The sequence below is a fragment of the Carassius carassius genome, chromosome 36 (assembly GCF_963082965.1).
Source record: "Carassius carassius chromosome 36, fCarCar2.1, whole genome shotgun sequence".
In the NCBI taxonomy this organism is placed as follows: Eukaryota; Metazoa; Chordata; class Actinopteri; order Cypriniformes; family Cyprinidae; genus Carassius; species Carassius carassius.
The window spans coordinates 11,193,040-11,337,218 of NC_081790.1; the positions used below are offsets into that span (position 1 = coordinate 11,193,040).

Here is a 144,179-nt window from a genome sequence, read left to right on the forward strand (position 1 = left end):
TCCAAACTTTTGGTCTGTACTGTATATACACACACACACACACACACACACACACACATTTTTTTTTTTTTTTGGCATATTTGTCACACTTGAATGATTCAGATCATCAAACAAATTTTAATATTACACAAAGATAATGTGAGTAAATACAAGATGCCATTTTGAAATAATGATTTAATTTATTAAGGGAAAAAAGCTGTCCAAACCTGCCTGGTACTATGTGAAAATGTAATTGCCATCTAAGTCTACTAACCACCCGTGGCAGCCACAACTGCAATCAAGGGCTAGCGATAACTGGCCACAAGTCTTTCACATTGCTGTGGAGGATTTTGGCTCACTCTTCTTTGCAGAATTGTTTTAATTCAGCCACACCCGAGGGTTTTCGAGCATGAATGGACTGTTTAAGGTCATGCCACAGCATCTCAATCGGATTTAAGTCTGGACTTTGACTTGGCCACTCCAATACCTTAATTTTGTTTTTCTTGAGCCATTCAGAGGTGGACTTGCTGGTGTGTTTTGGATCATTGTCCTGCTTCATAACCCAAGTGTGCCTTAACTTGAGGTCACAAACTGACTCCCGGACATTCTCCTTCAGGATTTTCTCATAGAGTGCAGAACTCTTCCCAGACTGATGGCAGCTGCTTCTCTAAGATCATTGCTGATGTCTTTCCTCCTTGGCATCCTGTTAACACAACCATAGGAACCAGCAAACTGCCAAAACATCTGCTTTTACAGAGGTGCTCACACTTGCTGATGATCAGTTAATCGAAGGCATTTGACCGGGGGACATTTAGGTTGCGTTCCTGACTATGGAGAGTCAGAGAGCTCTCAAATTTCATCAAGAATATCTTAATTTGTGTTCCAAAGATGAACAAAGGTCTTACGGGTTTGGAACTATGTGAAGGTGAGAAATTAATGATGGAATTTTAATTTTGGGGTTAGCTGTCCCTGTAAGAAAGGTTTTGAATGGGGAGGCTCCCTTCCAATTCCAAAAGGTGTTCCAGACTGGAACTCTTTCACTCAGCGCATTGGTTTCTTTGATTGTTTCTGTTGGCTGAGAGAAAAAATGAATTATTAGCCAGTTTGTATGAGTCTGAAAAATGTCTCATTATCATCAACAACTCTTTATGTGCTGTTAGGCAGAAGGTCGTTTCTGCCATTATACATGACAGCCCCTGGAGGATAAAAAATAAGCGCGGGCTCAGCGGGACTGATCGGAACCAGCGCGGGACCGTGTTCATCTTGCTCGGGCTTCGTTGAGGCCGTAAACGGTCTCATGTTCGTCACAGAAGGCGAAGTGATTTGCCAAAACAGCTTTTTCAACGCTTTTCTGAATTCCCTTCTCATCAAACAATACAGAATGGGATTGAGACAACTGTTTGAATGTGCCAAACACACTGTGACTGGAAAAATGTACACTTGCGTGGTGTAATACTCGTAACTGAAGTGCACTACATTGAGTTTTATTAAGATTCCCCACGCTGTTAACGCCTGGTTCGGCAGCCAGCACAGGAAAAAAGACAAAACGACGATAGTCACAGATTTAGTCACTTTAGATCGCCTCTTAGCGCTGGTGGTGTTTACGTTTTTGTTCGTTATGAAGCGCAGGAGAAGCAGGTAACAGACCGTGATTATTCCGAGCGGAATGAGGAACCCCAGAAGTACTTTTTGCGCGTGATATAAACCCAGCCAAAATTGCGCATCCCCACTCCGGTCGGGAAATTTCACCAGGCACAGTTCTTCGTTGGATACCGTGGCGGTCGTGGAAAATATCGCGTTCGGCAGAGCGGCACCGACCGCTGCAATCCAAATGACTACAGTCATCCACTGCGCGGGAAAACGCAACCGGCGTCTCCTACTTTTTAACGCCGAAGCCACGAGGCAGTATCTCGCGACGCTCATAGCAGTGAGGAAAAACACGCTGGCGTACATGTTCGTAGCCGTGACATAAGAAACTATCTTACACATCGCCTTCCCAAACAGCCAAGTGAAATCCATGGCGTTCTCCACAGCCCAAAAGGGAAGCGTCAACACAAACTGAAAGTCTGTGACCGCCAAACTGGTCACGAAAAAGTTGATAGAAGACTTCTTCCATGCTTGTTTGGACTTCATGAGATAAAGGACGAGGATGTTACCGATTAAACCCAGCGCGCACACAACCGAGTATATGACAGAAATGATGATTCTCAGGACCGCGGATCCGTCTCCCATAAAATCGGGTTTATCCAAATCGGCGAGATCCTGAAAGTCACTCCACGAGATATTAGTCCTGTTCGCCGTGAAGCTCGTGTTGTAATCACTTAACGGCAGACTTCCAGACGCGTAGTCGGTGCGCTCCTCGTGCATCTCAGGAGTCTTCTGCATTGTTCGTATTTAGAGTATTTTCCCCATTCTGTCAGTGTCACTCATTCCTGAATCTTATCATTTCAACATGCCCCGTCTACCCCACTGTCTGTCATTGCCATTACAGCTTTCCGCTGACAATATCGTCTTTGCGCGCACATTGCAACGGTGATATTTAAGACCAAGTGGGTCTTTTAATTCTGTTTCAATATATCTGACTATGAGAGGCTGTTCAACCATATTTTAATGATATTTACCGCACAAATCTGTTGCCCGTGCGTAGCTTCACGCGCACTGACGGCTCGCTGCGTTTTTATAGAGCCAAGTGTCAATGGATTGGATGGCTTGCGCTTTTACGCAGCACAGACAGTGGTGCTCCCTGTGATGCGGTGCTCTGAATGGTTCAATAGAGTGAAGAAGTGGATAAATTCTACAATTAACATCTTAAAGACTTAAGAACTGATGCACCGTATTGAGTTTTGAAGCATTAATTGAGCAGATAGAGGAGACGGTGCTAATTGTTAAAGGTAATCCACTTAATGCCTGTTAGGTTTTGAATTCAATTGCACAAATTAAAGGAGCAGTTATGTGTGCCGTTTTAAAATAAGTTTAAAAATGATAAAGATCCGTTCTTAAACCTTTCTATTTCTCTCTCTATTGTTTTCTTTTTATAATAACCTGTGCTTAAACAAGTGAACACAATTACTTAAAACCACGCTGGCATACTTTCAGTGGAGTGCGATAATGAGGGTGGAATTTAGAATATAATTAGGAGAAGGGTAATTTTCATTCTTGTCATAATTTAATACCGTTTCAAAAAATGTTGTCTTATGTTTTATGCACATGGTATAATGTAAGATACATATGTGCATATAAAGTGCATTTGTTTTTGAAATGATGCATTTTCAGTATGATATTTCTTAATTGAAATGTTGAAAGTTTTCCTGTTCTTACTCTATTTAGTTGCCTTTAGATGCCTATATATATATATATATATATATATATATAAAAAGCTTGATGGTTGTTTTGCACATAAACTGCTCAGATCTAAGGAAGTGATCTCTGCCACTCACCAAATCCTCATCATCAGCTTGTTATGGTGCACATAACCTCTTTAATGAAGCTTTGCAGTGTGTGTGGGATTTATGATTGGATCTGGTTATATGCAGTAAATATGACTGGTTTTCAAAAACATGTTTACTGTAAAACCCTAAAGTCTACCTCAACATTTTTACATCATAAGACAGAATAAGAGTCAGATGTTTTCCATAGCTCAAGTTAAATAATGCATTTGAGGCAGCAGAGATATGAAAGTCTAGTTTGTTAATGCTAAACTAAGATGTTCCACTCTTGTCCATTCTTAAATAATGAGACTAGGTTTCTAACAGCAGCTTGCCCAGCAAAATAGTTTCTTGGCAACCATGTTACGTCAGGTATTGTGACAACTTCAAAGGTCAGTTTGAATCAGACTCCTCATAGAACAGGCTCAATTTTGCGCTTCTGTGCCAGTGGCATATCTTGTTCTTTTCAGTGTGCAGGTGCAAGTGAAGAGTGAGAAGTGCAAGTTCATGGAATTGGATAAAGGAAATTAAATTGGAACATAGCCCAAAATTCTTCATAATGTTTTTATTTATTTAGGCTAAAGCTATTATTATATTTTTTAATTAGTATTTGGATGCATATATTTGGGTACAGGGCATCTATGGCACCCATAATATACAATATAGTTCTGGGAATTCATATTTCTCAAGCAAGTACTGTATTTAACAGCAAGAATAACAGTTTGGTTTACTATTAAATATCACTGTACTAGAGGTTTACAGGTTTCGGCATACTACCCTGAATCTGGAAACAAAACAAGTGAAGATGGAAATAAATTCTGACAAATCCGATTCTGAAATTCTCAAATCAATTAAAAATTGTAACAAATCCTCACTTTTAGGGAGTTATTGACTTAAGCCATCCTCAAACATTGCTCTTGGGCAGATTTATCTACAATGTTGAAGTCCAACAATCAATCTTTAATTAAGTCTCCACTGCAGCTGTTTTTTTGTTTTGTTTTTTTGTGCTCATATGAATAATTCATCAGATCTCCTCATAGTATACAAACAAGGGAACATGGATAGCTGAGGGAGGCGCACAGCAGTCTTGTTCCCTCAGAGCATTTCCTCTGTTCTTTTGAATGGTTTGTCCTCTTACACTGTCTCAACTCATGTTTTCAAAGCTGAACACAAGCCTGTGTGTTATGTTTTGTGTTCAAACCTAGGTCAGACATTTCAGGTGTGACTGGGAACATTTCCCAATGTCACTCTATACAAGAAAGACCAAAACAAACATCTGTTGCTGAACGTTTCATTAAACATGACAAGCTCAAATGGAGTGAAAAGCAAACTAAATGGAAAAGTATGTTGTGCGTTAATATGACCTTTTGTTATGCTCAGTATTCAAATGCAATATGTTAATTTTATTATTATTATTTTTTAATTGAGCAGATTTTATTTGCACAGAAAGCTGAGGTAATCATACATAACCAACCAAGCATTTTTAAATGCATAAATTAAATGAATTTATGCATAGGATTTCAGACCGTATGTGAAACCAGCTGCTTCCAGGGAAGTTTTGGAACTCAAAAAGTAGACATTTCCCAGGGTGCGTCCAACTATTGTTTTTATGTACATGCACATGTACATGTTCTTTGTACATGCACATGTTTAAATATTCTTATTTTGTTTTTGTCATATAGAGTTTTTCAGCCATCTGAATATTCCCCATTCTACCAAAAAGTCCAAAGAAAGCCTCTCAGTTTTTTAAGTTTGATTTCTTGCATTGTCTTAAGGTGTAATTGACTTTGTTGTTTGCTTCAGGTGATGGATGAGCCACAAACTTGTCACAGGTAGCTGCTCCCACTGTGTCATCTACTTTTTCCATTTAGTCAACAGATACACTATTCTGTCATTTTATTTCCCAAAGGAAACCAGTTCCTAGATGAAGCAAACAAGGGCCTTGGATCTACAATGGTGTAAACACATGAACTCTGGATCTCTAACTGTACTGTTCAACAAGTGACTAAATCAGATGTACTGAAACTCAGACTCACTTGGACATGTCATTTCATTTGTGTTACCTAATCCAATTTCTGACTATAAAAGGTTAGACAGAAGTTTATAAAAAATAAATGAATTACATTGAAAAAATAACTATGAAAAGTAAATGTCTATAGTGGTGTTGTGGGAGTTGTTGCTGAATGTCATTGTGACATTCTGTCTATTTAGCAGTACTGTTTTTCATTAACTGAACACAAAACAACTAATTTGCTCTTATTCTTTCCCTATGTTCTGTGTTATTAAAGGGGGTACATTATTTTCCACATACTGTACATTATTGTTTCTCCTCTATTCCCTGCCTTTCTGAAACACATTGTTTTTTTTACAAGGTTTATCGGTCTGTAAAAACGAGATGTGCTCGGATTGGCCAGGTATCCAGTGCATTGTGATTGGCAGAATACCTCAAGTGTCTGATGGAAATGTTACGCACCTTACCATACTGTGAGGCCGTCTCCTGGCACAAAACTCATTATAAACCATGCATTTGTTGCATTCAGTGGGGACATAGTTACTGATTATAATAACTTATACTGTCTTTTTACGCGTTGTGTTGCATGATTACATAAAACCATGTCTATTTGTGAGCTGAGAAATTCCAAACAACAAGCGCTACTCTACACTGCTTAAAAGTAGTGTTTGAATCATCAGTGGCAAATCCTTTAAAAATATATACATTTTCGATTGTATTCTCAATATTTTTGGACAAATACTAAAAAATATATTTAGTTTGGAATATTAGCATAAAAATTTAAGTTTAAGTCACTGTAAGTGTGTTTATGGGTTTTTCATAACAAAGGTCACAACTCCTGGTATAGTTTTGATTTTTTCGTTACTTTCTCTTGTCACAAATTGATCAATGTTTGACACTATATAATATTTCCTGCAAAACAGTGGTCAAATATGAAAAGTACACACTTAGAGCTTTCCAACGATATATTGTTTGTCAATATTAGATCAGGTTAAGTATAGTATATAATTGTTTTAAACATGCAATGACAAATGGGCCCACCCGTGGGCCAGTGACAGTTAACAGGTTAAACATACTTAGACTGTGAGCCAGAAGCACCAGACTGTCCTTGCAAAGTTGGAACCGCCCCATTTTATAGAAACAGACACCTACATTATAGGCTAATTTACTGTCACAGGGAACAGTCCTCATCCTCCATAAAATGCGCTGCACACATCTGTATATTTAGGTTTAACTGTTCCGGAACAGTGTTGTAAATATAGCTTAACCGCTGTTTTCTAGTTGTGTCCTCTTTTGGAAGGCCAAACAAAGTAGTTTCGCTTTCACATCAAAATACACAGCGACTCCACAATATGGCAGCGGCGGCAACAGCAAGAATGAAAGTTACGCCTTCTTTCTTTGCGTGAATATTTGGGCGGCGTTATGCAAATCTTCCCACACAGTCATGTAGACATGTGAGGGTGTGTTAGAACTAGGGGGCGTATTTACGATCGGTTGATTCTTAACTTTTATAAAGAATATCTCTTTGGATTTGAGATTTTAGTCTTCGGAACAGATCTTCTTTATGCACCAAGAGCTTGTAACACTCCAAAGAGAAAGGAAAAATTTAAATCGCATCATATGATCCCTTGAAATCTGTGTAAGAAAAAATAACATTTCACTACAAAATATTCTAGACAGGTTTGTATGCATTAATTATAGATAGAAATACCAGACATTTAAAGTGAAAAACAATAAATGAGCGCCTTTGACTATTTATATGGACAAAGATGGATAAAACATTCATTAGAATATTTACTTTTGTATTCCACAGAAGAAAAAAAAAAACTCTGAGTGGTTTGGAACAACACGAGGATGAGTAAATGAACAGAATTTTCATTTTTGGATAGACTACAAGTCTCCTGAGCCATGAAATGAAAAGAGTTTGTTCTTTGAGAATATCTGTGAGCTGGATAACTGACTCTCTACAAGCCATTTTCACAAGCAACCTTTTACCAAATCACTTTAGGTTCAGTAAATAAATACACAAACATATAAATAAATATCCTGGTGATTTTTGAGAGATCTCGGGGAATAGCTTCATACAAATAGCTGTCATGCCAAAAGTATGAATTAGATAAAGCCTCTTGGATTTCAACGCCCTTGAATAAATACTCTGTAGGTGCTTGAGCTGTGTAATTATGCCTTCAAGCACAAGAATTCCTTGATGAAAAAGACACTACACGGATTGCATCAAGGGCATTTATTTGAAGCTGCCTGTTTATTCAGACTTACTCTGCCAAGGCATGAGCACAGCCAATTTAATCATCTGAAATGCACAAACCATGGCTGTATGAGTTGTAGTCTAAAGAGTCTAAAGACTACAGAACTGCTAAAAATGTGTCCATTCATGCAACTCTGAACCAGAAAACATGCCCCAAAAAATATCACCCATTTTCATGAATCTTTTAATTACTTTACAAGAAGATCATTGAGAGTAGCTCAAAGACATTCATTGGACTAATAGTTAATCGTTTTGAACTGAGTCTATATGTTATTATTTCTGTCTATTATATAAGTAATATAATTATTTGTAATATAGTATTATGTTTGGCCTAAATAGTGCCACAGGAATTAGTTCATTAGAAAATGAAGCATAAAATGTCTCTCACTTTAATGATAGCATCTGTTCAACACACTTTAGACATCTGTGTAACAAAGTTTAGAAAGGCATTCATTGATTATTAGATCGTTCAACAACAAATCCACATGGGAATTCCAGGAACATCAAGTTCAAGAAAAACACAGTCACAGATCTTTAAAGAGATTTCTGTGTGGTACAGAATGGTGTGTGTGTTGCGGGTGCTAATTAAGATCAATTCTGTTTACTTGAGATCAGAGGTCCATTACTTGGCTCTAATAACCTCTCATCGCTGATGAAACTTTTGGCCGATTTTGAAATCCATCCAATCCGATGATGCCTTTTGTAATGGAGGCAATAACTGTTGCCAGCGGTTACGTTATGACAGATGGAAAATGAAGCCCGAATAATGCTGACAGGCCCTGAGGATCTCCTGTCAGTTTTGGGGTTTTAATCCCGCATCCAGCATTGCATTTGTGTGCTGACAGGAACTGTGCACTTCTTCAGTCTATATTGGATTAAGATTAGAAAGGTTCTTCTTTGATCCAGGGGAAATCAATCAGTTAGAGCAATGATGCACGATGGCAATGCTTGTTGTATAAGTTGAAAAAAAAATTTAAATTGACTTTTTTTTTTATTATTAATGTGATCACTATTAATAAATACCTAATATTCTTGCTCTAGGAGCCTGGTAAATTGCTCTATATTTTTAAACATCAGAGAAAGTAAAATGTTCTCATTTGCAAATATAGTAACTCATTTTTATAAAAGTGGTTTCATTTTTTTGCTCTAAGATATGTTTTCTTATGTCTTGGTATGAAGCTCAGTAAAAGAGAGTCTTCACACGTTTGTGAGGTGTTGGTGCAGCAGGAGACTGCAATCGTGCGTTCTGCTTTGAAGCCCCTGCTTTACTTCTGAAGGTGTGAAAAACTGTTAGTCACTTTCTGTGAGGGCTACATGTCCCCCAATGAGATTTCTCTTTCAAGACACTTCTGAACTCTTGTCACAAAGATCCCCTCTTAGACTCATTTTAATAGAGGAGGAAAGTTTGAGAAATAGTCTGATAATACTGCAGCGTCCTCTGTTTACTCTAAATGGTACCATAACTGGACTCTTATGTTCGGTCTACAACATTAATAGTGTTGATTACTGCAGAAAACAAAAGCTTGTCGCATATTTGTAAAATACGATCCCTTACTAAGGAAGTCTTTAGGGATAACCGCTGCTGTCCATTGATTGTCCAATAGCATTTTGCAAGTGCCTTTCTGTCAATGTAATTTGAGTAATACAATTTATTTTCATTATGAATTGACGAAATGCCACAGATACAGTCAGTAGAGTGTTTACCACTCACCCTCAGCTTTAAAGCACTTTTATTTTTTAAAGTTCTGCTCTCATATGAACACCATTTAAGGTTATGGCAGTATTATAAGGTAATTATTGCAAAATAATTGCATTTCTCTGTTGGTTTTATATTCTTCAAATAGGGATATGAAACTGTGAACTTGTTTAAATTTGCAAAATCAAATGCATCACATTGTGTGCAAACCCTCCTACACGTGCAAACCTTTTGATGTTGCTCTGACCACAAATTAACCCAATTACATAGGTTTTTTTCCTCAGAGCTCTTACATTTGGTGTTGTTGGATGTCTGAGGTAACACATTGACTTTGGCTGAGAAAACAGGCAGCAAGATGGATGTTTGCAGATATTTGATTATGTATTACTTCATGGCATTCACCTTTTTCAAAGTGGCAGGTAATTGTTATTTATCTGTCACAGAGTTTGATTAAAAAGTTCACCAGTCATATTCATCAGTTTGTTTTTGTTGAATCCGTAACCACCTTTAAAATCTCTATTTCAGCTTGCAATGAGGTGTCCATTATCGGAGGCAAAGATGTAAAAAACAAACAACCATGGATGGTGTCTATTCAGAAGAACCAGAAGCATATGTGTGGAGGAATCCTGATTAAAGACCAGTGGGTTTTAACTGCAGCATGTTGCAAAGAGTAAGGCAACCACTTTCGGCATATTAATAAACTTGTAATGTATTTATGAAGTATAATATAATCGGTTACACTTTATTTTGATAGTTCACTTTCTACTAAGTTCAGACATTCTACTAACTAAATTTGCAACATGTCAACTAACTCTCAGAGCTGACTGTTAGGTTAGGTTTAGGGTTAGTTAAATAAGTTGATATATACTTGCAGAGATTCATATAGTCATGTTTAATGTTGTATGTTGTGGGCCTATCAAAGTAAAGTGTTAGAAGGTATTAAGCAGACAGTCTACTAATACTAATGACTGCTAGTTAACATGTGGTTGCAAAGTTACTGTTAGTAGAATGAAAGTGGACTATCAAAATAAAGTGTTACCATATAATCTTTCAAAAGGAAAAGTAAATTTACAAATAAGATCATTTATATTATATTTGTGTGTGTGTACCCCCCCCCCCCCTTTAATTCTAAGCTCTTGATTTTTTAACTTAGCTAGTGCTCAATAAAGTATCTGCACCTAAGCACACTTAATTCGTTTTTCTGTTTCAGAAAAAACATGAAATCTGTGACCGTTCTCATAGGATCTCTGTCTCTGAGTAAAGGCACTCAGCGTGTTGGCATCCTCAGTTACGAGTACCCCAAAACCTTCAATGAAAGAACTAAAGAAGATGACATCATGCTCATTAAGGTAAAGATGAACTGAATGTGGTTGTTGTTTAGACATGGTGAGCTTATGACTCTTTTCACATAATGCTTTTGTGCGTTGCCTTTTGTTCTACAGCTAAACAAAAAAGTGAAAGCAAAAACCAAAAAAATCCCTAAAAAGGAAAAAGATGTTCCACCTGGAACAAACTGTGTTGTGACAGGTTGGGGAACTACTGATTCTAATGACAAGGAACCTTCTGATAAACTGCAAATGTTGGAGGTGTCAGTGATGCGCAGGGAACGGTGCAACATCTACTACAAAGATAATCCTGTGATCACAGAAGACATGCTGTGTGCAGGAGGCAAGCAAGACAATACAGGCACCTGTTGGGTATGTTATATTGTGGTCTGATTTATGGCTGGTTGTAGGCTCTTTGAAATAATCCTTTTACCAGTTGAAAGGAAGAAGAAACTTGTGTTCTTTTTTTTCAGGGAGATTCCGGTGGACCTCTGGAATGTAAGAACAATCTAGTTGGAGTGGTATCAGGGTCAAAAGTATGCGGTAATCCGAAGAAACCAACTGTTTACACCTTTCTCTCCAAAAGACACATCTTCTGGATCAATAACATACTGAAAAAGAAATCCAACAGCACATCCTTTTAAGAAGCTAAACATTTCCAGCATGTAGACTGTTGATTACTTAAGATTGCTGTAACTAAAAAAAAAAAAGCTTTTTGAATTAAGATTAAACGTATATTCACAAAGCAATACCTGATTATTTTTCACACTTTTTAACATGTAGTAAAATTGAGTAATATGTATCCAATATTGCATTAATTAAAACTTAGTGAAGAATACTTTTCCAGTATGCTTTATTTTTAATGGACCCAATCATGGTTAAACAAGATGACCTACACTGACTGGTACACATTATATTTCCTTTTTATGGTTTGTTTGTTTTTTTCTTCTTCCGAAATGTGATAGATTAAATTTCAAATACTATACTTAATGAGTGAATGTGTTATTTAATTAGTAATGCTTTCTTTATCTGTCTTCCATTACATTGAACACATTTTATATTAACACCAAAGCACATAGAGTATACTCCCACTGGCTTTTATAATATTCTTTGTATGCAAACACAATCACACAAATCAGGTATTTGTGTGAATGACTTTTGTGCACCATCTTTATATACCCTATATTTACTTCAACTTGTGGAAATTCGATTCATCATGGCACGGTTTATTGTGGTTTAAAACTACAAAAGAAGACCTATGTATACTATAATATTAGCTAATGTGTGTTTTTACTGTGAATGTAGCCTACATTTAAATCCGTAAAACTTAAAAGGTGTTACTATTTTGTGTTAAAATTTGGCAACCACAGCTAGCTATTTTTTTTTTACAGTTTATGTCATACCATTAAAGATAGGATGAAGGGACACGGTATCAGCAATATCCTTGAGTCATGGGTATCTCTGAAATCTTCTCGCTGTGGATGTTACGTTGTAGGGACTTTAATCAGTCTAAGTGGAGACACAATTTACCAGTCAATATAATCAGAATATTTTGTGTGCCATATGCGGAATACGCTCTCAGCTAGGCTAGAGCTCAAAGTGGATAACATTCAAAGGTCTTCCGTCGAAAGCATATGATGCAAGACCCTCTCCAAATCTGCTTTTCGCAGAAGGACGAGAGAAGAGAGAAAATGCCAGAAGACCTGAGTGAAATGGAGTGGCAGTACTACCCCCTCCTGGACAGAAAACTTCAATTATCAAGCATGCACTTGAACTCATTTTAGAGAAGATTCCTCTGAGAGATTATGTGTTTGTTTCTGAGGTGAGAGACCTTCTATTTCTTTACATTTTTAATTCCTTCAGGAACAACCCTCCAAACATAACCCAAGCCAAGTGTGTCTAAAGTAATTACTGATTCCCTCATTTGCCTTTCAGTGTTGTTTTGAAATCTTAAAATCTTTCATCACATTTATTTTTTATTTAGTTTTAAACTGGACAGTGAAGGAGGGATGCTGTCCTAGTGCTGGCATATTTTGACATGCTTATTAAAATGCTGGTTTGCATGTATGTCTGCAATACATTATTTATGATGGGGGGGAGGGGGGCTGTTTACTGAAGATGAATATTCATAATTACTGAAATATTTAGTACCACTAACAACATGACCAGTATGCATTGTCTACACAAAATCAAGAGCTCCCATCCTGTTGGGATCTTTCATATTTCAAGCCTGGGAAATTTTTTGATTAAAAGCTGAGCTTCATTGTACTTGGTTTGTGACATATAGCTTTTCCGGTACATTGGTAGCTCAGTGGAATCTTCCTGCAGCTTCAGTTATTGAAGTGAGGTGAGGTGAGGGGCCATGTCAACTCTAAGCCTCTCTCCAATCCAAACCTTTATTTAGCCACTGTATGAGGGGATAAACCTGAATATTGGCCATGAAGATGAGTGTGGAGGAAGCAGAATAAACAGCCCTCTACAGATTCTTGTTTCAATGAATATGCAGAAACACATGGCTTTGGAAAAGACTCTAATTATTCTGTACTCTGTAGGCCATTTGGTATAATTCTGGGAGAGACAGTAGAAATGTTGTCATCTTTGGTTGCAGCTAGGCTACAATTGAGAAAAGTACACAGTAAATGGTGCAGCCTATGATTGTTTTGAAGAAGCATGTATTTAGAAGCCTCTATATTATAATTTGTAGGTTGAATGTCACATTTTCATTTTTAATGTATTATAAAATGTATTCATTATATTTTTTGTTATATTATATTATACATTTTTGTAGCTTCCTATATATATATGATTATTATCAAAAAAGGCTTTGGGATGATAAGATTTATTTATTTTGAAAGAAGTCTCTTTTGCTCACAAAGGCTGCATTTATGTGATCAGTAATACAAGTAAAACTGCAAGATTGTGAAATACTATTACAATTAAAGAAAATAAAAAAATTATATATATTTTGAAATTTAATTTATTTTGGTGATGGCAAAGCTGAATTTTTTAGAAGCCATTAATCCAGTCTTCAGTGTCACATGATCTTTACAAAATCATTTTTAATATGCTGATTTTCTGCTGTGCTATTTAATATTTTTTATGAAAATTATTATACATATATTTTTATTGAAAATCTTATTGACCTTACTGAATGTATGTATGTATGTATATATATATATATATATATATATATATATATATATATATATATATATATACAGTACAGACCAAAAGTTTGGAAACATTACTATTTTTAATGTTTTTGAAAGAATTTTCTTCTGTTCATCAAGCCTGCATTTATTTGATCAAAAATACAGAAAAAAACAGTAATATTGTGAAATATTATTACAACTTAAAATAATAGTTTTCTATTTGAATATACTTTATTCCTGTGATGCAAATCTGAATTTTCAGCATCATTACTCCAGCCTTCAGTGTCACATGTAACATCCAGTCTATCACATGATCATTTAGAAATCATTCTAATATTCTGATTTAATATGAGTGTTGGAAACAGTTCTGCTGTCTAATATATTTGATGAATAAAAGGTTAAAAAGAAATGCATTTATTCTAATAATATATATTCTAATAATATATTTTCTTTACTATCACTTTTTATCAATTTAACACATCCTTGCTGAATAAAAGTATTGATTTTATAAAAAAAAAAAGAAAAAAAATTACTGACCAGTAGTATATATTGTTATTACAAAATATTTATATTTAAAAAAAAAACATTTTTTACTTTTTATTCATCAAAGTATCCTAAAAAAGTATCACATGTTCTGAAAAAATATTAAGCAGCAGAACTGTTTCCAACTTTGATAATGAATCATCATATTAGAATGATTTCTAAAGGATCATGTGATAATGATCCTAAAAATTCAGCTTTGCATCACAGAAATAAATGATAATTTAAAGTATAATAAATTTAAAAACAATTATTTTAAATTGTAATAATATATCACAATATTATTTTTTTTCTGTATTTTTGATCAAATAAATGCAGGCTTGATGAGCAGAAGAAACTTCTTTCAAAAACATTAAAAATATTAATGTTTCCAAACTTCTGGTCTGTACTGTATATATATATATGTATGTATTTTTTTTTCAAATAGAATCAGAACTTGTGTTGCAAGTGTTGCAACTTGTTTATGAAGCCTGGGGCTGTGTTGCTTTTTGTAAGCTCTTTTCATATTCTCCTCATAACAATTTTTTTTATAGGTAACCTAAATTAGTTTCCCTGTGGTTTGAACTTATTGTTGTGTTGATTATCTTTTTGCTTGTGGCAATAGACCACCAAGGCACAGACCCACCACACCAACCTAAAAGACAAGCATGGTATTGGTGTTATTCTTTGCTCTGGTGCTGCTGCATAACCACAGATGTGTTACAGCACTGAAGAAATTACGAGGGTGGACTGTAGGATTAGCCCTACTGTCAGCGGTTTTTTTTTTTTTTTTGGACAATAAAAGCCTAAATTACACAATGAAGCATGAATGTGCTTGATGTTACAGCAAATGATACTAATATAAGCCTTTATTTGTCCCTAGTGGTTTATTTGGAAAGAAATAGCAAAAACTCTTTCTGTCAGCAGCTGTTTTTCTTCTCCAATGTGAGTCGGTGGGCCACACAGTTCTATTTGATGCCATATGTGTTGTACTATATTGTCAAGAGTATAAACGTTCTGAATGAATATGTGATGTAGATTATTGGTAGCCAAATAAGGGTTTAAAGTCGCAGGACGCGTCCACCTCGCGGCGCCCTTCCCCAGCACTGCTGCACCGGATAGTGGGTCAGCGTCGAATCCACACGTTTGGCTTCAGACCCCGAGGACACGTTTATGGTCCCAGTGGAATGTAGGCTATTACATATCGCTCACAACATCTATTTATTGCCTATATGCATAACCATAAAGATATCTGCTCCCGAGCATTTACTGACAGCAGTACATTTTTCCTCAGACAGAATAACACTCTCGAGAACAGTTTATTACAACGATAAAATACATTAAAATGAATTTATTTTAAAGAGTATTTTAGCAGAAAACACTATATATATATATATATATATATATATATATATATATATATATATATATATATATATATATACGTGTGTGTGTTATAAGCCTATATATAGTACACATAGCCTATTATTATTATGTAGACTCATTAGATTTTAATTAACTCATAAATTAAAACCCGCATTTGACTGATGTGCTAAATTAATGACGTGTTATGTAATGACGTTTGTCAGTATTTCAGTGGAATTAGTTGGCAGTCAATTGATGAAAATAAGTCAGTTGGTTATTGATTAAAATTCTCAGATACACAAACGTTTGCAAATTACAAAATGTACAAATAGCAGAAGAACAGATCAAGCATTTTTATGCTTCCTATAATTTACCCTGATGTTAACAACTTATACAAACACACACACACACACAGACACACACACATTTATTTTTACATTTAGGATTATTTTAAAGGAAAAATTTTTTTTTTCTTTTAAAATAATCCTACAGGTATTGATGTTCCTCTAATTAACGACTAATGCAGATATAAGGTTAACATTATTGTATACCATAGTAAAATGTTGTAAGGGGAATAAAACATGTTTCGTGCACTGTAACGTTAAATGTGTATATACAGTCAAGCTCGGTCACGAGGACACATTGATGGTGACGTCACTCGATCTGCCCGGGGAACAATCAGAGGCAGCGCGAGCGCTACTTGAATGGATTGTTGTCGGTGAATAACTTTGCTCCTGGTTTCTCCCCTTTTGCCCGCCGCTCGCATTTTCTCTTTTAATATCCACGACTCCAAATAGAACTAAATTGTATATGAAGCACTTAACACCATTCGGAAAAGTGTGTTAGCGACAAACCCCTGAGGTCTGTGTGCGCGGCTTAACTTTTGCAAAGTGGGTAAGTGCAGAAATCTAAACACTCTTTTCCCGTATATTTTTCCTTCCAATGTCAAACTATTTCCATTAGAACTCCGCTGAACTTTAGAAGCGAGCGTTTCAGGCTTCAGGCTGCCGAACAAAATAGCTGTAATTTCGCTTCAGTGTTACATTTACATGCCAATGTTGTTTACAATCATCATTCCTGTCAGCTATAGTTGAACACAATGTTGCCATTGTTCCTCAGTGAAGCGCGCGGTAAGTCCTGTTTGCTTTTCTTATCTTGTTGGAGTCTTTCTGAACACTCCATCCAAACTTTTGACTTTCCCGTGGAGACTCCTCAGGAATATCCAAGAATATCAGTGACCCCGGTTTATGTGTAATTATGGAGCTCACAGAGTGTCTGGACTCTTGACATGTTTTTTTTTTTTTTTTTGTACAACTTTGAAGTAACACAAAATGCTCTGACATTGTAAACTTTGCACAGTGACCACACATTAGATTCAGTACTCCTGCCACTGGGGCCACTGTAACTTGATCCATCTCTGTGCTTTGCCTCCAAGAGCTTGGTCCTAGTTTTGCCATTTATAACAGTGCTGACCTGATCCTTAGTTTCCGCCGCATTAAGCAACAGTTTGCTTTGGAGTATGTGTGTATGACTAACTAAAGTTTGATTTTATTCAGGTGTCCTGGGATCTGTTGGAATCTGAATGGACTAATATGAAGAGCCTGAAGGCAAAGTTTAGGAAAAGTGATGTAAGTATTACCTAGTGTGCTTTTAGCTGGTTTTTGCGAACTAAATGGTGTTGTATAGGTCTAATACACTTAAATTAAGACTTGTATAAACTATCCCTCTATGAAGTTAGACAATAATTGAACAACTTAATAATGTATGACATTTTTAATTCACATATTTTCGTTCATTTGGAATTTTAGGTGTAGTTTCATAGTCAGCTTGTATGAATGTTCTAGACTGGGGTGAATGACTCAGAATCAGACATGTCTGCAGCTTTATGATGATGACTGAGTCATAACTGGGAGTATAATTTTAAGGCTGAGAATATATGCACTCCCAAAAAATGAATGACAAAAAATAAATAAAACAAGCCTCGGTGGAGCTTCCTGCCACCAGATGTGATTCAGCAATCATTTCTAAGCCTATAATAGAACTTCATCAGTCTCAGGCTGAAGTATTGGAATGTACTTGAACGAAACGTTATTGCTTATAATTGCATGTTTTGGCTTGCCAAATCATTGCCTTTTGGGCTGAGTCAGCGGATAGAGATTACTGTGAAATTCTATGTGATCATCAAACCGCAGAACTAAGCTGAGTTTTAATATACTTTCTGCCAGCACATGGTCACATTGGCATTTTGAACATTCACATGGAATGTTGTTAAGAGCAAGCCTGCCATAGCCACATTCACAGCTCTTAATATAATTTTTTTTCCTTGTATGGTGTAGAAGACATGCTTTACTGTTTTTATCTTTACTGAAAGGTGGGTGGGTGTTTACTTGCACAACAGTGTGGTTGCCCAGGAACAAAACTTTGACATTTTTTATATTAAAAAAAAACATTATATTGCATGTGTGTGTGTATATATATATATATATATATATATATATATATATTAGAGACATAACGTTATGAAAATTTCTTATCCCAATTATGTTGACCAAAATTATTGTGGTTATCAGTATTATCATGGTACTGTTAAAATGTGCTGGAAATGTTCAAAAAGTACTGAAACGTAAATTGTTTCACTGAGTTTTATATTTTAAATCAACAAATGACTTATGGTTTGCATGAACACTAATAAAATAACATTGTCGATGCTGTCCGGATTTTAAATGACAACATGACTAACAACTGTTTATTTAATAATGTACTAAATGTTTAAATAAAACTTTGAAAGGTTTTATTTAAGGTAAACCTCACATTCCATCCTTTAAATAAAAGGGTTAAGTCAAAATGATAACAGATTAATAGATCATTAGGGCTGTCACGGTAAAAAATTTTGCTGGACGATAAATTGTCCAAGAAATTATCGCGATAAACTATAATATTGTCGTTCTAAGACCAATTTCATCTAATATAATGATAATGGCATAATAACACAGGTACACCTTTTCAGAGATCAGTAGACTTTTATTTTATGGCAGATTCAGAGAAAGAAATACCAACATGTTGACTTTGTGTGGCTTAAAATTAATTAATTTTGTATGTTATATTATGTTTATATGCCAGTTGCTCATATTGACCGTTTAACCGTTAACCGAAAGTAAACATTTTGACCTATGAAGGGGCTGGTCACATCAGGTCTTTTAAAAAAAAAAATTGGTGCTAGAGTTGTTATTTCAAATGCGGTATAGGCGCCCATAATGGAAGCGATGCGCTCGCAATGCGCTCGTTTTTTCCAGGCGCGTCTGCACCGCATCTAGTTAAAAATATCTCAGCTTTTCAGAATGATGCAAGCACACTAGGTCATGTGACAAGAACTAACTCAATCAGCTTCCCTCAGGGTGAAATTCCCTGTTGTTTTTTAAAAATGGGCTTTTTTAGTTCTTTTTTACTTTTCTTCTTAAATAAATCTTTGCTGATTACTGAAATGTCCTTGTTGAAATGGAGAACGCAGCTGATGGATACTTAGCAACGACAGACGCCTTAGGAGCACAACTGCCCGAGTGCTTTGGAAAGAAGGAGAAAACGACGTGCGGTGTGTGTGTGTGTGTGAACTCACTGGGCGCATTGACACACGCAACTACACGCCTACAGACATATTTAGCTGAGCAAGCCAAATGTAGCGAGTGAAAAGTAGGCCCATTTCGAGAGAAAGGGCAACGAAGTTACTTGCAAAATATGCTATGCGGTATTAAAATAAAGCAGTAGTGCAAGTACAATGCTGTATCACTTGAGACGCAAACATCCACAAGCAAATGAAAGGCGCTTCCCAAAGCTGGTCTCTCTAGCGAGACGTTATCTCTTTTTTTTTTTCCCGGGACATCTGTGCCATCGGAAAGGGTGTTTTCTACCAGACTAACCCCACATCATGACATGTTAAATTTTTTAAATAAAAATTGAAAAAAGAAATTATCGAGCTCATTTTTTTTTATCGTGCGATTAATTAATTTATCAACTATTGCGACAGGCCAATAAATGATTATATCTATTTTATCTGCTTCATAAAATAGTTTAAATGTTTATAATGCACATAAGCTTATTTTTTACTTATTAATAGGGCATGCAAATTAAGTAAATCTTTGCCAGTCAAAAATTGCACACAGGCTCAATGTAAATGTAACTCTCTGACACTAGGTGGTGCTTAACGAACAGAAAAATTAAAGCTGTGTCCGGTGACCTCTATGGGCAAATCAGTGTTATGAGTAAGAACACAACTTTTTTAGGTCATACATGGAGTGAAGATGAAAGAAAAATACCATTGAATGTTTTCTTACAGTCAGAGGTACATTCATATAATTCATTCATTCATATATTCATTTGTATAATTCTCTAATCTTAGCTCTGTCTAAGAAAACTTGCAGGTTTCCACCATGTTTTCACACAAAATTAAAATACTTGCACATAAGACTGTTACTTAAAACTTTGCTTTATGCTGGACAGAGTTTATTTATCCTAACACCTCGTCTACACTGGACGCGAGTGGCGTGGTGTGAATAAAATACTATAGAGCTCATTATAGTCTGTGATGCTGTCTACACTGGATGCAGCATGACACAACACGACAGTAAACTGCTGCCCTTTTACTATTTATGATGTGCTGACACAAATTTCAAATGATTTTTAATGGTTGCTTTGTCGCATCCACTAGTAGACAGACTTAAGCGGATGCAGCGCAACATGACAACTGTCACGTCCGGTGTAGACATTGTGTTAAGCCATGGTCACACTAGACTTTTAGCATGCAAAATTCATTTGGACATTGCTGCGAAATAGAGCGGGACCAGAATATGACATCACGTGGCAAGGTTTTCACACCACACCAACAAAATATCTTCACTACTAGGGGTGCACAATTAATCGAACACAATCGTGATTGTCATGAACATTTTGTCAGTAAAGCCGGTTCTGTGATTAACAGTAAATCTCCATCACCTGTTTTCTGGTGGAGCAGCATTTACTACACAGAGCCATAGTTCTTTGACAAGCTATGCAAAATTATGTTCATAATCACGGATGATATAATCATAGGATTATAAAAATCTACAAAATCGTTTGCGATAATAACAGCTGTTTGCATAGCTTTTCAGTGAACTACGGCTCTGTGTAGTAAATGCTGCTCCATCTGAGAGCACGTGAAAATAGCACATTTAATAACGTTTTTACTTCAAACTCACCTCATAATGTCAGCCAAGTGTTTGAAATAAATCCTTCTGTGAGATGATGTTGCTTCTTAAACAGAATAATTAAGGCACACAATATTTCATTGTATTCTAAGCAGTGATAATGGCTATGTCGATTAGCATTTCATTATAGATATACTTTATTATAATGGAAAGAAGAAGAACTCCAATAAACCATATATTGCCATAGATATGTGTTTATTAGTCAGGTTGAATCAGTGAAAGCAGTTAAATGTTCTGTTTATTCTGCTGCAGCGATGTCTTCTTCGGGGCACATTTGGATTTTCAGCGCAAAAGCTCCCTCTGGCCTTTGGATGGACATTTACTGTTGATCACAGAACTGTGCTTCACTGAAAGACAGCATGACAATCGCAGCTTCTGTCTAATCCCCATTTATTGCCTTTGCGATTTAATTTTGATGAATTGTGCAGCCCTACTCTCTAGTCATAATTGTTTTTTATTTAAGTGATTACAATCAGTCACAATATTTCTTAGTCAAGTACACAAACGCACACATACAAATATCATGCAATAGAAAAATTATCTGCTCCTGTTTCCATTGTCACCACACACCAAGCCCCTTCTCTTTTTATGTGATTTTTGTAATCTTTTAAGTTGTGTCGTATAAAACATAATGTTACCCTGCTAAAATTAGCAATTCCTCCAGGTTTGAAATTTCTGTACCAAGAAGTCAATTTGTGATGTTTTGATCTTCTGTTGGTCTCAAGCAATCAGGTGATACGAATTTGCATGTCAGAGATCACCAAACTTGAACTTTGCTATGTAGCGAAGTAATTTCACACGGTATTGCATTTCCGGTCTGATGCATTCGCCGTCCATTTGATATGGATTGTATTTTACTTTCAGTTGTATTTTATCATCACTTCTGCTTTGAAACCTGTACACTCACCAATCCAAACTCTTGTTTCAGTTTTTTGCCATACAGGGTGTTTTTTAGAAAAAGAAGTAAATCAAGAACAAGAGAAACAAAATATCCTCCTGGTTCTATTTTGGGTTTTGTGTGTCAGTCCAGAACCATACAGGAATTTTCGTGTAAGGCCAGGCTTTCATTCTTGAGCAAAACAGGAGATTAGAACTGCCAGGATAAATACTTTTATAATAGCAGCTGATGGCCAAGGTCTTGTAATATATGTGATGTTACTCAACCAGTGTTTGAAGTACCATTTGAACAGTCCTGATTTACCCGTAACATTGCATAAGAAAGAAAGAGAGTGCTATTATTAAATTTGTTGGCATTGTGGCATGTTTGAGAGAAACATAAAAAGCTTTATCTAGCCTCTTACTCAGGGTGGCATCAAGTTTCAGTCTTTATGTGTAAGTTACAAGACATTAAAAACAGCTTGGTGTAAACCAGTTTTATGGGATCTCAGTAGGACAGCGGCTCTATTTGACTTTTTTTATTTGTCATTCACTTGAAAGAATAGACCTTTTGTGTACACAAATCAGTAGCAGACACATTTTGCTATGTTGACATGATGAGAGCTGTCTTTTATCAGCTCGTAGAGTCACACAGGGTCTGCTTAAGTCATTGAGAAAACATTTGGAAAACCTCCACTCCTTCTTGGGATTCTTTTACCATGTAAGAGACTAGATGTTAACTGATGTTTTGCAGACTGCTGATGTTATAGTCCAGTCTCTTTATTTACCGGCTTGTGTCTTAAGCTTTTTAATAAATTAACAGTTAATATTATGTAATGTAATTAATAGGGTACCTAATTTTCTTATTTGGTCTCATTTAGTTGTAACCTTAATTTAGATGATGCAATGGAAATATTGTATCATGAATTGTTGGATAACATTTCATTGCACATTGTTGTCTGAAAGCACTGTTTACTGCTTAAAATCAGTTTTTGCAGTATGCAAGAAAATGTGTTTTGAGCATTTCACTTGTAATTTGCTATCCACTGATGTTATATGGGCTTTTATCTATTTACTAGAACACTGATGTTTCTAGTTGTCCTGATTTGTACTTCTTGTTTTTCAGAGGAAGTTGAATGAAATGAATAAAAGGGAAATGGCCTAGATGATCCTTATTTAGCAGAGCTGTGTCATTTACGCTTTAGATCAGATGAACTGTCAAGCATGATTTTTCAACCCAGTCTCATGAGAAGTAATAGTAATTTGTACGAGATTGAGAAAGCATAAGAAATCAGGTTATTCAAAAACGAACAGCGCTGAACCTAAACGGAACAATGAAATCCAACCCCTTTCCAAAGTCTTAAACGGATAGCTCACCCAGTGATGAAAATTGTCATTTTGTGTCTAGCTTTTTCCTTTCATGCTAAATATTTGAGTCAACAAAATTGTATTGTTACCAACATTCTTTAAAACAACGTTTTGTGTTCGACAAAAGAAACTCATAAGGGTTTTCATTTTTTGGGTGAATTATACCTCCATATATCCATATCATTATATCTCCATCTTGTACAAATTATTTTGTGTTTTCACAGGACTGTTTTATTCTCAATTGTTGATGCGGCATTTAACCTGCTTCAGGTGCAGTCTTGCATCTAATGATCAGGTCTAGATGTTAATGTAAAGCTAAATGTGTTATGAAACCAAATAGATGTTAATTTATTTTATTTCCTTTTAATTTACTTTTCCTGTAAAAAAGTCATGACAAGACTCCCAGCAGACTGGATTTATCTCATCTGGAATGTAGTCATGTCCACAGTTCTTAATTAGTGTCCTTACCCCAGCCCTTTTCCACATTAACTGCAACCTTCAACATGATGAAACCCTCAGTGAATCTATCCTGAGCTGTCCAAAGGAGATAAGGACTCATTTTTTACTCTTCACATAAAAGTTTAGTCAACAAAAAACGTGGATTAATAGCTTCATAATGTTGTTAATGGAATTTAGCTTTCACCTTAGGTCAGTGCGTCCATTCTGGGAAGAATCCGCAGTGCCCAGTGTCGAGTTAAAGAGTTTGAGGAGGGAGGCAGGGTAGTCTGGCTAGTGATAAGGCTTGCTGTGCTTTGTGGAATTACCTCATCAGTTAGATATGGCTGCCAGGGGATTTAGAAACGGGGTCTCTGCCATGTGAGGGTAAAACACACAACCCTTCATTACATTGTATAACCTCAAATGGCAGAGACAAACGTCTCCTGTGCAATATTTATTTTGTGGGTTGAATCAGAGTCTATGCTATTTCACAGGACCTGTTAAAGTATTTGTAGTGAAAACATGTAGCATCCCTCCCCCCTCAGCGTTTAACTGTATTTGCTCGGCCGTAGCAGACTGTCCAGACGCTAATTCCTTTCTATCCTCTGACACCTTTCATATGCACTCTCGGTCGCTTCTTAATTCAAACCTTAAAGGGAGTGGATCACGGTCTAGGCTGCCCGTGTAACGGTCCCGTGGCCAAAAGTAGGTTGACTTATAAATAGCACCTTCTATTGACAGTGCCAGGTGTGTATTAATTTCATATCTTTGGTCATGCCAGCCAAACATCGAAATGATAACTAAAAATAACCTCAGTAAAAGTGAGCTTTATTTTGACATGTCTGGTCATTGGGTAGGCAAACAACTGACCCCCATACCTTTTCTGTTTTCAGATCAGCTTTCAATTGACCAATCAAATGTTTACAGCTCTCAGGAACAATCAGATAAAGCCCCAGATGACCAATCAGAGTGAATCTGGTGGTAAAGCGGATGAGAATGGGCACAGCAGGTATCCGCACTAAGAAGATGGTTTCTGTATTAGGACAGACCCAGCTGCCTGGCTCCTAGAGATTAGCAAATCTAACCCCAACACCCCCCTCCCCTTAACCACAGGCTTTTCCGTTCACGTCCCTTCTGGTCTACATATTACATCCTCTGGCCTAATACAACTATCCCAGACTCTAGTTTTCATTTGCCTTGTTTGCCCTTCATGTAATTGTGGCTTTGATATATTGCAGTCCTGATAGTATATGATGGTCCGTCTTTATCTCCTTTGTGACTTAAGACATTCTGTGAGCTTTCAAATTGGTTTAGTCATGACTCATCTCAGTAACAGTTGTCGGTGGTGAAGTAATGACAGGCTTTCCAGGTTGAGAAATTAGCCATCAGGATGAATCAAACGTGTCTGGCTCTGGACTATTAACTGTTAGTATTATTGCTTCAGGAGGCTCATCCCAGATAAGTCTTAGAGTGTGTGTTGATTGCTTGCAACAATGCAATTTATTTCAGCTATGCCCTTTCCTTTTTTTTTTTTGGACGTTATCTTAACACAGAAGACTGTGGGTGTTACCTGGTGGAAATGGTAGGGCTGTTAATTTAATGAAATTTATTACCAATCACATTAATTATAAATATGCAATTAAAATGTTTATGCAATTAAATATGATGACTGAACAAATTATGTAGGGAAGAGTCTTCCTAGAGGTACCTCCTTCATGTTTTTGCCAGGCCAGATTCTAGTGGCATTACTAGGATGGTTGCTTTATTAGGGAATCAATGTCAAGGAGATAAAAAGACATGCAATTCAAATAAATTATGGTAGGAGAAATTGTTACCATTGTAATTGTACAAATGCTACCTTCACCACATAGGCAGAAATCACAGGGGGTGGGCAGAACCCCCCGTCTGAGGGTTGTCCCCCCTCAAAATATGATTTAAAACATGCTGTGTATTGTAAATGGCAATGTTTTATATTAAAAATAATTGTGTAGGTTGTAAAACAACACAAACAGGGTAAAAATGCATTTTAACTTAAAAAACATTTTGAGTCTCCCCCTCCCTTGCCTCACAGTGCTTTGGTCCAAATGTCATGCCTGCTTTGCTCTTTTACATCACCTACACATACACAAGTCTGGTGAGAACAAAGTCAATAGTTGACTTAACTCCGGTAAGTAAGGCTGCCAAGGCTTTTTTTATTCACATTGGGTGAAGTGATTATTTTCTCTTTAATACAGAGGATGCCAGTGTATTTTTCAATGAGTTAGCAATAATAACGTTACTTGCTTGACAGAAAGGGTTGCCAGGTTTTCACAACAAAACCCACCCAATTGCTACTCAAAATTAGCTCAAACTAACAGAGTCGATTCCTTTGTAACAAATTGTGTTCCGGGCACTAAAATAAATGTTATTGGGTTCACTTCAATCCGCAGACATGAAAAGCAATCTGCGGCAACGGTGATACAGTAGCTCAAAAAGTAACGCCTACAACAGACACGACCTCTGTCGCAGCACAACCACAACAGCTTGATAAGACTTTCCTCTGTGCATACATATCCTTACAAGTTCAATTTTAGCTGTATTATTTGTGTCCCCTTCAAAATTTGCTCTTGAGAAATTTTATGTTATTGCCCCCCCCCCAACTTGTAGAAAAAATTTACGCCCCTGCTTCATCATGCAAAATAATTCACTCAGATTTATGGCAGCCAAGAGCCAGTTATAAAGCATTGGTTTTTGGTCTAGAGGTTGACTCGCAAGGAGTATTAAAGTATTGTGAAGCAACTAGGTATGTCAGTGATTAATCGATGATCGATTAATTGTCGGTTAAGCGATGCAATCAATTAAAATTGTAGATGGACGGTTAACCGATTTAATGTTGGGTTTAAGGTATCTCGATATACGATATATATCTCAATATCTTTACAGGAAAAATAACCCCCCAAAAACTACTGTAAAAACAAATATGCCAAATATTACATGTTTATGGCCCTATGAAATGTTTTATTTTTTTCTTCACCATATGTTTTATTGTTACCTAATTCTGTGTTTAAGCAAGTGTAATTATTTAAATGCATAAAACAACTTAATTTGTTAAATTTTTTTCTTAAAGCCTTATGTGAAATGTTTTTTCCACTCTGAAATTCTGTGTATTCACATTTTTCTGGTTATCAAATGAAGACATAAAACATTCATTTAATTTATCTTTTAATTATTGAAAATTAAGCAAACTTTATTTTTTGGTAAACAAAGGGGATTTACTATTAAAAATAATACATGGAAGAAATGTTGTGTGATTATTCCTTAAATTATGTTCGTTTCATTTTAATAGTAGTAGGCTTTCTACATTCTGCTGAACAATAGGCTAGTAATAGATTTCTGGCAAATACTTTTATTTTGACGGGTTTATCTTTACAGTTCTGTGCATGTGATACTACAGTCTATGATGTGATATGACACTAGTTTTACTCAAATCAAACGGCCAGATGCTCATGAAGTGACTCTCAGTGCAGTTCTGGAGATGTTGTTCATGTGTTCACATCTTTATTTAGTGAGAGGACAGAAGCTGAAATCACCGCGAGCGTTTCACGCGCTTCCGGGTGTGTAATAAAACGAAGACGCGCTTCTGCTCCATTCATTAACACAGACACGCAGAACATGCAGGATTCATATTTAAATAGACTTTTCCGGCTTAATATTTGTAGATATTAGTCCATATTGCGATTTGATGTGAGTGCAATGACCTACTTTTGATAATTCATTTAAAATTTGACAAATTCCGTGACATTCCACGTTAAACTGTAAATTCCGTTTTTATGACTGGATTCCGTGATTCCGTCCTCGTTTTCTGCATCATGGAAATCATAGAGCCCTACAGTAGACATCTGCCTGCTGTTCGCCTGACGCCTTAAAACCGATGTATCTCCATATAATAGAGCCAGTTGTCTTTTTTTTAATACTAGTTCTGCAGCCTCCGGCCTGGTTGCGGACGCCGCCATGTTTATGAGACAACGCGCGAGGGGAGGGGGAACAAAATCAAGGAGGCGGGGGGCGAGCACAGCACAGAGAAGACAAACAAGCAAAGTGGCGGAATCAGAATTAAATATAAACAATATATCGATATATACGATAAGTCAAAATCCATATCGTGTTTTTAAAAATATCTCGATATATTTTAAATATCAAGATATCGCCCACCCCTAGTAGTAACTAAGTCATTTTCCCAGATAATTGTTTCATATCGTGTATTTTGCAGGGCTGCGGGACACAGGACGGAAGGCCTATCCTACAACTTATTAATTTGTTCCTACGACTTATTAATTTGTGGCATCTGTCCATGTTTCATTATTGTTGTTCCTTAAATAACCCATGATTTAACTGAAATAAGGGAACAAATTAATAAATCGAATGAATTATTAATTCATGAAATCTTTAATTTCCCTTCCCATGTTTACCACAGTAAGAGATTCGAAAACAGTGATTAAAAGTGAAAGATAATAAAATAAACCTGCAAAATTAGAGGGTTAGACTGTGAAGATTTAGGAAAAGAAACAATGACTAAATGTTATTGAATTTGTGGAAATTTGTGACCAACCGGCAAACCAGAACAAAGCTATAGTAGCTGTATTATTATTTGTTTCTATTGATATCTCCCTCATGTCTCTTCGTTGAGTATTCACTGAGTTACAGTTAATTTTAATGATGCGTTTTTAAATGAAGATCAGCACAGACAAAGGCTGCAGACAGCACACCTTGTTTGTTATCTTTATTTTATAAGTGCACAAAGTTTTGTTGTTATAATGTCTGTATACAAAAAAAAGGAGACCCTTTACAGATCGATTGATGCTCTTATCTGTACGATCAAAACTGAAAGTGTAATTTAAGTTCTTTTCGGGGTTATCAGGAGAAAATGCCTCATAACTCGTATACAAGTTAATCGACTTCAGAGGGTTAATTCAAGTGAGAAATCAGTTTTTGTGTAAGTGTGTGTGTCCTTTGCACATCTTGTCATGCCGGTGACTGCGTGGCTGAATAGACGCATTTTGCAGCATTAAGGTTAACAATTAATCAATTAATTGATCGTTAATTTAAATGACGATCGTTCATGGAAATGATCGAAATTTGACATCCCTAGAAGCAACTTATAAAACTTTTCCATATGATATAAAATTTTTATATCATATGTTAGTGGATGTATATTTCAGGAGTGGGGGTATGTTTGTATACGTTTTATTTTAGGGTATAACTGCAATGTATGAGCTGTGGATGAGAGCTGTACAGTGTTGTTCTATAATGGGATCAGTGACTGTTGACAGCCACAGCGAACATGCGGTATAGCTATAATGAGTAGCAATGTCATCACCAGAATTATGTCACTCATTCGCAATAATGTAATGTTTTTGAATTATCTTAATTTTGGGGCTAATTTCTAAATCAGATTAATGACGTTTTATAATGAATTCAGGATATTTTGACTTTTTTATCGATATGGAGCCCTTGAAAAAATCTGATCCATTCACTACTTTTTGCAGACAAACCATCTCTAACCACTACCAATCCAGACTTTCTGAACTTTCAGTCATCATGCCCTCTAAACTTTACTTTCTACAACATCTTCCAACCCTTTGTTTGATCTCTTTTCAGAGGCAAATTATCTCTAGAGTTCCTCCAAGAGATTTGGCATGGGATGGAATTCTTGTTCAAGGGATTAAAAACCACATTCCTTGAGTGGATGAGTTTGGTGGAATGTGATAATGAATGTGCAAGGTTATGTACAGAAGGTCTATTTTAAGTCTCGTTTGCAGAACCTCAAACAAGTCATGTGGTTTTTGTCTTTTTAATCCTCATATCTATTCAGACCAATGTAAACTACCCCACATTGTGCAATTGTTTAAGCAGCTGCAGATGTAGTTCAGAAGAATAGATGCATTGTTTTTTGCAAAAGGTTCATATGGTTGGCATTAGAAAGTACTGGAAGTCATAACATCAGAATTATTTCCCAGAGCTACAGATACTTGCCCCTCATATTATTTAGGTCTGCTCCAGTTTGGACCTAGACAACATCTCAAGAAAAACATCTCTGGGATTTATTTAGAGGTAAATCCACAGATGAACCCCTTCTATAACAGTTTCTGGCAAGATAGATGCAGTTATTATTAAAATCTCTGAACTTCCATGGTACGTTCACTTCTGAACTTTGTTAAACAAAAGGAAGCATTTGTACACCATGTAATAAAAGTTTCCCACAAAAAGAGATTTTGCTCTTTATGGAAGAGGCGGTTGGTTATATGAGTGGAGTATGCTTTTAGTGAGTTGGGGGTTAGGGGACGGTTAAAAAAACAGGTTTTGAGAACATCTCAATATGTGTGAAAACAAGCTTTAGGGAATAACAGAGTGACTTTAACAGCTGTTGTTTATCTGCACAGACCATTTGCATGAATCTGAACCACGGATTTTCTCTCTTATACATCTCAGCAGTCCTATAGGGATGTCTTTTGTACAGTGAAGCACTGCAAAGATTTGCATTTAGACCATGCTAATGGTAAAGCCCTGAATGGATATCCAGAGCCTTCCTTTTCAACCCCTCAAGCTCTTCCCTGTTCACCGGGGTTTTATCAATATGCCACATGGCTGAAAGTCTAATAATGAGATTAAGAGGGGAGATTATGTCTTTAGTGTACTTTCACCCTCCTGAACTCGTAAGAATGGCTGAATGGACAAATGTTAAAGCCGTCATATTTAATTCACATCATCTTTCAGATTTCACAGCAAGCAGCTTTAATGGTCTTTTTGAAATAGGTGTTTTGAGAAAGATACCCCGCCCCCCATTGACCAGCAGGGCACTCAGTATTCTGTGAAGTTTGTGAGCATTGGGAATCATATTTTTTAAATAGAGCCAAGGTAACACTCATTTTACATATAGCACACAGTGAAAATGACATAAATATGACAGTGGGCAAATGCATAAAGCGCAGCATAATTTGAAATCACGTTTAAAGTTTAAAGCATTCAATTAACACGGGCCGACCGTCACACAGAGAACAGGTGATCATGCCAGATAAAAATGGCAGTTTCACAAGATCTCACAGCTCGCAAAGTTTGTGAAATTAAATATTCATTAGTCATTTAAAGATTTTTTTTAATTAAATAAATGCGTATTTTCATTAATGGTGATGGCAAATAGAGAAAGTATTATAATGTTTGCCTTTCTATTACTAATAATATAAAAGCAATCATTATAATACTTTTTGTATACATTAATTCCTTTGTTTAACCGTTCTATCTGATTATTAGACAGACTTCTATTCGTATTAGACAGAACTTTTAACAACGACAGTAAACGAGAGCGAGTGTAAGCACTGTGTGCACTCAGGCGCTGCCTGTCTCCACGCCGTCAAAATAAAAGTCCCATCTCAAACACATCGGCCAAGCAGAAAAACTTATCTGCCGATATTTGAAAAACGCCAAACATCAACCGCTAAAGAACATCAAAAGTTATATAGGTGTCTGAATAATTTCTGGTTTGACTGTAATAATCTTTCATAATATTACTCTTTACTGCATTTTGATCAACTAAATGCAGCATTGGTGAGCATAAAATAATTTCTTAAAAAAATCGTTGAACTGACCTAAACTTTCTGAATGGTTGTGATCTTTTTGGTATCTGGGTGTAAGTGAGGAAAAAGTGTAAAAGTTCAAGTGCGATAAACGGCGCCAAAGAGGAAAGCAATGAAAAATTGCCATATTAACTTTTTATCTTATTAAATCAAGCATATGTGGACATTGAAGCTGTTTGTGTTATGTGGTTATCCATCATGTAATAATAATAATATAAAAGAGTGATTCTGAGGTTTAAAAATTCTCACACAGGAATGTGCTTTTCCAAGTATTCACCATGCTGCTCTGAGCTTATCTCAGGAATCCAAGAAAGAGAAGTAGTCCAAATGTTAGCAGTGTGAGTGTAATTGTTCAGACAAAGAACACGGCCAGTGCCAGGCTTGAACAGAGACGCGTGTGATAAGAGGTCAAGTTCTCAAGGGGCTCGGCTGATCCTTTCGAATTTGAGAAGCCATTAGTTTGAAAGCCAACGGCTGGTTCACATGGCCTGACGTTGTACATTTGTATTTGATCTAACTGGCCTTATGTACAGGTACAGGCAGTATAAACCCATTCATCATCAGGTCAGTTTCCAATTTTGCACATTGTTACACTTCTTTTGGTTGCGAACCAAATAAAATATCTTGTGTTTGATTTTAGCCTTGGGCCTAGTGTACTGAAAATATTCAGCATGACACATTAAGTACTTGGGTCACAACTTGGCAACACGCCTACATTTTTTTCACAGTGGGCAAGGAACTAAAATTATCTACCGTTTATTTTACTGACAGGAGATATATCGGTGTATGAGCACTCAAAGACAAGGATATTATACAATGTGCTAGAGAAATATGCTTCATGCCCATTGATTCTTAACGTCTAAATCTCAAAATTGCAATGTTCTTTCCTGCTTAGTTAACTGGTTATGTTTATGAGCAGATAACGCAAATTCAACATGAAAACCGTTTGATCTAAACCACTTGTGTTGCCTCTGGCTCTAAATATTGCACAGCTGAAGAGGACCTTTTATCAGATAAAAGTTAAATGCTTACACTGAGCAATGGGTGGAGGTTATGTTTGTGCCATATGTCCCTGTTCTCCAGTGGTTATTTAGTCCAACAGGCCTTTTTGAGATAATTTTAAGTGTTTCCTGTTTTTGCAAAGGCCCACCAGGACAAAAAGGAGATCTCCAGGCTGTTGCTAGTTGTTTGAAATTTATTTAGGAGGTTTATGAAGATTTTCTCAACTTTTTATAGCTAGTAGTCTAATGTTTGCTCTCTTCCTTTTCTATGTTCTTTCATTAGAAGAGAATTAAAAGCTCATCATGTCAGTTTTGGCAATAGACTGACAGTTTGTTCTGAACAGTCCTTGCAATACCAGTATAAAGCCTTTCATGCAATCTTACATTCCTGCTTGTATTTTTATTTTACATGCTATGCATCCTGATCAAGCATTATATTATTTATTTTTTATTTGTGCACCATTATTCTCTCTCTCTCTCTCTCTCTCTCTCTCTCTCTCTCTCTATCTATCTCTCCCTCTCTCCCTCTCCAGAAGCTGTTTTCTTTTCAGATTAAGGATATTAATCCAAAACACGCAATTCATGTATCCTCTATATATCAGTAGGAAAGATGGCTATTTTATTATCATTACCAAAAAAAAATTGTTATTTGCTGTTGTTGTTTAATTTCTTTTTAACTGGAATTTTTGTTCCCGTTTTGCTGTAACTGCACTTAGAAAAAGAAAAAATGAACAAAAAATAAAATAAAAACAAAATGAACATGTCCCTCAGAAAAAAATTTACTTATGATCCTCATTTCCCTACATCTGAGGGAATATTATAGACCCATATTGATTTTTCAGCATGTCTGTTTTGAAATGTAGTCTTAGTGTGTTCTAAAGTACACTGCACCAGAGAATGCTGGGAGCCTAATTCAGACTTTGTTTCTTTACAAATGCCATCTGTTTCTTTTACAAATGGTCTTCATTTGTTTCATGAGTTGACTTTAAATAGCTTCAGCTGATTGCAGATAGTAGGCCAAAGTCAAACAGCTCCCAAAAATAGTGCTTGGTATACTATGGCTCGTGTAATGTTACACTGCATTTCAAAAATAGTGACAAGTGATGTTGGCCTCTGCGGTCTGCTTTCAGCTCACTGCCTAGACTACATTTAGAGCAATTGCATTCTGGCTTGTTCAGAACTCCTCGATGTTTTAGTATCTGTGGACTTCTCAAAATAATGTCCTGCATTGACAACTTCAAAGGAGGTCTTCAAACAGTTGCTCCGCTTTACTATGTTCAACACTGGGCATAGTTTCACTGTTATGCAAAGGTACAAAGACTAGATTTGTCTCCATTTGAATCTCAGCTGTGAATAAGCCCTTGTTAGGAAACGGTTTCATCCGTTCCTGTGGTTCCTGAGAGCTTTCAAGAACTGGAAGGAAATAAAATGATTCATGTCACAACCATTTAATTCCTTTGAGATGCCTGTAAATTATAGGTGAAATTCAGGTGACTTCATCTGTTGTTCCACATGATTGCTTTCCTTTTTACCTCACTGCTTTGATGGAAATTGTTTGTTTGTATGGATCCACAAGTGTCAGTAGCAATCAGTCTTCCCATTTACAAAGGGGTTTTATGCCATACCACAATGCAGTGAAAAAGTATATGAGCAATTGTGACTGGTATAGGTTATTAACTCACAGCTCAAGCAGGCAGTAATGTGTACAGACTTTTAGTGCTTCCTGTAAATAATTAAGATACGATATCTATCACGTTACATTGCGGTACTGTCAGCAAGGTGATATATTGGGATATTTCTTATTTTAGGAATAGAATATATTTTTAGGAAAGCTGTCATTTAGAACACAATTCAAGCGCTTTTTACAATACAAATCGTTGCGAAGCAAACTTACAGAAAATTAAGTTTCTACAATATTTTGTAGTCGCTTATCAGTGGTGACTGTCTGTTTTTGTACATATACCAGAAATGTATGGAAAAATCAATTAAAGAAGTAATCAAACAGACGATGAACATTATTAACAGCTATTATATTATATTATATTATATGATGCAATTAAACTTATAGCAAAATTTGGTAGTTCTGTATGTTGTAAGAACACACCATCATATGCAAACCTTAGCAATAAGTAAATAAAAATTATTTAACCAGAACACAGTGGGATCTAGCTTGACTACGTCAGACTTCGTACTTCCGCTCAATTTCATTTCGCTTCTGTACTCAGCGAAGTCAGCAGAGTTTTCCTGCGGCCTCAAAACAGCCGGCCAATCAAGGAACACAGGGCGGGCTGAGAGCCGTGACGTAGACGCTAAGCGCAGAATGTAAGATTGTAGTTTAGTTTAGGGAAATCGAAAACAACATCGGACATGGAGACACGGGATGTTATTCGCAGAGTGTTTGTTTTACATTTTGAATAGAGGTGATGTTGTGGCCCTAATCGCGATAGGTCTTGGGGAAATTTTAATTTATCAACTGTTACCAATCGTCAGTGAGAAACTGGGGAGGCCAAAATCCAGCAAGGCAATAATTGTGATTGTGTCCCCCTTGTTTGCTCAGGATCAGGTTAAAGAGGCAGTGAAACTCGCTCTATGTTTTTTTTTTTCTCTCGGCATACCTGTGTTTTCAGTGGAAATTCGAGGCGGCTGAGCCGGCGCATAACACACGTCATAACCAAACGTTATGTGATTGGCTCATGGGTAACCAATGATTTTAAACTTCAGACAAGTGCCCCCCCCCCCCCACGAGAAGAAAACCATATATATATATATATATATATATATATACCGTATTTTCCGCACTATAAGGCGCACGTAAAAGCCTTTAATTTTCTCAAAAAACAACAGTGCGCCTTATAATCCAGAACGCCTTATATATGGATCAAGGTGCTCTGTCAAAATGTTGACATTCCCTTTAGCACAGCTCCATCTAGTGGATGCATAACGCAAACCCAGTCAAACGTTTGACTGCAGTATCTTCTATTCTATGCACTTTATAATCCGGTGCGCCTTATGTATGAAAACAGTTCTAAAATAGGCCATTCATTGAAGGTGCGCCTTATAATCCGGTGCGCCTTATAGTGCGGAAAATACGGTATACAACCCACCTCGACCCGGACTGAGGAGGCGCCCTCGCCACGGTCCCGTGGTGGACATTACCACAAAAGCCAAATGATGGCACACTTCAGCTTTGTACACTGAACCAGGAACAGGGACAATTCTTTCATCCTCCATCAGAGATGAAGACTGCCATCTAGCGGCTTGGATGTAAACTCAAAACGGAACAACTGCCACGAATCCTGTATGATTTATTTATTTCTTTGTAATATCGATATTCCGTTTTTGAGAATCCATACAGTATCCCCAAACAAAATATCGCAATACTCACGTGTATCGATATTTTCTTACACCCCTAATGTATATTTCTTGTTAAATTTAATGCATTTCCAACAGCCCTTATTTCAATCAGATAGCTTGAGATGCAAAGACTGATGCAGTGGCTTTTGGTGTCTTTGCATCATTCTTCCATGCTGGAAGTTGGGAGGAGGCAAATCTTTTATTCCCCTTTTAGTCATGCTAAGAGCGGCTTCTTTGATTGATCTTAACTCTTTTGTCTTTCTCTCCTCAATCTCTCATTGAGTGTGTAAAAGCTCTATCAACATGCTCTCTCATTTGTTCAAAGGCTAGTAACTCATGTTCTTTTAGTTTGACTCATATGTATACATTTTTCAAAGGTCATGGGTGAAGACAAATGGGGAAAGCTGGGTGATTTCCATTAGGGTCTGTTGAAGAGAGGAAAAACTGTTGTTAGCTAATAGCTGATGACAATCATAAACTTGAAATATTGGCTCTTTTAAAACAGTACTAAAGTTTATTTCCAGTTCACAGACAATTTTTAACTGCCTAAGACTGGATTTGCTCCATCTTTTAAAGAGGATAATTAAATGGTGTTTTAACAGCTCCCATAGCCCTTGTTTCTGGGCTAAAGAAATCAGTTTATGGGAACACTTTAAACACACATTTTTGTTTGTTATTGTAAGTCACTTTTTACTGCTAATGTTCAAGTCTTGATCATTTAGGCTAGACATGAAAAAGTCCGAGGCCACCAGTGAATTATTTTTCTTTTGTGTCTCATTGACAGTATAGATTTCTCAATTTAAATCAGTCTTTTTGAGGAACCAATACTGAATCTTAAATCCCAAGAAAGATAATTAGTCTATGCTGTTTTCTGAACAGAATGTTACTAAACATTATTTGTAGCACACCTCTCATCCAATAATGGCAATAGATTTGGCCTTTGTTTCTTGTGAGATCTGTGTTTTAAAAAAACATTTCACATTTTTATTATTTAGGCCCATGAATGGAACAAGAATGACGAGCGTCTCCTGAGTGCAGTAGAGCATGGAGAAGCAGATAAAGTCACCTCCCTTCTGTCGAAGAAAGGAGCCTGTCCCACCAAGCTTGATAGCGAGGGAAAGTCTGCGTGAGTACTGGAACTGATATTGCTCTCATTCTTATTCTAATCCAGATGTTGACTGCTCTAATTGTGACTTCAGCAGTGTTTTAAGAGAATTTTCTGCAGAACACTTGAGAAGTGCATTAAAATGAATTTGCATGTGTGTGTTTACACTCCAGCTGAAAGAGAGATTCGAGTAATGCTTTTTTTGCATCCATTCATTATAGTGTTTATTTAGCTGTGGAAATGACAATCTAAACCCCACTCAACAAACAAATTTAGTCCTTCATTCACGCCATCAGCATTTCCTTTCATTGCATTTACATCAGCCTTCATTTTCTCTTATTTATCGTAACAAGCACACAGATGTTCAGAAGTGAATGCTCGATTTGTTTATGCAAGTCTTCCAGTTTTAAAATCATGCATGACGCATTTTAACCAACAATGATTTAAACACTCGAAATTCTACAAAAATGAGCTTTGCTTTTCTGACTTTCTCGTTTAGCAATTTTCTGTCATTTTGCTTAGAAGTCATAGGAAAGGCAATTAAATATGTTATACTAGTTCAAAGAAGTTTGAATGCTTTGTTTCTTTGGCAGAGATGAATAGGATTTTGTTTTATTGGAGTCTCAACCTGAATAATTACATGCTTGTGTCTACATTTTTTGGGAAAAATATACATGTTTTGAAATGTTGTGGACAGATTTATTGTGTATTGTGAGAATAACAGGAAATTTAAATCTGTCATAAAGGAATTTGTTCTCCACATTTTTTAGAGTCTGACATCATAAGATTGTGATATTTTAGCAAGAAAGTTTAGTTTTCTCATGCTGAACTCCATACTATCTGGTTGCTAGGCCATTGCTAGGATGTTCTGAGTGACATCTTACTGATCTTAGATTTAACCTACGTTTGCACAGTGAGTGATCTAAGGAGAATGTCTAATAGAATGTCTCTTGTAATGCATGTTAGATGGACTATTGACATGTACCTTCAAAACATCAGTTATAAAGAAAGAAAATAAAAATTCCTCAGATATGAATCAATGAGCAGGCTCCAGTGAATGCAGAGAGATGAGCTTGCTCTCTTCACTCTGTAAGTAATGAACTCTGATACTGCCGACCTGAATGAGTCTCCAGTGTCCTGCGTTACGATGGCTTGAGCCGAAACGCTCTCATAGGCTCACAATAAATCCTTATCTGCCCATTTGAGGAGTTCATTGTGTTCGAGTGCTTGCACTTCAGAGGGTTCACGAGCTGGAGAGGCACATGCAGAACACAGAGCCTCGCTGTATTTCCAAACTGTCACAGTCGCCATGGAGATATAATTTCCTGATAATGAAGGAGCTGGACACGAGACCCTGTGCGATTTGATAACCATATGCTCCGGTGATCATGTTATTTACCTTGAAAAGAACTGTGAAACAGCTCTTGATCATATTAATTACAAAAACACAAGGCAAATGCTGCAGCAAATGTGTTGGCTTCTAACTAAAAACAAGAATCTGCTCTCTAGCTTGTGGAGAATGCAGAGTGATTAAACGTTTAATTGATCTGAACATTTAATTCAATCTAAGGATGCCTGTGATTTAAGATTCATAATTTTTTAAACTTTACCAAGATTTTTTTTTTCTTATTTTAAAGTTTACTCAAATATTAAAATTCTTCCATCATTTTTTTCACCCACATGTTGTTTAAAATCTTTGTAACAAAGATATATATATATATATATAAAAATTCCCCATACAATAGAAGTCAATGGTAACCAGAATGTTCAGCAGAAAAATGTCAAACAGGTGATGGCTTTCTTTCTTCTTCATAACACCACAAAAAAAAAACAGTTTTCATTTTTTTGTAAAAGATCTATTTAAATGTTGTTTCAGGCCAATTGAAAAGCACTAGTCGTTTTATATTATGCTCTATCGTTTATATCCTGGTCTCGCAAAATACAATGTTTACGGTAATACTTTTTCATCAGTTGGATGACTGCAATCTTACACGCCATGGGGATGCAGGCAGAAACGTGAATAACATCATTGCGAGTGAATTGGAGACAGAACCAGGTGGCTTGGAGCAGAAGAATGACCAGCCAGGACAAAACGAGGAGCTCGTTCCTAAACAAGGGACTACATCTGTAGCATGGACACACGTTTTTAAGCACTGCAGTTTTAAAACAACCGATTTTAAGCCATTGAAACACAAACAACAGAGCTATATGCGTTCACGGTCTCCGTTTCTGTATGGGAGGAGCAATCTTTTTTTTTTTTTGCCATTTATTGGCTTTGAACGATTACATAAACACATATGTGTCATAATTCCCAGGTTTACAAGTATCTCATAAACACACAGTGATTTAGGTCTTGAGAGAGAGTAAACAACTGAAAAAGAAAACTCCTTTGTAACATTGTATCCGGACTTCTTAAAGGAGATGCTGTCCAATATTTGGCCTGTCTGCTATTCATATTAATCAAACAACAGCGAGAGAAAATATGAGATTTTAATATTCTAAAAACCTTTTAAAAGAAAAAAAAAACTATCGTTATCATGATACAAAATTACTTATCATGATATAAGATTTTGATCATATTACCCACCCCGTGTTCCTTTTAATTCTTTCAAGAACAGTGTAGTTGTTTCTGGGCTGACCTTTAAAAGCATTAGAGTGATGTATATTGTACTTAAATTGCCATATTTGAATATTTAAAGTTCTTGGCTTATTCATTTTAAGGTCAGATCTCTGTCGTGAGTGACATAATTATCGAGGTCATTATCAGGACATCTTGCGTAGCTTTTGCAGTTAGCTTTATTACTGCCCAAAGAGAGATCCCAGTGCTTCTTGATCCTTATCTTCTAGATAAGTTGTAATCGATTTCATGTAGATGAATGTTTTTTCGCGAGTTTGTCCTCCAAAGAGCCAATTAATGAAGAGATGGTAGATATCACCCCAGCATGGTTCAGTGGAAGCTATTTATTAAGTGATAGAGAACACTGAACTTTATAATCACAAGGAGCAATTCATCGTCTCTGTGCCCTCAGGTCAGAGATTTCATGACTAATGAAAGATTTAAAGGAATCATTCACCCACACATGAATATTTGTCCTCATTAGCTGGGTTTGCAACCATGTGTTTTCATGTGAATTTTGGGGTGTTATTATTCATTTTATTTTTAGTAAATTTATGTTAATATTGGATGGAAACCTCAATATTTAAATAAAATCTCCAAAACGTGCATTAAAAACATATGTATGCTATCATTTAAAAGTTTGGTGCCCTGCTTACTGAAAGAAAATGTATCATGGCTTACACATGAATATTACGCAACACAACTGTTTGAACATGTGACAGTGAATACCTGAGCAGCTAAAAATTCAGCTTTGTCATCACATGATGGCATTACATTTTAAAATATATTAAAATAAATAAAATATAATAATAAACAAAATAATAAACCGCTATTTCAATAAAATATTTTAGAAATATTTTAGCATGCTTTACAATTGCCTTAGGACAAGCATATATGTAGAGCATGTCATTGACCTACCTTTTGAAATCAAAGAGCCCTCTATTTACTGGATGTAGGTTACAGACAAGATGTACAAACTGACTAAATATGAGTGGCATGGCTAATCTGCAACTAAAATTAAGTGTTCATGACATTCCCCCCTCCTTTCTTTCTCAGTCTGCATGTAGCAGCCACACGAGGTCAAGCTGAATGCCTTGCTGTTATCCTGGCTCACGGGGCTGATGTTTCTCTGCAGGACACTTCAGGTCGGTAACAACTAGATCAGTGTGTTTTCTTTCATTGCTTTTATGTTACATTAATAGCACAAAATAAATAAAATGTAAATAACACATCTTGTTTTCTCCTATTCACATCAGGGTTTACTGCTTTACACCTTGCTGCCAAAAACAACCATTCTGAGTGTGTCAAAAAGTTGCTTCAGGTAATGTTTTTGATTGATTTTGAATCATACACTGAGAGTTCAATGTTCACAAACAGATGGAGCGTATTCAAATGGGAACAACAGCCATGTTTGTTGCCATGCAGTGTGTGCCAGCTAAACAAAGGAAGCAGATTTAGTTATGCCGTTTTGTTAACTAGCAAATCCCACGGCCTCCCTCTGTGAGCTTGGAGAGTGTTGCATGTTTGGATGTGTGTGGGCAGGCTGGCATGTTTGAAGACGGTTTGGTGGAGCGCCGGTTACCTTATGTAGTGTTTCTCTTTTATCATCATGGGCAACTCATTCTCCGCTCCATGTGATTCTACCAGAGCTGAACGGATCCCAAATATCCATGGCCTGTCAGCTCTGTTCACTAATGGGTGCCAGTATGGATTAAAAGAGGCATCGATATTAGCAATTTAACTTCAATTCAATATATTCACACAGTAGGTCTCATAGCCCCATACCCCCCAAAATTGGACACCAAAATCCAGAAAATATCCAAAATACTTTGTCTCTGTTTGAACATGCAATTTTTTTTTACATTTTTAACACTTATACAATTTTTTTTGTTAAATGTTTTGCATGAAAAGTGTGATCCAGTTATGTTTAAAAAAAAACAAAAAAAATGACGCTTTTTATCTAATTTAATAAATTAAGAATTTCAAGTAATGTTTTTTTTTTTGAACAGCAAATCTATGGTTTCACATTTAGAAATGATAAATTTAACACTTTAGTATAGTAACCAATTCTCACTATTAACTAGTTGCTTATTACCGTACTTGTTATTAACATATTGGCTGTTTATTACTACTTATAAAGCACATATTCTGCATTACCATATTCTACATCCCTAATCTTACCCAATAACTAAACTTAACAACTACCTTTCTATTAATAAGCAGCAAATTAGGAGTTTGAGTCAAAAGTTATAGTTAATGGTTTGCTAATTGCGAGAATTAGACCTTAAAATAAAGTGCCCATAAATAAAATTTTACACAAGAATAAATTAAATCGTAAAATATATTAAAATAGAAAACTCTTTTGATCAAATAAATGCAGCCATGAAGAACATCACAGATATTTTTCAAGAAATTAAACAAAACAATGCTGACCCCAAACTATTCTTTTTACCAGCATTAAACTTCCACCCTTAAAAGTGTTCATCAAGTGAAAAATGAGAAGTTATGAATGGTGTCATTTTATGGAGGAAAGCCTTGGAAATATATTCCCCTTCACACAGCCAGGCCGGCATTGAATTCATTAGCCTTTTCCCCCTGGAGATCCTGTGAAACAGAATAATTAACTGCTGCACTAATGAAAGGGCCTGACAGTAGTAATTCAGTTTCATCCAGCAGTCATAAACCAAGAGTCCTTACTTGGATTCCTAAGCACAACAAATGCTCTAATGTCCTCAATGCCTTAAGATTCTGCTGAAATTTTCCATGAATATGAAAGTACTTTCTAGGCTAATTTTCCCAAAGAGTAGATTGAAAGACTAGTCATTTCTAATGACAACAAAAGGGTCAATTCACTAGTTAAAAGATTTTTTTTATGGATTTAAGAGGACAAATGGAATCTCATTTACATAATAGTGGAAGTATGGACTAGAGGGTTAATTTCTGAGTCAGTAATCACATTTAATTGGACGTCCACATTAGACTCAATTTTTGGTCTGATTAGCTGCTGCAGTCAGATTTAATATACTGTATTACACCTTTCCTCTGATAATGCCTGTCAAAATAAATGCCTTGTGCCTGTTCATCCATGAACACCAGCATGACATGCTGTTAAATGTTTAATAAGAATGCACATCATTAACTCACATGAAAAAAAAAATATTCTGTGAAAAGTGTAGCTGTTTTGATTGAAAGGTTGTAATTGGTGTCTAGCTGTTCCTTCCGGGTAGAACATGTCATGGTGGTTTTAGATGAAGTATTTGAAGAAATAATTTAATGTGCTTCCTTCTATAGACTAAGTGTGTGGTGGATGCTCTAGACAGCTCAGGGAGGACAGCTCTCCATCATGCAGGTGAGGTTTACTTTAACACTGAGAGGAGCCATTCAAGGACAATCTACAGGCTTTATCTTCAGTATGACTTGTTTTTCTTTTATTATTTGGTTTAATAGACCTCTTTGGGGATTGATTGTTTGCTCAGAGTGGTATCGTGGTGTAAATGTGCACTTCCAAACATTAACCCCATGACTTTGCTGCAACAACTCTACTCCCAAGCAAACAATGTTATTGTGGACCATTTGCTCCAAATTGCTAGGTGTAGAGGGCAAACACACACACATTTATGTCCATCCACTGCATGAGAATAATGGCTGTGATTGGTTGAGAAATGGGACACAACATTATTAAAGGGGTCACCAATAATTGTTAGGGAATACGTGCTGTCACACACTATAAGCCTGGTTTTGGTCTCTGTGGGAAAGCTTAAAGTGTTTGCAGTAATTACTCTCTAAGGAGTTTGTTAGCCTGCTGTTAAACTCTTGTTTGTGTCTCTGTGGGGATAAAGAACTGCTTCTTATGTGTCCTCTCTTTCTTTCTTCTGTAGCTGCCAGCGGAGACACTATGATAGTTCAGCTTTTGTGCGAGCACAAGTGTCACGTCAATCTTAAGGATTCGGTATGTATGAGTCTTAAGCTTTCTGAACTGCTGAGAAAATGTCTTTCCAGTCTTTCTCTGCATGTGTTTTGCTGCAACTCAGAACTGCTTGTGGTCTACCTCAAACAGGTGCATTGTCAAACACAACTCCTCAAAGACTCTGTTCTCTGTGGGTTTGAATCCCAGTCCGGCTACATTGATTAAAATCCCCACGACACACTTGTGGTCCCTGTTACTTGAAGATTGCCTGTCCGAGGCCGTTTTTCTGCTCTGCTCTTGTCTTTTAGTTTTTCTTCAACAATGTGTTTTCTTTTATTCCTCTGAGAGTCTCACAGTGCTGCTTTTTAAATGGCTTCTGTCTGGGTAATGACAAGACAACTGACTAGTACAAAAAAAATAATTGTTTCCTTTATTTACAGGTAGTAGGCATTTTATTTTCATAACTCGGACAACTACAACAACAAAAAAAACTAGCATAATTTGCATAAAAAATTTGTATAATGAGAGCGTTAATAACTTTTATAAATTAATATTAAATGTTATTATAAATATTTATTATTTAAAATGTATACTTTGATATATGTAATACATATGCATAAAAAAACTGTTATACATTAAATACATTCCTATTTGTTCTCTTAGAATTTGTAAATATATGAAACATTCTGTAAAAATCTTGTTTCCATCCAGCTTTATTTTTTAATGTTGCAAATTTTGCATAAAGATATGTGGTTAGTTAGTGTTAGTATCTGCCACTCATTTTAACTTTTAACAATCATCCCATATATGTAGTTATATATAATATAGTTTTAAGTAACTAAAATACTTCAAAACAACATAAGAAGCAAAAGTATTTTAGTGGCCATCAGGCACATCCAGTGTATATTTTAATTGAGAAATAAATCCACAATTATTCACAGTTATCCTTTAACGGTAGAGTTCCCTTTCGATACTTCACTCGTACTGTGTCGCTTGATGCTATGGGAAAAACTTTTTCTCAGAGGACTGAAGCCTTTACAATCATGCAGTGAAACTGCATGGCCATTGGTTCGTGCAGTGAATAAAAAACTAACCAAAGGCTCAGCAGCAGAGCTGCACAAGCCTATGGCAAGGAAGCCCACCAGTGCCCGCCAGAATGTCCCGCTTCTCCCTCAGGAACGACAATCTTCTCTTCTCTGACCCATGAGACTTGAAGCTGCTCGCTGCGGACAGAAGCTGATTCAGCGATCTGTGCCGCTCTGCTGTTCTCGCTCTGCGCTTCTAGCCCAGGCCGCTTTCAGCAGCCGCGCAGTCCTCAGCTCGTCCCCTGCTGCCATCTGGTAAGTTATATAAAAGAGCAAATTTGTAGTGACATTGTTGCAAATGTTGCAGGGAATCCTGCACAATGCAGAAGGGCAGTGAGTGCTTTATCTGTCTGGGTAATGCCCAGAGAGATTGAGACTGAATGCTCTCTTTCAGAGTCTGAGTCTCGCTCCTCTCTGCTCGCTGACCGCCTTCTATGAAGGCAGCTCCGCTCTCCCATTTCTCCTCTCTCATCAAAGCTCAGAGAAAGAAACAACAGATTCACGGAGCTGAGCAACTGGATTTGAGTGATTTTTCATGGCTACATAGCCCGCGTGTTTCACTTTGCACACAGTGCTTTGATCTGCCAGTGAGTTTACACCAAGGATTAGCACTGATCCGGGTGGTCTCGTCTCACCCGTTCTCGCATTTTTGTTCTCCCAGTCACCTCAGAGATCGAGACGATAAAATTGTGGGGCTGAGAGACCAGGCTTGATTTGGTTTTTCACGCTGGTGTAGACCCACGTTTTCACTCTGCATACAGCGCTTTGATCTGCCTGTGTGCTTACACTAAAGGCCCCGACATACTTCAAACAAAGTTCGTTTTCATTCTTCGTTTGGGGGGAAAAATAAGTTTGAAAAGGTTGTGTTTCCAAACTTTCCAACATCCCCGCGCTGCTGGAGGCAGCATGTAGATTAATGTAAACATGTTTCACGACGCTCGCACGTTTCCCCATAAACAAAACAGCAATGAAATGAAGAAGTGTCGGCAGTCTAGGTGTGAGATGGGCCCCAATGGTCAGAATATTATAGACAAAAGAATAATGATTAGCAGTAGTAGATACTTCTTCAGAGTCAAGTATCATGTTTGCAATACGAAAGAACCCATACTACCTCTACCATACTACTACTGTTATTTTATTTTATTAGTGTTCATTTATTTTGTTAAACTGGATAAATTGCTACACCTTTTTATATTTTATGTGGTGTCATGATTTACTTTTGATAAAAACAAAGGTTTATTATTGTATATTCGTTTGGCATTTCATTTATTGTAGGCCTATACGCTTCAAATTTGCTTATTGAAAATAACAACAACAGTAGCAGTATGGTGTAACATTTATTTGAAACACATGTATTTGGTAATTGCTACCTTATATGTTTACTCTTTTCTTTCATTCTTTTCATGGCTTTGGAAAACTTGTCTCGGGTGTTTCTCTACGTTGCTTTTTGCATATCTCCGGGTCGTCGACACCAAGCTTTGTTGCAATTTCTTTCTAGGAATCAAATATTTTCTCTGAATCTTAAAAGTCTCTCCGCGAACAATTGTACAGGTGTGGATATTTGTGCCAGCTCAGTTCTAACTCTCCAGTGTATTCAGGAGATGTTGTTCTATGGTCCGACCTCTGTAGAATGAGGAAAAAAACATTGCATGTCAAAGAAGTTGGCGTTTCAGAACACAACCACCGATTGAGTCACCACCACGGACCAATAGAGGCTAAAGAAAAAAAAAAACTTTGTTTCGGTCTGATTTTCCTCCAATCCTGTAAAAGCTTGTTTTGTCTTCTGAACACAATTCAAGATATTTTGGTCTGCACAATGCCAAATGGTCAAGTATGAAAGACATCGTCAGAATAGTCCATCTGCCATCAGTGGTTCAATCTGAATTTTATGAAGTGACGAGAATACTTTTCGTATGCGAAGAAAACAAAATGACTCAACAATTTGTCTCATCTGTGTCTCTGCATTGCCGTAGCACCATTTTGGAGAACATCGGCTGAACACAAAGTACATAACTGTAATTACAGTTGTGAACACAGGGCCGGTTCAAATAGCGCCCACACAACCAGCCGCTGTTATAGCAATAAAAAGGAGACCAAATTTCCTCTTACACTTATCTCTTAAGACCCACAGCTCTTTTATCCCAGAAAATAGACTGATTGCAGGGAAGGATGAACAAACCCTGATGCAACTCCAGAGAAATATTTCATGCTAATAATGCATCAAATAGCTATGTTCTGTCTGGGGAGACTGCTAGTTGAAAGAGGCAACAGCTAAACAACGTTCATTAAGTGATCCTCTCTGAAATGTACAGTAGAGAAAGATGACTTGTGTTGTGTATGATTTATAATGAGCTGCTTTATCCAGAAAACAGAAGCATAACTTCCTTTTAAAGTCAAGTTTCTTTTAATAATTTTTTGCAGGTAGCAGAACAACATGCAGTTTTGCCTTTTGCATGAAAAATGTCCCAGCCTCTTTTACATGAATCAAAAGCAAGTAAAGTATCGAATATATATATACATTATGACTTACAGAATAATTCACTCTATTCACTTATTTTTTATTTTTTTGAAAATCTGCAAAAAATTTACTCTCTGTCAGGTTTTCAAAGATCTAGATGAGTTTACTTCATTGGATCAGATTTGGAGAAATTTAGCATTACATCATTGCTCATCAGTGGGTTTTCTGCTGTGAATGGATGCCTCAGAATGAGAGTTAGGGTTCGTATAAGGTGCTTAAAGTGCTTGAATTACTTGAATTTGACTTTTTGAAATTTAAGTACTGGAAAATCCTTGAAAACTGCTACTGTTTGAGAAGGCACTTGAAAAATACTTGAATACTTAATACTTGAGTACTTAAAGGGCAATATATGAAATAAGTGTTATTTTTTTCTTGATAAAACAATATTTTACATAAAATTAATGATGCAGTGAGTCTGACAGAGTCGTTTCGCCTGGCTTTTAGCAGCGCACGAGATTACTCTTTGAGGAAAGTTGTGTTTGTGGTAAAACTTTTGATAATGATTGTATTTTATTGTTCAGTCTTTAATTGCATGTAATGTTCGTTTGGGTTTCATTTTGGAACGCATATAAAGTCTGAAGCGTTTTGTGTTGCACTGTTATCATTTACAAGCGTGGAACGTATCTCCATCTCAGCAGTCTCAGGACCATAGGCTGTATAAAAACAGGCTTGAGACACAAACTTTTCCTCTGCATATGCTGTGAATTTGTGTTGCTTAACATTCATCTAGGAAAATCATGCATGTTATCTCACTAGATTTGTAATGGAAATCATATAATTAATCATTATTTAAACATCCTTGAATCAAGCTATGAAGTGAAGAATTGCCAGGCCGTTGGCACCCTAAGCAGGTATTTGTTATAATAAACTTAAGTTGGTTATGTTCATATTATGTATAGGAATATTACATTATTTTAACAGTTTGTTCAATAAATCATGTAATTGCTTGGTTTTGATGCTTTATTTGAACCAATTATTATTGTCTCATCATAGTTTATAGATAAATAGTCATACTAAAGCCCTTTTTTTCACTTAGGCCTATTTGTATTACTGGTGTTTTATTTGTATTTTTTAAAATAATTTCAAATATCAGTTTTTAGTATTTTATGTTTAAAATATCAAAACATTATTCATGCATTTGTAACCATAGATAAAGGTATTCCATGTCCCTCTGAGCTGCATTAAACAGAGTGTAAATGCATGTAAATGACATTTCTAATCTAGCTTCTGTGTTTCCTCTGCATTGCAAAGATACATTCTGTTGATGCTGATTTAATTTTCTTGGTAACAACCCAAATGCAAGAATCTGACTCAAAAGATGGTGCACACGTTTAGAAAAAAATGACTTAAAGGTAAAAATGCCCAAAAAACTTTAATTTATTAATTTCTATTACTGCTGTGAACTGACCACACAGAATATGAAGTCAGCTGTCCACGGTAGTCCTTAAGATATCAGCACAATAATTATCATTATAAACACAATCCCAGAATATTTTGGAGATATCTTTTTTTATCAATATCGTACACCCCTAACTTATGTCATTTAATTGATATAATAATTTATTGATAATAATTATTTATATTAATATATTATTTCATTCTTTTGACTTTAAAGGCTGAAATGTAAAGTTAATCAATTCAATTCAATTCAAGTTTATTTGTATAGCGCTTTTTACGATACAAATCGTTACAAAGCAACTTTACAGAAAATTATGTTTCTACAATATTTAGTAGTAGCTAGTAGTTTGTGCACGTTTGACAGGATTTTAGAAAAAGAAAAATAATAATAATAATAATAATAATACAAGACGTAGTCAGCTAGATGATGAACTATCAATATTATTAATTAATAGTAATTATAGGATGCAGTCACACATGTAGCAATAATTGTTAGTTCTGTTTGTTGATTCAAGGTTAGCATCATCTGGGGTCCTCTGAGGGTCAGCATCATCTCTTCTCAGGTGTTCTGGATCCAGACTGGAGCTTGTGTAAATCCTAGTTACCACGGGATGTAAATCCCGTGGCAAAACATAGAAACAAAATAGAGACATCATTAGCATAGCTGCTGATCCAACAAAGTAAAATTAGTTTAACCCAAGCTAAAGAATAAAAATGCAGATGCAACTACACTCACAATTTAAGAGATACATTATTCGAATGCTTGGCGAAAGAGATGCGTTTTTAATCTAGATTTAAACAGAGAGAGTGTGTCTGAACCCCGAACATTATCAGGAAGGCTATTCCAGAGTTTGGGAGCCAAATGTGAAAAAGCTCTACCTCCTTTAGTGGACTTTGCTATCCTAGGAACTACCAAAAGTCCAGCGTTTTGTGACCTTAGGGTGCGTGATGGGTTGTAGCGTGGTAGAAGGCTAGTTAGGTATGCAGGAGCTAAACCATTTAGGGCCTTATAGGTAAGTAATGATAATTTGTAACTGATACGGAACTTAATAGGTAGCCAGTGCAGAGACTGTAAAATTGGGGTAATATGATCATATTTTCTTGACCTGGTAAGGACTCTAGCTGCTGCATTTTGGACTACCAGTAGCTTGTTTATTGACGAAGCAGGACAACCACCTAGAAGTCCATTACAATAGTCCAGTCTAGAGGTCATGAAAGCATGAACTAGCTTTTCTGCATCAGAAACAGATAACATGTTTCGTAGCTTGGCAATGTTTCTAAGATGGAAGAATGCGGTTTTTGTAACATTGGAAATATGATTTTCAAAAGACAAATTGCTGTCCAATATAACACCAAGATTTCTGACTGTAGAGGAAGTAACAGTACATCCGTCTAGTTGCAGATTGTAATCTACAAGATTCTGTGTGGTGTTTTTTGGTCCAATAATTAATATCTCTGTCTTATCCGAATTTAATTGGAGAAAATTATTTGTCATCCAATCTTTTACATTTTTAACACACTCTGTTAGCTTAGATAATTGGGAAGTTTCATCTGGTCTCGTTGAAATATATAGCTGAGTATCATCAGCATAACAGTGGAAGCTAATTCCGTATTTTCTAATAATATTACCAAGGGGCAACATGTATATTGAAAATAGAAGGGGACCTAGGACGGATCCTTGTGGCACTCCATATATTACTGATGATAAATGAGATGACACCCCATTTAAGTAAACAAAATGGTAGCGATCGGACAGGTAGGATCTAAACCATCTTAGAGCCTGCCCTTGAATACCTGTATAGTTTTGTAATCGATCTATGAGTATGTCATGATCTATGGTGTCGAACGCAGCACTAAGATCAAGTAAGACTAGAAATGAGATGCAGCCTTGATCTGACGCAAGAAGCAGGTCATTTGTAATTTTAACAAGTGCAGTTTCTGTGCTATGGTGGGGCCTAAAACCTGACTGAAATTCTTCATACAGATCATTTTTATGCAGGAAGGTGCTCAATTGAGCAGACACAACTTTTTCTAAAATTTTAGACATAAATGGAAGATTTGAAATAGGCCTATAATTTGCCAGTACACTAGGATCTAGTTTTGGTTTCTTAATAAGAGGCTTGATAACCGCCAGCTTGAATGGTTTTGGGACTTGACCTAAAGATAACGACGAGTTAATGATATTGAGAAGCGGTTCTTCGGCTACAGGTAACAGCTCTTTTAGTAATTTAGTGGGTACAGGATCTAATAAACATGTTGTTGGCTTAGATACAGTGATAAGTTTATTTAGCTCTGCCTGTCCTATATTTGTAAAGCACTGCAGTTTATCTTTGGGTGCGATGGATGAAACTGAAGTGTTAGACGCTGTAGAATCTACATTCGCTATTGTATTTCTAATGTTATCTATTTTATCAGTGAAGAAATTCATAAAGTCATTACTATTTAACGTTGGTGGAATATTTGAATCAGGTGGCGTCTGGTAATTTGTTAATTTAGCCACTGTGCTAAATAAAAACCTTGGATTGTTTTGGTTATTTTCAATGAGTTTGTGGATATGCTCTGCCCTAGCAGTTTTTAGAGCCTGTCTATACCTGGACATACTGTTTTTCCATGCAATTTTAAAAACTTCCAAGTTAGTTTTTCTCCATTTGCGTTCAAGACTACGAGTTACTTTCTTGAGAGAGTGAGTATTACTGTTATACCATGGCACAGTACGTTTTTCTCTAACCTTTTTCAATTTGATGGGGGCAACAGCTTCTAATGTATTAGAGAAAATAGTGCCCATGTTGTCAGTAATTTCGTCTAATTCATGTGTATTTTTGGGTACAAATAGCAGTTGAGATAGATCAGGCAGGTTATTTGCGAATCTGTCTTTGGTGGCTGGAACAATAGTTCTGCCCAGACGGTAACGCTGAGACATATAGTTAATATCAGTTATACGCAGCATGCACGATACAAGGAAATGGTCTGTAATATCATCACATTGGGGTACAATATCTATAGCAGTAAGATCGATTCCATGCGATATAATTAGATCTAGTGTATGATTAAAACGATGAGTGGGCCCGGTGACATTTTGCTTGACTCCAAAGGAGTTTATTAGGTCAGTAAACGCAAGTCCTAATGTATCATTTGCATTATCAACGTGAATATTAAAATCTCCCATGATTAGCGCCTTATCAACTGTAACTAGAAGGTCTGAGAGGAAATCTGCAAATTCTTTTAGGAATTCTGTATACGGCCCTGGTGGTCTATACACAGTAGCCAGAGCAAGAGATACATTAGATTTCTTTTGCATGTCTGACAGTGTAACATTTAGCAGAAGTATTTCAAAAGAGTTAAACCTGTATCCTGTTTTCTGGGTAACATTGAGAATATCACTATATATTGTTGCAACACCTCATCCACGACCAGTCTGACGGGGCTCATGCTTATAACAGTAGTTTGGTGGAGTAGACTCATTTAGACCAAAATAATCATTTGGTTTTAGCCAGGTTTCAGTCAAGCAGAGTACATCAAAACTATTTTCTGTGATCATTTAATTTACAATAACTGCTTTGGGTGTGAGTGATCTAATATTTATGAGCCCAAACTTTAAAAATTGTTTTTGTTCATTTACTTTACATTTTTCTGGTTTAATTACGATAAGATTTTTTCTAGATCCTACATTATATTTTGACCTCACTATTCGGGGAACAGACACAGTCTTAATAGTTTTTACAGCACAAGTACTTTTATCATTTAAGCGGGTGGAACAAAACTCATCATAATAGTTATTAGAGAATTGTCTTACTAGTCACATGGAGCGAAGTGTCCTGGAGATGTTGTCAGAGAGCAGCTCCGCTCCGATTCTGCTGGGGTGTAATCCATCAGCGCGAAACAGCCTAGGACGCTCCCAGAAAAGATTCCAGTTATTAACAAATAGCAGTTTCTGTTCTTTACACCATGACAACAGCCATTCATTTAAAGCAAAAAGTCTACTGAACCTTTCGTGTCCTCGTCGATACGTCGGCAGTGGTCCTGACACGACGATCGTCGCCGCGGGCGTCGTGCTGCGAACCGTCTCGATCAGGCTGCTGAAGTCCCTCTTCAGCGTCTCCGTCTGCCGCAGCGTGGTGTCGTTAACCCCGGCGTGAAGCACGACCGCTCTGGGGCTCTCGTCGACCTTCAGGATCGCGGGTATCTGTGCAGAAACATCGAGAACACGAGCACCAGGCAAACAATGAGTGTGCACTTTACCTTCGGCTAACGTAGCACTTACGTGTCGGACGATGGAGTCTCCGATGATCACAGCGTCGCGTCCTGTCTCGCGGAGGGGAGCGAAGCGGTTCCGGATGGAGATGTCGAAGGCAGGAGGGGGAGAAGTTGTCGCCCGGGACCCGGCTCGCGTCCTCCGCTGTGGATGCACCCAGGGTCCGTGGTGTCCCGGCGTCGCAGTGAAGGACATCTGGGAAGATCGCGTCCTGGGTGCACCGGGCCTGTGCAGAGAAACACACGGAGTAGACGTGGTGGGACTGTTAGCAGATCGCTGTATACTTACCCCGGACTTGTGAGCGTCAGCCCGGGATGATTCCAGCACGGTTTTCCGCTCTCTCAGCTGGGCCTGCCTCACCTCCAGGTCGCGAATCTGCTTTCCCACGGCCTCGAGCTCGAGCTGCACAGAGTGGAGACATTCATCCGCCATTAAAGCAAGTAGCAGTGAGTACAGCAGTGGTAATGTGTGTGAATAGAGTATTAGCAATGTTAGCGCAGTTAGCTGCAACCACGCCGCTGATGCTAACGGGCTAAAAGCTAATAGCGGACCCGGGGAGATCAAAATAAAACTAGTGATAGCGAGGCGCTCTGATTGTTTTTGTTGTAGAATACAATAGAGGATATATTCACACGTTATATAAACGGAAACGATGATGTATAAAATTGATTTTTGAGTTAAAAATAGTCAATGAAAAGAATATAGTGACGGAGCTCAAACGCAGTACAGCCGCCAACAACAAACAGGAAGTGACGTCCTCAAACAGGAAGTGACGTCCTCAAAATCATTATATGATTATAAAATCATTTTATAAAACTTTGCTTTTGTGGGAAACTTGTATCTGAACTGTAAATTATGCTTTTTACAGTATTATTTTGGTATTTTATGGTACTTTATATGGTACTATAGACATTGCCCTACCCCGCTCATATGGTATTAATTTTCAGGTCTTAAAAAAGGTCTTTAAAAAGTCTTAAATTTTATCTTAAAAATCTTGCAGAACTATGTCATAATTTTCCAAGTGTATTATAGAGCTTTCTTTATTCAGGTCTATCATGTATTCATGAAAAAAAAAATCAGTTTCAAAAAAGAAAACAGTATTTTGCCATAACATTCTTTTTACCATACATTTACATTTATGCATTTATCAGATGCTTACAGTGCATTCAGGCTAACATTTTTTACCTAACGTGTTCCCTGGGCATCGAATCCACAACCTTTTACACTGCTAACGCAATGAGCCACAGGAACAATGACGTTTTTAAATGTTAAGTTGCCACAGTCATTGCATGCTTTTGTGCTGCTCTTTATTTGTACCATTTAGTTTTATTGGTTTATTAGAATTTGAAAGATAATAACAATATTTTTGATAAGTGAGATCTCTTTCATTCAAAATTTCATTTTGCAGTTTCTGTACGAACCCTGGAGAGTTCAGACAGCTGATAAAAACATCACAATAATCCACAAGGCTTAATATCATTAGTTAACATCTTGTGAAGTGAAAAGTTTACTGCATTCACTGCAGAGAACACATTGATGAACAAGTGATATCTTGCTAAATTTCTCAAAATCTGTTCCATTTCTGTTACATTATCATTTAATAATTTAGCAGATGCTTTTATCCAGAGCGATTTAGAATGAGGACAATAGAAGCAATCAAAACAACAAAAGAGCAACAATAGATAAGATTTACATCTTAGATGGCTTGAGGGTGAGCAAAATATTAATTTATACATTTTAGGGTGAAATATTCCTTGAACCCCGTGCTTGTCTGTTTTTATTGCACATTATCACCTATTGTCTAATTCACACATCTCAATTGTCATAATGTCAGCAGCTTCAATGTATTAAAGCATTTTTTTCTTCTCAAGCTGTAAATTACTTAGAGACAGAGGGTAGGTGTGGGAGGCAACGAAACCCTCAAGCTGTGGCTCTCTAATTTAGACAACCATGACTGAAGAGCTTCAGCAGACAAAAATGAGAGAGGGAGAGAGAGAGAGGGAGAGGGAGTTAGAGCAGAACATTAGATGCTGCTTTCGGTCACTGATTATCCACCATCGTCATCCTCTGAGGCAAGCCTGACACAATTTTGATGATTCTCGCCCACTCAGCCCATTGCTTTAAACATGCGGAAATACCTGCTTTCACTGCTAAATTATTAAATGTAGCCAAACTAATGTTGCAGTAGCATTCTAGGCTCGAGCACAAATGATATTCCTTTGATGGGCACTTAGAAAACACTGGGCCTTATTTTCAAAAACTAGGCTGTTAGCAGTAGGCGAATTAACTGATGTGTTCCTTTTCTGATTATAAGTCTTCTTGGAGTTTTCATTTTAAGCTGGAAAATGGATAGAAAACTTTAAACCACCAAAAGCTTAGCAAAAGCCACTGGGTCTAATTTAGAAATCTCAAACCTGCTACTTTTCCTCTTATTTTCCCTTGCAGCATATTGGATGCTTATACCCTCAGGAGTATAAGACATGCAGTGTGTGCATAGATTACTAATTTACAATGCAAAAATGTGGATATTTAATAGGGATAATTCAACAAAATATAACAAATTCTGTCATAATCTTTCTATTGTTAATGTCATTGCAAACTCACACTGTGACTTTTTTCCATTGAACACAAATTGTGTCATTTTGAAGGCTCTTTTTCATGCAGTTTCAATGAAAAGCAAATGACGCGGAAAAGCACCATAAAAAAAAAAATCATATTGTCTGGTTGAATGAGGGTGAATAAATAACAATTTTAATTTTTTAAATACACTGTAAGACAAAATGTGCCAAAATTTTACCTTTAGATAAAATGTATGGGGCAGTCACTTGGAGGGACACATTTGTATCTTATTTAATCCTAAAAAGTGAATATTAGTACCTTAGAGTAAGCTTATAACAGTGTTCTTTTTCAACATTTAGGAGCAGAGTCAGAAACAGAGCTGGGTAGATTACTTAGAAATTGTAGTCTGTTACTGTTTCCAAATTACTTGGCACAAATTCGTTAGTAAAATAATCCATTACATTACACATTTTAGGTAATATAATCAGACGATTACTTTTGGATTACTTTTCACCTAACCTGTTTATCGCATTGATTTAAATAAGATAATCTTTCCAAATTTATATAAAAAAAAGAGAGAGAGAGAGAAAATATTCCATTCTTTGTTACTGACCATATTAAGTGCATTAAACATTTTTTTTTTCTTTTGAAGGAACTGCAGGGGGTTTGTGAGTTTAATAAAAAGCAAGTAATTAATTAAATCATAATGTAAAATTAAATCATTTAAAACATCAATCAAAATAAAACACTTACTAAAAAAATGAAATATTCTGTTTGTTTACCTGCATGTCATGTGACCACTAACCAACGTCAGAGAAATGTGAACATGCAAATGTGATACTTATTACCTTAAAATATCAGGGGTACTTCAAATAAATGTTTTATGTGAAAGAGGTCTGGCTGAAAAAAAGTTTAAGAATCCCTTCATTATATTTGTAAGAAATAAAATGAATATTTGCATTTTAATGTGTTTGAAAGACAAAAGCCTTCCAAAGACATGCATGGTTAAATAATGTACTCGGTGATAAATCAAATAAAAATGAATGTGTTCATCAGTAGTTGATACAATGTTGAGAAAAAAAACAAAACGGAATTTTCTTTCTTTTTTTTTTTTGTAATTCCAGTGGTCAAATGCTGTGTGGCCTCTCAATTTTCTGTGTAATGATCACCACCCGACTAGTGACTGGTCTTTGTGTGTACGCACACAAAAGTGGAAGACCTTCTGAATGTGTATTAATGGTATGCTATTACAAAAATAAATAAATACATTTTACAAGATGTAAAAGAAAATAATAAATAAAATGAATAATTTGTTATCGTGTCAATAATATGCAATCAATAATAAAGTAACCGTTATCTGATTCCAAGTATTTTCAAAAATGTAATTTAATCTAATTACAAGAAATTAATTTTTGGAATCTGATTATGTAATCGAGATTACATGTAATCAGTTACTATCCAGCTCTGCAAATAAGGTATAAATATTTTTCTGAGGGTGTAAAGAAAAACAGTTTAAAAAATCATGCCTGTAAGAACGTATACTTAGTATTTAGGGTGTTTACTTTTTTTTGCGCAATAGCATGGCAACACCTTATAAAATGCTTTGTTGGATACATTGTTCTCTGAAAACCTGTTTTAAGTTAAGACTGATGTATGTATTTCTTCATTATGTAAACCAACCAATCATTTCTGATACAATTATCCTAATGTTTTTATAACAGTGACTAAGCCATTATAAAATTGGCTTGGTTGTGAATGCCCTTGAGGTAAATGTTGTAAGCAAACTTTCTCAACAGCAGACTTGTGCTGTGTTTATCAGTTAATCAGTAATTGGGATTGATGAGGTTTGCTGTGAAGAGAGAAATGGCTTGGGCTTGTGAAAAAAAATGTTGAACAATTATGTTTTCATGTTAGTTTGCCTATAAAATGTCAATGGACTTGAAGATCGCTCTTAGAATGTACAAAAAAATGTGACTTAAAACACCTTGATGTTATTCGTAATAGCTAATTATTGGTAATAATCATTATATTAATAATAATTAATGAATAATTACCAGTTATTATTGGTAATTGCTAATTATAGCTAATAGGTAATTATTGTATGTTTTATCACCCAAATATTGGGCACACAAATGTTCCTCTTAATTTGAATTGCAATTATATCATTCCCTGACCTGTTGGGTTGAGCGCTGACCTTCCAGATGTCTTAAATGTTAGCTTGTTAAATTTAATCTCATTCTGACTCTTCAATACATGCCAGGATAGAAACCAGCCAGAATATAGGATTTTACTAAATCATTTCATTTTATTCTTAATGCCATATGAGCTCAAAACATCCCCTGGACTGCAATGACTAAGCATTTGCTAGTTAAGATACAAAATGAAAAGCATCTAAATAGGACATTAAATCTTTGTTGTATACCTTAAACACGCACAAGCTTAAATAGCTTATGAAATAAGGTTTTTGTCTGTACCATAAATGAGCACCAAAATAGTGTCAAGTTTCCTCACACGTTCCAGGGAAAAACCACACCATGTTGTGAGCTTACATAGAAAGTCTGGATATGCACCTCTTGCTTCCTGAAGAAAAAAAAGTTACACTCATTTTTCTTTATAAATTCTTCAAATATAGCATAATATCAGCAGAATTTAAAACAATTCCTTATAGCTCACTATGTTTAGCATGCACAGTCTGTTGTCTTGTTGTTGTTGTTGAGGTTTTAACTGAGAAAACCTATGCATTTGTGCAAAGCTGTACAGAATCATGGTGCAGATCATATTTAGCCATCACCCTAAATATGCTTGTGATGAGGTGTCAGTTTTTCTTACTGTGGAATTATTGGCAGAACCCCTGTGACCTTTGGGGTTGCCGGCAGTGAGCATTGAGCTCTTCCTTTCACTGTCAGAGTATTGTTTGCCCAAGGAAATTTCGGAAATGAAAAGTAGAAATTATCACCTTTGTGCATTAATCTATTACTCTATATCTTGTAGAATTTAATGTGAAGTGAAAAGTGAGTGAAAGTGACATACAGCCAAGTATGGTGACCCATACTCAGAATTCGTGCTCTGCATTTCACCCATCCAAAGTGCACACACACACCGTGAACACACACACCGGAGCAGTGCGCTGCCATTTATGCTGCGGCACCCGGGGAGCAGTTGGGGGTTCGGTGCCTTGCTCAAGGGCACCCAAGTCGTGGTATTGTTGGCCCGAGACTCGAACCCACAACCTTAGGGTTAGGAGTCCTACTCTCTAACCACTATAATTTTTGGTTATAAATGTCTTGCTGTTTAATGCCAGTTCTGTCTAATGTACTGTCTATTAATGTAACAGACTCTTATCATGCAGAAGATGAAGAAGAATTATGTTGACTTAAAGCTCTTTTTCATTTAGGATGGCTTCACGCCCCTGCTTTTGTCAACTAGACATGCACATGCAGAGGTCTGCCAGAGTTTATTGGACTGGGGCGCTGACATCAACGCTAGAGACAAAAATGGCAGGTATGGTTCTGGACATTAGTCATAATACCGAGACTGCAGATGAGAAAAGTTCTCTGTTTAAACATTACCTCCTGCTATCATAAAGTGCCAAGTGAGCTGAATAAACTAAATTGGGATGCCAACAGTATAACTAAACTGTGGTATAATTGCGTAATCCATCTTAAGGAAGTACATACAGTATACTACCATTCAAAACTTTTGAATGAAGTCTCTTAAGCTTACCATATTTTAGAATATTATTATGATTTAAAAACAGTTTCTATTCTAATATTTTATAAAATGTAATTTATTTTTGTGATTGCAAAGCTGGATTTACAGACGTCATTACTCCAGTCTTTACAGTCACATGATCCATCAGAAATCATTCTAAATTGGTGCTTATTTATTTATTGTTTATTTATTCGCCAACCTTCTGAATGAAAGTGGAAGTGACATGCTGTTATCGGTGCAGAACTGCAGTGATGTTGGCCAGTGAGAGCAGCTGTCCGGCCGCTGTCGAGCTGCTGGTGCAGAGGGGAGCTGACCTGCAAATGATTGACTCGTTGGGCCACGACAGGCTCCATCACACCAAACTATCAGGCGGCAGCGAGGTCCGAAACGCTCTCAACACGGCCTTTCACAGACAGCAGTCTGAGTCAGGTAATCTATGAATGCCAATGTCATGCCAATTAACACAATTTGGTTGTAAAGCTCACATTCTAAATTATGATTAAAATACTATTGGTCATTATGCAATTACACATAGTTATTGCTATTGCTGTTACTATTGTTAGCAAGTTGTTATATGTAGCATGCCATGGACATTATATAAAATGTGTTGCTCTTCTGTAATAACCAAATGACACTGCACTCAATAACAGTAACATATCTTCACGTACTATTGTCAGATCTGTGGTTTAACCAATTTTACAAGAGCTAGTGCTGTTGTACTGAATATGACATCAGCACAACTGAGATTTGGCTGTAACCACAAGCCAGTTGTTGTTCAATGTAAAATATTCACTGGGATACACTGAGGAAACCTTGGGATTTGCAACATCATTGTTTTCCTCCCAGTGGTATTAAATAAAAGAAACCAGTTTATATAATATTTTTTGTGGATTGTCATCTTGAATGTTTTCCTTTCTTTGGCCTTCAGAGATTTTTAGCTCAACATTGCCATCTAGTGGCGTTTTTTTTAAATACCTCTTTCTTCCACACATATCCAGGGAGTGAAAGGGAGAGTTAATAAATATATTTGCAGAATTTCTCAGATGTGTTTGTGAAATAATGAAACAAGGAAAGATTAGGACAGCATGACTAATGTTAGCAGCAGCAATGACATGCCATTTTAATTTTCCCCACTCCATGTTTTCCCCTCCTGTATCTTTGTATGAGCAGATAAGAGTTCAGAGAGAACCCCTCAGGTAAGCAAGTTAATTTTAACTTCATTTATTTTTATCCCCTCAGACTTTATGGTTTTCCTAATTGTCTGATTGACAGAACCTGCAAAGGTTCTTCGTAGATGCTTAAAATTCACAGTTTAACTGAATGCTTAGTTCACTAGTAACACTAGTGTCAACCTCAAGAGAGGATTTTGATTGAATGTTCCTTTCTCACATTTGACAAACATTCCCGCAATGCACAGTCAGAAATATGCTCTGGCATTTGCCTCACGCTGTAGTGATAATTGTTTTCTTCTTCCAAACTAAGTATACAGTGTTTATTTCACTAACCACTTAAACACTTTACTTCGTCTTCCTATCTCTTTTTGCCACTCTTCTTATTCCGCACACAATCTCAGCATGGTCAAAAGTTAAATGAGGACAGAAGCTCCACCCCCAAAAAGAGAAAAGCACCTCCTCCTCCCATTAGCCCAATCCAGGTAAAGGCACATAGTGCTGAATCTGTGATCTCTGCACTTTCTAAAAGACTTGGATGCAATTATTTATTTGATGACTTCTGAATGCACAGCTGATAATTAACAATTTTTCTGTGTCCATTATGCCCTTAAGCTTTGCCTTTCTTTCAAGCTTTCCTTTGTCTTATTTTTCAGTCGCCTGGTATCATCTCTCCTCAATATTTTACTCCATCTGAAACTCCTTTGTCCAGCAAAAGTGATTCATCCAAAAGATTCAATTACAAGGTAAAATAGTGAAGTGTTAAGGTGTATTTGTACAAGTAAGATGTGCTGAAAACGTAAGTATAAATTAAGTATATAATATTGAGTGAAATAAGTATATTTATTATCATTAATTATAATATTGATTGTGATAATGTAAATAATAAAAAATATATTTTTACATTATATTTTACATATTTTTAACAGCTAAAAACATTTTAAAAAGCTAAAAGTATTATTAATCATTGATTAATAAATAATTATGTGATGTGTGTGTGTGTGTGTGTGTACCTATGTGTATATATATACATTTTATATATATTGCTGTCTGACAAACATTCATACAGTACTTACCATTTGAAATGTAGTCTAGGTAGGCAGCATATTAGGTTGTGTTAGCTAATCCATATTCATGTTGCTGTTATTTTTTGTTCATTATTCAATGACATGATTAACTGGGTATTCTTCACTCCCTGTTTGTTGAGGGGGAGGAGGAGCTGAAAAGTGCTGTACTGAAGGAAGAGATCGAAAAATTGCATGAGGAAAAATGCATGCTACTCGAGACCATTGAAGATCTGAAGCAGATTGTGGAGCAGACTGAGCCCAAGGCGAGTACCGCATAGCCCTTTAATATTCCTTCATGTGGCGGCTGCTTTGATCTTCAGCCACTTTTGCTCTCTGGAACCCATTTTAACAGCTGCATTTTTACTGGCCCTGGCCAGGTGAAGAACCTTGCTTTAGGGGACACAAAAGCAGACCTCTCTTCCACACCACTGGTTTTGGACTCAAACTTGTGAATGAGTTTTGTTTCAGTTTACGCATCATGTTTGAATTTTAACTGGTGACTCAAACCTTTGGGTCTTTTTTCTAAATGTGACCTTACAGAATTTTTGGTGTCCAAGGCCCACTAAAAAAGTATATGTTTTAAAATAATCTCTTGTCATCCTCCTGTTTTGAAACAGATTGAACACTCTGGGAACGCAGATTCAACGTTGATTGCAGCCCTGCAAGCAAAGATAGCCTCTCTCTCTCTGGAAAACCAGCAACTTGCCCAAATAATAAAGGTAACTCACCGTAAAAATTGTGATTGCTTTACAGATGACATGTAATTTTTTCAGTTAAATAAAATCGTTGTAGGATGACTTCTTTGAGTTAAGATGGCCTGTGTAAACACTGGGAAACCTGTTTGGAAATTTTTACAAATTTGTTTGGTTGGTGGAAATTGCACACAGTACTATTAAGCAAAGAGCATTTGGAAATAATTAAGTACAAGTCATTATCTTTTCTAACTGAGCAGAAACGTCCAGCTCCACAAGGAGAGGAAGGCCAGGGAAGTTCCCGTCCAAACAGCATTGAGTCTAATGCCTCGTACCACTCCACCCGTGCTGACTTCGAGCTCTCCAGCGAAGTGCATATCCATACTGGTGATGAAGAGGATCTTTCAGAGTTGTCTGTTTTGGATCTCAGTGGTTCGTCAAACAAACATGAGATTGAGGAGGACACAAGACTGATTGCGGATAAAGAAATCGGACTGCTACGGGGCGCGCTGGAGAATCTGCAGGCCAAACTTCTAGAGTCCAGAATGGAGAACCGCACTCTTCAGGCCAGACTAAACACTGACTTTGAAAAAACTGAAGTTGCATCTAAAAGCATGGGTGAAGAGACCCAAAAATGCCAGGAAGCTTTGCAAGAGTTACAGATGAGGGGAGATTCTGTGAGTACACAAGAGGACAATGTGGTGCAGAAGTTTCAGTATTTGAAGAGCTGCCTGGAGCAGGAGGTCAAAGAACTGAAGGGAAAGTTGTCCGTATCGCACGAGGAGCGAAAGCAAGATGCTTGTTTGATAAGGGATCTTCAGGCTCAGCTCAAAAGTGACCGTCTATCTGAGGAAGAGCGTCAAGAACTGAAGAACACCTACAGCACTTTGGTGGAGAACATCAACCAGGAGAAAGCACTGTTGATCGAGAAGTACAAAGAGTCTCAAGAGGAGATCAGGATGCTCCAGGAGGCCCTTCGAGGCACTGTGCCGGTGGAGGCTGCTGCCAAAGACTTTGAAGAGATGAAGACAGAGCTCGGTGAGATTATCGATGGGCTGCAGCTGCGGCTTTTAGAGCTCTCAAAATCGTACAGTGAAGCCAAAAGCGAGCTTAGCATCGCCCGCAACCAGCTGCAAACCAAAGCTTCAGAGCCTAAGGACAAAGCAGATGTGGCCTGTGTCACCAAAGAGGAGCATGAGCAGAAAATTCAAGAACTGGCATTCAAGATGAAGGACATGCAGAAGGTATTGAAGGACACTGAGGTAAAGCATCAAGCGGCACTTAAAGAAATAGCACAGGTTAAACAAGACGCCGAAATCCAGGCTCAATCATCTGTAGCTATTGCAGACCACACCCAGGTTGTGGCCTCCTTGGGGAACGCCATCAAGAACCTTGAGTCGGAAGTTGAAGTTCTTAAAGAGCAGCTCGACCAGAAGACCTTGCAGATGGACACTTTGCAGAACAGACTGACAGTTAAAAAAGATGTAACTCCAAATGATTCATTATCCCGAATGGAATATGAGCAGATGAGGGAGAAGCTGGGGGGTGAGATAAGTCATCTGAACCACCTACTGAAGGATGCTCTCAGGAAACAGGATGAGATGGCTCTGGAGGTGACCGCTGCTTGGCAGGAGGTGAAGGACGGCAGAAATGAGAGAGAAACGGCACAGGAGTTGGCAGTGAGCAGGGAGCAGGAGTGCAGTGCATTGGGTACCAAGTACAGGGAGGCTCAGGAGGTTGTTGTCCAGCTGAAGAAGCAGGTGGAAAACCATGTGATATCTGAGCGAGAGAAGAATAAAAAGGTGATTTTGATTCTTCCACTCTCATTTCTGTCTAATTGATGCGGATGTGTCATGTTAACAACTGATGTGTCATGTTTGTTAATTATTTACAGATCGATGAGCTCTCAAAGGAAGTTTTGAAGTTAAAGGATGCTCTGAACAGCCTTTCACAGCTGTCTTACACTAGCACCCCTAAGAGACAGCAAAGCCAGCAGGTGGACTCACTCCAACAGCAGATCAAACAACTGCAGTATCAACTTGCTGTATGTTACAATCCTTGTTCTGCTTTAAAGAAATATAGCAAGTGAACTGTTCAAAAGTTTGGGGATGGTACAATTTTGTAATGAATTTTAAGAAGACTCTTATGCTCACCAAGGCCTCATCTATTAAAAAAACACATTAAAAACAGTAATATCATGCAATTGGAATATTTCTTGTTATTATCCATGTTGATAACAGTTGTGTTTCTATTTCTATAAATAGAGAAAGTAAACATCTTCTATAAGTTAACAAAAACATAAATGTCTTCACTGTTACTTTTGATCATTTTAATGCATCCTTGCTGATTAAAAGTATTAATTTCTTTCAAAAGAACATTACTGGCCCAGATATTTGAACAGTATTGTGTAATCAACAAAGAAAATGAAAAGTGGTATTGCATGAGCATGACATGCTCTATACATATGTTCAAAATTGCTTTCCAAAAATATTCAAAGCAGTTGCTTTCTTTTCACAATAGGAGTCAAAGAAACGTCACCATGAAGTTGTCTCAGTCTACCGGATGCACCTTCTTTATGCTGTCCAGGTTTGTATTTATTTATAATCGGTCAATATTCTAGTGTGCAAATATCAACAACTTATTCATTTCATTCAGTTTGATTCAGTCCATATACTGTTAACTTATTAAATTATATGTATTTTCTCTCTTAGTTCAGAATAGCCCCTTTAAACTCTCTAACCTTTCTTTTTAGGGCCAGATGGATGAAGATGTGCAAAAGGCTTTGAAGCAGATACTTGTAATGTGCAAAATGCCATCCGAGGCCAAGTGATCGAGCCAGTGTTGTAGTTGTTCATGAACTGCCAAAAAACAGTGATCAAAGGATATTCATCTAAGACCTAAAGTCCAGAAACCTTCAATCAGAGAGACACATGTAGTCAAGCACTGCAATTGAAATCACCATTGGCTTATCCCTGATATTTTGGAAATGCATAGCGAACTTGAGTAATTTACGAAAAGGGGAAAACAATTGATGTGTGCACAATCTCTCTGCTAACACAGTGCCAGACAATGAAACATAATCTATAGTCAGTGGTTTTCTGAAATTTGTTTTGTAAATTGTTTTATTTTTCTACATTAAAAAAATCAGTATTTGATCCTGTTGTGAGGCAAATTAGTTTGTCTGTTTGCATTGGGGTAGAATGCAAATACAAAGCACAAAGTGTGTTTGCCTGCATAACAGTCCATTGCAATGCACCTTTTCAACTGTCTTTTCTATCTTTGTCAGTTGTAGTGCAGCCACCTGTAGAATCAGCATGCTGTGAAAAGTCAAGTGGCTCAATGTTTGTTCTAGGACATTGCGACTTATTTCAGTTGTATTGAATTCTCCACTTTTTCAGGGTAGGTGCTTTGACAAAATGTCCATGTGCAAATGCACTTTTCTTAGTCCGTAGTCGGTCTTTCTTTGATGCCAGAATTAACCTGCCATTTCTAGGACACTGGCTGGGTTGTGTCCATGTGCCTCTGCTCATTTTTAAAGCCTGTGGTAATATTTTGGAGGCAATAACATGAAACTGCACTACATTTCTTTTGCATTATGCTTGGTCCAACCAGTTTTCTGCACTAAAACATTTTAGTTTTAGTGTTGTGCATCCTTAACATGTTGTCTGTAATAGTAATGAAGTCACTGCATGTTAAACAATTACAGTAATTAGTAGAGTACTAAAGACTCCTACAGTGACACATTGAGTTATCCCTAGAACTCCAGTGTAGTTGTGGTTTTTACAACAAATAAGGATTGGAAAGGATGAAATGGAATTTGTAATTGATCAGTGTAGGAATATAAACACATTTCCCCACTTTAGGAGTTGCTCAAATTTAAGCCATACAAAGGATTTTTGACACCTAAACAGTTGTAAGTGTTAAGAAATATATAGTAGCACTTGAAAACATGCTGAAAACATGTAGAGTGTGGTGTAGATGTCATCATTTTATTCATGCAATAATGCCTAGCTTATCAGCTAGTTTAGTACGGTTTTGTAGCTTTTGAATGTAATTTGAGGGACACCTACGATATAAACTTGTTTATAAGGAATAATTGCTTTCATAGAAAATATAGCAGTTTTGTATTAAGTATTGAGTGTCCATTACATGTTTGCTTTTTGTTTCTTATCCATTACAGCTGCTTGCTGAGTGCCATTGCATTACTAAACAAGTTCAAAAAATACAAAAAACATTTGTCATAGATCATATAGCCTGAATTCCATCAGAAAATGTACAAAAAATATCTGAAAAACTTCTGTTTCTGAAGTGAAAATTTAAAATGCAAAAATAACTGCCCCGTTGAATGCCCATGATATTGTTATTTTGCTCTTGTGTCATATTTCAGTCAATTGAGTTGTTTTCATAATGCATTTGTATGTTATTGAGTCAGGCAACTTGTTGTTGGCTGTTGTATTTTTTTGCATAGTTAATAAACTTATGAATTGGTATTTATTTGTCTTCAATGAAGCACAAAAAAAAATCTAAATTACATTGGGATTAGGAGTGAGTTATGTCACTGTAGCTTAGTTTAAATGATGTAGAAATATTACAGGTTGTTCTAGGCTTATGCAAGAACATTTTGTGCAACAAAATGCTTTCCAGCTACTGATTCATAATTTGTATTCCACAAATGTGAATACAGCTTTCCAGAGGCAGGAAGAGCTCAGCCTTGGCTTCAGTTTCATGGCAAATGGTGATTCTGCATTGAATTTTTATTATAATTTTTTTTTTATATATAATCTGCCGGATCACTGTACTTTGACGCTCAAGCCCCTTGTGCATCATCAATGAACTTGCTGTGAATTTAAACTAGCCCTTGAACCTTAAGACCAACAGTTCTGTGGTAACGCTTTAAAATACAATTTCATTAGTTAACTAAATTATTTACATGAACTCCGTGAACAATACATTATTTCTTATGTGCTGATAACTATTGTATTTGTATCAATTAATATTAACAAAGATTAATAAATGCTGTAAAAAAGATATTGCAAGGTAATGTAAGCTAATGTGTAACTAATGTTTACAATTGAGGCATTACTGTAAAGTGTCACCAATGCAATAATGTAATGGAATGGCGTTGTTTTTAATAGCGCCGTAAGATTCTTATCATTATCGATCGTTTGAAGTTACACGTCATACTTTATAAAACTATTTGAAAACATTTCCTGAAGCTGTAAAAGTAATGGTGAGCAAATTAAAGAATGTCATATTTTTATGACTCCATTTTATAGTTCTCTCAGAGAAAACAAACACAAAAACAACAAAAGCCAGCATGCGAGTTCCATGTCCTTTAAGTAATTTCATAAAATTGCTGTTTTGATGAAGAAGGCTGCTGTCAATGTTTCTAGATGTCATTTTGGCAAGCAGAACAACTATCAGTGCCTGAAGTCCGATCCAAAGACAATAATCCATCTCACTCTTGAGCACACAGCAGCAGATTGTTCTAAGATGTCATGCATACTGATTTCTGGGTAATATCACCACTTTAACCTGTAGGGTGACCCCTTTAAAATGTTACTTTCAAACCTTGTTCACAGAGAATACCATCTTCTAATTTAACCAAATAGACGACACATTAGAGCACTACACAATGAAGTATCTGCCATGGCAGAAATAGCAGTAACGGTTTTATAGGTTTAGAACTCTGTGGGCGAAAAACTGTTTAGTTTGACGCAGATTAAGACTTTCAGCTGTTATTATTTGCCTGTCTCAAGAAATGATCTTGAATGATCCCTCTGCATCCCACTTCTGCTTTTGACCCTTAGTGTCCTACACCAAAGTAAATGTTGTCTCAGCTAGATGGTGCTGTTGACCAATATTCCTTAGAAAAATTCTTAGCGAGATGTAAGTCAAAAGTAAACTATACAACAAATTCTATTCAGTTAATAAAATTAAGAGAGTGGATGCCAAGCCTCTAAGTGCTGTTATAATTTTTCTTCTAAAATTAGCATTTTTATCAGGCTCCTGTGTGTGGGTTCAGTAATCTCACGTTAATGGTCGTGAATAGGTTCTATTTATTGCTATTAAAGCAAAATAACTGAGCATTAACATAGGAGCCTGAGAAAATGCCCATTTTAGAAGAAAATTTCAGATGGCACTTAGAAGCTTTTCAATCTGAACTCTTCAAATATAATTCAAATTTAAAGTAAAATTATATCTAGTTGAATCATTCCATTTTGTCCTGAGATTTTCCTGCTGTATTAGACATACTACGTTACAAGGAATAAAAAGTTTGATATGTTTGTTTAAATATGCCTTCTAAAGCATAAATACCAGAAGTGACCATGCAATAGGCCTATATACAGTATGTAATAATTGCAATTGCAGTAGATGTGAATTCAGCTAAATTTGGACTCTTAGCCATTTGTGAACTATATGATGATAATGACGAATATGGCATGTAATAACTTGAATTACATAACTCTGTATTTGCATCTGCATGTGTTCCCTAAACCTTCATCGCCATCAAAATCATATATGCCTAATTGGATCCAGATGTAGTAATTGCATATCATAACAGATAATAGTATTAATGACATCATTCCCAGATCTGCCCATCATTCTCTTTATTGAGCAGACTGTAAATAGAAGAACACTACTGTTAATGCAGCTTTGGGACTTTTGAGCCTGTTAAGTCTTGTTCCCTTTAATGGCTTCTTTTATATTCACTCACACCTGACTCATTGAAAATCAAAGTGTGGAGGCCCCTTCTAGTGACTCAAAACTAGCAGGAGCATCAACCTGGTGAAGGGGCAACCTTTTTTGCAGCCAAGTGACAGGGAATTTATGGGAGCATTTAGGCTTCTAGGAAAATAAGTAAGAAAGAGAGCGAGTAAAAGAGGCAAACACTTGTCTATGAGTGGCTTATTAAAAAGGTGAGAAGTGAGTGTACTGTCTGGAAGGGGGAATAATTATGCTCTTAAAAGGGACTTCAAAAGGCCAGTCGTGTCGGTGGAAAACCGTTAGCAACGTGTGAAGGAAATGGCTCATGAGGGTCCGCCGCGCTATCGGCATGTGGTGGATCAAACCGTCTGGGGCGGAGGAATGGCAGACACCATATGTCCATCTATCCTCTTGTCCTACGTTTTGTGAAACCACCACATTTGTCTCCCTGCTGTTATGTTCTGTGAAACGTGCTAATATGGCGTAATAGGGTTGGTTATGATCTGCACTGCCGATAAATCACTCAATAGCCTACGTTCGTTTGTCAAGATTATGCGGCAAACCTGACTACCTTGTAAAAACCTTTTCTCACGCCGTAAAATCTGACGTATTTATTGCGACAGATGTTTTTTTTTTTTCGCATTAAATACATTTTTCACAATGTTCCATATCTGTGCCAGTAGTTCTGAATGTCAAGTTAGCTAATAAACCTCAAAGAAAATATGGTTAGGTCGATTATTCAATTTGAATAATTGCTTTTATCAGGAGCAGAGTTCACACATCGCTGTGGTACTGAAAAATGTTTTGTGTTATTTTTTTCACATAAAATATAACATAGGCTGTCTCCCAGAAGTTGCAGTTTGAGCTGGTTGATGGGCTATTTTCACAATGATTCTGAAATATTTGATTTTGTTTACATTATTTATAAAATTTAGTTACAGGTAAAAAATGTTGTTTAGGTACTCAATGCAACCTACCTAGTTGCAACCGTGAAAAGTTGTAAAAATCTTTTGTGTTTGCTGTGTAATTACTAGGCTACTGTAGCATGGATAATAATTATGGTCTACACAAGTTGTACTAGAGAGTATAGTAGTGTTTTGGGCTATTACCAGCCGTTTGTTCTTGTTTCAGCGTAATATACAGTTTCATTATTACAGCAGAAAATGCTGCAAGGTCTGTTCGGCAGAGGCTGGCAAACAACCAAGCTTCCTTCCCTTGCTGGTTCTCCATTGCAATGGGGATTAGATGTTCTCTGCAAATTTATTCATGGCATTATAAAATGGTGATGTAAAGTCAGTGGCTTACAAATGGTCCCTTGGAGGATAATGAAAGTAAAGAGACAAGTATCAGGGGTTTTACTGAAAAAACCTCACTGGATTAGGCAGTGATATCAAAATTATGGTCTCCATTGATTTCATTCCAACTACCCCAGATGTGGTTTATCATGGGACACTGAATACAGAAAAGGGCTAAATGGATAGTTCACCCAAACATGACAATTCTGAGATCAGTTCTGAGAACCCATATGATGTTCTTGGACCTCACTGACTTTTATTGTACAGACAAACAACTTATTTTATTATTAGTTAATCTTAATTTACTCACTCTTCATTTACTCACTCTCAAGCTGTTCCAAATCTGTATGAGTGTCTTTCTTCTGTTGAACACAAAAGTATTTTGAAGAACGTTGGTATCCTAACAGTTGACATTACCTTTGACTTCCATAGTATTTTTTTTTTCACATTGTGATAATCAGTGGCTACTGTCAACCGTTTTTTATTTTTTTATTTTTTTTTAAGAATCAAGATGATTCCCCTGTAAAAACAGCACACCAAAGATAGAAAGCATTAGAAACCCTCTAGAACTGCTTGTATTCCTCAGTCAGATCTTCAGAGATTGATTACAAATTGTCACTTAGCACCTCATCATAGCCAAGTATTATTATTCCAAAGGCTTTTTCTCTAGTGGCCAAGTCTGGCTACTTATTCTACATCTGAAGGCCTTTTATTTTTTATTAATTGAGGTCTTTTAGCTTTTGACTCTTTGACAGGGATCTGACAGTGATTAGAGAGAAAAAAATGAATGCTTCTTTTTAGCATGCAAGTATTTAGCATGCAATTTTTCATTGCAAATATCTCACTCAAGTTATTTTTATGACTAATATAAAAAATAATATACTGCTTAGCTCAATTTCAACAGCAACGTCACCAAACCAATACGCCTTTGCTGTCTTGCCAAATGTCAAGGCATGTTTTTTTTAACTGTCAAATTTCTTATTTTAGGATATTTATTTACGAATTTATTTTGTAAGTCTAAGTAATAAGACTGGATCCATCACACTACACTAGACCCCCATGTGTTTCTCATGAGTGTGAATGTGTTATTTTGAATCTGGTCCGTTCAGCTGCAGATTGCTTTGTCTTGCATTCCTTTTATCTCTCACTGGAGTGATCCAGATACCATCTGTACAAATTACCAATGCAACAAATGTACTTTTTAATGGTCGTTTGGAAACTTTTTAATACCAGTCATCATTTTTATATTCCCATGTTGCCTTGAATTATTGTTTAACAGAACATGGAATTGTTTATTCTCATACTCTTCCACAACAGATGCTGCTGAGTGTTTATGAGCAGCCATTGATTTTTGTAGGAAATCCCACATCTTGCTTCCCATAAGACAAAGGTAAGAACCACTGATGTGTTCACCAGAGCTCACGATAGATAACACATGCTTTGCAATCCACAACCATTTATTCAAATACTGTAGAGCAGTGGTTCCCAACATTGATCCTGGAGGCACTTCAACAATGCAAGTTTTCCATGTCTCCTTAATCAAACACACCTGATTCAGGTCATCAGATCATTAGTAGAGACTCCAAGACCTGAAACTGGTGTGTCAGAGAAAGGAGACATGCAAAATGGGCAGTGTTGGGGTGCCCCCAGGACCAGGGTTGGGAATCTTTGATTTAGAGGAACCACTGCTAATTTATTAAAAGTAATGTTTTGGGGGTAATTTGTAATATGTTCAATGACCGTATAATTATCTGTCTGTCTGTCTGTCTGTCTATCTCATTTGAAAAAAAAGGTAAACTAAAAAGTATTTAGTATTTAAAGTTTTTCTTCAGATGTAACATGAATGTGTGTGTATATGTATTTCAAGAAAATACATTCATAAGCATATATTGTATGTTATATTTGAACATAGAAAAAAAACTACATTTAGCCTAAATGTAGAGCACTATAAGATTGGAATTTTTTTTTTTATCTGAAATACAATCTGAAATATATTTTGGTATATGAAGTTTGAAACTAAATATATACTTTTAAAAAATATCCTGTGTCACTGTTTACAACATCTACTGTATATTTAGCACACGTTTGAAATGTTTTGGCCTGTTTTTTGAGAGAAAAGGGAAATGGAATCAGGACTTATTGCATGTCTTTGAAAAGTGCAATATTTGACAGCACATTATGTTTCCCATTTAGCATGTTATTATTAGTCATTTAACTGACAGTCTCTTGCGAGTTTCACCATTGATTTATGAGTCCCTCTTTCTTATATAAAAGTTTAACATTCATTTACTTGGCATGCAGTTTCATGCAAAAAAAAAACCAAAAACAGGTGTTAACTACCTGTTAGATAAGCCTCACAGTTACATTTGCAAGCTTTCAATGAATGCATTTAGGGTCAAGCAAAAAAAAAAAAGATGTATAAAATATCCAGTGCAATTGAATATAAGCAGATGATACCACACAGGAGAAATAAACAGAGGGAATTATCAGGTCCATTGGACCGTGCTCATAACTGAACATGTGAGACACCGCAAAAAACACTCTAACAACCCAGAAAGTCTGAAATCTTGTGCAGCTGAGACCGCAAGTAGAAATGGATTTTGGATGTGATGTCTGTTGTAGAAACTTAGGAAGAAGAAAAGTCAAAGCAAGATGACTAATCTGTGGGCCCTGGATGTTTTTGTGCAAAGATAAATCAAGTGAAGCAACGTCAAGTCTCGTTAGTAAATGATGAATCAGGTCGAATATTTTGCAAATACGACCCGGAGCGGTTTCCTGGAAAATCTTGACATCATTTACACAGCTGCTCATGTAAACGGATCATCCTGAGCCTTTATTACACTTGACAGCCCTGCGGTGGAGTTTCCTACAAGTGGTCAGGCTTCAGCTTAGGATCCGTCAGGGAGGTGAAGACCTCCCACTGGCGTCTGGGTAGAAACGGACCAAAGATAGACAGCACTAAATGTAAGATGCTGTTTTCGTGACATTTCTAAATGCTTTTAGCTGCTACGTGTGCTTTTCTCATTACAATTTAGACAAAGTATGTTTTAGTTCAGCATTAGATGTCTTGAATTCCACTGTGAGGTTTGTCCATTAGGTCTTTCTCATTTGTATATTGTATATATCTCATTCTCTATATGTTTAAATCTAGAGGTGTCTAGCATGTTGACAAGTTGAAAAAGGGAACTTTGAATAAAACAAGAATGTGTTTGAACTTTCCTAGAGCTCATCCATGACTTATACCTTAACCTGACAACATATCTCTCTCAGAAAACTGATACTGATGACTCTTCTAACCCTTCTGTGTATTTCACGCTCTCCCGTTCCACAGCATTAGAGTCTCATGATCATTACCAACTTATTATTATTATTATTATTATTTTTATTATTATTACCAACTTACACCAAAGCCACAGTAAGTTACAAACATTTAGATACAGTCTTGAGGAAGTTTCCTGCAGTAAACTGTTCTGGATGACACTGGGTGCTACTGACGTTTCATTGGAGGTTATGGGAGGCGAGATAAGCCGAAGGGAAGAGTACAAACCAAACACTTCAAAGCACCACGTGCCCACTATGTCATTGTAAATGGGTATACGGCCAAACTACCAGGGGGAAGAAGATAATGCTTCAGAAGTATTTGAAAGCTGGAGATAAAGATCTCATCAGTGCCTAATAAATAACCTCCTGTGGTGTCTGCTCACAATAAGATGTAATGGATGCAGCTTTTAAGCATTAAATCAAGAGAACTTTATCGCAGATTACGTGTTTCAGATATCAAATAGCATTAATGCTTTTGTTTCTTTTCCTTTTTCTTATTTTTATTTATTGAGCAGATTTCAGGTTTCAAAATTAAACTGCAGTGGTGCAAATAACGTAAAAGATGTTAATAATTATTATTATTTTATTTATTTTTATTTCACAAGATTATAATGTGTATATATAAATATATATATATATATATATATATAAATATATATATATATATAAAATATATTTTTTTTTACCCAGGTTTCTTGTGCTCATCAAGACTTGATCAAAAATACAGAATATTTTGTGAAATACAGCATTTATTCAAAATGGAAATCTTGTGTTTGGCAGTGTTATTTTTAGGATTACTTAACTCTTTTATTAAATTGTAGTTTTATTTAATTTGAGTTATTTTAATAGTTCAACAAACTAAATAGAAAGGAAATTAATTAAATATATATATATATATATATATATATATATATAATTTATAAATGTGTATGTATATATGTATATGTGTGTGTGGTTGTACATACACATGTATGTAGTTTTTTTTGTGTGTGTTTGGCTTAGTGTTATGTTAGAATCATTATAATACTCTTATATCTTTTGTTCTTTAATATGTTTTCATTGTTTATATATTGTTTTTCATTTTCATGAATTTTGTTGTACGCATTTGTCATTTTTATCTAATTTCTTTATTTTTAAAATGTGTATAGGTAGTATTTAAAAAGTTTTACCTTTTTGTTTTGGATCTGTTTTTATTTATTTTAATACTACAATTGGATAAAAAAGCACTTTGGATAAAAGCATCTGATAAATGACTACTGAAAGAATTATAAACGCTACACTTTCGTTTTTTCCCCCATTTTTCATGAACTAAACTCAAAGATCTAAGACTTTTTCTATGTACTCAAAAGGTCTGGTCTCTATTAATGAGTTATCAGGGACTACATATGGATAGCATTGACTCCAGTTTCTTCAGTCTGTCAGTGTGGAGCAATGCTTACTGGTGCACTACACTAATAGCACATTTTAGAGTGGCCTTTTATTGTTGCCAGCCAAAGGTACACCTGTCCAATAATCATGCTATCTAATCAGAATCTTGATATGCCACACCTTTGAGGTGGATGGATTATCTCGGCAAAGGAGAAGTGCTCACTAACAAAGATTTAGATAGATTTGTGAACAATATTTGAAAGAAATCGGCCTTTTGTGTACATAGAAAACGTCTTAGATCTTTGAGTTCATCTCAAGAAAAATGGGGGCAATAACAAAAGTGTCGCATTCATAATTTTCTCCAGTGTGTGTTTTTTAGTTCATGTGTATTTTTAATGTCATGTGTTTTACCCTGATGATGTTTAGAAAATTGTGTGGAAACGCAAACTGTTTATGTTCTTTAGTCATAGGGCAAGTAAAGGTTAATTTGATAAACTTCAAGTCAGCATGTTTCCTTCTTTTACCATTGATTTGTATTCTTTTATTTATTTATGGCTGTTATGTCAATAACATTATATCAGTTTATTAACTGTAAAATATATCCCATACAGAGCATCACAAAGCTAACTCACAGTATACTGTACATCTGATACAGTATATTTAAATGTCCACTGGCTGTTATTTATTGCAGTGTTGTGTCTTGCACGTCCTGATTTTGCTGAGTTAGATGTGTTCCTAGGTCAACATATTTTGTTGACCATGGAACAACAACATTTTACTCCAAAAATATATTCTTGACCATATCCCTACACCTAAACCTAACCTTAACCATGAGTAATCCCTAAAATCAGAGGAAATGGTAGATAAATGACACTGTTGTACAAGCACCAAACAGTGATTTTAAGCGTAAACTTCACAAAATCTATAAACTGGTTCTTCAAATCTGATTGGTTAATCACAATGGTGTCCCAGGAACATGTCTCACTTGGTAAAATCAGGTTCTGCTTGTGTCTTACAGGCTGTGCTCAGTTTTCTGACAGCACTTCCCGACAGATGAAATCCAACCTTTATGGCTCTTAAATATTAATGCCGATGCTCAATGTCTTTTCACTCTGTAAGTATGCCATGCTTTGTTCATCTTGTTCCAATTTCCCTTAGTGAACATTCCACCCGTTTTTAAGATAATGAGGCAGATCATCACTCTTTTGGAATTTTGGGCATTTTTAAGCTTTCAGCTCTATACAAGGATTTGTAAATCATATTACTATAATCACATTAAGGCAGTATTATCTGCTGGTCCGTTTTATTGCCCCCCAGTGTAAGTCAACAGTCAGGTGTTCAACCAAACACTCGTTGCTAAATGACAGCAATCTTGGTTTCTTCACTAAGTGGTTTTGAGGTTTGCTGGTCTTGTTTGTGTTTCTCACAGCAAGTGCATATTTGTAGTGTGAAAAATCAACAACAAATTGAATATAGTTTCATTGAAAGCAAATGGCTGGATTCAACATATTAATCTTTTGCAGGTTAGGAATAGTTCACCCAAAAATTAGGATTCTGTTATTATTTATTCACCATTATGTTATGATAGAGGAACAGTTTGAAATTTAAGTCATTCACTGAAACTCTTAATGGAAAGAAGAGAGGAAGTCATTTTTGGAACATCTTGATGGTGATGACAGATTTTTGGGTGAGATATCCCCGAGTTAATTTGAACCATTTCAACCAACTTGATGTAGAAGCAAATGAAGAATCCTACCCAAATATGATATTTTAAGCCCTTTAGACAGAGAACAAAGCCATTTTTAGCAATTGAGTAACAGTACTAAAAACTTGTGGTCTACTGTTATTTATATATTATAATGTTTATTCATATTTTGGCTTTGAATAAGATTTTGTTTTTATTTTTTATTGTATTTATTTTAAGTTTTAGTAATTTTATGTGGTCATCATTTGTATTCATTTCTGTTTAAAAAAATATTTTTATATATATTTAGCTTTGATTTTCTTTCCTCTTTATTTAAATGAACAAAAAATATTTTTAATAGTTTTAATTCAAGGTATAACGGTAATGCACAACTTTCCATTAATGTTTAATTTGTTACCATTAGTAAACTCCATTATTAACATTAAATAACAATGTAAAAATATTTTAAATATTTTCATCTAAGTTCATGTTAATTTCAACATTTCAACAAGTTAAACTTAGTTAATGCCCTGTGAACAAACAATGAACAACTGTATTTTTATTAACAAAAATGAACAAAGATTACTAAATGCTTTAAATATATACTGTATATTGCTCATTGTTGGCACATTAACTAATAACTAACGTTAACAAATGAGAAGTTATTGTAAAGTTTTACCAATGATAACACCGGTGTGGTTGTCCACCAGTCAGTCTGTGTGGATTTACTGACATGATGAGCAGAACAAATGCACGGCGAGGAGGTGAAGTTCGGAAAGTGAGTCACAGATGCGCAGAGCAATGGAAATCTATCTGCAGCTTCTATCTTCTGATGCTCTCATGAAGTTTTCACAGACAGTGGTTCATTATACTTCAGCATATGAGTGGCTGGTTGTGCTTAAGGCTCTTCTTTAACAGAACCAGGTAGAGAATGTCAACACTGGGGCGGGATGAGATATAGGAAGCCTTTAGAGTAATGTTTACAGCGCTCGGGGAGTAAAGGCCTGTCTGGATGAGTAACAATCCTGTCTGTCTGAGACAGTCCAGCAGCCAGAAAGCTGTTTTCCTCCAGAAATAAAGGACTTTGCTTTACAGTTTCTGTGTAGGTGAAGCAGCTGGCACTCCCACCATTTATAGGTATGAAAGCAGCTCTGCTTGTGGTTATGATTACTGAGTCTTACAAGTGTGCTGTAATAGTATGTCATAACATCAGACCTTCTCTGCTTCAGCACCAGTTCTTTCCCATGGCTTTAGATCATTTACTCCAAGTGGGTTAACATTTATTGTCTATAAAATATGAGTTATACTCATCCGGAGAGGCCACCGTCTCAATTTTTGCTCAGTGTGTGAAGCCATTTAAACATACAGTATATTTATATAACAATATAAAACAGTTTCAATTTTAAAAATATATTAATAAAATAGGCTATATTAATTAGACAATATAGTCTGCATTATTTTCTGCCATGCTTTGCGACAAGCTAGTACAATTCTTGATCGTTTTTAATCTTTATTTTTTTAAGTCAGGAATATCAGCACACTCACATATTTTATTTCCACATATTATTTTGTGTTTAAAGGACAGATATATTGCATAATGAAAGAAAGTGCAGTTGGAATGGAAATGCTGACGATGAGTGTTTGCTGTGTTTTTATTATTCCAGACAAAAGCAAATCTCCTGAATGCACTGTAGAAGAAATACAAGAGGCATGAGAGGAATCCAGAACAATAGTTTGAAATGAATGGTGTGACCAAAGCCTGCAGACATGCCTGAGATGATTTCTCTGGGACAGGGCTGACTGTTGTACTGGTGTGTAATTCATTACAAGGAAAGTTCATACAAAAATGATTTACTCATTCGGATTTTCTGTCTAGAAATTTTGAAGAGCTGTTTGCACTTTTCCATTCAGTTACAATAAAAGGACAACATTTTCCCTTTTGACTTTCATTGAAAAAAAATACATTAGTACAGCTGAGTTAACAAAGACAGAATTTTCTTTTTGGATTTGGAAACTGAATTTGTCATTTCAGTTTCACTATTCATATGTTTTTATAACTTTTACTTCACTGTAGCTGTGAATCTGAAATCTCTGTGCAAGATATCGGCTGTACGCGTGATGCGGTGTTGAAAACGTGCATGCGCTTGGTGAGAATCATAAAACTTTACAGCTGCTTTCATCTTCGTTCACATTCTTTAAGAGTCAGGCATGCTTTGATTCTTGTGACCAGTAGATGCTCATTTGAGACCTTTCTACCTGGATGAGAACGTATGACTAAGACGGACCAAACCAAGACATGAGCAAACAGGTTAATTACAGCCTATTAGCAGAATAGTGAGTGTGTTTGTCTAGCATGCCTCTTAGTTAAGAGGATGTTTTGGGTGAGAACACCGCAGGAGACCTTCTGACTCAAGCTTTGTTAGAATCACTCATCGATATCCATATATGTGCACAGCATCTGATATCAGATGTTCTTGACTCATAATTCATCTCATGAGGAACTTGTCCGATTAATGTGAAATTAATGAGGAAGTTATCAACTTTATGACTTCATCTTATTGTTTTTTTGGTGGCTTGGTAGGATCTACCCCCTTCCCACATTAGAGATGAGGAACTTGCTTTAGTAATTAACATGTGTTGATGTCTCCTTACGCTCATTATGGTTTCAAGGAAGCAGCTCCCTGCTTCAGTCCTGCGTGGCTCGTGTCTGTCGGTTCATTCCATAGAGGACTGACATGTGGCATACGTATGACCATCAAAGGATATTTGCGCCATATGGAGAACTTGCCCTCCTCTTATCTCGCTCATCACGAGAAGATATATTTAGTGGACGATATGTGTGGTATATGGTCTGAATCAGTATCAAAATATAGCTGCACGCCACAATCATTGAGGTCCAAGCAGATTGGGAAATGAAGCCACATTTGAATGCTGCGGTTCCAGTTGTTTCAATGGTAAATTATAACTTCCTTGATTACAGCTGCACAGTTTTGAAGATTTTATAGCACTATATATAGCACAGATTTGATGAGCAGGTGGAGTTTGGAAAATGATGTTTCCTTTTTTTCTTTTTTGTCCTTGGAAAAAAAAAAATCATATTTTGTGTGGTGTGTGCTGCTGCGATATATATTAATTTCCTTTTGGGGATTAATACATTTTATCCTATCCAATCAGCCCAATTAATTTTTTTTTAACTGTTAGTTTTAGTTAACAGTAACAACACTGGCACACATGCTCTGAACCAGTGTAAGCACACGGTCACCTGGCCTCAGCATTTAAGAGTAATTGAAAAAAAAGAATACCGTTGTAACGGAATATACGGTGTTGTGTTTCACAGCGGCCGGAGGGTAAACTGGACACACGTTTTCCCTCTGTTGTGCTCTCTGCATGAATACAATGTTCCAGAGCATCTTTCTTTTTGCTTCAATGGTCACATAAACTGTTGAGGGACATGTGGTCTGCTAGCTTTGCATCACTGCAGTGTAATTGTTGAACTAGAGAGGGCTGAGAGTTCAAACTGGAGCAACAGGTGGAAGGCACTCTTTGATATATTAAAGGGGGAACAGGGTATATATGCACCGCAATATGTGTACTGGACAGGATATGTTTGTTGGACATGTCTGGTATGAAAACAGTGGAATGTCTGATATTTCGTATGTGGTTTCATCAGGTGTTTTTGGAGTTGGACACTCAAGTGATGAATGTTTTTGGATCACACCGTATTATAGCAACTATTACTGCATAAAAATGTCAAGACTGAAATGTGCATGTATGTACAGTATTTGGTAACTGAAAGTCCATTCAAGCTATCACGTTGTTCCCTTGAATGAACTTTATTACATTTAAGCTTCAACTGCTTTATTTTCTTAGACGACTCAAACCGTGACATGAAAGCAAACTGACCAACAGTGTCTCTTGCAGCTACTCTGGTCTCTATTAATGAAAGTGAAGTTATCAGGGACTACATATGATTGACTCCAGTTACTTCAGTCTGTCAATCATCCATCTTCGTTTTATTATTCATAAAATGGAATTATTGTAGATTTAATAATAATACAAATATATATATATATATATATATATATATATATATATATATATATATATATATATATATATATATTTAATATATATTATATAACCTAAATATAATATAAATGTTTATTCTAATAATTATGACTAATATTAACAACAACAGCAACTATAATAATAATTATAAGTATTATTATTATTATTGTTCATAATTAATTATAAACATTATTATTATCATCGCATGTTTTATATTTATATATATTTTTTTATTAGCAATAGTAACAACAATGTAAAAATAAACTGTAAAATATATTTTAGTAATACAAATATAATATTTTATATTATAAATTATTTTGTTAATTATGAATATTATCATCATTGAATGTTTTATTTTTATATATCACTTTTATAAACTATCATCTAATAATAATAATAATAATAATAATAATAATAATAATAATAATAATAAATACAATTTGGAAAAAATATTTTTCTAAAATATTTTTCCACTTTTCCATATTTTTATGTAATTTCTTTTTTATTATAATAAATTAATAAATATTAATGCAAGAATTAGTTTTATTGTTTGGAAAATTTGGAATATGGAAAAAGTTTAAATATTATTTCTTTAATAATAATTCAAATAAATAAATGTATTCTATATATTGTTACATTGTAAATTTGATTTATATATTTATTAGTATTATTCATTGGCTTTTTTAAGGCCTGATTTACAAAGTTACAACGTTTTTGTGTGTGTGTTTGGTTTAGTACAAGGGTAAGAACATATGTTAATGTGTCTGTAGTAATGCTCTGTAACCTGAGGCAGTCATTGATAAAGTGATCCTGCACACACTGACACCAGTTCAAGTGTGACATTCAACCTCCACCTTCTGCTCGGGGAGGGCAAAGGTACTTCTGGTGTCATCCCGTCAATTAGCCACTCGTGTCATTACTTGGCTCTACTTTTTGTGACCTCTGGATGACTGTGGATTGCTCACCCTCTTCCAACAACTCCTAACAGTATTTCAGAAATATCGGTTATACGTTACTTATACACGCTAGAAGCAAACCCCCTTAGCAAGACTTTAAAAAGAAGATAAAGAATCTAAATTCACTTACACACTCTGAGTTTATCATTTTCAGTTGGGTTTGACTAGAGGGAGATTACTTTATCCTAAAGGGCCTGGGAATATTTTCGTTTGTAGTCTCCTCCTACTTAAAGCCACCTGGGCCTCATTTCCTCACTTCCTCTCCATACACTTCATATCTTTCACTGAGAGTTAAAACACCTGATAAAATGCCCTACTGACACCTGAGGCCAACTGAAAAAATAATTTCTGAATGAAAAACCCAAGAGGGGCTTCATGAGAGTATACAGATACAACACATTACTTCAAGAAAGATTATAATTTCAGTAAATATCTGTTTACACTATCTGCAATATGTACAACATTTATTTGAAATAAGATGTTTTGTATGACCCTACTCGAACAAAAACCTTGCCCTATTTTTCTTTCCTACTCAGTAACTTTTTTTTCTCAGAGTAGCATTGCCTTAAACATTGCATTGCCCAGAGCTGAGGACCTTACACACCTGAGTTGTCGCTAGAGCGATTCAGATAGATTGTGTTATCATTTAAACATCCCACTTCGCTTTCCCTGAAACGAGAACTAATCTAACCAATGCATTATTTACCATTAGTGAACACTTACCTAATGCAAATTTCAACACCAGGCAACTGGAGTCTTTGTCTTGGAGGTACTGATCACTTAATGCTATTTAATGAGCTTGGGGATTGTGGCAGGTCACAGGTTCAAATGCCCAGAGGTCCATGTCACACACATATGACAATTAAGGGTCTTGATCCGATTTTCAGATTCACTGAAATGTAAAATCAAATGCATTGTGTTAATAAAATCACAACTTCAGTTGCACATTGCACATTCAGTAGCGTATAGCATGCAAAAGAAATCTTCTTTTGGTTTTTAAAGTGGAAAACTTTCACTCTAGTTAGAAAATTAGGGCAAATTACTCTCACATTGAAGGCTGTCAGAGGTGTTAAACATTTCCCACTGTGGTGGCGTCACTTGTAGCAGATGTGAATTACACAAACTTTTTGTAGTGCTTACTATTTGGAAGCAAGAGACCGTATTGCCTTATTGGTAGCAATCTTAGGGGCCCAATGTCATTCCTGCATAGAAATGCAAGAACCGTATTGGAGTTTCCTCTTAAATATTGTGGTTGGCTTGTAAATTAATCATTAAGAAAATCTTGGATTAAATGAGAGTAAGATAAATGTAGGCTTTGAAACTGGCTAGTATATTTACCCATATTTAGCTTTCAACACAGAACTTAGGAACAAACAGTCCTTTGGAAATTCTCTGCCTGAAACCCTCTCTTTTAGCTTGCACAGTGACACACCTGAGAGAGAGCGAGAGCCCAGGCAAAGGTCCTCGCTGCATGAAAGGTAGAATTTCACCCCTTTGAAGTAACAGAGAAGGATTCAGGCCCCTCATTAGCCAGATAGAATCTACACTCAGACATGTAAGTTAGCGATTCAAATCTGTTGGGACAGATTGAATTCCGTTAAATAGTGCTGTTTTTTTAGTTTTCTCAGGCTCTCTTGGCTATCTCTTATGGGGCAGCAAACAATGAGAAACACTGCAGGACATTCAGTGGCAAAGGCTGGCTGGGAAAAATCATCTGGCTGTCTCATATTCGCTGCTTTCACAAATCCCCCCATAGATAGGTTATCTCTGTGAAAGGCATTCTGTAGCCCCAGAGTCTCTGCTTTAATATGATAATGATTATTTGAGATGACAAAAAAGGAAAACTTGGTCAGCAGATTTTTATTGACATTTTTTTTTTCAAAATATAATCTATGATTCAAATGAGTGGGATAACCAACCCTGCACTAAAGCAGACAACGCTATTTGGTGTATTAGAACAAAAAAAAAAATGTATATATAATATTAAGGATATTATATAATAATATTATGATAATAATTTTGAGATATATTTCACAGACATTAATTTGTTTTAACAGGTTGATTAGCAAATATTAGAACATACTTTTATCAAAAACTTTTGTACAAAAGTATAAAACATACTTTTTTACAAAAGTACTTTTATCATCTAGCACCTGTTCCAGGGTGGTCCGGCATTCACTAGAAACCAGAAGAACATTGAGTTCCTCTTTAAAAATCAATTACCTGTGTTGTAATAATCAGAGTTCCCAGAGATCCCATTCTCCTGATTGGATCCTTGTCCCTAGTGTTGGGAGGAAATGTCTGACAAAGGAAGTGTGTGATAAGACCAAGGTGTTTGCAGGGAGACGTGAGATTAAGTGCTGAACCAACACTTCTGAGGACCGCGGGCACCGGGTTAGACCAGCACTGGGTAGATGGAGCTCATGAGGGTTATGGGGAGAGGAAAGACACCTTAGATTAAAAAACAGCCATTAATCTTCAGACATGAGCTTTTGAGAGGATAAGTCTAGGGTTTCGGGTTTTCTCCTGTTGTTAAAGTTTGTCTCACTAGAGGGAACCAGTGCCAGTGAAGTTGTGTTAACCCCAGACACAGCATCCCACATCTTTGCAATGAAGAAAATGTTTGAAATAGTAGTTTGAACGTTGGGCTATAGAATATAATAACAATTATTTGCCAAGCAATGCTTTGTGCTAAAACAATTGTGAGATACTAAGTAAACTATAAATGAAATTGGCAAAAGGTCAATTGTTTCTTTGAGCACACTGGAAATGTTTGTTAACACAGCTTTGAAGACATTTCCTACACTTCTTAACATTATATTAACAGAAAATCATATTGTTTTATGAATGCATTCAAATGCCTTGGGCACAGGTTTATTTGCACTAACACATGTTTCATTTCCCTCTTCTTTTGCAGCCCTTCCCCCCACCCATAATGAGTAAACGTCTCCCCTGGTTAGTGGTCGACTTCCTCGCTTCTTCGCGACTCCAACAGCTCTTTTGACATAGGGTAAGTCTGTCATGAAATGGTTACGCAAGATGACCTGAGAATTTCAATAAATAAATTTTCTCCTTTAAGACACCCCTCACATAATTCCAGAAATGTGCTTCTCACACCTTGTTTAAAGTATTAACTGACTTGGCTCTCGGCTGCACTACAGGTTGGAATTCAGGACTGAAGATGTGCCCAAATATGATACGAATGATATTTACTTGGCAGATGTTGAATTTGGCTCGATTTTTCCTCTGAAAAACAGAGAGGGATGTCAAACAAGAGGAGAAAAGCGGAGATACGGATTCTGTTGGATAATATGAAAAGGAAATTAAACAACACACAAACCAGTCTCGAGATAGAGATTGTTTTCAGGGTGAGCTCTATCCCGCGAGAGCACTGATGTCTTTTTTCGTTGTGGTAAATGCCCATTAAATGTAGTTTTATGGCTATAAGACTTAATTAAGCTCCTATAAACTGATTCCGAATGTGTATTGAAGGTACAAACAGTTCAGGTGCATCTGAGACTTGTTATTCCTACTGTAAGACAGAAGACTGATGAGGACAGCGGTAAATGAGGGGAAAAGCGGCAATCAGATCCAGGTGTCCCTGATAAGGCTCACATGCCACTGGGGGGGGGGGGGGCAGTTAGCCGGAGGAGACCTGTACGGGTCGATGCATGGGGCTCCCAGCCCAGATGGGAGGGAACAGGGTGGGAGGGGCAGTGAGAGAGAGGGAGACACTGAGAGTGGGTGAGGCAATTGGGAGAAACAGAGTGAGACAGATAGGAGAGGGGCGAGGAAAAATGCCCCTCTTCGCCTCTCATTCTGACGCACACATGCAAGCAAAACTTGCACACGCACACACAGATCTTCAAAGCCGACTGCTTTTCATAGTCTCCCTATTAGCTAAAGAGATTACATCTGGGGCCCTGAACCAAATAAATAAGGTGAGAGGAGTGTCAGAGCTCAGTCTGCTCCACCTCAGGATCCTCTCAGCACTTCAGTGGTGAGCAGAAAGGAAACCCACTTTTAATCAGAGGGACACTGAGAGAGCTGGACACAGCAGGGATTACAGGTTTTTTTCCTACTGTGGATTCCCCTCGTTTCATCGAGAACAGATTCGCTGGCCTGTTGCATTCGGGTCGTTTTGCCATTCTTCTCTAGAACATTTTCTTTGCCTCTTGCTGTCCTCGTTCCCCCCAGTCCAACAGAACAGGGGTTCTTCAGTGGATTGTACGTGGGAGAGCAGGAGGAGGTGAAGCGGTTCCCTGAGGAGGTGTTTTGAGTTATGGATGTTGACACATTCCTTTTGGACACGAAGAGATCCGGATCCAACCTGAGCAGCGCAAGCAGACACTACCGCCACGGACGCGTCACTGGGCTTCACCTCCTGGTATCACCCTTTCTCCCGGCCAGCTCTTCAGCATGTACCTTTCTGTGAGGCTCTTCCCAGTCTTCCGAGCTCCAGGACAATGTGCAAATGGAAAGTGACTAAGGGTGCCTCAGCCTGGTTCCGTCTGTCCTGCCTTTCCCTGCCACTGCTGCTCCTGCTCATGTGTTTAGCTCTGCCTGTTGCCTGCCATGACACCCATAGGGCCGTACGTGCCCCAAGGGGCACCAACTCCTCGTTGTCTGCCGTGGTGGGGCGGCATGTGCGCAGCTACAACCACCTCACGGGGGACGTGCGCAAGAGGAAACTCTTCTCCTACCAGAAGTTCTTTCTCAGGATCGATAAGAATGGAGAAGTCAACGGCACCAAAAGCAAGGACGATCCGTACAGTGAGTAACGCCCTTTTTCCCCTCTTTCCTTTCACATGTGGGTCCCATAGAAGAAATGGCACTGCTTATTTCCTGCCTCCTTTGATTTTGCAGTCAAACATCCAGCAGATAATATAAACCTTACCTGGTGTTGGTGGGCGCGAGCTGCTGTGCGTGGAGTCGGGCTTTGCACGTGTTGCTGAGAGGTAGTCGGCTCTAATGTTGGTCCTTAGGTTTCAGAGTGCAGATTTATTCATAGCAGGTTTCCTGAAACCAATTTGAAATTACTAGGGGAGCCTTTCTTTTCTGTAAAATGTGCAAACTGTTGGAAGTTGCTCCCGAACATCACGCAGTCCATCAGTTATCTTTATTTCTCCTGTCATAACTTCCTAGTCGCTGCAACAAATGGCTTACTATTAAGATTTTATTAATTTCAAGCACATGACAGGTGTTTTTTTTCTGTTGAATGTGTTATCATGTTCATTCATAAATAATCAGAAGAATTTTAACTTTACACTTTGTGGCATGTCCAGACACCCGGCAGGGAGCTCGAAGCACCTGGTCACCACACTCCCAAATCTCCCTCTGCACTTTTTCGTTAGTAGGTTGCACACACATTGCCGCTAATAAAAAAGGCTTTGACATATGTGTCCCATGTGCATGCTGCTCTGCTTTTTTAGACTATGGTGTGCTGGAACTTCGCAAGACATGGCTGTGGGTATTTCAATTAGCCAAACTGCCTCTTAAATGTGTTGCGCAGAAAGTCTCTTAATAAATCCAAGACCAGGCTTGAAGAGTTTTGGAAGGCTTTCAACTTCCTTCAAAGAGTTTGTCCAGAAAGCTGGACACTGTTAGGTCCAGTGTTTTAGACATTGAACGTTTACACTTATATTTATTAATGCTCTAGCTTTTTTAAAATGTAATTTAAATAGAAAACAATTATACATTTATATCTATCATGTCTATTAAAAATGACAATCTACAAATCATATGCCATGTTTTTGTACTTTTCCCTATGCCAGTGAACTCTGTACATGTTAAAAGATTCCCACCACTTGCTTACCACATGTAAAAAAAAAATGCACTGTCCTTGTTAGCTCCCACATTGACCCTTAGGAATGAAGCATACTGCTAATAATGTTCCGGCCAGATGCAGTGTTACAGTGGGGATTCACTTCTCGTTTCAGTGCTGATATATCTGAAGTGTGCATATGGCCTGAAATGTCTGCAGGAGGCATAGCACTGGGGAAACACTTGTTGGTGAATGGATAATTTTTCTAAAACAGATTGGACCTCTGCCATTCCTCTGCTTTCCCTGCTTTTTTTGCGGGCACTATAATTGAATTCGAAGGGCCTTTGGTGCCCACAAGATAGCAGCAGTGCTCCCTGTGTCCCTTGCTTTAAAACAGCAGCACGGTGAAATGTTAGTGTGCTGCGTTTACGACAAGTGTGTTTGCTTGATTTATTCTGTAATCAGAGACCGTTGTTGTTGCCGCAAATGCCCGTAAAAAGGGCAGAAATTAGTGGCTTGCAATGTTATGTATCATCATGTACTTGAAACATCAAAACATCCTCAAAAGATTTTACTCCAGTTGGAGCCACTGGCATTTTAAAAGGAACCAGTCCCTTTTGCGGTATAATATTTCTCTTGAGTTAACAAAAAGAATATTCCCATGAACAGCATGGCGTGTTATTGTATATAGACTGATGTCATGTCAACAATTATCTTTGTGTTTGAAGGCCCGGTGTTTGAATAGAGCTGAATTTTATCAAGAGGGAAATGATCTGAGCCACCAAACACAATTTTAAAAAATATATTTTTAAATTCCACGTTTAATGTTTATGCAAAGCACACTTTGCATTTTGCTGAAATTAACAGTCAAATTTACTTAAGGTCAGTAGTTTTTCTGTTTTGAATGAGTTACAGAATATACTTTTGGAAGATCACAAAGCAGAAGAAATGACATATTTTATTTTAATGAGACATTAATGTAGCCTATTTACCAGCAATGCACATATAAAATGTCATGCCTTGACGCAAAATGTACATTTACACCCCCGTAAACACTTGCAGTAAATCAAAAGCCCGTATTTTATGAGAGGGCCAATATTTGTTTTGCATATTTGATGTGGAAAAATATTTGCAGAGAGCCTAAGTATGATAGATTGTTACATTTCCCAGATTCAAACTCCCAGTCAGAGAGTCTCTTTGTCCATGTTTGAGTTCTCAAGTCAAGCCTTCTTTAGTTTTCAAGTCCACAAAAGACCTGTCTATGTGCAGCTTGAAATCCTATCCCACCCATATTGTTTGATTTCCTTTCAGAATCCATCAGCTCAGTATCACTTTTGTCACATTGTGTCTCCCCCAAGACATTTTTGGAAACGGCACCCCATGCTGGAACTCGGAGCTGTCCTCGGTGTATTGAGCGAGCCTAACAACAAGCTCACTGTGATGCAAAAGCTCTCAAACGGACCGGCTGGAGTTCAATCTTTCTTTTCCTGTTTTGATCTTGTTTGCCTTCTCATTCTTCTGTGCAATTGTTTTGTGTGTATCAACATGGCGCTGATGAAAAAGTCAGTATCGTCACAAGCACAAAACCTCTGCTGTTGGCATGGCCGGAGGAAATTGTTAATGAGGATCATTAGTCTTTGACAGCTTTGATTGAGGGATTTGTCCGATCAGAGTTCAACTACTGGTTGAATCGTAAGGTCTAAAGTGCAGGGGTCTTTCCAATCATTGTGTCAGCTCTTGGGCAGCAGATCAAACAAGGGTCAGGCTTGCATTCATTATATGTCTCTCACTCCATTTGGGGTCAGTTTAATCTAATAGGGCTCAATTAAGAATACAGATTATTGCTGGTCTAATGAGGTGTTTCCAGGCCAAACTCCATTAGCTTTGGTCAGAGTGGCACACTGGAAAATTGTTTTTCTTTATCAGAGAATATAAATTTCTTGGTTAATTTCAGGTGTTTAGTTTTTTTTGTATGCGTTGGGCTGAACCTTATCAATTATATAACAAACAAACCCTTGCTTTTGTTTGCTGAATGAATGTTAATGTTCATTAACTTGTTTTTCCTTCTGTGTTCCATCAGCTTCTGTCGGTTTACCTTTTATAAAACTTGTTTTGCTATTTTAAGGAGAAGGAAAGATGAACAAGCCTATCCTGTCAAGTGTTTCTCAGAAACTAGCATGGAAGGACACAGCTTGCTGGCCTGGTGTGACATTAAATCTTTCATCAGGAACAATAACAAGATAACTGCAAGCAGCTCTCGGCATGTCTGCTGAGACAAAATGGAAAATAATCCACTAATTCTAGTTAGTATGGGTATGATTATGACAAAATCATAAATGTCCCTTATATTTGAAGATGATATTATTAATTTAACATTAAATTATTTACATGTTTACATCTGCATAAATTATCATAAATATTATTATTATTATTTATATAGACAATTATGCAATCTTTTATTTACAAATTGCATCTTGCAAATTCCAACAACAAAAAAAACTATATGGCCCACAATGCTTTTGACTCATTTTTGGTGCCACCGTGAACTGAAGTGAAGTATTCTCACTCACTACTCACTGATAGGCCTATAGACTCACTAAACGCCTTTGTGGCATTCATGTGCATAGTGAACATGTCTGTGATTGGTCATAGTGCCCAACCACTGCAAAAAAGAATGTTGAAAACAAAACATTTTGACAGTGATTTATTGTGCAGCCTTACTAGTGATAATTTTCATATGATATCTGATCACCGATGTATAAACTGTATGACTGCATGTCTATCATAACATTGGTTTATTCAGTTGCCTCCTGATTTACAGCTCAAATGTAGTTGTAAAATGACTCACTGGTGTAAATGAACGTGCAATGTGTGAATTTAAATGACATGTTGCTGGCCCTGGCCACATGGATGGCACTCTTCAGAAGTGTTTGTGCTGTCTGTGGTTACGTGCCCGTTTATAGCTCTTGTGTGAAATCCCAACCACACAAGTAATAATTACTTATGAGATTGAACTGATATGCAAAAGGTTAGCGTAAGCTTCATTCTCTTTGCCCTTGGCATCCTCATAGACTTTCTCCTTACTGATTCATAAATAATACAGCAGCTTTCACAAGACATTTTAAGGATCACTACAAGATACACGGGCCTCAGAAAATGCAACATGTTGATAGCTTTGACATGTTTACTTATAAGCTGTCCATTGTGTTTGTTCCATCTACCTGTACAATAACTCAATTCAATTCATTGAACAATACTGTTCAAACGTTTGGGTTCAGTAAGATTTTATTACTTTTATTTAGCAATTACCTATTAAATTGATCAAAAGTTACAGTAGAGACAGTGTTGGGAAAGTTCACTTTCTACATGAACTAGTTCAAAGTTCAATTCACAAATTTTAAAATGAACTAGTTCAGTTCATAGTTCAAACTACAAAATTTTGAACTAAAGTTCACAGTTCCAAAAATGAACTAGTTCATAGTTCTTTTTTTCCATACCTTGCGAGCTATTATTTTTCAAAATTATTGCCACAGCCCATATAGAATCACAGACCGCAATTATTTTATCAGTTTTAACAATGAAGCTTTGCGTCAGATTTCATCTTCATATCCAATTTTGAATCCTTATCCAACCAGGGTTTACATTAGCATTGAGGGGACAGCATTTCCCCATTGTTGCTTTAATGCTTTGTCTCCCATTCTCACCGACCTTGTCATAAACATCATAAAATTCTTTTATATGATCATACGCCTTCTTGCTACATGCTGCTGTCCTTTGCTGTTTTTTTTTTTTGATGACGCGTCACGCATGCGGCGGACGGCGGTGCGACACTGGTGGCTGGTGTTGCCAGATTGGGTGTTTTTCCGCTACATATTAAGACTCGTTTACGATGTGTTTTAGCCGGGTTTTCGCCTGGAAGGCTCTATAGTAATCTGGCACCCTATTGAACGAAGTTAACCTGAGAGAGCATGCCGTTCACAGACACCAGAATGAACGAGTTCACAGGAACGTTCATCAGGCATTAATACAGCACGTTCAGTTCACGTTCGCCCAAAATATGAACGAGTTCATGAACTATCGTTCAATGAACGCGTTCAGGCACAACACTGAGTAGAGACATTTATAATGTTAGAATGATTTCTGAAGAATCACGTGATGCTGAAGACTGGAGTAATGCCTTCTGAAAATTTGGCTTTGCCATGACTAGAATAAATTAAATTTTAAAACATGTTAAAATAGTTATTTATAATAGTGTTTATTATTTAAAAATGCAGCCTTAGTGAGGAGATAAGAAACTTCTTTCGAAAACATTAAAACATATTCCAGACACCGAACTTTTGAATGGTGATTTATGTTCTAAATATTTTATTAAAAATAGTGTCTCATATATATACCCACAACACGTGTATATTTTGTAGTAGCAGCTCAACATCTTCATCTAGTAAATACATCCAGCTTTTCCCTTATGAAAGTACAACTTGGAGGAGTGAAAGACCAGATGTATGGCTAACCTCTGACCCCATTACCTAAAGCAGAGCACCATTTGTGCCATGAGATGTTCTGGGGAGAAACAGCACTGTCTGTTTTCTGTTGTGGTCTGTCTAATTGCCAACAGACAGTGACTAAAAGCACACTTGCCCACAAACCAGTGAGACGACAATTGTTTTGGAACTGTTTTCAGGAAACTATAAGCTTTTAGGTGATCATTGAGCAGTGTACGGAGTAAGAAGCCAGGTACAGGGAGTTTAGTTATGATAACTGTGATATCTACAAACACATGTTTTTAAAGCCATTGAACAGGAAAGAGTGGGGGAACGACTTTGCAAGGTCTTTCAGTGTCCTATAAATCTGTTAAGTGTTTGATATGCTACAATTTTGGACAAAGAAGAGCATGGTGAAGCTTTCCTCAAACACATCTTCTCATAAGCTCCAAGGGGAATTCCTAAGCGATATGTGCTCGAACAGATGGTGGCGGTTGGTGCATCAAAGCATTGAAGAGAGATGAGGACCAGTGTGCACAGAGATGCATCTGGCCTGTCAAAGTGACAGGAAGTTTGAGTGGTCTTGCATTGGTTCCCGTTAGGATGGGTGTTCTCTTTGACATTTAGGAGGAGGTTGGAAACTGTTTGCCACCACAGAAGGTTGTCTGGATGTTTGGGTATGTTATGTTATGTGTTTGGGATGATGCATGCATGGTTGCATGTGCGCAAAGTGTTTCAGTGGTTTCATTGCCCAGGCAATGCTAACACTGAGGAAATCTGTCTGTCATCAAAAATTAGCTGAGCACAAAATTTTCAGTCCTCTGACAGTGTGCAGGGTGGTTAACAAATGCCTGAACAGTTAGTCAAACAAAAACATGATACTTAACATGCTCTGATGGTCTGAAATAACATGACATATGTGAAGAGTTTAGGGATAATGATTCATCCACAAATTAAAATTCTGTCATCGTTTACCCACATGCTGTGAAACAAAATATGTGTATGTATGGTAAATCTCAAGACAGCCCATTATATAGGGAGTCTGAGTATGGAGCCTAGCAACTGGAAGAGAGAAAGAAGAATTGTAGCATACTCATTTTCTAACTTTCTCTTCTTTATGTGCTGTTTCAATGAGTCACATTTTAACAGATTTATAGCGGGAGAACAGCACTACTGTTTTCACTACTGTCCGAGGATGCATTACGTAATATGAAATAGAGCTGGTTCTTGTGTTTTAAGCTCAGACTAAAGACATGCACATTTGAACCATATGCCCCTGAGAATCGTAATGTTATCATGTGTTTAAATACACATCATCCATAGGGCAAGTCACTGGCCTTAAATCATGTGTCCCTTTTAGCTTTTTAAACACAATCATTTGTTTTTCTTTAGGCCAAGCACAGTAAAAGACTGAAGACTGCATGCACACTTTTAAAGAGTTACTGTTTCTCGTGTGCACAGTTGAAGACTTTGTTACAAATGTAATCCAAAAATGCAACATTTGACTTTTTCTTCCCACTCTCGCACCTTGTAGTGTGTGCTTGGTTTAGCGGGCTGGTCATTATGTTTTGGCAAAGGATATGGATCTAGGCCCCTAAAGACAGATATTTAGAGGCAGATGTGCAAGGGAGTTACTGTAACATCTGAGAAGATAAACTGGTGGATGTGAGGGAGAACAGATTGCATAACTCTCTTTACCAGTGAGTTTGCATTGTGCTCTATTAGCAAATTTCAGTAGGAAAATCAGTAATGAAAGCCTGTTTATGAGGTGCTGAAAAAATTAACAAAATTGTTTTAAGAAAAATCATCATTCTTCACCAAGCTTTTAACACCGCTCTGAAAAAAGTATAGCTGTTATTCTGAGTCTGTCTACAGAGGCCACATATGCTTTCTGTAAACCATTTTGAAAGGCTAATTAAAAAAAAAATCCTCATGGATTTTGTTTGTACATGATCAAGAGCATCGGGTTATCATCATCTGAACTGTTTTTGTAGCTTTTAACATAAAAATGTTGCATTTCTCCATACAATCCAACAAACAATAAGCAAAGGGCTGCTTACAAACACTCTTAACAGTCCTTCTAGTCTGAGTTCTTCCAAAGTCACTTTACACTGCAAAAAAAAAAAAAAATTTCTTAAATCAAGATACATTTACTTGAAAAACATTTACTTACAAAAAACTAAGATTTAATACCATTAAATTAAGTGACTTAATGCATAAAACAATTTTAGATATTTGTACTGGGAAAAACATTTTTTTTTTTGCAGTGTATCTCAGCAGAGCTAGAATGGGATAATGAGACTGGCCCCCCAGACCTGTCCACTGATCTCCCTGTGCCCAGGAGCCAGGGGCCCATGGAGCCCAGATCAAAGGTCCAAGTCACTGTCATCAGAAGCCAATGACGGGTCAGCAGCAAAGATGCCTTTTAATGGGGACCCTTTTCCCTTTATGGGGTTCATTGAAAAGACGTGTGTGTCAGGGACGTGGCGGTCCGAGGTTCCCAGGACAATTAAGTACCCTGGTGTAATATATGACTTGACTTATTCAGTCTTTGCACCGGTGTGGAAAGCTGACAAGCAGTTGAGGGTTCCCGAGTGCAAGTAAGATTATTATTTTGACTTCTGGAAACGATCCAGTCAGCACGCTGTTAGGAAAAAGTACATCTGCCTGATAAAAATTGTTGTTTTCAAACACATTTGAAGGGGATGGGGGTCTCTTTCACTCTCTCGCAGGCTTTGGTGGTGATGCAGGTTGCACAAAGCTACAAATACGAGGCTGTGGGGTTTTTTGTAATTACCACAAGATGCGATAACCTGAGTTCTGTCACCCTGCCAAAAAAGCATTGAACGCTATTAAGCGGGAATGGGGGCGGCCACCTACAGAGCCTGGAGCAAGAGCCTAGTCTACTGAGGGAAGATCACGCTAGGCTATGATGGGGCACTCTGGACCATCGTTGGGCCATGGGCAGTGCAATGTCACAGACACATGGCCGCTCACAGGTAGGGTTTGAGTTAGGTGGGGCTGGGCTTGTTAAAAATCTAAGGCTTTTGAGTTTTAGTAATCCGAGCCCTAAAGTGGAGTAAAACAAGAATTCTTGGAGGATTAGGTTGCACTGCAAAAAAAAGAAGAAGAAAATGATCTCTCTTTTTTTTTTTTAAGATAATGCCTTGGCTAGTGCTTTGAATAATGCACGCAGTGAAATCATGTTTGTCAGAATACCCCAGCGCCGAGATATAGATGTAACAAAACATTGGGTCTGCCAGGAAAACTGTTTAAAAGTAATCACGCTCTTATGAGTCAAGACTTAGCTGTCTGTAGAGCGGCCATTCTCAAACTGTGCTGTGTGAGAGATTTCAAGTGGCCAGGTGAGATTTTCTGGCTGATAATATAAAATAAATAATACATATATAAAATATAAAAAAATAAGGGCCTGTGAGTTGATTGGCTGACATAAAATAATAAATAAAGAATAAAAAAAATACATTGCTTGTAACTAATAACCATCAAGTACATTATCGTAGTAGCAGAAGCACCCTTTATTATTTGAATTTTTTTTAAATAAAGTTTATAATAAAAATACAAATAATAAATCAAAAAAAAAAAGAGCTGAATTCAAATAAAATATAAATATTCAATTTAAAGCTTCAATAAAAGTTAGAAATGTTGCCTTGGCAATTTGTATGCTGTTCAAAACTGCAAGTAATTGTTTTCATTTTATTGGGGTTTGTCTCAGACCTGAGGTGTTAGGTGTTCTGCAGTCACTGATTAAGTTTGAGAACCACTACTGTAGAGGTTTGTTGAGGTTTAACTCTTTCATGACTGCGCATATGCATTTTAATGAGCCAAATAAAACCGTAACAGACTTGTTGCACGCACAGCTGTTGTTCTTGGTAATGTCTTCAAAATGTTGATGTTGATGTAATATGTTCTTGAGAGCTTACTGCACTTCAGACACTGGGCTTAAAACAATTCTCTGTATTTTTAGGTCAAATCTCATATTAAATAACTGGTATTTGGCAGAAATCTGAAATGAAAGAGGGGCAGATCTTAAATGTTTATGATGTGGAAGAAGAAAGCATGCAGAGAGACCTGTTGCTTAGATGCCTCCGAGATGTTTTGGTTTTGTAAATCCAGCCTTTTGTTGCAGACCTGCATTTCAGCTTCAATGCAGACAGGAGAAACACTCCTGGGACTCGTGAGGGAGTCATAAAAAAGAAAGAAAGACTCCAGCGTGTTTTGGTTTGACAGACCACATCAAATAGCCGAAAGTAAACAGGTGCTTTCTGCCAGACGATTCAGGCTTTATTTTGACATAGCACGTTTTAAAGAGCAGCTACCAAATTTACTGTAGACATGACTTGCAGTTTGCACATTTGACATGATATCACTTGCTTAGGGATAGGTGCAACTGTATGATAGCTGTTTGGGATTTCTGGTCAAAATGTATATGCCCTTGTGTCATTTTGGGTAGCCGCTCCATTGCTTTTGTCCACTCTATTACTTTTTGATCATGGATTATTCCCCCTTAATCCTACCAAGTCTGTGATCCCATCTCTGAGCCCCCACCTTTTATTCTGTCACTCTTGCTCATGAACCTGAGGCAAGGGAGGAGAGAGGATAGAAGACTAGGTCTCCTTACATCTTCTCTTGGTGATTGCAACCTGAGCCCATGTGGAGTAACTGCCTTCAGATCCACTTAATCCTCCTGTTGTAGCAGCGCTTGCGCTCCTGATCCACAGGTGTGGGTTTAATTTCCTTGCATCACAAAACTCTGATGTCAATGTTAAGCATTTACAAACCATAAAAAAATTAAATGTATATATATTATGTGATTAGAATTTCAGACCATACAAAAGCAACAAGTGGGATATGTTACAGGATATTTAGTTTAGCTGTCATTAAGTCAATGTTAATAACTTAACCAGCATGACTTCCTAAATCAATCGGCATAACTGTGTTGCATCACTATGGAATTACATTTGGTTCAATAAAAATTAACGTAACTTTATAAAACTGAACGTAACTTTTTCAGAAACTATCAAAAATATGCCATTACAAAAGAAGAAAAACACAATGAAAATAAAAAAAATGAACTCTGTTAAGCCCGCCCCCACAAGAGGTTTGTGTCAAAAACACCAAACGAAAAACTGCAAAGCATAAGCGAAATCTGTGACAATGCATTCAGAATCCACGATTAGCGAAAACGAATCTTTGAAAAACATCAACAAAGAATGAAGCATATTTGAAGAGCCTGTTAAATTTGTGCGAATGAGTTGATTTTTTTCATTTTCATTGTGTTTTTCTTCTTTTGTAATGGCATATTTTTGATAGTTTCTGAAAAAGTTACGTTCAGTTTTATAAAGTTTCATTCATTTTTATTGAACCAAATGTAATTCCATACATCACCAGCTAGACCAGCACTAATTACCCTAAACTAGTAAGGAGGCTGATGCTGGTCTTTTCAGCAGATTTGTAAGCTGCTCACTTGCTTTAGAAGCTTGTTTTTTTTACGGTTTTGATGTGTTGTTGAATAGTTGCAGATAAAAGCACTGAATTCACTTAAGCAGCGAGGTAAACTGAACTGCTCGTGTTCATCAAAGGCCAGAAGCTGCAGGCAAAAGCTCTTTTAACCCCATACACAAACAACATAGGATCATATAGCCCTGTTTGCTACTAGGACATGCTTTGGTCTGGGACTAATCCCATCTAAAGCGTGATGGCTTTATGGGTTTACATAATTGCCTTTTAAAAGGCAAAACAGTAATGGTTACCACAACTTGAATCACTAATGACTACAAACCTCTGCCAGCATGCCTTTCAGCTCTAAAAACTCCAACAAAGAACAAAATATGACTTTTCATGTCATAAATGAGCACTTTTGAACGTAAGTACTCCTGCATGGGAGGATGGAGAATTGACTGTAGCACTGGGGTTATGAGGTGGATTGTGGGTAAAGTTCAGGGAGTTCATTTCTGTGATGCTTTTACCTATATTTACATGTTTATTTGTTACCAGTTCTATAATTTTAGGCTTACATTTAATCTATGTCATTATGCAATTACATGTTTCATATGACACCAGCAGTGCGCACTGTTTAATGTAAAATAAGTATTTGCATAATTCCGAAAACTCTAAAACCTCCAATGTTTTAATGTGGACATTATGTAAATTATACGTTTACGTTTGTTTTCTAGGTACACTCGAAATCAAGTCTGTGGATGTGGGCATCGTTGCCATCAAGGGGATTCAAAGCAATTACTACCTTGCAATTAACAAGAAAGGGGTGGTCTACGGGGCGGTGAGCATCATTTTCTCTTCTTTTCTCTTTTAATTATAGTTAATGACTGGACTCCACAGCAAATAATGATAACGTTTCATGATCCCGTCCAAGCCAAAGACGTCCTTCTTATCGGGAACTATTAAACAACATTCAGAATTTCTAAACTATTTATAGAAATTCAGCTCTTCACAAGCTTCCAGAAAGATCCGTCAGCCCTTGGGTCCTTCTCAGAGGCTTTGATGTCAGAGAGCCTGCTCTATTTCTCATGTCTCGGGGCACTTAAAAAGCCCGGGGTTGTTTTAAAGGACAGTTCCACTCCATTGCCTATAAACAATCCCCCAGCAAAAGTCGGCTTGAGCAAAAGAGTTCTGTCATCTTTGAAAAAGTAAGCCGAGAAAGCCCTCTTCCTTACACTGTAGTCTCTTCTCCAAAACTGCTCCATGCATGTGTTCTCTTCCATTCACAATCCAGCCATACAATACCCTGCTCGCTCTTTGTTCCGAGTTCTCTCCAGCCCCATCGCCTCTCATTCATCCGCTCTCATGAATGGCAAATGTTACCTGAAACAGGCAAAAATAGTGACGTACTTTTCCCAGAAGTGTATCAACAGAGTGGAAGGGGAAAGTCCTAAAATTCAATTGCCTGTGCCTCTGTTGTCCTCTCAGAGAAATGCAATTTTTTCTGAAAGTCGTGGAAGCAGTTTTGATAATGTTAATATGAGAGGACATATAGTGGACACAGTTTATAACATAATAGATTAATTCCATTCCAAAATAGATATGAATTTAAATGTAAATATTTTTGATATTAATATGTAAGAATTGATCCTTTTTAATGGGTCAACATTGTATATTATATTATATTATAACAATATTCTGTACATTTAATAATACAACATTGTGGCATAATATTATATCCATTTCATGAAATATTTTTTTTCACTATAATACTGATTTGGTTTGCATTCATTACTTTTTAAATAAATCAACAAACTGCACTGCATGACCAAATATGATATCTCAAACTGACTCAAGTATGTCTTCTTCTTTCAGAAAGATTTTGGTGTTGACTGCAAGCTGATAGAGAGGATAGAGGAGAACAGGTACAACACCTATGCCTCGGCAGAGTGGAGGAACAGGAAGAAGCCCATGTTCGTGGGCCTGATGGCCAACGGGAAGCCGATGAGAGCCAAGAAGACCCGGAGAAAAAACACAGCCACACACTTTCTTCCCATTCCTATTGTGTAGCTACTCCCCACCAAAAGGGAACATTTAACTGCACTGAGGAAAGACTTGGAATTTTTGGACAGTTTGGAGAAGGCACTATGTAAAGGAACTAAGAGAACTTCTTTTCACTGAGTCCGATTGTTGTCACATATTTGTTTTTAAGTTATTGGCACCAGGGAAAATATGGGACTTTTTTTTTTTTATGCCAAACCCTTTTCTAGCAAAGGAAAGGTTGGACCAAAATCTACAGAGAGGAATCGGACATTGCAGTCTCCTAGAATGAACTGAAGAGATCTTTCTCAGAGTGTATTGCTTGTGTGGATTTGTGTGTGTGACCTTTGGATGCAGTTATTTATGCTGTACTAACTCATACAAAACACTCTAACAGACTCTCAAACTCTGTGACTCAGTGGACTGAAAGTTATGCTTACTGGAAGCACTTGCTCAAGGTGCAAGGCTGAGAGGCAGAGACGGAGACCCCGCATCTTTCATCCGAATTTAGTCAAGCTAGCACCATAGCGTAAAGAACTCTAACATTATTAACATGCAAAAGCCACTGTATTTGATATCTTCATTCTTTACCTGACTGCTTTGAAATAAATTATTTATTTTATGTAATATTTAAAGAAAAACAGACAAAAAAAAAACCTTTAAATGGACATTTTTTTTATCATGTATGCTCCTCTTTTAAAAAGCTATACTATCGGTTACACATGAATAAATAAATATATTTCTCCTTACTTTGCAGAAGTTGTGTCTGTGATGCTGAGAAAAGCTCATTTTCTTCTTTTATTCACTTCCAAGTGGTTAAATACATCTGTAAAACAAATGATCTTGCTGCACTTATAAAGGGAAGGGGTGATAAGGTTAATTCATTTTCTGTACCTTCAAAAACTACCAGCTTTAGTGATTTTCTCAGTCACTGTTTACATTATAAAATACCATAATTGAAACCACACATCACTGTTTCATAAAGAAAGCACAAAACTATAACTATGAGCTCATCTCTAAAAGCATTCAGGAAGGTCTTCAGTCACTGCCACACATATTGTCCTTGTATCAGTCGTGGAAGGAACACTGTGCTTTGAGATTCTTTTAAAGAGTTCATTTGTGCCCCAAAAAGTCTGGTACTCTGAATTGAAAACATTCATTTTTGTTTATATTTCAGCTGTTATCAAAACCCACATATAAATCTATATCCACACTCGATGCCCTTTTGCCTCATTTTCAACTTTCCCTGCAACTTTCAATCATCAAACTCTGCTCTACTAGCCCACTCACTTCAAAGAGTCAATGTGAAGGGCATGTGGTGTGTATGTAAATATTGGCAGTAGATTATGGGCTGATTCTGATTATCTCTACTGTAGGCCTAACGCTTTTCCCCCTCAAACCTTCGGCACAGTTCCAGCAATTAGCAAATAAAAACTTTGAAGGTTCGGGTTGAAGTCTCACCTTTTTATCATAGTCTCTTGCTTTTTGCTTTTGCGAGGGAACATGACGTTGACTCATGGACTCTCCCAGGCAGTTCTCATGTTTCAAGCTAGAGTATTGATGTGTTTGTTTAGAAGTCATTTTGGGTGTTTCGTAAACATCTTTTCATGTACAATTACACCGAAATGGATTCAAGACTATGTCTGAGAACCAGTTTCAGTTTTTGAGTCATATGATGTTCGGTTCGTTAATGTACTTTAGCACGGAGAACCAAATACTAGTTCAAAAGAAACAACATCGGTTCGCGAGTGAATCTGTAGCGTGAAATAGACTATGTCCGATTCCCGAACAAATGACTCTTATGAGCGGGTTCTTTTCAGTGATTCAGAAACTAGCAGCACATATGATTACTGAATAAGTTGGTTCTTTTATTGAATTAAAACCACAATGCAACCAGTGCGATTGTCGTAAGAATGATTCGGTTGTTTTCAGTGAATTAAACAACTAATCTAACAAGTAATTTTGGAGAAAACTCTTTCAGTTTTTCTCAGTTACTGATTGGTTGCTCATATGACAACAGTATGCTTTTGTCAATAGCATTTTATAAAAAATAAATGAAAGATAGGACTACCACGTATGTAATAATTATTTATTTATTATTTTAGTTTGTTTAATATAAGGCCAATTATTCGAATGTATTTATGCGGCCTCTAAAAAGACAAAAATTAACCTTTTGCAAGAATAAATGTAAACGTAATTGTTAGGCCTATTGAAATTAGCTCACAATTATTCAAGTATTTCTTTCAAATATAAAATAATTTTTTAATGGAACCATTAGCAACCAAAAATCATAATTCTTTACCATTCCCAACCATTTTTGTACCGTTACAGTTTAGCCTACAAAGTTATTACATTAAGACATCAATAAAGAAATAAACAAGGACAATAAATACAAATATCTGTTGTACGAGTCTGCAATCCCCTGTTGCCCCATGAAAGAGCCAAGAGTTATTTGGCCGATTCAGATGCATCATACATATTCAGAGCGCAGCACTGAAGGAATTCCCATTTGTTGGTTTTAGCTTAAATATATATTGTGACCTTCACAGCTTCACAACTTCACTCTTTCCCCAAAGGAATCTGTGGCTTGTTGACCAAACCACAGGAGCAGCTGTGAATATTTCATTCCAGAAAGGTTGCTTGGAGAGCAGCTATAGACAGGGCTGATTTTAACGGCCCCAAGGGAAGCAGCACCGCTGCATATTTTTGGACCTAGATGTGGTGACATTGAGCCAAGTCCAAGGAGTTCCAGTAACAGAGGTGCTTCTCCTATCATTAGCGATCAACAGGTCTCCGAAACCTTATGTCAGCTAACATAAAAGAGCAAAAGTGCTAAATATAGTGGTTTTCAGAGTGCACTTACAGCACGTGTTAAACACAGGGCCAGTTCAGGCTGAGATTTGGATCTGTTACGATCTCTCGAGGTTTCCAATTTCTGTTCAGCAGGTGTGTAAAACATTTGCCTTGGCTTTGGCTGGGATGAAGCATGTGTTTATCAATTCAGCTCGAGTGAGTGAGAGAAAAAGAGAGCTCAGGCATCTGCCAACTCCAGGCAATGCCGAGCCTTCAGGCAAACAGAGAACTGAATTTACAAACTAATACCAAGCCATACTCTGCATTTGAATGTAAGTTAATACAACCAAAGCAAGGGTGTATTTTCCCAGCTTTTTTCATCTGTACTGGAATAAGACCAACATTACTTGTCAAATGTGATTTGAAAACATGAAAGTATCCAATTGAGATCCTTCACAAATGGGCCTTTCTTGCCCAAACTAAAGCGTGTGTAATGTTCATGGGTTTTGGGAAACATGCAGCTAGTAAAAATGGTGTTTATTTGGTCAGTCAACCACATTAATGCACTTTATTCAATAACATTGTTTTCTAGTACATCAAATTAGCTTTATTCAAGACAACTGTGATCTGTTTTAAGGGTCTGATTTAGGCTTTAAAAACATTTTATAGTGGTTAAAGCTAAGTGGTTATAAGTACACACTGACCATATCCTCATAAACGTTTTTGCTTTTTCTTTTCAGATTTTTCTTTCAATATATTTGCATTGCTTTTAAGCATACAAGTCAATAACTAATCTTGTATTTCAGTTTCATCCCTTCTAAAGTTGTATGCCCTGAATTGAGCAATTTGCACTGAACTGAACTTTTCATTGACCTGTGAATCTGGAGTCATCAAACTTTGCCACTGTGCAATCAACAGTCGCTTCAGAACCACGGACAGCTCTGGTTTAGTCTTTATGGAAAGTTGGGCTGATTTGAATTGACAGCTACAGTATGTACAGTAGAACAAAGACTAGATGTTCAAGGACTTGTTGTGCAACTGCAAGATTTCTTAATGATTTTATGTAACCAGTCTTCCTTAACGTTAGTCAGCACATTCTAAATCGCATTCTGATTTCAAAGGGTTACATCACAAACAGTTGCATAACAGAACATTGTGTTTTTGATTGACTAAGAGTGTGTATATGTGTGTATGAACATGATGCATGAGACATTTAACGCATTAAAATTAATGCAGAAATGCCTCAGTTATCTGTAATTAAATCCCTTTGAGTCAAGATATAGAAAGCGTCGTCCAACACAAGTCCTCACAAATGCAGACGAACTGAATTAAAAAAGCTATATGGGCTATATTATTGATAATGATGACAAGCTCTTCACCTGCTGGATGAAATTATGTCAGGATCATGAACGCTTTCCATTCGATGTGAGAGATAATTCATTAAATGTGTGAGGCGAGACAGTTACCGAGAAACCCTGAGCCCACCTGCCAGTTCCTCTTGCTCAACATCTGATGGAATCTTAACAAAATTGAATTGGATCCAACATGTCAAGAAGTGTTTAACCAAACAGACAGAAGGAACACAAACAGATCTGTGGAGTTTGAACACAAACTCTTTTGATTTCGTTAGTTCAAGGTAAGTGAAGCTATAACACATTCTCTATGTGATTTGCTGGGTTTGATTGGGTTTTGCTGAAAAAGAAATAGGAACTTGATACCTTCAGGTTGCGTAGCTATTTGACGTATCCAAACTTTTTTCGGCACTCCGTCCACAGCATTCCATCCACATGCATTATTTTGTTTTCCTGTGGGTAATATCTGGGTGGGCTGGTGTGTTGTCACACATGGCGTGTGTCTGGGTGATGAGAAACCTCAGGGATTCTGCCTGCAAGCCTTGGAGGACTCTCAGCGGTGAAGAGGTCTGGGAGCTCTCGTCTTCAAGGCCACATTGCGTCATTACAAAATGCTAGCACTGGACATCTGGCCTTGACATGAAACTTCCCCTTTATCACCTGCTTATTGGACAGAAAAACAAGTCTGGTTCCTCTCAAAAGGTCTCATGTCTTACCTTATTTTTTACTGTGTGGAAGACTTGGAAGTTTTTTAAATCAGAGACTGCCGGCTTTTGGAGCATTTCAACACCTATCCTACCTTATGATCGACTATCGCTTAAATTTAAAATTTCAAAGGAATCAATAAGGGTGGATGTCAAAAGAAAGTTTGCGGTGTGTAAAATGAAAATTCTTTAGGAGTTTGGAGTTGTTGGGAATACCACAAGTGATGAAAAAGAGTGGAAAAGAATAAGAATTCTTTACTTTTGTTGGATCAGTCACTCTCCTTTGGTATTTGGGGGTAAGCGTATTGTCTTTAGACCACAAAACGTGAAACATCACGGATCCCTTTATTTGCAGATTATGGAGAATTTCAGTGATAAAGTGTGTTTAAGCTCGGGTTTCATAAGACAAACTAAATCCCAGTCATCCTGTTACAATAAAACATCTGTCACCGTGACTTTTATACAGAAATCCTGATGTTCTATCAGTCTGCCTACTGAGACGGATATTGAACAGAGCTTCATGGAATTTGAATTTCACCCTGGAGTCTTTCCAGAGCTGTATGAATATGGCCTGACCTCCCTCAGACTACACACAAAATGCTAATAATCAGGGTTTTGAAATGTCACAGTCAATTTAATGGGTTTGCGTGTGATAGTTCAACAATATCATTCGGACTCTTACCATCTCGTATAGTATGACAGCGCAATATCCAGACAGTCCTGCAAAATGAAATATCATTTTAATGATTATATCTGGCAAATGTGTTCACTGAAAAATAAAGCAGGCCCTGCAAACTGGGCGCCTCGATCAATTTCCTTGGAATTGCAGCACAAAGTCATAGCAAGTACAGGGTTAATATTTCATTTTCATTTTAAGTGGCGTGACTGCCAAATGCTTAAAAATGTACACCATGTGTTGAACCTCCAACAGTTGTGACTGAACCTATTGAAATTATGAAAAATGTGAAGAAAAATGAAAAAAGTGGTTTTTGCTAGTATTTGGCAACATCTTTTAAGGGCTGAGAAATGATGAGGTCCATTAATGCTGCGGGAACACTATGTGAATTTTTCATTTATGCCTGATGTGTGGGAGGATCAAACATGTCCTTAGAAAAGCATTCATATCGCAGATCATTCTCTCATAAATATCAATTTTAAAGAAGAAAAACAAAACAGCAGGTGTCGTCTTGAGATTTCATATGAGTATACACAAATTTCACATTCTGTAACACATGTATACATAAAGTCTGTCCTCTGTTTTGAAGAATGGTTATACGTAACATACCCTGTATGACATGCAGTGACGCTTTTAATATATTATTATGGTATGTTTCTCTGCTGACTATGGCATAACATTTTAAAACTAATAAAGCTATCACACAACCATCTGCACATCCAAATAATACGAAATGTGTCGAACTGTCTTGAGATACTTTTGTGGTAAAATTACCCAGGGGAGTACACATTTTAAAAGCCTTTTTGGAAAATGTAAAACATATGCTTTCCACATATGCAAGCAATAAACATCCTCTGGCCCTATGTCCCCAATTTCAGCCATCACACAAGTGTACATAATAGCTATAGGGAGTGCCCAAAACATTTTTATTGCATTTAGTCCCCCTTTTTCTCAAGGTCAGTAAAGAAAGAAATAATATGTTAAACCCAGTACTGTTTCAAAAAAAATGATTTTTTTTTAGTAACTTACCTTTAGTAATTTAGTTTTGTTTAATTTTTATAGCATTGTATGGCAAACGTGCCTTCAGCCTTGCAAGCTGATCAAGCATGAACTCTTTCGGTATGAAGTCTGATTCATTTTAGAGAATTGGTTGCACAGAATAGCAATAAACAGACTCAAACAGACTCAAAAAGAAACAATTCAGCAATTTGAATCTCTGCCCAAAAGATGCATTTGGCATCCTTTTTATGAATAATATTGCCAGTTATGTTTTTAACACAGTTATATTCTACTCAAATGTAATAAATTTCATTGCTATTCAATTTTATTACCTACTACCTGACTACCTGACTAAAGTAGTTTGTAACTTGGCAAGCTACAGTTTTAAAGTGAAAAACTACAACTTTTCAGATACATTTTGGAGAATTTTATCTTAGGTTTTCAAGTCAATTCACTGGTTAAAGAAATAATGTAAACTAAACATAGCTTACTATATTAAATTAAAGCGACACAAGATTTAGTAAGAGCACACAAGTGTACCACATTATTTAGGAAGACTGCATGAACTACAAAAAATACGGAGTTTCACTTTTTATTGGTCTCTGAATTATGGCCTCCTATTACAGAAAACTAGTTCCACAAAGGCCTTGTTTCCTTTGTATAAAAAGTTCTTAACCGCACAGTCACTACCACAGTAGTGCACTAGCAGTAGCATTCATTTTGTGTGGTCATTCTGTGCAAGCTGCATTTCAAGCGGCACGCATTGATCTCTTACGAGCAACTGCAAGTTATTATTCTTTCTTGTCTAACAGCTTAAAGAGGAGGGCTGAATGACACAGCTTACTCTTATTATTTCAGCATTTAGTGTCGGACAGCAATGATGCTGTAAAATCAACCCATAAAAACTTACTGTACCAACTTTATGTTGTTTCTTTCTGTCAGTGGGGGTTGGAGAAAGGATGGGTTTGATGGGTGAAAGGTTAAGAGAGGGATGTTTCATAAAGGCTGGCCTGCAACATTGGTTTGTTTTGAAAGAAAACAGTGAGAAATGAGACAGAGGAAAGGACCGCTAAGCCTGCTCAGGTCCTCTCGTTGGGTTCAATTTCCTTATCTCTTCTCCTTTGGTTTCTTTCCAATATCCTTCTTCCATTTTTTTATGGTGCCTCTCATGCAGGACTCAAAGTCACTGCAACAAGCACTTGAAAAACGAACATACTGTCTGGCCAGGGTAACAAATCCCATATTTCTCAGAATTGTAGGCTTTTTTTTTTTTTTGATTGATCAGTGCTGTGTTGTTGAATCCTGTACTTTTAAAGCCTAAATATTTTAGACCCTCCAGCCGTCCATACTGTACAGTTTAGGCCAATCATATCCATCATGTGTCTTTCATTAAATTTATACCGTAACAAATGTTCCGCCATATTTTGACACAGGTGATATCAAACACGCAGCATACAGACCTAATCATGCTAACTTATATCTCAATCAAAAATGTAATGCTTTGCATTATTACCTGTAGGCATTAATTATAATACAGTAAGCCTCTTTCCTGTCCTGATATGTGATATATTTATCATAACCTTAAATCAGATTGCCCACTTTAATGTCCGATCACAAAACTGGATCTGAACTCACTCGTGTGCCAAGAACCGTTTTTATTGACTTCCTTCGTACCAAGAAGTGGATTTTATCTTCTTGTACTTTGTCAACCAGTCTTGGGGGTAACAAATTACAAATGTCACAGTAAAAAATATATTACTTACAGGTTTCTGATATAAAAAATAAAAATGCACACTATAATATCATGAAATATACCATTGTGCTCTAAACTGTTCTCAAAGTTGTTCTAAAAGTTGTTAAATATGTCATTTCTGCAACTGTGATTTCTATATAAATACACTTATGCTGCATTAAAAAAATTAAGTAAACTACATTATTGACAATGCATCTTTTTCACTTTACATTTTTTCCAAAATGTCAACATTTCTGTGTGAGTACACATTCAGTAAGAAAAAGCAACTGGAAAGCAACGTTATGTGTTACTTTACATAAGAATGTAACAATTTGATTTTATAGTTTTTATAACGGGTTACTTAGTATTGTAATTTTTCCTTTAGAATTTTAGAACTATCAATAAACTCTTTAATGCAGTCTCTTATAGAAGACGGCCTCCCCTCCCTTGTCTCTTCCCCTCTCCTTGTGAAATGAGGACCTGTGAGCTTTGTTGGTCTGTCTTTTCTCACCTCCACTCATTTGGGCCTTGATAAGAGCTCTCCAGCTGGGTCTCAGCAGGGCTGCGACGCTTCATCACACAATATCTTAGTGCGCTGCTTTCATTTACACACGCTCCTATTGGCCCACGGCATCACCCTTGGTTTTTACAAGAAAGGCACTTTTAACCATATGTACACAATACAAATTAAGTTTACCTTGGCCAGCAAGGCTTAAAAGCCAGTGTCCTCAACCCTGCTTTAAAAGAGCTAAATAACCGTGGAGGGTCTGACATCAAACAAGAGAGGAAACCAGGGGGAACGGGAAAGGGGGGATGTCTGACCAGACTTCGAGCTTTCAATACGAAGGGAACAGAAGCTGGGTGCCATGTCATTTAATTAGCAAGAGTGCATACTCTGTAGTTTGCGTGTGAGTTTCAGTCACGGAAGAAATACATCTCCAGGATGTTTGTCATGGTGTTGTTTGAAACTATGGCCCTACGGGTTGAAATTAAAAGGACATCATTTGCTTATTTTTGTCCATTTAAAGGGCAGAATTACCTTGATGCTTCAAACAAACTAACCGACCCAAAGTAGGGTCATGCTGGTCGACTAATCAACGGTTGTCGAAGGTTTTTTCTTTCATTTTGTTTTTTAATACCAGTGCCTATTAGCATGCTGACACCTCTAAAGCTGTAAATACTATATATTCAGACAGAAATCCTTGGCTTTTGTGTTTGAGATTTTCAGTGTCACAATGATCTTTAACCACTTCAGCTGTTATTTTGATTTTTTGAGAATTAGGCATATGCAATATTGGACCCACCAGTGGGTCCCCAGAGTTGATGTGGTTAAGATGACAAATATTTGCAACTTGTGCAAAAATGCAACTTTACCTAACAACTGTGTCCAATCAATCCAGATTAATTATTTAAAGATTCCTTCAAAAATACAGGTTACCAACCAAGGCTCATGGAAAAATATTACTTTGGCTACATTTTAGAATTACATTACATTGTTTCTTCCAGTGTCCATGACTTTTTTTTAAAGCAAAATGTACAGTCACTGGAGGTAAAAGTGTTTTTAATTTGATCCAAAATAGATTAATGTGATTTTGGCAAGTGCAGTGCTGTACCGGGTGAGCTATCAAGCAAGTTTACTGTGTTAGAAAAGCCATACATCTGGAGCTGGTTATGTGATACAAACCTCAAAATGTATTAGTTTCACAAATCATGCACTAAATGGTAAGCATTTTGAGGGTATAACATTGTACTGTGCAAAGAATTGTGTGAAAATAAGTCTTTCTTAAATGATAATCTGCCGTGTAATCATAATTAGTTTGAAAAGTAATAAGAGTCGTTGGTGTTTTATTGCCATTAGTGTTCATTTCAGCTGGAAAATACAGGGACTTGTATCTAAATGTATGTTTTACATGGGAAGAGATCAGTTTTTCCAATAAGCCTAGGCTAAAATTAATGGTTAGGCAGCCCACATACAAACTAATTTGGAAAAAAAGTTATTTTACATATCATTAACTATTTTCAACTCTAGTATAATAAAGATTAGAATAATTTCCTAAACAGGAAAACATTAATAGCTCTAGTATGTGCACTAAAAGATGATGAAGGCCTCAGAGGTAATGACATCTTGCCCCTAGACTCAGAAATCATATGTATCGTCTAACACATAAACTGGGTTTATAAAGACTGGCATGTGGCAAATGGGGATTGCGGTTTCCATCAGTTTTCCCATCTGCCCCGGCTGTAACCTGTGGGGGATGGCTGCTTATAGCACACTGAGTTGGCTGTCAACCCCCATTTACCGCTGACCCAAGACCACTACTCACAGTCCCCCCCACAGGTCCTCAGGCGGTGAGTTATCTGAACTACAGCAACTCTGGATCTCTTTTTCCCTAAAGTGAAATGAAATGAAAACACAATTATTTCTAATTAGTCTGCTAAGAAAATAGTAAGTTAGCTATTGTAGTTTCTTCTATTAATTTTAACTTACATAAGTTTTTGAGGTATTTTGTTGACTCAAGATCTGTTTTAGGGATGAATGAAGTTCCATACATTTTCACATGATGAAAAATAGCTAGAAAATTTCCCAAAAAAAACCTTGAATTTGAATTGCAAAACTCTTTGAATTGCACATAATATCATATCCTAAAATACTGAGAATCAACTAAAAATATTTAAAAGTATATTGTATATTTATGCAATATATTTGCTGGATAATTTTTTACAAGAACAAAATAGTATTTCGACGTCAAAATTTCATTGTCTTAGTATTACTGTATTAATTAAATATCTTACTATTATTGTATTATTTTTCTTCTTATAAACTTACCATAACTTATCATTATTATAATAACGTATTATTGATATTAATATTATTAGTAGTAGTAGTATTCAAATATAATAATATTTAATAATAATAATAATAACAATGCTTTTATGCATTCCTAAAACAGATGTCATTAGATGTTTCAGTTACATGTAAAGAAAAATATATTTAATCACATGCACCTAAAATTCTAGAACGCTTTAAAAGATTCTGCAGATGTTGTGGAAAAGCCTAGGAAGAGTGACAGCCATCTGACTACGAAATCCGCTATTAGCCCATGAATGACAGACCACCAAACCACTGCCTTCATTAGATGTTTTATCAGCGCCCCAAAGGCTTATTTCTTGATGAGTGTCCCAGGCCGGGACATGCAGGAGATAAAGTCAGGATGTATCTTTAATGCCAGATCATAAATGCCAGCACAGTGGTGCTTCTGGTCTGTATCCATTCCCTAGGTAAACCCACAATGCCACAAGAATCCACATGGCTGGAAGAGTTTAAATAGAAACTGACAGGGTAAAAAGGGAAGTCAACATTGAGCTGAGCTCAGCTGTGAACTGGCTGGGGAGGTGTGGAACTTAGCCATAATGTCCCGGGTCAGGTTAAGTGTGTTTTCAGAGAAGGGTTTGTTAACCTGTTAACTGTCATCCGTCCCGTATACAGGACGCCTACATTTACTTTACTATATTGCAATTAAATCTAATCTAATCTTGACAAACTATATATCGTTGGAAAGGTCAAAGACTCCCAAATATATATTTTACCAATGTTTTTTGTAAAAAATTATGTAGGAAAAGTAATAGATTAATTTATGACAAGAGTGCACCCTCAAAAATCTACATCATAACAGGAGTTCTGACCTTTGTTAAAAAAAAGACTTCTTCATTGCCTTTTTCTCGATCACATTTTAGAAATCACCAGTAATTATATATCAACTGAAAACGTAAAATCTCAAAATTCATCCTTTAAAACCCATTTTAAAATCAGACATTGCATTACCATGTAAATGGTACATCAATATCATGTTACAAAATGTTTTCATTCATGAATTTTTAAACGTGAAAATTTAAGTTTGGATCGTGCACTATAAAGTCTATGTTCAAAAATGTGAGTGACAGTTAAGGGGTTTTAATAGAACGTGTTTCAACTCTCACTTGAAAGTGTCATTTAAAAGTGGGAATAAGCCAAGTAAGCCTATGCTTATTCTTGTGACCTTGAATTAAAACTGAATTTTATTTATATTATGCAAACATAAAATTATGTTCACGAGATTCCATTCAAATTTGGTCTATTGCAAAAAACATCTATTGCAAAATAAGAATCTGGCAACTGATAAACTAAAGAGAGTCTGATTCCCGAACTAATGATTTTTAACAATTAGTTAAAAATGATAAATTTCCAGTATGGTAATTCATCTTTTTACCAATATGAATATATATTTATATACGCAAATTAAACCATCTTTTCAGGTGCTGGCTCTGGTTCTCACATTAGCAGCCTTACATGTCTACAGTATCATAATTTGGATGCCTTTTATGCATACCATTTTGACATCTTTGCGAGACTGAAATTCAAGTCAGCGAGGGGGGAAATGTTAAATTGGCTATGTGAAAAGAAAAACTGCAGCCTAACCACAGAGAAACAAAAACACCCCTTTTAAAGGTAAGTGGAATATGTGCACATGGCATGAGCTTTGTGACAGAACAGAGATCACCGTTCCTCAATTGTTGTTTCACTCGCTCTCACCCCTTTCCCTGGAGGGAGCATTTCTCAAGGCAAACCTGTTTGTAGTTACAGGGTTTGTTGTGCTCCTCTGGTTTGTAGGTCAACATGTCCTCCCCCCATTAATTGGTGGCTCGGTGTATCACGCAAGGAGAGTCACAGCTGCTTCGCATTATACAGGAAAAATGCTGGTGGAAGCTGGTCATCTCTGCTCGGAGCAGGTTCCCTATAATGTACACTGACTTACTGTGCCCCCTCATGGGCTCCTCTAACTGAAAACCACTATACTTCACCAACTGTGACCAAAGTACAGGTTTTATGTCTATACAAGCAAGCAAAACCCTCTATTTTGTATACACAGTGAGGTTGGGTACAGTTTTATGTGCTACCTCTGTCTGGTGAGCGCGTGGGTCTCCAGCACAGACACTGTCGGGATATGGGACAAGTAAATGCTGCAGTATAGCTGGCCTCACATGATGAGTGATTTACAAGCATTTTTTCCCTAATGCCAGGTGCTTTAGGCATAACAAAGATTAGTGCATAAACAACACTATTACTGCTCTGACAGATGTGCATTAGTACAAAACATGTGCATTTTGATTATTAATAAGATCTGCAACCCCTAATGAGAAACTGCACACGAGGAAAAGTGACATGACTGTGAATGTGATATTGCTTTAATGTCTAAACAACAGTTCAATAAAAAAGAAGGAATTATTGAGTAATTTTCTTACACAAGTTACTTTGCTTTGCTTTACCAACATACTGTAATAGTTTCAAACAAAAGTCACATCTGCACTGTGCATCTTAATTAATTATTCAGTTACTCATAAAAGCAGTCATATGTATCATGAATCAGCATTTTTTAATCAGTTAAATCAATGATTCAGTGACTCATTGATTGTTTTGTTCCTTAAAGCATCTGCGTTTTTAAGGCGATTTGGCTGGGTGAATAAATCAAAGACTCAATCATGAATCAACATTTCTGAATTGGTTAAATGATTCAGTCACTCACTTTATGATTGTTTTGTTCCTGAATACATCAGCATTTTTAAAGGCTGGGTGAATAATTCAATGACTCAAGCATGAACCAGCATTTTTGAATTAGAAAAATGGTTCAATGACTCACTTAATCATTGTTTTGTTCCAGATGAATCAGCGAATTTTGAATGATTTTAACAAATAATTACTTTGCAACCATTAAAAAAATATGTTCTATATTGTATGAATGTGTGTAGTTGAATGTAATCTGGACGGATGTACTTAGGACTGGGTGATAAAACGTTAACGATAATTATCACGATATAATTTCCCTCAATAAAACAAGTTCAACAAATGTTTGATATAATGTTTATGCACCTACAGCAGAACTAAACAGCGCTACTCATTTGAACCGCGACTCAACATTCATACAGCAGAGCAGCACGATCTTAGCAGATGCATTTACTTGCTGATAAGACTCAGTCATCTGGTGTGAAGTGCTTGAACCCATTGAGGAACATAAATGACTCTGATTTAAATCAGTTTAAAGCCAGATAAAACAAGTGTTGACAAACAGGAGGAACACTACATTTGTGACTTAGCAGCATCGGGTGTGTCACTTCACTGCCATTCACAAATCCTCTCCCGGGGCAACATTGAATAGTAAAATGTCTGTTGAATCTTCACTTTTTTCTCACTGTTTAATAAATACTGTAAATTTATTAAACAAAATACACAGACATGCAGAATGCTGCTTTATCAATTAGATAACAGTACAATTTACTGCATGTAAGTTTAAAAATAACAGGTCTGGTTTAATGTTTTTTTTAATGTTTTCTCTTAGTAACAGATCGCTGAAATAACACACACATTGTTAATTTGGCAGGTGAGAATTTACTAGTCGCCTTAAGGGACAGGCTGTTTGCGGTATCCAAATAGTGTGATTCAGTGTGATCACAGGCACATTAAAACCATCAAACAATATTATGCAATAATAGCCACACAATACGTCTTCAATAAAGTGCATGCCTATCACAGGCCACCTAACACGTGCACGTGTGAAGCAGTATGTGAGCATGGTACTGCAGCTCTAACAAGCAACAGAACCGCATAAGAAAACAGATCCTCCATCATGCAAGCATCTCCTTTTTGTTGTTCTGTTTTCTGAAATAGTTTGTGATTTAGCAAACTGAGAAAGTTAATAAAACAACTCCTTACTAGATCTCTGCTTAACCCCAGCCACCTACACTGCCATGGGGTGACTTTGCGAGGACCACGTTCTCAAAAAGGAAATGGGGCAAAACTATCAATTCAAGACACATGTTAGGGAGCGTAGCCTTCTCCCTCAAAATAGAATAACCAATTACCAGCTTAGGAGTGGAAAATGTGAAGTGAAAAGGGCCAAAGAGAATGGCATGTTTTTTTTGTTTTTCATTGATATGTGTTGCCATTGGCAGACAATTTCTGCTAACTAACCTTCTCAGCTGCTATCTTAGTTGGCAACCAAAATAAAGTCAAAATATTGTAGCAAAAAGCAATTGCAATGAAACAGCAATATACTACACAGCCAAAAGTTTGTGGAACAAAAAGGGCAAACCACGGTCTGCAAAAACTGTTTTGACTAAGGAGATTACATGGGTGTATTCTTGATTTTATGCACCTGCTAGTAATGGGTATAGACCCAAACATTTCACTAGCAACTATAGTGAGCCGTGACATCAAAGGCAGCAAGCAAGGGTAATAAAACTCTATGAAGACGTTCATAATAAAACAAAAGATTAATATTTCAAATAAATGCGGTTCTTTTAAACTTTCTAATTATCAGCAAGTCCTGAAATAAATAAATTGCACAAAATAAAATCACATTTCTTGAGATCCAAATTAGCATATTAGCAAGATCCCATCATTAGCATGATTCCGAAGGATCATGCAACACTGAAGACTGGAGTAATGGCTGTACATTATAAGAAAGAAATAATTATTATACATAGAAATTATTTTAAATTGTTACAATATTTCACAATAGTATTGTTTTTACTGTGATTTTGATCAAATAAATGCAGCCATAGCAGATATCTTTAAAAAACACTCAGTTTTAATAGAATACATTTCAGAGTATTCCTTTAAAACCTTTATTTAGCATCTCTTGCGTGGCTTAGTTTCAATGACACAAAAGCACAAACATACAAAAAAAAATTAGTCAATAAAATTGACTTTTTACTGGAACTGTTGATAACCTGGAAGAATAACATCTGTAACATGAACGTAAGGTGCATAAGTCATTTTTGTTGGAGTTGCTGAGCAGGAATGAGAAAAAGGACCTCCCACAAGAATGAATTTACCCATTTTACCCTAAATTAGTAACATAACCAACAGAGAAGAAAATTCAGTGCTAAATCAACATCACCACAGAGAAGGCCAAAAATATATTAAAAAAAAAAATACAAAATCAAATTCTTCTCATAGAATGAGTAGCAAAAATTATCCAAGCGAGTGATATGTTGAAGAGAAAGTACTTTTCACACAATAGTCTGTTATAATGGTCAAAACACTAGAAATAGAAAGCATTTAGGACCCTTTCGGGAAGACAACCACAGCAAATATACTGTACAAACATGCCAGAGCTACTTTTCAATACATGAACTGATTTACTTTTTAAATCTATAAAGTGACAGGAAAAAATTTTAATAAAAATAAAATCTTAGCTATCAAGACTAGTTTTAGTGCACCTTTTTCATTCCTTTCTCCCACATAATTGTGTAATTTCATACAGGTATTCAAATGTTGGGTGGGCTATCAATGTGAAGCTTAATGAGCCGATGTCAACCACACACAATGGAATTCTCACAATGCTGCTCCCATTCCAGTAACCTCAGATGCACAACTGACAGAAATCAGCCGAGACAGAAGACGAGACGTGACCGCTCTATGAGCACTTACAAACAAATTGAGAGGTTCAGATAAGCAGATACTGTGGGCAGTGAGTTGTGGCCCTTTCCCGCCAAGCGAAGGGGGGTATGGCGTGGTGGTCCAGCTTTCCTCTCATTAGGATTCCTAATTATGGTGACTTGTAGGAGTAGGGCACTCTCCAAACGGCCAGTAACTGGTTATTAGAATATTATTACAAACATGAGAGGTTGGCCCTGGGCGGCTGATTGCCTGCTCACGTGGGAGGTGCAATTTGGCTGGAATGTTCAAGGCAGGGGGGACTTGGAACTGGTTGCCTAGTAATGAGAGCACCATAGTACATTCAGTAATTACCTGGACCAAAGGAAAATGAAGCAGGGGCTCAGATTATATGCCAAATTTGTTTTGATTTCTGTCTCCAATAAGGCAGGGAGAAATTAGCCAAATCCTTAGCCTTAATTTATCCCTCGGTTTGCTTTGGTCTTCTAAAATTGGCCACTGCCTCCCACCTGGAACCAAGTCGTAACCTGCTCCCTCAAAACAAGAAATGAACTCAGATCAAAATGATCAAAATGAACTGGAACAAGATAAATGTGGATGTAAAAGCTATTTGTTCTCTCATTTTATTCTGCTAAACATTATGTAACAAGGGTGTGTGGCGAACATCTGAAATGAGGAAGACAAAGTTCCCTCTCTGGGTTTGGTCTGTTTAGTTATAATCAAAATAAATTCATGTTTTAGTTTTATTTGATGTTTAACACTGTCTGGGTTTAAAGCTTACCTCACACTGGCAACCAGACTATAAGGAAAGAAAGGGACATGTGGCGTCCCTTACTTGGAATTTGTGCTCTGTATTTAACCAATCCAAATGCACACACAGCAGTGAGTAGTGAACAAACACACACACACACACACACACACACACCGTGAACACACACTCGGAGCAGTGGGCAGCCAATGCTGTGGCGCCCGGGGAGCAGTTGGGGGTTCAGTGCCTTGCTCAAGGTCTCCCCTGAGTCATGGTATTGAAGGTGGAGAGAGTGCTGGATATTCACTCCCCCCACCTACAATACCTGCCGGACCTGAGACTCGCGTCCGCAACCTTCAGTTGTTCAGTATACATTTTAATTTGTCAATTTTTGTTTATTTAAAATAATCACTACTATAATACAGTAAAAAAAATGCATTAACTGTGGTTCATCAGTTTAATTTTCTGTGTAACTTAATATAATATTACTTAATGTTCAAAGGGGTTAGCTATTTTTTACGAGCGATTCACAGTCAAATGAATTATGAATAGACATTTTTAAAGAGTCAGATTCATTACTGAGTTCAAAACTCCCTTGACTCGTCTGTCAGTTTCCACTTTATTTAAAACAAATCAGAAATCGTAGATGTCATAAATACTGTACTTGAGGTTCTGTGAGACATATCCATTTACTTGTAAGATTTATATTCACAATACCCATTTTGTTCAGTAATTTAATAATGGTATTCTAAACTACACTTAAATGTTTTACCAAATTATTGGTTACTGTTTATATATATATATATATATATATATATATATATATATATATATATGTCCAGATTTTCACACTATGTGTAAAGTCGAGGAGCAAGGAACAAGGACACCAGCAATGCCCAGAACAATCTTCTTTTAATTCAGTAATCCACAGGGCAAACTGAAGCACAGAAAACACAAAGGTAGATCTAAAATCTCTGACAAAAAACAACTGAAAGTACTAGGGCTCATAAACACAAGATAATTGGGGAAACACAGGTGCATGGAATGATACCATCAACAAGGGACATGGAACACAACATAATGAGTCCAGGGGCTCGACATTACTCCCCCTTCCCGGAAGGTGTGTCCTCGCACCATAGAACAACAGAGGGGGGAAAATGGGTGGGAACCAAGGAGGGGGCCGGCAGACAGAGACCACGGAGGGAGGAGCCAGGGAAGAGACAGGAGGAGCTTGAAGCAGGCCACAGCCATAAAAGCAGTCTACGGTGGAGCCGACAGAGGGAGGAGCCGTGGAGGAGGTGTGGCCGCTGACTCCAGGGAGCCGATCAGTGGTGGTGGAGCAGGTGGTGGAGGAGCCCGAGGCAGAGATGGAGAACCAAAGAGCCAGGGTAACGGGGAGGAGCTGGAGGTCCTAGGTGGAGCCAATGGCCCTGGCGACCGACACGGAGATGTGAATCCGGGAGGCCAAGGTTGAGATGGAGCAACAGATGACTGAGGTGGAGCTGAGGAAATGGAGCCTGACGGAGCCGGAGGGACGAGGTGAAGCCAGAGGAATGGAGTCCTGAGGTGCAGGATGGTCGACGCCAGACAAAGGCGGAGCGGGAGGGATGAGCGAGCCAGGCAGCGCTTGTGGACTGCTGGGCCATGACAGAGGAGGAAGCTAGGAGCCATGGTGGAGCCGACAGGCCAACGGGCTGAGCTGGAGTCCAGGCCTCGGAGGCTGGAGGCAGAGGTGAAGGAGACTCCGACCAAGGCAAGTCCCGCAGGGCTCGCACCGCAATAATGGTGGGCTGAGGGTGAGCAGAGGGACTGCCAGACGACAGCGGTGGAGGAGGCTGGAGCAGGTGGGAGGGCAGCCATTTACGAGGAGCGGGCACTGGAGGGCACATTCTAGGAGCAGGCACTGGAGAATCGGGAGCCCCCTCAGGGCTGGACGAGGGACTCATGGATGAAGTAGGGTTGGAAGGACCAACGGAGAGAGGAGAGGGGGCAGTTCGATCTCCAGATCAGATTCCCAGTCAATTAAATCCTCCTCCTCGTTTTGGCCCTTTTGCTGCACCATATTCAGCTCACCCTCAGCCGCGGTGCAGGTTGCAGAGATCCTCTCCGTACTCACACCATCAGTGGCTTTCTCCTTCATGGCAGGCGGTGTTGCCGGCTCACACGCCTGGACTGACATTGCGGCCTCTGGCTCTGTGGCTATCCTCAGCTCTGTTGCTCTCTCTAGTGATGGCTCCGCACACTGGGGAGATGGTGGGCTGGGCTCTGGGTCGGGAGTGGCACTGGTGATTAATCCCCATAAACCAGTGGGGAACAGGGATCTATTTCTTGCCAGTGTCTAATCCACAAAGGTGGTGAATTCCACGGACGACGACGCTCTGTTTGCAGTGTTGAGGCTAGAACGTCAGAGAACGTTCAGAGTGCATCGTCCGAATAAGTGGTAAAATGGGCCACAGAATCAGAAAGTCTGAAGTCAGAATCAGAAGTCTGGTATGACCCTCGAGCAAAGGAGGAGGATGAATTCGGGGCAAAAGAAGGGATCCATGAGGGTACAATGGAAAGAAAAACACTGATAGAAAAAAAACAGTAACAAAACGGAGGGGAGACACACAATTTACACTGTTTTTGGTCAGAGATTCTGTCACACTATGTGTAAAGTCAAGGAGCTAGGAAACCAGGAATGAATGGAACAATCTTCTTTTAATTCATTAATTCATTTTCCCTGGAAGACTTCCTGATATGCAGACATTATTGGATTTAGGCTGCATAGTAGCGATGTGTGAGCACTAATTTGTCTTCTTGAGAGAGAACACTTATATGAACTTATATGTAAGATTCTGCAATGGCCATATTTTACAACCTTGATGCATGCAAACATATTGCTATTATGTCAAAAGTCCCTCATTGTAAGTCCCAAATGTAAGATCGTAGTTTAGGTTAGGTAAATCGAAAACGACAGTGGACATGGAGACACAGGATGCTATTCGCAGAGTATTTGTTTTACATTTTGAATGGAGGTGATGTTGTGGCCCTAATCGCGACAGGTTTTGGGAAAAGTTTAATTTATCAACTGTTACCGATAATCAGCGAGAAACTGGGGAGGCCAAAGTCCGGCAGGGCGATAATTGTGATTGTGTCCCCCTTGTTTGCTCAGGATCAGGTTAAAGAGGCAGTGAAACACGCTCTATGTTTTTTTTTTTTCTCTCAGCATACCTGTGTTTTCAGTGGAAGTTCGAGGCGGGGCACATAACACACGTCATAACCAAACGTTATGTGATTGGCTTACGGGTAACCAATGATTTTAAACTTCAGACAAGCACCCCCCCCCCTCGCGAAAAAGAAAACACTTATCAATTATTCCATTCCAGACTCTGTCTACGAAGCAAAGTGAAGTAGCAGAGTTTGGTATTACCAGGCTATGAAGCATCCAGCATAAACTGTACAACCACACAGTGTGCGGCAGCACATGAAGACACAAACAGACTCCATTGACTCACAGTGCCAAGCTATTAAAGTCTGAGGAGAAAACAGACAGACAGATTCAAGGCCTCTAGACTCCTTTAATGTGCTGTTGTTTGTACATTTTGGGAACGTGTAAATGATGAAGAAAACAGGTGGCTCCAATCATCTAGTCGACAGCTGTGTCTTTCTGACTCACTTATTATACCTTGACCAGGCACCAGAACATGAATATACACTTAGACTCACATATGGCATGGAGCGCAGGCTAAAATTGAAAGCTGCTCTCTCAGTCTCACTGTTAAAGTTCAGCAAATGATCACAGACTACAAGAGTCTTGTCCTCTGAGATTTAGTTAAAAACAAAAGGGCCAAAAAGGGGTTCTCCCTTTTTTCTGCATTACTGGAATCCTACTCGCTGCCATTTCTGACAATGCATTGAGCAATTGTTTGACTCACTTACATGCGCTGCAGTTAAATTAATCGCAGCTGCAACATACACTTCTAATTTCACTCAGAAAGCGCTAGATCTTAATCTTTTGTGCTGAATAATGAAAACAAACAATGCCACAAATCTTTTGAATTCATCCTGAGATAAGGGTAAAATAAGACTAGTAACTGCAAATAAAAGCTCTTAGCTCATAGGAGCGTTGCTTGAATTCTTGAATTTTTATAGATGGGCCCACACCCAGACAGTCAATAATGTAAAATGTATTTGGCCGGGACAATGCCAATGGATCCAAGTTCTGGAACTGGCATGTACTGTAGCAGCATACATCATTTGTGCACTAAATTAAAAGGAAAAAGCCGTCAGTAAGATACCTGAATATTTGCCAGGAACAGTCTGATATCGTTTTCTAGACTTTTCTACCCATCATCCATCATAATTAATTGTGAGAAAGTACAGAAATAATTACAGAAAGTCATTAGGTCACACACCCATATAAAAGAAAAAAAAATCTCTTTCACATTATATTTCATTTCTCAGTATTTTGTTTTCTAGACAGCCATGAGATTAGAATATAAAGATTTTTACTCAAGTCTTCTCATATTTCTCAATCCTAGTAATCTTGTCATCTCAAGTTTCTTAAAGGTACATTTCACCCAAAAAAGTCTGTCATTAATTACTCACCCTCATGTCATTCCAAACCTGTAAAAACTTTAATTCATTTTTGGAACACAAATAAAAATATTTTTGATGAAATCTGAGAGCTTTTTGACCCCTGCATAGACAGCAACACAATGAAATATTTTATGGCCCAGAAAGGTAGTAAGGACGTTGTTAAAATAGTCCATGTTACATCAATGGTTCAAACTTAAATTAAATTTGAAGCGACGAGAATACTTTTTGTTTGTGATGCTCTCATGAATACCCATCAAAGACTGACACAGAAGAGAAGAAATTGTTTAATAAAGTTATTTTTGTTTCCTTTGCACACAAAAAGTATTCTCGTATAGCTCAATAAAATTTCGGTTGAACCACTGATGTCACATGGACCGTTTTAAAGGGGTCTTATGATGAGATTTTCAAGTTTTTCTTTGTCTTTGGAGTGTTACAAGCTGTTTGTGCTTATATAAGATCTGTAACGTTGCAAAGACTAAAGTCTCAAACCCAAAGGGATATTCTTTATAAAACTTTATAAAAGACTCTTCCACACTTTCCTAAAATGCCTCATTTAAATATATCCCCACAAATCTTCATCACTGTGTTGAAAGATTTACATTTTAGCATCGTCATATGCCCCTTAGTGATGTCCTTTCAACCTTTCTGGGCCGTAAATGTGGTAGTTGTATTGCTTCCATGCAGGGTCAGAAAGCTCTTGGATTTCATCAAAAATATCTTAATTTGTGTTCTTATGATAAACAAAGGTCTTAAAGGTTTGGAACGACTTGAAGGTAATTCAATAAATTAATGACAGAATTTTCATTTTTGGGTATACTATCCCTATCAAACCTTCTCCCAAAACAAAATGATCTGCACTCTCGACAGTTACTGTATGTCAAGCAATTAATCGAATTACTACTATTCCTACGCATTTCTTCTAAGGATCTTCTTCTCCTAAGATAACTGAACTGTGAAATAACAACCTCTGAGCAATAAAATTGTCCTAATGTGCAGGAAGGGAAGGGGAAATAAAACTATGTTTTTGTTTGGGAATTTAAGTTAACAGCTAAGATAACGGCTGTTTCATGAGAATCTCATTGTTGTCATCATCTGAAAGTTTTAGATACAGCGTTTCCCGTTAATTACGTCTTTAGAGTTTTACGGGAAAAGGGGGGAGTCAATAAAATGCAGTATTAATCTTCTTGTGATGTCATTTCTCAGCCTTCTGCCTCTTGTGCACATTTTCCTGTGTTTTCATTGCTCTGGGGTCTCAGTCTGTTCCCTTTTTTGTTTTGGCCCTTTAAATTTAATTGCACATAAATTCATTCACAGTTCAAATTGCCACTTGTTTGGGTGAGGCAGAACTGGCACTGCCCTCTTACCCACACTAACTCACACACCATTGAATAAACCAACATTTAGACTACAAAGTGTCACCAGAACAAACTTTCACATTTGAAAATGGGCCTAGTCTTCATTTGATGAGCTGTTACTGAACATTTTTGGTTTAAGCGATTTGTTATATTGGTTCACTTCTGCTAATTCAGACCAATCTTTTCATCCTCAGCAAAACTTTTTGAAATAAATCTGGGGTAAAATTCAAGAATACATTTTCTAAAGGTTGAAATGTATCTGAAATTTTATGCACCCTTTAAAACTTTTTTGATTTAACAGCAGACAGTATACAGTGGGAACACAGGGGTCACATCCAATGATGAGCATTTCGGATGGACAAACTTTACAGTCTTGAAGTATTTAAATATATATATATATATATATATTTTTTTTTTTTTTTTTTTGAGTTTACATTTTAGTTTTGTTTATTTTTATTTATTTATATATTTTAGAAGTTAACAAAATAGCTACTGTTAGGGCAAAAGCTTGTCATTAAAAACATGTTGTCTTACCCCGAGTCAGTATGGTCAGCCTACAATAATGATTTAAATTCAGAGCTATTGGATTCAATATGGCGGAAATTTTTTGCCATCAATCATTCATCCTTACAAGTTTATCTCGTTAGGACTTGCTATCAACTCTTTAATTTAATGTTTAAACCACAGATGTTGATAAAGCATCCAGAATTCTGTAATATGTCTAAAGAAGGATTTCTATAAAACATTTTACCAGACTCTGGTTAAGCTCAGGCACTTCAACTTTATTAAAAACTATTTATTTTAAGACAATTAAAAAAATTAACAGCATGTCTAACAGGATGGGCAGCAACAGCTAGCCTGAGAGTTTGCTTATCGTCAACCTAAAGTTGAAATTTTTCAACTATCTTTTGAAATTGGGATATTGTCATACTAATTTCAACAAATGTATCAAACATAAAATGTTACACAGTGAAACTAGCCAGCTAATAAGACCATTCCAAAAAAGAAGAAAAAACAATAATACTTAGTGATGTTTGGTTGTTTTCCTGCTAAAGTGATGTCACTTCCTAGATTAAGGAACTGGCTTTTGTTAAAGCGATATTGCAAAAGACAGGAAGGAAAAAAAACTCAAACCGATTTCATGTTTTGAAACACATTGATTAGATAAAGGGAAAAAATATTATGTCTGGAAAATCTCTTAATAATAGTTGCTTTTGATGTTAGAAGTTGTGATGTGGCAATAATGGTGACATCCACTCGAAGCAAAGTCATAAAATTATTCACTCCTTTGTTTGGTTAATGGTGGTATAAAATAAAATTAATAAATAAAATGGATTAAAAAAAACCTACCCATTTTTGACTTGAATCTTTAGAAATTTTGGGTTCAATATTTTATTCCATATGTTAAATACAAAATTATAGTGCATACCAGGAATGTCCAGTATGGCGGTTGTGATGGTTACCGCAGCAGGTGGCATGATCAAATGAATCACTATAGTGAGACAAAAATCATAACTTCAGCACCTGCATGAGTTGATGTTCAACATCAACAGTGCTGAGCTGGTCTGCATTCACTCTCTGTATCCACATAACCGTTCTCAAACTAAGAGAGCAATGATCTCACTGCGGCCTTTCCTGTGTAATAAACCAGTGCCATCCATCACAAGGATAAACACCCATTAATGCGCCATATCACTGGGTCTGTGAAATGTTGTGAGTGACACAGTTTGGAAGTTCATGGAGTTCGTTGACAAAAAGGTGTGTTGTGCAATCTCTGGCCGTTTAAATGCGTCTTTACTTTCTCACAGTCTTTGAGTTGGAAAGCTTAAAAAGCTGGGTTTAAGCCAAAATTGATAGACCATTTGTATTACCATTCAAACTGGGACATTGTATTGAAAATCTGATTTACTTTTCAGGATGAACCAAACACCTCATTTAAAGATTCGTTTAATGTTAGGGTTAAGGTCTGGGGAAGGTTGTGGGTTATTTATGTTCTACCCATGTTGGACACACATCCTGTATTTATTACCTTGTTCTGCTTGACAAAAAATGCAACCCATGCTGTAAATTTAAAGATTATTAAATTCTCAGATTTTCAGAGAACCCCTTTAGATTTTATGCCAAGTGGATTTTCAATACAACCTTCAAACAAACTGATAAATGATAATTTAAGTAAACTGCATGATTGTTATATTGTAGGTCAAATAAGTTTGGTTGGATCATCTAAATTTGATCATAATCTAGTCACACCCTTCAGTTCATTTATATAATTAACTGTAATTATAATTCTATTATATAATCATTTTTTAAAATTATATTCCTTATAGGTTGTCTTCAGTTAAATGTCCACACACAAAAAAATCATTATAATGTACAAAACAATCGCCCTAACAACAATGTGAACACTGCAATAATATTTAAATAACATTAAACAGATATTTCACCCAAAAATTTAAATTCTGTCATTTATTACACACCTTCATGTAGCTACAACACCGTAAGACCTTCGTTCAGCTTCGGAACACAAATTAAGATATTTTTGATGAAATCTGAGAGCTTTCTGACCCTGCATTAACAGAAGTGTAACTGAAATGTTCCCAGACCCAGAAATGCCGTAAGGACATCAGTAAAATAGTCCATGTGACATTTAGATTTTAATAGTAGTGTGTATTTCAGCCTTAAATGAACAAGTACCACCAAAGGTACCCCTCAGAATATAGTTGAAGGACACCAGCAAGCCAACTGCTGACCTGGTCTATACATCAGTGCATGGCTTAATAGAGACTCTCCCTCCATTCTCTCACACTAGAGTACAATATACATCACTGCTGGGAAGATCCAGTGTGATTGTACCATAAGCTCTTCATGCTGTCACAATAACTCTGATATCCTCAAAACCTTTTAACAGCCTCATTGCTTCTCATTTTATATCTTCCAAAACCTTTGATTTCATATCATGTGATTAATCTACCCATTTCACAAATAGCATAGATAAAAACGTAAACGAAGCATGATCAAGCGGCTAACGTGGACTTGTTATGGGTTTTATACTCTTTCTTCCCCCACACAAGTAGTAATTCATTGCTGAAATGTTAACTCAATTTGTCAGTGTTATCTTCATGTCAACAGTTTCCCTTAAATATTTATAATAGGCTCAGAGCTCTGAGAACCAGCAAGCACTGTGAATGTTAACATGCAGGACATTTTTTCCATAGACTCTCAAATTTGGAAATGTGAAATGTCTCAAGCAACCTGGTGAAGAGAAAACGTAATCCCAAAGGTGAATCCATCATGTCCTCTCTCATTAGTGCTTTTCCCCATGACTCATTCTAGCTTTTCCTCCCTTCATTACTCAAGTGAGAATTCGCTTTTCCAGACATTAGGATATTTAGGATCAGCCACAAAACTGCAAGCACTTTACAAACCTTGGAAACCTTTGTCAGCCTGTGGGTCATTTGGTTTATTGAAAATCGATTGCACTGATTTGCATGTTTCTTGATGATGTGCTTTTTTCTGTGGTACTCACATGCACCATGTCGCTCACGTCGTATTCTCCACCATGTCCCACAGAAAAACTGCTTTTGCATAAAATGCAAAAAGCTCTCTCTGCTTCGCCATCTACAGGTCTTAACCAAGAGTATGTTGCGGTCCATTCGCTATTAAAAGTGCATCTTCTCTTTTTCATGGCCATGGCTGCTTAACCTGACCGAACAGCGTGCGCGCTCTCCAATTTGATATTGTTGACAATGTTGAGGAGGCCAGTCCAGTCGTGCACCAGTCACAGTTTGATTGATGTACGACTCAGCCTATCGACTAACGCTTTTATTGCTCTCCTCTGAACTATTGGACATAAGTTGAAAGTATGCCTATGGACATATCAGTGTATTTATTAGGCAGGGTTGAATGAAAAAGCGCGACAGATGCTCAATTTGCGTGAGGCGGGACAAAGGGTAAAATTGCTGTACAGTACAACGTAAAGCAGGACAGGTGGGTCACTCTATAATCGCGCCAGTTATTCAGCCAATAAAGTGTAGGCCTATGTATTTCAAAATTGTGTCTAGTACTATTTAAATTACAAAGGTTTAATTGGCATCTTTATTTCAAACGACCCGACTGACCACGACCCGAATATCCATTAAAAATATTTTTGGGTGACTCGTAACCCGCGCATCACTGCCCACCACCAGTGGTCAATGCTTTATATACATACTAAAAGTCTTTTCACTGCTGATTAAAAAGGATGTCTCGACTCAAATCTACACCCATGATATTTCATATCTGATTGAATATTCAGTCTAAACTTCATGTTTAGACTCAAAGTCTAAACATGAAGTATTTTACTGTTAGCAGTGACTACTCATATATAACATTAGTTAGTCTAGCAATCGGTGTCAACAATCCCACTAAACTGGTAATCCCTTTGACTCTGGTCTGGCATCTTAATGTACCTCAAATGTATATTTTATCGGCCCAAGACCTTGAGCAGTAGCAGACAGCCACAAGTTTGGGCCCAAAGAGGCCAGACGTGTAAACATAGTAGTGTTCTACTCCCGCTGTACATTCACCATCATCCTGTGACTCATCCCCAAGACCTCTGACATATAAACAATTATCAGAATGTTAAGTTTATTTGACGGTACTTTCGTCTCTCTGTGGGATGCTTGTTGGGGTTTGAACTCAAATTTTGTTTGTTTTTGAATTTGGCTTTCCTGTGTCATAGGAGTAAGTATTGCTTAACCATTTTTGGAAATGGCAGATTTCACTTTTTTTTTTTACTGTTGTGACCTTCAAGATGCCAAAGAAGAATTTCTGCATTTCCTAAGAACATAGAGAGAGGGGGGATCTTGTAAAAAGCAAAGCGTTTTTTTTTTTTTTTTTCAATTATTATTCGGTTTACATTATGAAAAGAAACTTTGTAGCCTAGCATGTACTGTAAATAAAAAGGTCATCTGGTTCTATTTCCTTATTCTATTCAAATACCCAAATGTAAAAAATAAAATAATAATAATTCTAACAAAACAAAAATAAATAGCAATATACTTGGAAATGTAATACAATTATATTTTATACAAAATTATATGAATATAAATAATACATTTCCATGTATGGGAAACTAGTGCTTATATTTTTCAGTATTGTTCATATTCTGCAGTTTAGGCTATGCATGGACTGTGTATGGATATACATATAATATATATATATATATATAAAATGAAGACAATAACTGCACTACATTTATTTATTATTAATTTTTTTTGACGCAGTAGGTTTATTGAAACTTCTCTTTAATTAACTTCTGTTTCATGAGTTAGAGCATGGGTTTACATAAAGCTGAAAACATTCATAAACTGTTATCTCACCTTATTTTTACATAGTAACACATTTCATATATGTGATGTGATAATATAAAAAATTATTACTTAAAAGAAATCTTAAAATGTATGTTTATTTTGGACTATTGGATGTCTTATCTGAATGTTCAAATATATATATATATATATATATATATATATATATATATATATATATATATATATATATATTAATACCATTTATTATTCAGTGTATTTTCAAAATATGTTAAATAATTTCATATATAGTTTGTTAATATATAAGGAAAAGTATATTTGAGTAAAGGATAAAGGAACAAGTGTTTTTTTTTCCACATTATAGAAATAATGTAACACTGCACTGACAAAATCTCAAACTGTGCCCCGGGGCAAGTGTAAAAGTACATAAGAATTTTAAGATTCCCAATAAATGGACATATCATACCAGTCTGATCACAGCAAGCTGGAGTTCAGTTTTAGTTGTTATTCAATCTTAGCCGTTAGATCCATTCACATTACCTGCACTGCTAATCATCGCCTCATAGACCTGGATTGCATTTCAAAACAGAATCAGGTCGGGGTCAGTTCAAGGTATGAGCTGTCCTTATATGGTCAACACACTGAACTGAGGCATACAATGACTAAGATCTACTTAACTTAAGAAAGAACGAGAAAATAAGTGTGACGATTTGGAATGAAGCAAAGTCATCTGTCTTGTCTATTAACTAAGGTTATGATCTTCTTAATAATGGAGCTTTATAATAAAAATCTGAGTTTAAAATACACACAGAATGCAAACACATGATTGATGTGGCATATCCATTTTCATCCTCACTTTTTACCTTTTATCACTGTATTATTTTCCCTAAAAGCAAATGCCTCGTTCGTATTTCACTTTAGCTACACTCTTGATAAATTACCCATTTGCCCAGATAAAATCCATAATGTTGCACCACTTGATGAGAGATGGGATCAATTTCAAAGGTAGACCTAGTCATTAGCTTCACCTTGAGCAATAAATACAGCTCATGAACTCCAAAGAGAGGAGACCTTAAGACCACCACGTTGATATACTAACTTGCAGCACAGTTTGTTTTTCCTTTGATATGTCTATTGCATTGCATTACAGAAATTGTATGCAAAATTAAATTTCTGAGTGATATCCATCTGTATTAGCATAGAGATTCTGTACGAAAAAAAAAGGAAAAAAAAGTGGTTTGGTTGGTCTCAGGAGCATCTGGGGAAAACAGCTTGAATGATTAGCTTTGATTGGAAACGTGAAACTAATTATGCAACATTTGTGTTTGATTGAGTCAAACTATTTTTGTGTGATTGATTGTGATCGATGCTGGTATTTCTGCTCATGTTACACACATCTGATGTAGCGATTAATCAAAGAGAAATTTTAGATCGGCGTGGGCTTCCAAGACACTGATAGTGAGCGAATCAAGTCTTTAAGTAATAACCTCATTTGGGGATACAATGAGGCTTTTAAAGAAATCACATTTATCAGTCATTCGGTGTGTTAAGCTGCTTACCATTGACAACATTAGGTCACAAACCCTTAAACCGCCATATTTCTGTGAAATGAGAGTTACAGTAATCTGCTATTCTGAATTTTTTTTTTTAAATAAGTGAGAGTGAAAAAAAGCAGGCGGATTAGAAATGAAAACATCTGCACTTTGAGAGAACTGCCGTTGAAATACATTTTTGGGACAAAGTGGCAAACATAAATCTTCAGTGTTTTTGCCCACTGATGTAGTGTTAATTTCGTCACCTATTTTTAATTTAGTCTTAGTCTTAGTCTTGTGCCAAATGTCCTTGTTAGTTTTAGTCATATTTAGTCATTCACATATCTTTTTTTGTCAGTCAAGTTTTAGTCGACTAAAAGTCTCGTCATTTTAGTCTAGTTTTAGTCAAAAGAAAACTCAAGGTATCTTAGTCGACTAAAAGTCTTTTAATTTTAGTCTAGTTTTAGTCAAAATTTTTTAGTGTTTTTTTAAAATAACACATTATTACTGATAAACATTTCAGTAAAAAACGTGTTTCACATATCTCAAACATTTGTTAAATGTCATAATTACCTGACAAAATACACTTGTTGAATGATTTTTGTTGGATGCAAATGTTAAATGTGTCTGGTTTTCAAATTCTGATTTAGGAGACACATTCACAAATGATTAACCTGATCACATTTTTTTACTTTATTGATACTGCTTTTAATCGTAATGCAAAGACCGGTCATCGGGACATAAGCTGTCATATACAATAAAAGAGCCTGCGCAGCAACAGGAAATATAATTTAACACAAAAAGCTTGCCTAGACGGTGGACTTGCGCTCAGGAATTTTTTTTTATTTTGTATTTTTTGAGCGGCGTGTGGACAAATTCTTTTTACGCACACACTATTTTATTTCTTGATAACAGACCGCTGCTAACTATAACACACAAATATCGAGCCTCTTCCTTCGACATAGCATGTCGTCGGCGCTCGTCACTCGTGTTCGCTTCAGGTGTTGTGTGTTCAGCAGTTTTGTGTTGCAGCCACAGGCTGGCAGCAACAGGAGTATGAGACCTGTAACTTGAGCAACAGCGCGAAGCCGCAAACTCGTTCTGAATTTTTAAAGGCGTAACAGTTGATGAAAAAGCAGAGACGATTGTAGACGAAAATTAAGAGAGATTTTATCTTAGTTTTTATTTTATGCAAAACATTTTCGTCTCGTCTTTTTTCGTCAACAATAATGCATGTTAATTTAGTCTTAGTCAGCGTTTTTGGACAGTGGTGCAGTCTTGTCATCGTCTCGTCTTAGTCATGAAAAAAAAGGTTGTTGACGAACATATAAAGTCTCGTCTGACGAAATTAACACTACACTGATGTTTGATTTGACTCAGTGCCTATAAATACGAATACCAAACTGTATAATCTGTCAGTCAGTCTGATTTAGGTAAGATCATGGATTGTTTTTTGTATGAAATGCATGATGTTTTTAGCTTTTTGTGATGTTGGATATGATCCGTGCTCCCCACGGTCCTCTCCCACAGCACAGCTGAGGAATATCTAACACCATCTGCAGCCTCCAGGAATGCCGACCCTCTCAGGTTATGGCCTGTAATTAATTGTTTTGAGGGTCTGGCTCCACATTTGGTAGTGTTGCAGTATGGGAAGGGTATAGCATTCTCCCGAACCTCCAGATTAGATTTTCACTGTTGTTCCAGCGGTCACCGTTCAAATTGAGAGAATCCCCTCCAGCCTTGAAAACGGTCGATAACTTAACGAGATGGCTAACTACGCAAACATCTGAGACGCTGTTCGAGCGAATGTAATACACACCGTCTGATGGACAGCCGGGGCTCATGAGTGATAAAGCACAGGCTGGGAGTTTTGGAGTTGTGTTTTTCTATTTATTTTTGGAAGGTTGGCAGCCAAGACAAATGTTCTAAATGCAACTCAATCTTAAAAATTCAAGGGAGCTTTTGCTTGGACCATCCGAAGCAAACCGTACATGCCTCGGGCCAAAATGTAAATCTCTCTCTGACAAATAGTCAGGGAGTCATCGTTTCTCAACACATAGTTAGCGTGGGTTTTGATTGGCAAACGTATAATTGTAGTCATTTAAATGTTTCCTACTAACAGACGCTTGAGAAGCTGGCTCTCCGATTTAGTTTCTTTAAATGAAGATGGATATGTTACATCCATGTACAAAACATTCACCTCTTAGATTAGCACTCAGAAATGCATAATTCTATTTTCGAATCATTTTTTAGCCTTACATCTTCCTTTTATGCTGGTATGGCAAGACTTGCAGCAAAAAGTGTCTGATTAGCTCTTGTGTTGTGGTTACAATCAGCCATTGGCAACAGAACATCGTAAACAAACAAATTATACCTATTATGTGCATATGTGTTGCTTATATGTCCGTCTATGTTAATCCTGTCTTGGATGAATTGGAGCTCTCGTTCCTTTGTGCTGTGTTCATAAACCAGGCCTTGCATGCTGAGGGAGTGACGCTCTCTTTGCATGGCACGAAAGCCTATTGTCTGTCCCCCACCTCTGAAAAAGGCCAACAGATAACCTCCCCGCACACGAAAGTCATGCGCGATGGGGGCAACACAAGCCCGGCCTGATTCCAAGCCTGCCTCTGGGATACTTCAGCCACCCGTGAACAAAGGTGGATCAGCTGCGATAAAAGCAATGACAAGTGTTGTTTTTGTTTTGGTTTTGAGTGGCCGCCCTCACCGATTCATCCTTGACCCTTGACTCATCAAAAAACGTCTCTTTCAATTAAAAGCGACACAAATGGATCCAATCACTCAGTATAGTGGCCGTTTCAAAGGATACCATCAGTGCAAATTCCTCTAGTGGTGTCACACTACGACCCGCATAAGGGGGCTGAGTTCTTTCACTGCCTGTGAACAAAACAAACGGAAAATTATGTTTTCCTTTTCATGCACAGGCTCTGAAACCCCATCCCTTTTTTCTGGTGTCAGACATTCTTTTGTCGGCCAGCAGTGGCTCCCTTTGACACGAAGGTGCTTATCCTCTTGATACCTGACTCCAAAGAGAGTCGACTCATTTGGCTCTTTGTTCTCCCATCACCTTTACTCCAGCCTTTATGACTGCCAAGCTCCGAGACCCCCATTCAGCTGCCTGCTGGAAAAATCCATGTTAAGCTGGTACAGTAGCTGGTGATTAGATGGGCCAAGATGAGTACTATCTGGCAAGACTTGGTCATTTAACTGGCTCAAGCTGCTCATTAGAAGGTCAAAAAAGGTTAGTTACTTTGTGAGTAGCAAGTCAAGCTGGATATTAGCTTGTACAAACCAGATAATAACTGGTCCAGTTAGGTCATTTGCAGTTTCAAAATTGTTTTCTCATTCAGTTTGGCCATTATTTAGGCCAAACTGGTCATTAAAGGAGCCTAAGATGGTTATTAATTGGTTCAAGATCATTGCTAACTGGCCAGATTTGGTCATTTACTGGTTCAAGCTTCTCATTAGCTGGTCTAAAATGGTTATTAACTTGGTGAGTAGCTAGTCAAGCTGGACATTATCTCATACAAACCAATCAATAACTGGGCCAAGCTGGTTATTACCTGGTTCAGTTTGGCCATTAGTTGGGCCAAACTGGTCAATAACTTTAGTTTTGCCATTAGCTTGTTCAAAATGGTAATTAATTGGCATAAGCTGGTTATTAACTGTTCCACTTTGGTCTTTAGATGGATCTGGTTATTAGCTTACCCAGTTTGTCCATTAGCTGGTTAGGGCTGGTCTGTGATGCTTATTAACTGGTTAAATCCGGTCATTAGCTGGTTAAGATTAAAGGTGGTCAAGCTTTTTTCTGCCACATGATGGCTGTTTTACCAGGTAATAACACATTGACAATGCTTAAAACAGCTTGAACCAGCTAATAACCACCATAAAGTTAGCTAATAGTGATGTTGGACTAATTAATAACTAGAGTAAACCACTTAAAAATCACTTAATGCCTACTTTGGACCAACTAATAATCAGTTACGTTTGACCAGCTAGAATCCAGGTTGGACCAGTTAAAAGCCAACTAATGGCTAACTTGAACCAACTAATAACTAGCGTAAACCACTTAATTAGTTTAGACTATCTAATAACATTTAAACCAATCTGGAGCACTTTTTTTAAACCATCTGTTCCAGAAAATAGCTACCAGTTTAAGCTAGATTTTCCAGATGAAACAGGAGGAGAAAAAACATGCAAAGTTATGTATTTGTTGTTTGTGTTCAAAGCTCTCACCTACAACAACATCGAATGGAGTTCACGTCATCTGTTCCACTTTACTCTTCAAATCCACCGTCTCAAACACACGCACACACACATACCTAAAGAACAGACACAAAGGGTGCTCTCCAGGCCTCCCAGATACAGGATACCTCTTGCAGATAATTCCTGTGGGATTTCGGCTCATTCCAAAGCTTCTTTACAGGCATTTCTTGAGGGATTCTCACAGAAATCTTCTGAACTCGCCAGATAAGAGGCACCTCTCCTGACAATCCAAAGTGGCTGCCATGTCACGATATGAGATAAGGATCGTGGAGATGTTGCTGAGGGACAGTGTTGAGTGATGGCATTGACTAGACAGAGCTAAACACTTCACAGCTCTTTTAACCACAAGACTCCAGCATCAGCATTTCAACTGATTTTCACAATTGTCAAGAGATGTCTATCATTATTCATCTCTTACAATGCGCAACCAGCAACCATTCAAGAATGTCAAAAGTTATGTAATAATAAAATATATGGATGTTACCCGTTTTTCAGGATAGTGGATGGAGACGCAAAGGGAAATTATATTATTGTAAATATTATATTACTACACCAACTCCACTTAAAAATTAGTCATAATGGGATCTTCACAACATTGTTAAGACACTTAAACACCTAAATAAAACCACTCTCCACCCAGCAATGAAAACTCTTTCAGTTTATCTTGACCACATCTGGAACAAGACGCTATCACAAAATATTAATATCATGACATTCCTCAGATACACCATTGTTATTTCTGTTCATCTAGTCTTTGAGGCAATAAAACAAGCTTGCCAATTCCCGAAAAGACCCATTAATCCTTAATACGCTTTTTGTATGAGCTGTTTTATGGAGTCTGGAGCAGATTCAAACAGCTGTGTGGTTAGCTGTGGCCTGTTTAAAACACCTCGACCCTGGCCAGAGTAGATCGACTCTTCACTACTGTACAGATCCAAAAATACAGGCCTGTACTCTATGTGAGGAAACGAACACAATGTACTGAGAAAAATGCCTCAGTCGCACTTCGAAAAAAGACTTTGCATGCTGGGATATAAAGTTGTCCTTGCAAATTATCCTGCTTGTTTTTATCACAATGCACATGAGCTCCTTGATATTAAAACACAAAACAGTAGAGTTTAACTGTTGCCAAACCGGTCAACACAGACGCGGTTGGATTGTATCATTGACAGTGTCTGTTTTATTACATAGAAGACTCAAAGCCCTTCACCTGAGTCCAATTAGATTTTGAAGTCAAAAATTGATCTATGGTAACAAGGCTTTGCCTGTACAGTTTAAATGACTGATCTTTGATTTTAGTCAGTGTCTTTTTAGAAGTAATTAAAATCAGAAGTTATTTAATGAACTTCACAATATTGATTTTTATTTTAAGGTTTATTACTGTGATGCTGATTTGAAACCGTTTGTATTGTATAATCGGACTGTATAAAAAGCTGGTTTAACCTGGCCAGAAATTTTTTTTTTATTAGACACTTAATAGACCAACCCGGGAGACCTATTTTAAGCTGGCTGAAGACCTATTATTGACTGGTATATCAAACATCTATAGCTATATCTCTGTATGCCGCTCCAATGTCCAATGTTTTGATCTGATATTATTGATGATAATGGTGCAAAATTGTGTATAGAGAACAGAAGCACTGTCAAAATAACAGTCAACTGAGGAATGATTCAACAAATAGAGCTCAGAAACAGCACTGCCTGCTGGAGAAGACTCCGTATAACCACTTGTCTGTACACACTCACAAATATGGGATCGTAAATTCAGTGACATTATCATGCTATTCTTGCTGTCAATAAATTTCTGGTAACATGGGATAGACGTGACTGAGGTTTGTGTAAAGGTCAGTCAGGGATGCTCTCTGCACTAACGTCACAGCGTGGCTCCAAGTTTAAAACAACCCTAACCCTACTGCTGTAAATATTTTGTCCCTGGCTAATACTGCACAAACACACTTTAGAGAACAGGAGATTTGCAGCCTGGACATTATAGTCCTGATCCAAACTTTACACTCGACAGAACACTGCAGCTGTGAACATCCCTTTGACTGACTATACATAGCCATCTATACATAAACACAGCTATATATACACGTACTGTATACACACTACCATTCAAAAGTTGGGTGTCAGTAATGTTTTATTTGAATACATTCATGCGTTTATTTAGTTTTATGCATGTAAAGATGTATTAATTACAGTAAAGACTATGTATATTGTTAAAAACAAAATCTAGGTAAAATTATTAATTTTTTTTGCCTTTATATTTCTCTGTGAATACTGAAAAAAAGGTTTCTTGCACAGCAAATTCACATAATAGATAGATTAGATAAATTCAGCTTCTACATCAACAAAAACTTATATTTTAAAATAAAAAAAACTTTGAAATTGTCATATTTCATTATTTGTGATCAAATGACTGCTGCCTTGGTGAGCATAAGAGACTTTATAATAATATAATTGTAAAACATTCTTACTGACCCCAAACTTTTGAACAGTAATGGATAGACAATCTACCACTGAAAATGTTTCTATTTAGCATTTTTCTAAATGAATTCCCAAAACAAATAATATCAACATAAATTGAATGAATTTTTTTTTCTCATAAAGTTCCTCTTCTCAGAAAATATTTGGTTCGTCCTTTTGCTTTAATAACTGCATAACCTCCACAAGTCTGTGTAAAACCTGTAAAACCTTGGAAATCATGTGATCCAGCATAATTTGAAAATGATCCAAAGATTCACATGACCAGTGTTGCTCAATTAGTGCCCAGAAATAGTGCAGCATCTTAAATATTTCACTAACTTTACATCATAACTGACATATTAAATATCCAAAATAGTCATTTTCAGGTTTAAATTACATTTAGACTCCTAGATTTTCAACATAGCTTCAAGGATGAAATTCAACAGTACCACTGAAGTAGGTTACTAAAATAGACTGTCCTCATGGCACCTTTGCATGTTATATACATACAGTATGTGTACTACAAAGCGTTAATATTAATAAAACAGTCTGCTATTAGACAGCGACCTGCTATCAGACAGAACATTGAAGAACACATAGTAACCTATAATATCCTCTCCACTTCCAGTATACAATCTTACATACACCCCATTGCTGATAACAGTGCTGCCAAATCCTGTGTGCTGTTTACTAAAAGCTCCCTCTGTATAGCAGGCCAGAACTCCTCTGCAAAACCTCAAAAAGCATAAAAAAAACCTCCAGATCTTTGACATTAACCGCTCCATTTTAACCAAAGCTTGACATTCAGGGAATTTAGACAATAAAAGGATCTTAAAAGGACACTCAAACTGTTTGTGTTTCTTAAATGTCAGGCCTAATAGCAAGGATACGGTACAACAAGGGTTGTACCTTGTCAACATTTATCTTTATTTTAAGAGTGGAATGGCTTGGACGAATGCTTTTAAGAACGTCTATACCGCAGCTTAGAGGATGGCGTCTGGAGGTACTGTTTGTGCATGGCCATCTCCTGTGTTTTAAATCAGAGTAATGTTCAGCTGGCCAGATGATGAAAGGGATTTGCATGCACTGCATCTGGTGCTCTGTGTACTTAAACTGTTAAAAGAAGCAAACAGGTGGAACAGGTGGGCACGATTCAAGACATATAGAGAGATGATCAACTGTTAGACATCCCTTTTATCTGCAGTCACAGTTTCCTTTGGGGATTAAGATAAGATGCCACCATACAAACAAGAGACTCTGTGCAGGCATGAAACTTTTAAGTAGTGCTTGCTAAGCCGAGTGTCACTATTTTCTACTGGTCATATATCAACAAGAGTCGCCCTGCACAGGTTGCTACAGATATGATATGCCTAATCATGTAGCTTTAACTTTTTTAATAAATACACATAAATGCCCATAGATTTATATTGATGGAGTATTGATCTGTAATTGACCACCTAGAAACTACATGGAACATCCTACCTGTCCACTAATAATATATAATATAATAGAATCATGAGCTTCAATAGATTTGTCCTTTTGCTCAATCAAATTCACATGATCAGTCACAAATTTACTTGCTTGATTAGAAACTTGATTTGTATTGTGACCTTTATAGTGTAGAATCTAAAATGTATTTTACATCATAAATTTTTTTTAAAGGTCTAAAATCATACATTCCATCCATTTTCAGGTTTAAATTCAATGTAGACTTCTGGATTTTCAAAAATACTTTGGAAATTAGGGTCCATAAAATGGTCCAACAATTATTTCATTACTGTAGATTTATATTACAATATTTATTGTTTGTAGATTTGCAATTAAATGCTTTGGAACCATTAGTGTGCTAGAAAATGTGACCATAAACACTTTAAAGATCACACTTTAAGCGTGCAAAATTTGTTTGGACACTGCAATAGTCATAAGACAACACTTTTTTTTCAATATAGCTACAAGGTCATGCCGTGGCGTATAGATTTTCTATTGGTCACATGGCTTCATGTTCAGTAAACTCTAACCTGCGAGTTTGTAACACTGAAAAATGCTAAACTTCACATGAGCTTGGGTTACTGCTCTCCCACATCCACATGCATATGAATGAAAGTCAGTAATGTTGGATTTTGGCATGCAAATGTTTACAGTTCCAGAACCCATTGACTCCGTTCAAAAAGTGAATGCACCAAATATTGTAGCGTATTCCAAATTACTCAAACGTTCCATACTCCAAAGCTTTGGTGTTTTTTTAATTCAGCTGTTTTCAGTCTCTATAAATATGCAGGTCACCAAACTTTGTATGCATGTGAATGCAGAAACGCATCCGAAAAGTAGTTTCCAGTGAGAAGCTGGTCTGGTGTGATTCCACTTTTAAGTTTAGTGAACTGGATTAGGCTCTATCTGCAATAGAGATGTAGGTTATCAATGCAAAGGAGCATCAGTGATGATCTCCAAGAATGTAGATTTAGTAACAGTCCAGTAGGGGGGAAAAAAAGCCACATCCTTTGACATCACAGAGACAAACCACACAGTAATTGTCATAATTGTGGTGAAGGAACCATATGCACAGCTAGCTCCAATCATATTTAATCTGATGTTTTTCAGCACTTTTAGCACAGAGCGAACAAGCAGAAGCATCAGGCACATTCATTAGTGTGACCACAAACATCTTCAAGACCGTCCAGAACACTGGCATTAAGAGAGATAAAGCACTAACTGAAAGACGGACCAGACATGGAGAACCAAAATGAATGAAACTGTAATTGCTGGAATGTGTTTTTCCCACTATGTCAGAAATGGCCCATACCTTGCCTCAAAATAAACGAATAAAAGCTTGGTTGGACACTTTGAAGCACTTTCCCAACAATCCCTCACCTCTTAAAAGAGAGATCAGGAGAAGGTGCGTGAAGATACCATCATGTTTGAGTGCCATTTCTTGCAAAGGTGAAAGAACCCACATAGACTAGAGATCAGAGCAAACATCTCCACCCTCAACTCCAGACATAAATGGGAGGAAAACCTGACAATGGGTAATCACAGTCACTTGTGCGCAGATATTCCCTCATCAGAAGATGCAAGTGGCTTCTTCAGCAGCCCAATCTAGGCATTGTGGTGCCCGCAACACTAAAGGCATGCAATATTGAGAAATGAATGACCGTTCGTGCCATCGGTTCTCTTATCAGGATGTTTATTAAGAGGGATGCTCTGTGATACAGTGGAGAGAGAATAAACATTTCACAGTATGACATTAATTCCTCACCATGGAACATTGAAACATTCGAAGACCCGCCCTCTTCATTCTCGTGTACTGCGACAAAGCAGAATTATTTCTATGCAAGAAAACATCCTGAAGGAGCGGTAGGGAACACAAACTCCATATTAACCCAAACCGGTGTTCGATAATTGCTTCCCTTCCCTTGCAGCAATTGATTCCCTTAAAATTGACTTATTTTTCACATATTAAACATTCCTAAATCCGATGAAATTTAGCATCTAAACTGAAGCTTAAATTGTGAAGAATGGTGTACCACCTTCCTGCATCCACAATATCTAGGAATAAACTACACGTGCCCCACACAGCCCAGCTCGAGGTGAACATTAGCAGAGGAGTGTGTGACTGTGGAAGTGAGGGATTGTTTTGGTCGAGTTGAAACTGTGGAGAGGTAGGGTTGTTGTAATGGTCTGTCTTGGTTCCTATATTTCATAGGATCTACTCCATTAGGTCCCAGTGGGTAAAGTACAGTACATCTGTTCAAATCCCTGTCAAATACTGTGGAGGATTACTGCTGGGAACAAATTTGGGAGGACAACAGGGCAGATATACGGTACCTACTAACCTCACTAACCTCACCGCTACAGTGACATTCACTTGAATTATGAGTGGTGCATGCAGGAATACAAATCATTTTATGGAGGAGCCACACGTGTTTGGGATTCTGTGCATAAATCTTCAGTGATATTCACTAGAACTTTATCTCAGAAGCGATCCTTCAAAGCTTCATGCTATTAAGAGAAAATTTGCATTGTTTGGAAATGGTCCTCTGAAGCTGCAGCTGAAAAAGTTGATTTCTCATCTTTGAACAACACCATATACCAACAGCTGGTGAATTAATGCACATGGCAAGTTCTCAAGAAATAAACAATTAAGCAAGAAAAAGGGAAAAAAAGCATACAGTTTATGGCTTTGAAACAAATGGGTCATATGTATGCTAACACTACCAAAAACAGATTTAAAAACGGAGTGCTGTGATATATAAAACCTGATCTATAATGCATACAAAACCAGATGATAACTGGTTAGCTTGATTTTTTTTAATGCAAATTAATGAGATGCTGTAACGCTTTTTTCCTTTTAACTTGATTCAAATGGGGGACCAAAAAAAAAAAAGAACGGAAAAACAAAAGTTCTGGACATACTGAATAAACTACTTATACCTACTGCAAAATTGAAATGGCATAGAGTGTGTCATTAACAGCTTGTTCCTATTAATGCTAATTTAGATCTAAGGGTTTATTGGGTTTGTTCGATCTCCTCATCTCTGACTCATCTGGTGCAAAGCAAGGTCAAATCTTCTCTTTCCTCTCTAGCCCTCGCGGACCTTGGCAGACAGAGCATCACAAGTCTTCTTGGCATCTCCCAAAAGCATGGATGTGTTTGGTTTGTAGAAGATAGGGTTGTCTACAGCGGCATAGCCAACTCCCAGAGATCTTTTCATCACAATGACCTGGAGGGATAAAAGCAGAGATAGAAGCATTTTGTCTAACCCTTGAACAAAGGTAGCTAGAAAATCAAATAAATCAATAAAATATCAAATAATCAAATAAAACCCTGTACATTGCCCTTAAATTACCAATGGCTTTTTCCATTGAGTTGAGCCAGCTAATTTAAACTCTTCAATATTATTCCTGTAATAACATTGCATGCACCTGCATGTGAAGTGGCAGAGAAGGTTTTAGGATTTGTACAAGAGGGTGCAAAAAGAGCCTGTACTTCCAACATGTAATGGTTATTTAAGTATCTGCCATTTACAAAATTAAGAGTCATTAGTGTCTTGAACACCAGATTTTAGGCTGAGCAGTTTCTGGGAAAATTTTCGAGAGCAGCGCTTTGATTGGGAGCATCTGTTTGGGAAGGAGAACACTTGGTAACTGAATAAGTTAAACCAGAAAGGAGAGCCCTTGTTGCTGGTCTAGTTTTAGTGTTATTCAATACACTGAAAGATTTTTGGAATGAAATGACCCTCATCTTGATACTTCAAAATCAGCAGCCGGATCCTTTTAATATCATCATCTGTCCCTCAAAAGCCCTGCAGATGTTCAATGCCAGCCAGGTGATTGGGACAGCGTTCAGACACACCCATCTTCATTTCTCAAAGAGTCACATGACCACTTTACCCAGGCTCAGCATCCCCCAGGACAGAACAACAACCTTTTGTTAAATTATTCTTTTGTTAAATTATTCATATGTTTTATTTGGGGATGAGGTTACACATGAAGGTCTTTAACAAGGCTGGGAGCAATCAGTAGTGTGGATGTTACATGAGATTGAGGATTTCAAAACCAACAGAGACGATTGACAGGGAAACTTCGAATTCGGCCGCACTATTGTGTCATCACTGTTCTAAATTGGTCAAGTTCCCTCGCTGAGACTTGGCTACACTTACAAGTTGCTACAAATTAGGAAGGCTTTGGTTCAAAGCGCTAGAGTTTGCATAATTCCATATGGAATTATGGAACAGGTTAACAAGCTACAAGCAATTACTTGTGGGAGAAGGTCGACTTATTTACACATTCGCAAACGTCAAGCCCCAGTACTCCGAGTGATTTCCCTAGAGAAGGTCTGGCCACAATGGGCCTGTCATGTGGTGAGGCACACCAGCCCCACATTTTAGGGAAAGTATCGGTCGGATGCTCTGAAATGTCATCATTCCAGAACGAGCGAGTCAGCGCTAATGAAAGCAGTGTGAGGCTTGTCTTGCTGGAGATACAGTACACCTGGACCAAAGCATGGTTACAGCGGGAGCCAGCTGTGGGGATGGGATGGAGATTTTCATATTGCTCTGGGTGGGAGAATGAGGAATGGTCTGTATTACAAGTGCTTTATTCTGGCTAGGCCATAAAAGTAAAGCCTGATACATACGGGGTATGAGTGTCATGTACATTGTTCTGTTAGATTTTTTTTGGTTCTTCAGCTCACCAAAGCTGCATTTATTTGACTCAAAATACAGTAAAAATGCTAGTATTGTGAAAGTTTATTACCAATTTAAATGTTTTATTTTGATATATTTTATAATGTGATTTTATTATTGTGATGGCTAAAATGAATTTACAGCAGCCATTACTCCAGTGTTCAGGGTCACGTGATACTATAGAAATTATTTTAATGCTGATTTGGTGCTACTCAACATTTTTGGTGGAATCTGAGAGATATATATTTTTTTCAGGATTCTTTGATGATAAGACAATTACTGGAAATAGAAATCTTTAGTCAAATTATACATTTCTTTTGGCGCTTTTCTACTGCATGGTACGGCAAGGTATGGCTCAGTACGGTTAACTTTTGGGGGGTTTTCAACTGGGTACAGTACCTGGTACTTTTTTTAGTACCACTTCAGTTGAGGTTCCAAGTAAACTGTACCATTACCAAAACGTGATGTGGAAACTCTGCTGATCACTGATTGGCCGGAGAGAAACTTCACTACTTGCATCACTGAACTTGTGATACAAACACAAAAGAACAGCTAAATTTGAAATGTTTCATTTCAGAGGAGCGGATCCAGAGAGAGCTTCATGGGGCGACGCGAAAATGAAAGTTTTTTTTTTTCTTTTCTTTTATTTCTTTTTTTCCAAGAGTCACGGCAGTAGAGGTGGCACAGCATGTGAATAATGACATGTGAATAATCCCGCCCACTCTAAAGCGATAATAAACTGCAGTGGAAACGCAAACCGTGCCAAGCCGAGCCATGCCGTACCGTACCACACAGCAGAAAAATGCCATTTGATCAATTTAATGTGCACTTGCCAAATAAATTTCTTTAATTTATATTTAAAAGTTGCCTGGCATAAACAACTAATAGGATGCTCACCTGCTTGGACTTCCAGACTTCCAAAACAGGCATGCCAGCAATGATGGAGTTGGGGTCCTCCTGGGCCGCTGAGTTAACGGTGTCATTAGCTCCAATAACCAAAACCAGGTCAGTTTCTGAAAAACAATGGAAAGCACGATTATAGATTTTATATCCCACAAATGACACCAGAAAAAAACACCAAAAATGTATATCATACCAGGGAAGTCTTCATTGATCTCATCCATCTCCAGCACAATATCATATGGCACACCAGCTTCAGCCAGCAGAACGTTCAGTTGGCCTGGCATACGACCAGCCACAGGGTGGATTCCAAACCTGAACACACACACACACACACAAAACAGATCAGTGACCTCTTAGATCGCTGATACACATATGGCATCCAAATAAAGCACTAGCAGAGTCTTTGAACACAGTTAAGCAGGAGTGCTTTGGGGTAGGGGTCAGGGTTTGGCAAGAGGTTAAGAGAGAAGGAAATAAGCAGCGGCTGAAGGTATCTTTTTAATGCCAGAGGTAGTAAAGTGCTTGAGCTAAGGGGAAATGTCTTGAGGAAGACTATTGGACCCCCAGGGCACGTGGGCAGCTTTACGACTTCACTGTAAAAACAGAAGATCACAGCCAACAGGCTTAGAAGAGACACAGGAAGTGATACAGTATGCCTGCTTTTTTTTTTTTCTTTTTTCACATTTTTATTAGAGGTTTGCACTATTTCAGGTTCAAAAGGCATAGGGGACCCAACTCACTACCAAAAAGTAACCAATATAAAAAAAAAAATTATGTTTACCCTAACAGAGGATTAAAGCCAAGAATGTCATATTTTGTGATTTTAAATAACCCTTTCATGGTTTTTAAAAGAAATAGTAGGAACTTTATCCAAACAGCTCTGCACAAGACATGTAAGGCAACTATAAGCAATAAACTAAATCGACCACCAAAGCCAGGTCATCATTTAAAATAAAATCAAAAGCATTAAAATCAAAAGACAAAACCCCAAGGGAAGGCCTGGAAACATTTTTATAATAATTAGCATACAAAATAAAAATTACATTACTTAAAAAAAAAAAAAAAAAAAAAAAGTAATTGACTAAAGCACCAAAAGATCTCAGAAAATATATATTTTTATAATAATTCATTTAAATCAGCTACACAGCTTCCATAAAAGAACTCTCTTCGTATAAGGATGCCTAACATGGTTGTGCACCTTTAACCAATTTACCTGACCTAAGCAGTCACTACAACCAGCCCACTTCCGATCTTGTTCGAATTATGTCAGAGTTGTTTACTTCATAAT

At 37.0% G+C, this 144,179-nt stretch overlaps 5 protein-coding genes and 1 long non-coding RNA gene across 7 annotated transcripts in view; 4 read left to right on the top strand and 2 right to left on the bottom strand.

Moving 5' to 3' along the window:
- Positions 1 to 959: 959 nt before the first annotated feature.
- On the bottom strand, positions 960 to 2,612 carry LOC132116689 (relaxin-3 receptor 1-like). Its single transcript, XM_059525555.1, has one exon. The coding sequence runs from the start codon at positions 2,362 to 2,364 to the stop codon at positions 1,126 to 1,128; it is 1,239 nt and encodes a 412-aa protein (XP_059381538.1). The 5' UTR covers positions 2,365 to 2,612; the 3' UTR covers positions 960 to 1,125.
- A 7,022-nt stretch (positions 2,613 to 9,634) lies between these two features.
- LOC132116691 (granzyme K-like) lies at positions 9,635 to 11,535 on the top strand. The gene is made up of 5 exons (XM_059525556.1): positions 9,635 to 9,793; positions 9,900 to 10,044; positions 10,585 to 10,723; positions 10,817 to 11,071; positions 11,173 to 11,535. The coding sequence occupies exons 1-5, from the start codon at positions 9,730 to 9,732 to the stop codon at positions 11,341 to 11,343; spliced, it is 774 nt and encodes a 257-aa protein (XP_059381539.1). The 5' UTR covers positions 9,635 to 9,729; the 3' UTR covers positions 11,344 to 11,535.
- Positions 11,536 to 16,385: 4,850 nt separating this feature from the next.
- On the top strand, positions 16,386 to 66,189 carry rai14 (retinoic acid induced 14). Its single transcript, XM_059526222.1, has 18 exons — positions 16,386 to 16,629; positions 17,292 to 17,363; positions 36,615 to 36,745; positions 40,398 to 40,486; positions 40,598 to 40,662; positions 42,633 to 42,690; positions 43,220 to 43,290; positions 58,455 to 58,561; positions 59,013 to 59,200; positions 59,942 to 59,967; positions 60,345 to 60,425; positions 60,597 to 60,686; positions 61,148 to 61,270; positions 61,625 to 61,726; positions 61,960 to 63,501; positions 63,594 to 63,743; positions 64,220 to 64,285; positions 64,452 to 66,189. The coding sequence occupies exons 2-18, from the start codon at positions 17,328 to 17,330 to the stop codon at positions 64,527 to 64,529; spliced, it is 3,003 nt and encodes a 1,000-aa protein (XP_059382205.1). The 5' UTR covers positions 16,386 to 16,629; positions 17,292 to 17,327; the 3' UTR covers positions 64,530 to 66,189.
- Positions 66,190 to 75,399: 9,210 nt separating this feature from the next.
- On the top strand, positions 75,400 to 84,704 carry LOC132116692 (uncharacterized). The gene is made up of 3 exons (XR_009425677.1): positions 75,400 to 75,505; positions 84,017 to 84,109; positions 84,261 to 84,704. It is a non-coding gene; the product is annotated as an uncharacterized LOC132116692 (long non-coding RNA).
- A 135-nt stretch (positions 84,705 to 84,839) lies between these two features.
- LOC132117139 (fibroblast growth factor 10-like) lies at positions 84,840 to 99,529 on the top strand. The gene is made up of 3 exons (XM_059526223.1): positions 84,840 to 85,872; positions 97,539 to 97,642; positions 98,677 to 99,529. Exons 1-3 carry the CDS (start codon positions 85,566 to 85,568, stop codon positions 98,869 to 98,871), a joined length of 606 nt encoding a protein of 201 aa, XP_059382206.1. The 5' UTR covers positions 84,840 to 85,565; the 3' UTR covers positions 98,872 to 99,529.
- A 40,668-nt stretch (positions 99,530 to 140,197) lies between these two features.
- Positions 140,198 to 144,179, bottom strand: part of LOC132117140 (NAD(P) transhydrogenase, mitochondrial-like) — a 40,003-nt gene continuing 36,021 nt past the window's right edge. For both annotated transcript variants that reach the window (XM_059526224.1, XM_059526225.1), the window contains 3 exons: positions 143,085 to 143,203; positions 142,886 to 143,001; positions 140,198 to 140,524 (listed from right to left, as the gene is read on the bottom strand). In XM_059526224.1, the coding sequence (XP_059382207.1) occupies positions 140,384 to 140,524; positions 142,886 to 143,001; positions 143,085 to 143,203 (376 nt within the window). In that variant the 3' untranslated portion in view covers positions 140,198 to 140,383. The remainder of the gene's footprint in view (positions 140,525 to 142,885; positions 143,002 to 143,084; positions 143,204 to 144,179) is intronic.

Bases quoted from the DNA above. Each gene is read 5' to 3' on its own strand.
- LOC132116691 (XM_059525556.1), top strand. From the start codon at position 9,730: ATGGATGTTTGCAGATATTTGATTATGTATTACTTCATGGCATTCACC. The intron at 9,794-9,899 runs GTAATTGTTATT...TCTCTATTTCAG, and splicing joins CACCTTTTTCAAAGTGGCAG to CTTGCAATGAGGTGTCCATT. The intron at 10,724-10,816 runs GTAAAGATGAAC...TTTGTTCTACAG, and splicing joins ATGACATCATGCTCATTAAG to CTAAACAAAAAAGTGAAAGC.
- LOC132117139 (XM_059526223.1), top strand. From the start codon at position 85,566: ATGTGCAAATGGAAAGTGACTAAGGGTGCCTCAGCCTGGTTCCGTCTG. The intron at 85,873-97,538 runs GTGAGTAACGCC...TTTGTTTTCTAG, and splicing joins AAGCAAGGACGATCCGTACA to GTACACTCGAAATCAAGTCT. The intron at 97,643-98,676 runs GTGAGCATCATT...TTCTTCTTTCAG, and splicing joins AAGGGGTGGTCTACGGGGCG to AAAGATTTTGGTGTTGACTG.
- LOC132116689 (XM_059525555.1), bottom strand. From the start codon at position 2,364: ATGCAGAAGACTCCTGAGATGCACGAGGAGCGCACCGACTACGCGTCT.
- rai14 (XM_059526222.1), top strand. From the start codon at position 17,328: ATGAAGAGCCTGAAGGCAAAGTTTAGGAAAAGTGAT. The intron at 61,271-61,624 runs GCGAGTACCGCA...GTTTTGAAACAG, and splicing joins TGGAGCAGACTGAGCCCAAG to ATTGAACACTCTGGGAACGC. The intron at 64,286-64,451 runs GTTTGTATTTAT...CTTTCTTTTTAG, and splicing joins ACCTTCTTTATGCTGTCCAG to GGCCAGATGGATGAAGATGT.